The sequence below is a fragment of the Trachemys scripta genome, chromosome 3 (assembly GCF_013100865.1).
Source record: "Trachemys scripta elegans isolate TJP31775 chromosome 3, CAS_Tse_1.0, whole genome shotgun sequence".
Lineage (NCBI taxonomy): Eukaryota > Metazoa > Chordata > Testudines > Emydidae > Trachemys > Trachemys scripta.
In genome coordinates, this window is record NC_048300.1 from 133,709,114 (window position 1) to 133,853,292 (window position 144,179).

Here is a 144,179-nt window from a genome sequence, read left to right on the forward strand (position 1 = left end):
CCAGGGACAAGGGTATGAAAGTTGATGATCAGCATAGGTTTCCTGCCAGGCAAGAGATGCCAACATGCTAGAAGAGAATATGTGATTGCAGAATTTTAAGAGAGAAAGATTTAACATAAATCTGAGACAGAGCAAATTTTCACTATGTATTCAGATACAAACTGTGCAAATAACATCTCTCTGAAGTCACAGGTGTGGAAATTGTGTGTTAGTTCCACACTATAGGAAATAATTGGATTATTATAGTACAGCACTGTGCACCTCAACTATTTGTTTTATTCTATCAGTGGAAATTCAGATCAGGGTTGTTGAAGATCTGAAGTTCCAAGAGAATTAAAAATAATTTTAATTATCATATGTCTTGAACCACTCTTGTGCTTTATCAAGGAATGCACATGATTCATCCTTTAAAAGTTTTTTCCTATAAGATAATTTTAACATTCTTTTGATAACTATGTTCTTTTAATGTTTAATAATTATTTTCATTAGCAATATGGGATTATATTGCAAATTTTATTAACAGATTATGTGTATTGGTTGATAATTATTTCTCTTTGTGCTTGGGAAAATACATATAATGAGATAGTTATAATCAGTAAGGGAGGACGGAGAGTAGAATATCTTTCAAACTGCCCAATAACATTTGTTCTGGAGTCAAAACCATTGATCAATTATTAGAAACCTTTCATTAGTTGAATCTGTTTGAATGTTATTTTTAAATTTTTATATCAAAATGAGATACACTTTGGTGCTGTTTAATTGCTAATAAGATCCCTGGATGTATAAATGGAAATATTGAGTAGGTTAGAGAGGTTATATTACAGAGAAAGGCAACAAAATGATTAGTGGAGAGAGATTAAAAAGATTGGGACTGTTCAGTTTAGAAAAGAGATGACTAAAGGGGAATATGACAAAATCTGTAAAGCCATGAATAGTATGAAATGGGTGAATAGGGATGTGTAATTTACTCATTCACATAACACAAGAACAAGGGGTCATCCAATGAAATTAATAGGCAGCAGATTTAAAACAAACATAAGGAAGTATTTCTTCAGACAATGCACAGTTAACCTGTGGAACTTGTGCCTGGGGATGTTGTGAAAGGCCAAAAGTATAACTAGGTTCAAAAAAGAATTATATAAGTTCATGGAGGATAGGTCCATCAATGGCTATTAGTCAAGATGGTCAGCAATGCAACCCCATACTTTGGGGTCCCTAAACTTCTAACTGTCAGAAGCTGCAACTGGATGAGAGGATGAATCACTCAATTATTGCCCTTTTCTGTTCATTCCATAAGTGGTGAGTTGACCACAATTTATAAGAGTGTGTTTCACAAGGCGGACTTATGCACTGCAATGCTAAACATTGCAACATCTAACTTTTAGGCACACTGGGGCCTAGTGGAATTCACAACCCTGAGTTAGGCTTCCAGGCTCCCTATACAATGCATGGGAAGAATTAGGCACATAAGAATACGATTCACAAAAGCTAGCATATTGCATGAGGAGTCACCCAAATACGTCAATAGGTTATGCTGAAGAGAGGTGGTGTTGCTTAAGCCCTGCTCTTCAAAGGGAGACACCTATTTCCACTTGGGATTCACAGCCATGAACCCTCTCCTATATTTAGGCACCTAAGCCAGGTCAGCAAATTTTCAGAGAACTAAGGCAGCACTCTCTCAATCTCTCCTGCTGAAGCAGTTCTTGGGCTCTCTTATAGAAGCAGTGCCATTGTGTATTCATAAATTAAACATGCTTTGGTCCACGACAGACTGAGAGTAAAAGTGATTCTATAGCCCAGGGTTATGGCACGCTCGCTAGGAGACCCTGGTTCCAGTCCCTCTAATTCCAATCTACTCTATTACCATGCCGACATACTAGAAGAAATTGCAGAATTTTAAAAGAGAAACATTTAACATAAATCTGAACCAGAGCAAATTTTGTTAGTGAAGGATTAACTTCCTAGAGGAGACAGGTTTTTTTATACTTCATGCAGAAAATTTGTGACAGTCAACTCTGAAACTGTAACTACAGTTTGTCGTATATGTGTTTGCCTGATTATTCTATTCCAATAAACACGTTGTGTGTTACATATTAAAAGAGAGAGGTTGTAGTGGTTGTACGGTTACACTAACTGAAAGTTAAACTGTTATTGGGTACTCTAACCATGGAAGGTCAGGTAGGCAATTCCTGCTGATGGGACAAGAAGGCTGATAGAATAAATCTCTACTAAACCACATCTGACTGGTGTCTGGACTTAGTGTATAATAATCTTATGCCAATTTTGAAAAGCAAATTTTCAGCACATGGTCATAATGGCAAATGATTATGTTTATGAATATAAGAGAGATGAATCTGGTCCACTGGGGTAAAATATGTCCACATCTTAAATAACAAGAAAGAACACATTGACGGGATAAATCAAGATTCCTTTCTAACCAATGAGCTTTCAGTTTATTACTTAACTAAATGGGACAACGAAGCAACCACATTTTACACTTGAAGCTATTCCACTTCCAATTTTCTGTAGTGCTACTGGCATTAATCAGCTGTACTGATAAAATCACCTGGGAAAACAAATTAAATGGAGGTTAATGTACAATTTATACATCACACAACTTGTGCCATGGCCAGGACTGCCACATTCTCATTAGGCTGTATTTAAGAGAAGAATTACCCTATTATTTTAACATTTTGTATCTAATATGTTACTAAACTACTGCCTGTTTCTGAACATGTAGTTGTAGCAGTGAGTAAAGATCTCTGTATAATACATTTTTCTAGCTATAAAATATTTTTGATGACCTAGAGAGCTTCTTTAAGTATGGCAATATTTTTTTCTGCATTTGCGTTATTTGTTTAGTGCCTTGGCATGACTAATCAGGATTTTCCAATGCCAGGAGCACATGTACCAGACTGACCTGTTGTTAAAAGTCAAGAAATGAGGGTGTCTACTCTGGCACCTAGTAAGGGATTTAATTAAATTATTTTAAAAACAGAGAAGCCTGAAATTAAAATACCATAATGTAGATGATAATCAAGTGTTGATTATCCTGAGTTCAACACTGATATGTCAATGGTAATGATGTAACATCTTCACTCAGTTATTCATCATGATAAGGTAAACCTAGGAATTCGAACAGACTCTCACAGCCGTTGAATGAGTAATGCCATGGATTGACACCGCCCCCCCAAACGGACAATCCAGAAACTTCAAGAAACGTATTCTGGGAAGCAGTTTGGGTTCAGAAGCTTCCATATTGAGAAAAGTGTAGGGCTGTGATACAACTGACCATGGCCTGTGTGCTTCACCCGCTAAGTAACAGTGATATCTTGTCAAGTATCAGAAGGGTAGCCGTGTTAGTCTGGATCTGTAAAAAGCGACAAAGAGTCCTATGGCACCTTATAGACTAACAGAAGTATTGGAGCATACTTCGTCAGACGCATGGGTGATATCTTGAATTGCGGTCCAGCAGCACCAATCATATATAGAAGTAGCAAGTGGTTACTTGCTACCAGTGGTTGTTAACAATCATGTGCTATCAAAAAGGTTTTTGATATGCTGTGTCTTTCTATCATTATCTGATATCGCCAATATTGTATAATGTGTATTAAGCCCCTGGGTGAGATAATTTCTACACAGGGTACAGAACGTTATCAGTATGATAATATGCAAATATTGATTTCTTGATCCATGATTACTTGTAGTATCAGCTCTGGAGGAATTTTTGAATGGTACTGCCAGCTAAATGCACGGGAGCTGCATCCTTTTCAACATCCACAGACAGTAGTCTTGCTGGTAGACAGGGGTTATTGTTACAAGGATGATTCTTATTCAGAAACTACACTCTCCCTCCACCTGACTGGACATGAAATGACAGGACTCATAAGTGTAGGATCACCGTGACCCTATACACTCTTGGACACCAGAAGCTGAGCGCAGGTTCCTAGAGCACTTCAAGTGCGAGAGAAGCAGCAGGAATATTTACAGTGGCTGTTCATTGGATTTTGAGAACCTTTTTCTATTTTAAAATTGAATTCCCTCCCCTGGATTATGGTAGGAAGACTGGGCTTTCAGGGAAGTAGAAATATATGGGGAAGGAGGTGAAATGGATGATGTTACTGGGCTACGAAACTATTTGTGGATTTGATAAATAGTTTTTTGGGGGGAAAAGAAAAAAATTGAAAAAGTCAAAAAGTTTCATTTCAACTTTTTCATTTTGAAACATTTCATTGTGAAAATTTTAAAATGTTTTGTTTCAACTTTTTCAAAATGATGTTCCATTTTGAAATTCAGACAGTTGAAAAACACACATAGCTGTAAAGTTTAAAAAAACAACAACAACCCCAAAATAACTGAATCAAAACTAAAAGAAATATAAAAATGATTCAGCTGAAATGTTTCGGTCGATTCAAAACAATTTTTCCAGTGTTTTGATTTCACCAAAATCAATTAACGAGTTGATTTTGGTTTCAAATTAACCTTTTTTTTCCCTTCAGATTGTTTGGTTCAGCCCCTGAACCAAAAAACGAATTATTCATTCAGCTCTAGTAATGAATGAGTTGGGAGGAATGACAGTGATAATTTTAAAACATTTCTAACTAACCATAAGTGTATCTAACACTAATTAATGCCAATTGCAATAGACATTTTTGTGTGATGTTTCTAATTAGTCAGCTAGAATCTGAACTGAGGCCATCAACTTATTCCACATAAGCTATTAAGCACCCTTCAGATGGTCACAACTTTCACTCATTGTTGGTGTGATGTAGATTTGAGCAAGCGACAGAGAAAAAGTAAGAAAAGCTGTGGACCTCATGGCCAATTTCTTTGATGAAACGTGTTTTCATGTCAGAAATCACATGTTTTTTACTTTAACAATTCAAGTTTCCAAACAGAGAAGCTGACATCATCATTTATCAATGATTTTCTATATCTATGGCAAACCATAGCAGCCTATACTGCCTCATAATTGTTAGCTAATCATGGCTTCCTTATATTGCCAGTACATCCCTCTGTATTGCTGATTATTATTTACATGCTGTAACAGGGCCTCCTGGCTCCTGCTTCTGGCCCAGTCTACAAACTACACAGAGACCTTTGTGCTGGTCCAACACCTTGTGCATTTTATTTACAAATGGATTCCCATCATAATATATACAGCTCTTGTAACCAAGATGGGAGAGCAATCTCTCTCTCCTCCTGCTGCCTGCTTCCCTCTTTCCACTTCCTTCCTGTGCCTATTTGTGGGCCCTGCCGAATGGCTTAATTAGCCACAGATTAGGCGCAGCTCTGCTTACTCAGCTCCATTCTGCCTTGCTTGATTTGAGCTGATGTGAACAGAGTGCTGACTCAGCCTTTCTTGCCTAGCACTCTGTCACACATGCATCTGTATAAGAAACTTTGTAGAGCACCAGCAGTGTGGTAGATGCTATTTTGTTCCTATGTTTAGTGTAAATCAGAGAACATAAGCACCATTCCTAAAACATTTATCATACAACTTCAGCAACTTGTGAAACACCTGTTTGGTGTTCGGATCATACAACAGTATTTGTGTAGATAACTCACCATGACTTTCCACAAACATGACATCTGACTGAATACTGTTGCAATTTGCAACCTTCTTAATGCTGATATTTAAGGTTATGATTTAGTCACGGGTATTTTTAGTAAAAAGTCATGGACAGGTCACGGGCAATAAACAAAAATTTACAACCTGTCCATGACTTATACCCCTGACTAAATCTTGGGGCGGCTGCTGCTGCGGTGCAGGGGGGAGGGGGCTGCAGCTACTGGGGGTGCCCCAGGGGCTGCAGCTGTGTGGGGCATACCATGGGGGGCCCCTCCTGGGGTGGACCATTGCTTGGGTGGGACTAGGGCCAGCAGCACCAGCTGCCAGTGTCTGCCAGAGCAGCGGCTGCTCCGACGGCCCCATGGACTGCTGCTTGAGTGGTCCCCGGGGCCAGCTGCACTGGCCACTGCTTGGGCAGTCCCCAGGGGCAGCTGCCTGGGCTCGCTTAAGCAGCAGCCATTGTGGCTGGCTGGAGGGCTATCCAAGCGGCTGGCTGCAGAGCCGCTCCAGCAGAGGCCGGTGTGGCTGTCCCCGGAGCCACCTGAGCAGTGGCCCCCGAGCCAGCTGCTTGGGCAGCCCTGGGGTTAGCCACACTAGCTTCTGTAGAAGTCACAGAGGTCGGGGAAAATCACGGAATCTGAAACTTCCACGACCTCTGTGACAGATACAGACTCCTACTGATAGTCACTTCTTACTCCCTTCCCCCCCCCCTTACTCAGGATCATACCATACTCTATATTGTCTATGTGAAAGAAAAGAGGGCACAGGGAACATTTTCTTCTTCCCAGTAACTCTCACAGCAGCAAGATAGGCTAGACTCCTAACTTCAATACTAATTTGGTGTCTGACTGAAGTACATGTCTAGAAGGTTATGTGGCCTGACAGGTTGGGGGTGCGGTCATATCCTTGGGTCCTCCACACATATGCTGTGCTTGTCAATTTATATAAGTGAGGTTCAGACACAGGGGCCTCTATTCTGACACAAAAGGGCTAATCTGAAATTAAGATCTTCAAAATCTAGAAACCTGGGTCCTCTGATCACAGACTAGATGCAAACAAGAAAAAAGTAAAATTATTTGAATAAACAATTTGTTCTCCTCTAATGTAAACTATACTAAATACAGGAACTATATTTTCCATTTCAAGTGAATATCAAGGCCTTGCCTTTGTTAAGTAGCTACTATTTTTGTGGAGCAAATGCGTGCCCTTTAAAAATTTCACCCACAACTTAACACCCACAATGTAATATGAACACAAAAGCTAGAATTTAGATATGTAACTACACTACATGACTGTACATGTCACAGGGTCATTGTTCATGGTATCTCACTCCCAAGGAAAGAGGAATACTTCTGCCCACCCCATCTCAGACCCCAGCAAAACAGCTGCTTCCTTCCTGCTCACCTTGAAGTCAAGTTGGCAGGAGAAGGGACTGCCCCATTAATCCATCTTCCCTACCTTTCACGCTGAGGGAAATTAACTTGAGCTGGGTCCTTGCTTCCTCTAGACATAGAGAGGGCCGATGTAGCTCATATTCTTTATTACTTTTTATACTTCAAGACTGAGCAGAATTTTATTCTGTTCCACAAGTCAACAACAGAATTTGTTAATGACTGCGTTGCATTTGCAGAATCTTGCAGATGCATGATCCAGAGAGAATACAAGCTGACTTTCAGACTCCAGGCTGAGATAGCAGCAGTAGTGGTTAGAAAAAAATCTATTAGCATGTAAGCTGTGCAAATTTGATCTGAAAGTCATTGAGTGACAATGAACAAGTAAACACACTATGTCATGTTTTCAGATTCACTTTTCAGAGGATAACAGCACTTTCAGAAAAATGATGGTGCCTTCTGCTTATCCTGAGTGGATGAGAACTCTCATCCTGACCCCAGTGGATGAACAGCTGAGGTCTTGAAGCATGAGGATTGATTGTTTTCTAATTAATGTTCAATTATGAGTCCTATAAAAGATTTTTTTAATTTTAATTGTACATCAGAATCATCTATCATATTCTGCAGAAATGAAGTCCATGGGTTAATCACCTCTTGCAATAATAATATCCATTTCATATGTGTTCCTTTTAAGTGTCAGAGTACCTTCTTGTTCTTGTATTATGGGAAAGAGTATATTGGAGCCTCTGACTAGTCTTTATATTAAACACATTTATTCATCTTCCTCTGCTTCCCAAACTAAACAGTCCAAGGCTTCTTTCTCTCTAGTTATATAGAATCCCACATACACGATCATTTCTGTTCACCTTCTCTGGACCTTTTCTATTTCTGCAGTTTCATTTTTGAGATGAGGTGACCAAAACTGAAAACAGTATTCAATACGAGGATTTACCATTGATTGATATTATGGCAGTATATTATTTTCCATATTGCTCTCTATCCCACACTTATTACTTTTTGACTGCCACTGTATACCAAACAGATATCTTCATTCTCTGATCCATAATGATGCCTAGATCTTTTTTTCTGAGAGGTCCTAGATGTGACCTGTCCTTCACTTTCAGCATCTAAGTGCATTACATCTGCAATATATTGTGCTGGGGCTAAATCATCATTTTATGGTATGGGACCTCAGTTCTGAACCTGAATCTTCTTGCAATTAGAGATGTGTGAAACTACCAATTTTCACTTTGTGAGTATTCATATGTGAAAAATGACAGTCTTATGCCTGCAGTTTTTTTCTGTTCTGTATTATTTCTGCTTAGGTTTGATGGGAATACAGCATGTTAGGCTACAGATATTTCATGCATCCTGTTTCTGTTGACTTTGGCACATAAATATATCCTGCCAATCTGGACAACAGACCTGGCCCCCAAAATAGCCAGCTGTCTGAGTCTCCTAAGGGATTATGACCCACTGGAGCAACTGTTTCCTTTCTGAATTTTATGATAAATGGGGAAAAGACACTGTAATAACTGAATTCTATACAAAGAGAAATTAGATTAGAGGCTGAAGTTAAATTCCCCACTCCCTGCAAAAAGCCTGGGTAGCTAAGTTTTGAGTCCGGGAACTCCATGGGCTAGAAATGATAAAAATGAATTGCCCCAAACGTAGGCAGCTCATGAGGCCGCAGTGTCTCCAGGCTGACATTGCTATCATGGCACTCAGCAGAGATTTGGGCCCCACTGTGCTGGGCATTATACATGCAAATAACTGACAGGGTTCTCTCCCCACTTTAGGGTACAGATGTGGAGACCTGCATGAAAGACCCTCTAAGCTTATTTCTACCAGCTTAGGTTAAAACTTCCCCAAGACACAAATTCTCTCTTGTACCTTGGATTAGGGAAATGCTGCCACCACCAAGTGATTCAAACAAAGAATCAGGGAAAGGACCACTTGGAGTCCTATTTCCCCAAAATATCCCCCCAATCCCTACAGTCCCTTTTCCTGGGGAAGCTTAAGAATAAACGAGATGAGCACAGACCAGCCTTGGGTTTTTAGGATACTAAAAAACCCAATCAGATTCTTAAAAAAAAGAAAACTTTATTAGAAAGAAAAAAGATGAAAGGAGTACCTCTGTAAAATTAGAATGGAAGATAATCTCACAGGCAATCAGATTCAAAACACAGAGGGTTTCCCTCTAGGCAAAAAGAAAAAAACAGGGATACACATTCCCCCCAGCACAGAGAAATTCACAAGCCAAAACAAAAGACGATCTAACACATTTCCTTGTTAAATACTTACTAACTCTATAGGAGTTGGATTGCTTGCTTCTTTGATCTGTCTCCGGCAAAAGCCACACGAAACAGACAGAACAAAGCCTTCCCCCACCCCCCGATTTGAAAGTATCTTGTCCCCTTACTGGTCCTTCTGGTCAGGTGCCAGCTAGGTTACCTGAGCTTCTTAACCCTTTATAGGTAAAAGATTTTGTGCCTCTGGCCAGGAGGGATTTTATAGTACTGTATAGAGGAAGGTTGTTAACCTTCCCTTTATATTTATGACACTAACTATCAGATGAAAGATAACAGTTCCAATAACCTGGCCCATTCCCAATGGCACATCACAAACCATTACCTGGGAATAGCACTGGCCTATTTGGGACTGACATGGTATAGATAGGAGATTCTGCAGAGGGCTGCAGTTAGCCTTCAGTGATACGGAGCATAGCTGAAACATCCATCAGTGCTTCCAGATCTCTCTGCTGTACAACACAGAATTTCCATACACCAAGATCACTGGAGCTGATAAATTATGTAGATATTGTATTTGTTTATATTTTTATACATATATAAAATGATTCTCTCTTCTGCAAATCCTGATAGCAGGATCTTCTCTTGATTTATTACCAGCCAAAGGTTTTTCACAGAGCACTAGTTGCAGTGATGTAGTACTTATGGGCCTCTAGCATCATAATATACAGCTTTGGAGGTTTAAAGTTATGTAATTGGAGTAGGTTATAGTCTTTTTAGAACAGCAATAGGTGGGAAATAAGCCTATTTTCTGAAGGTAGTCTATCTGTTTTTCCTTGCTAAACACATTGTTGGCATGCACATGTGTTTGTTAGGGTTGCCAGGTGTCCCAGTTTTCGACCTGAATGCCCGGTCGAAAAGGGACCCTGCCAGCTCCAATCGGCATCGCCGACCGGGCCATGAAAAGTCCAGTTGGCAGTGCAGCCAGGGCCCGGGCTAAGGCAGGCTCCCTACCTGCCCTAGCTCTGTGCGGCTCCTGTAAGCAGCCGCCAGGTCTCTGTGGTCCCTAGGCGCTGGGGTGGCCAGGGACTAGGAGGCTTCAGGCACTGTGACCAATGGGAGCTGCAGGGGGCTGGCGGCCGCACAAGGCAGTGCACACCGCACAAAGCCACCGCACAAATGCCCATGTGCCTAGAGGCTGCAGGGAACTGGCGGCCGCTTCCTTGGAGCTGCGGTAAGCACCGCTGGTACCCTCCTCGCCCAACCTGCACTCCAACCCTCTGGCCCAGCCCGGAGTCCCCTCTTGCACCCCAAACCCCTCATCCCCAGCCCCACCCCAGAGCCTGCACCTCCAGCCCAGAGTCCATGCCCCTTCCCACACCCCAACCCTCTGCCCCAGCCTGGTGAAAGTGAAGGAGGGCAATAGCGAGTGATGGAGGGAGAGGGGATGGAGCAAGTGAGGGCGGGGCCTCAGAAAAGGGGCATGGCATGGGCATGGTCTCGGAGAATGGGAGGGGTGGGGCGGGGCAGGGCAGGTGTGTTCGGTTTTGTGTGACTAGAAAGGTGGCAACCCTAGTGTTTTTTGGAACAAAAAGTCAGGCTAAATAAGAGTTTACTCAGCTTAGAAGCCTCACATTCCTATCAATATTCAGAATCAGCACAAGATATACCAGGGAGGCTGCCAACACTATATGCATTCTTATTATGATAGATCAAGAAAGATCCATTTAGACCAAGACTGCTTGATAGCTTTCATTACAATCTGCCTAGAAATGGAAAAGTATCCCTAAGTCTACTGCAAAGTGGCAGACCATTCAATCATTCTGAGGCTTGCATTTTTGTGTTGTGATTTAATTGTTTAGATTTATGTCTGCTTATTTATATTCCAATCCTTTTCCTTAGATATTTTTAAGCATGCGAAGATAACTAGCCCTCTTCCCTCTACAAGTTTACAGATATAACTTTAAGGGACGATAGCTAAAGATTATAGTACTGCTGTAAGGAGATTCAAAAATATTTCCAAACTTTCTTTAATGCCAAGTTGATTCTATATATATTTTTCCCATGGAAACACTATCTTTAATTTGTGCACAACTTTGTCAGGCAAACAAGAAATAACCAATTGAAATTAAAATGGTTATATTAAATATTTACAATAATAGCTATTACATCATGATATTAAAAATGACTTGGTGACTGTTCATAGATAGTTTTATCTATTCATAATTGGAAAACTTGCAAAATAAGATACAGTATCACTTACTGAAATTCACCACTGTGCAGAGTGCCAGCACACGTCTTTCAAAATATAGTTGAAGTGAGATTAAAGTGGTGTATGGCCCATATTGGTCCATTTCATAGGAATGTATTTCACTCTACTAGAAATATTTTTCCCTACTGGAGGCTAATATTGGTCATCTTGGGGGAAAAAATAGTTACAAACACTCCTGCATATTAAACAATAAAGGAATAGCACTGACTTTATTAAAAACAAAAGCAGAAAACTACACTGTGTGTCCAAAGGCTAAAGCATTAATACAGTGTTTTGTACTGCTACTGTTGAATGATGTAGTACCTTTCAGGTCTGCAAAGAGAAGGACAAGAGTGAACTGAAAGGAGGGGAAAGAGGAGGGAGAAAAGGGGGGGGATAGTCCCAGTTAAAAGCAAAGCAAAAATGGAGGAAATTTGACCCCTAATGGGCATGAAAGAAAGAAAGAAAAGAAAGAAAGAAACCTAATTAAAAGGCTGAGGAAAAATACAGATGAAAATCAGATCTGAAATGAAATTATGACTTAACTGGCATCACAAAAAGTTGGTGGGATAAATCTCATAATTGGAATACCGGTGCAGAAGGGCATAGCTTGTTCAGGATGGAGAGGCAGGGAAAAAAAGGGAGGAGGTGTTTCATTACACATCAAGAATATATACACATGTTCTGAAGTCCAGAAGGAGGTGAGAAACAGACCATATGAAAGTCTCTAGATGAAGATAAAAGGGAAAAAAAACAGGGGCAATGGAAGGCATGGAAGGGGTGTATTATAGCTCACCAACACAGGAGGAAGGAGTGGACGAGGTATTTCTGGAACACATAACAGAATATCCAAAACACAACACCTAGTAGTAACGAGGGACTTTAACTACCCAGATATCTGTTGGAAAAATAATACAGACAAACACAAAATCTCCAGGAACTTTTTGGAATGTGTTGGGACTTCTTTTTTCAGGAGGTAGGGGAAGTAACCAGGGAGACAAACATTTTACTCTTCATTCTGACTAAGAGGGTGGAATTGATTGTGAATCTGAAGGTTGAAGTCAACTTGTGTGAAAGTGATCATGAACTGTTAGATTTCATGATTCTAAGGAAAGGGAGGAGTGAGAGCAACATAAAAAGCAGACTTTAACAAACTTAGATAACTGGTAAGCAGGGTCCCATGGGAAGAGAATCTATGGGAGAAAGTTGTTCAGGAGAGCTGGGAGTTTCTCAAATAGACAATATTAAAGGCACACAGCAAACTATCTGAAGGTGAAGGAAAAATAGGGAGAATAGTAAGAGGCTGTATCAGGAGCTCTTTAATGACCTGAATATGAAAAAGAAATCCTACAAATAGTGGAAACATGAACAAATTGCTGAGGAGGAGTACAAAAGAATAGTGCAGGAATGTAAGGATAAAATCAGACAGGCTAAGGCCCCAAATGACTTACACCTAACAAGGAAGATAAAAGGCAATAATAAATTATATGAATATATTAGGAATAACAAAAAGATGAATGGAAGTGTAGACCCACTTCTTAGTGAGGAAGGAGAGCTAAAATGGATGCAGTCTTCACTGAAAAGGTTAATTAATTGTAACCAGATGCTTAACTCAATTAATATTAACAAGGGGAAGGAACACAAGCCAGAATAGTGAAAGAACATGTTAAAGAATATTTAGAAAATTTAGATATATTCAAGTCACTAGGGCCTGATGAAATTCATCCTAGGGTGCTTATGGAACGAGCTGAAGCAATCTCGGAACCAACAATGATTATCTTTGAGAACTCATGAAAGACAGGTGAGGTCCTAGAGGACTGGATAAGGGAAAACGTAGCACCTATCTTTAGAAAAGGGAACAAAGTCTGAGACTCCAGCCCAGTATGTTGCTACATCTTGCTAATACAATGTACACTGGTTATTATAGGCAAATGTTTCTTGAAAGGAAAAAGATCACCCTTAAATGTTTTCTATAATAATTCTAAATCAGTAATAAAAATAAGAAGAAATAAATAAAATAGCATAGTGGCTAGCATTTTCAGAGTTCCTTACAAGGATTAATTCATCTTCAAAAAAAACTCTTTGGATAGGAGAGAAAATATCATTGTCTCCAATTCAGAGATGAAGAAACAGCCAACAGGACTTGATGAGTCTCAGCTTGCAGAATCAGACTCTAAAGGTACATCTACACCGCAATGAAAGACATATGGCATGGCCACATTAACTTGGGCTTACGGGGCTTGGATTGGGGGAAGGGACTGTGGGGGGGAAGTAAAAATTGCAATGTAAACTTTCAGGTTTGGGCTGCAGTCGGGATTCTGAAATCCCATGAGGGGGGAGGGCCTCATAGCTTGGGGTCCAGCACAAGCCTGAGCATCTACAGTGCAATTTTTAATCCCACAGCCTGAGCCCTGAGAGCCCGAGTCTCTGAGTCTCAGTGCTGTGGGTTTTTTTATCACAGTGTAAATATACTGTCAGTGGCTCATCGAATGTCCATGTAGTAACTGTGGTGTTAGAATTTGGGAATGCATGGATCCCAGTCATGTGTTCTCTAAACACTAGTCAATACTGATTCTTCTAATATATATAAATTGGTTTAACTGTATTCGTTATGGTTTTATTTTTTACTGAAACTGGGATTCTATTATTTTTGTCAGATTCTATCAATTTAGTTGTAATTTAGTTGTAGCTGGTTTTCCTTTTTTAATCAAGAGTAATGAAAGAAAGTTGCATAGTTATGGAGTTCTCCATTGTCCTCCCTGAGCAATACATGGATATTTGCCTGATTCTGCTCACTTTTAAGTCACTGGGAGCAATATCAGTCACATTGCCCTGTTTATCAGTCTCCAAACTGCACCTAATTCGTCAAAAATAAACAGAAAGTGAATAAAACTTATTGTCCAACTGAACACTAATCTTCAGTGGTTTTACTTATTCCTTACTAAGGCAAAACTCCCACTAACCTTTAATGAGAGCTTTACTTGGGAATGGACTGAGTTAAAAACTTCAGGTATTTGTCTCTAATAAATACAGATATTGCTATGTTGACAAATTTGAATTAGCTACAGATAATGGATAGCAGAGAGCTAGAGCCCTGGGCAGATACAAAATTTATCTGTGGATGCGGTTATCCACTGATATAAATCAGACAGCCATGGAGCTGCAGGGCTCTATCGGGAACTATAGCTGCAAAAGCAACAGCATGTCAGGCTGCCACTCGCAGGAGCCAGCGCCCCGCATGGTTAGCTTCTCTGGCGCGGCTGTACTGCCCCCAGCCCCGCCCACTAGGGCAGACACCATGCTCACCGGCAGCTGTCCCTGGTCGTGCCAGTGTGTGCAAACAGTTTGCATACTCCTGTCCGGGAGTATGCAAACTGTTTGCACACACTGGCACGACCAGGGACAGCTCCATGTAGTAGTCTGAGTCTCCTGTCTGGGGACATGTGAGCCACTTGCACACATAAGTGTGACCAGGGACGGCTGCTGGTGAGCCTGGTGCCTGCCCCAGTGGGTGGGGCTGGGGGCGGTACAGCCATGCCAGAGGAGCTGCCTGAATGGGGCAGCTTAACATGCTGCTGCTTTCACTGCTGTGGTTCCCGATAGAGCCCTGCAGCTCCGTGGCTATCCGATTTATATCCGTGGATATCTGCATCCGCAGATATAAATGTTGTATCCACACAGGGCTCTACAGACAGCTTTACTCAGAGGTGATGTGTCCTAAGATACTAGTGGCATGTTTCTCCTCTCACTTACACTGGTGTAAATCAGAAATAACTCCACTGGAATCCAGGAAGTTTCACTTCTGTGGAAGTAGTGTATGGGTTTGTTTTCAATATAGAGTTAACCTGGGTGATTGGCACCCAGGGCTGAGCACCTGGTTCGCCTAGCTCTGGTGTGAGCAGCCATTCACTCATGTGTAGCACTTGGACTTCTTGGGGGGTATGTCCCATGGTTCTTTGTGATGCAGTAAGCTGAGCCACTCTATGATTTTTCCCAATGAATTGTGGAGAACTTGCCTGTGAATTGTTGAGAACTTCTGGGCTCATGGGGATAATTGATTTAGCCTGTGTCCACACTGCAAAGTGGGTGGGTTACCAACTTCAGTGTAAGCAGCACTCACGCTTTAGCCTATGTCACAGACAGGCCAGCTAGCCTGGGTGTAATAAACCACTCTACTCATGCCAGAGAGTTTGTGTGTGGAAGGGAGCTGGATTAGAGACAACCCCCAAGAGATACTAATTAACTCTTCAGTCAAGACAAGCTGACATCGAGAGGAGAATCCAACCCTAGGAATGCAAAAGTATTTCTGTTCTCTTACATTTTACAGGCTACCTAAGTGAAGCTACTGACCCTTGACAGCAAAACACACAAATTATATAACCTTTGCTTGCTCTGAGACTGCGACTTACATTTTAAGAGAAACTACACCAGGCTACAAATTCTGGAATCAAATTATCTAATCTCAAGGCCACATTATTATGTTTTAAATTCTGTCCTTTAAAACATTCTGACAGGCTCACTTACCCAATAACTCTGGAAAATTTAGCAATAGACAAGGGAAAATATAATCCTCAGACACATTTTTTCTTTTTACATGACACAGCTATATTTATTTAGAGAACATGGCCTAGCCACTTGACCTATCACAGGCAGACCTTGAGGTTTATGAGCCAAAGAGAACAATTAACATCCTGATAGCCTATAATAAATTAGTAACAAATTGAATTGTTATAATCTAAATTTATATTATAGTCTATATTTCCAACTGCTGTGTTCCAGCTAAAGGTCTGCAGTATTTCCAGTTCAGTTCTCTATGCCAGAACTATTGTCAGACTATTATATTAAAGGATAACAAAAAATGTGAGCAAAATACTATTTTAAAATTAAAAGAAAAGAAAAAGTGCCAGGGTAATAGCCATAATGATACTGCAGTACCGTGTATACTGAAATGTATTCCAAGGATGCAGGAAATATCTTAGAGAGACATTAATAACCTCATGCATAGCTCTCTCTGATATACAATGTGTCAAATAAATCAAAATGATTTTTCTGTGATAAAGCCAACTATATTACAATTTACCAAGGCTCCTGGTGGATTCTCTATTGCTGACAATTTTTAAATCAAGTCTGGAAGTTTTTCTAAAAGCTATGCTCTAGGAATTATTTTGGGGGAGTTCAGTGACCTGTTTTATGCAGCAGGTCAAACTAAATGATCACATTGGTCCCTTCTGACCTTGGAATCCATGAATCTATGAAATATGAATTATACCCAGTGATAATCAATTAAGGTATAAGACATGACACAGAACATACTGCACTAACACATTTTGGGTTCAGTCCTGAAAGACACAGAGGTATCACCACTCCTGTGGATTTCAATGGCTGTGGAGGGTGCTTAGAATCTCCCAGAATCAAACCCCTCAATTTGAGACATGCAGAGATTTTCAAAGGTAGAAACAGGACATAGGCACCCAGATCCCATTGACTGTCAATTCTTTCCTGTTTTTGATTGCAAAATTATAAGATCCCTTCAACGAGTTTAACCCCACTCGTTTTTCCTGTATCCCCTGTGTAATGATCATTATATTCTCTGTGTTCAAGGAATAACTTAAAAGTAAGAGGTAGGGGGGAGAGGGAAAGAGAGAGATTGCCTAAATAATCCTTCTCCTTACTTGCTGTTTACCTATATCAGTATCAGATATCTGTAGACTGTTGCCATAGCCCCATTTGCTGTGTCTTAACCAAGCTGTACACTACGGGCAGCAGCTAAGCTGTTCTCAGCACAGTTTTGGGGGGTGGGACCCAAAGATGGCTTTAAAACATCTATATATCATTTGTCCACATAATTAATTACAAGCACAAATTACCTCAATAAAATTGAGGCTAGCTTCAGGCATTTTTAATAGTAAGATCCTCAATGTAACGTTTCCCTTCACCCATTTCATAACGAATCATAATGAAGTATGTGTTTAACTGTGAACATAACACTGGTCTACAATTTTTGAGAAGTCGTCTGCTTCAGAGATAAAATGTGCTATTTGTTATGTATTTTGATGTGCTGAATTCAAATATGACAATTAAAACAACTGATTGGCTACTGTTTCTAAGATATTTCAATTTTTACATTTTATGTCTATGTATATTGTGTAGATAGTAGAGTTTTAATCATAAATTGTAAACCTAGGACTTTTCATGTGTTTATGGTTGCTTTACATGATAATATTTCACCTGTCCTGTTTATGTTACACTTTAAAAATCCACAGAAGGGTTATATAAATAAAATGTATTAGAAACAAAAGGCAAAAAACTATTATGTACATAGTTTAGTCCTATTCAATGTCTACTCAGCACTTCTTGGCTTGTCTCTTGTATTCATTAAATGGAGCATCTCTTGTCACTGTCCAGCAATAGTCTGCAAGCATTGATGGGCTCCATTTGCCCTGATAGCGTTTCTCCATTGTTGCAATGTCCTGGTGAAATCGCTCGCCGTGCTCGTTGCTCACTGCTCTGCAGTTCGGTGGAAAAAAATCTAGATGAGAGTGCAAAAAATGTATCTTTAGTGACATGTTGGAACCAAGGCTTTTGTATATCTTGAGGAGGTTATACACCAACAACCAATAGTTGTGTGCCTCGTGGTTTCCAAGAAAATTTATTGCCACTAACTGGAAGGCTTTCCATGACGTCTTTTCCTTGCCACGCAGTGCATGGTCAAATGCATCATCTCGAAGTTCACGAATCTGAGAACCAACAAAGACACCTTCCTTTATCTTAGCTTCACTTAACCTTGGAAATTTTCCATGGAGGTACTTGAAAACTGCTTGTGTTTTGTCAATGGCCTTGACAAAGTTCTTCATCAGACCCAGCTTGATGTGTAAGGGTGGTAACAAAATCTTCCTTGATTCAACAAGTGGTGGATGCTGAACACTTTTCCTCCCAGGCTCCAATGACTGTTGGAGTGGCCAATCTTTCTTGATGTCGTGGGAATCTCTTGCACGACTATCCCATTCGCAGAGAAAACAGCAGTACTTTGTGTATCCAGTCTGCAGACCAAGCAAGAGAGCAACAACCTTCAAATCGCCACAAAGCTGCCACTGATGTTGGTCATAGTCTATGCACCTCAAAAGTTGTTTCATGTTGTCATAGGTTTCCTTCATATGGACTGCATGACCAACTGGAATTGATGGCAAAACATTGCCATTATGCAGTAAAACAGCTTTAAGACTTGTCTTCAATGAATCAGTGAACAGTCTCCACTCATCTGGATCGTGAATGATGTTGAGGGCTGCCATCACACCATCGATGTTGTTGCAGGCTACAAGATCACCTTCCATGAAGAAGAATGGGACAAGATCCTTTTGACGGTCACGGAACATGGAAACCCTAACATCACCTGCCAGGAGATTCCACTGCTGTAGTCTGGAGCCCAACAGCTTTGCCTTACTCTTGGGTAGTTTCAAATCCCTGACAAGGTCATTAAGTTCACCTTGTGTTATGAGAGGTTTCAGAGTAGCAGCCGTGTTAGTCTGTATCCGCAAAAAGAAGAACAGGAGTACTTGTGGCACCTTAGAGACTAACAAATTTATTAGAGCATAAGCTTTCGTGGACTACAGCCCACTTCTTCTCTAAGGTGCCACAAGTACTCCTGTTCTTCTTGTGTTATGAGGTGTGTTTCAGAGGAGGAGGATGGGAGAAAATGTGGATCCTATGACATTGATGGTTCAGGACCAGAAGTTTCATCCTCTTCCTCGTCCTCGTCCGACTCAAGTGAGAATGATTCTGGTGCATCAGAAACCGGCAGTCCTTCTCCGTGGGGTACTGGGCGTATAGCTGATGGAATGTTTGGATAATGCACAGTCCACTTTTTCTTCTTTGACACACCTTTCACAACTGGATGCACCATGCAGAAGTAACAATTGCTGGTATGATCTGTTGGCTTTCTCCAAATCATTGGCACTGCAAAAGGCAGAGACTTCCTTTTCCTGTTCAACCACTGGTGAAGATTTGTTGCACAAGTGTTGCAGCATATGTGTGGGGCCCACCTCTTGTCCTGATCTCCAATTTTGCAGCCAAAATAAAGGTGATAGGCTTTCTTAACCATAGTGGTTATACTGCGCTTTTGTGATGCAAAAGTCACTTCACCACAAACATAGCAGAAGTTATCTGCACTGTTCACATAAGTACGAGGCATCTCGGCTCACTTTGGCTAAACAGAAATGTGTCCCTTTGCAAAATCAAACACTGACAAATAAGAGAGCATGACACTGTATGATTTCTAGAGCTGATATAGGGCAATTTGTTCAGCAGAGTGATGTAAGCTTCGTTATGATTGCATCATCCATGACTTCTAGGAATAACATGATGCAATTCATATCATGTATGATGCAATACCTGCTTCAGATTGCATCATTCATTGTTTTGCCTAAAAAGCAAGTACTGTCCAAACCAGTCATAGATTTATTCATACATCCAAAGATGTATTTTAGTCATTTCTGGTTTAAATTGATATCCCTTCCCTTTATAACTCACTTATCCTCCTCCATTTCCAAGTCAAGGGTCGTATATACTGACCCAATAGCATATCTTGAAAACTAGAGCCAATCAACAATTTTAAGCATCATTTTCGTTCTCAGTGACCCAAAATTAGTAAAGTTTGACTACATTTATTTCAGAAGCATTTTGGCTGTAGAGCAGTGTAATTAGAGGAGCTGTTGGGACATTACAGAGACCAGGTGGGTGAGGTAATATCTTGTATTAGACCAACTTCTGTTGGTCAGAGAGACAAACTTTCAAGCAACACAGAGCTCTTCTTCAAATGTTTTCACTCTTTTTCTTAAAGATTAAAAAAGAATATTCTTTGTATCAGACAGCTGCAAACTAATAACCAGAGCCAATCATTTCAAAGACCCAGATGCAGGAAAGCATCTCTGTTAAGGAAAATGCTTAACCATGTGCTTAAATCCCATTGAATGTCAAAGGGATTTTGATCTGAGGAAGTTCAGGTTTTCCAGAACAGTCCGCCTTGAATTAAAAGACAAAAACATTATCCACTCATTATTTGCTAGCATGTATTCAAATAACTATGTAATCTTGGGAAGACCACCCATAATTTTTATATATCTCACAGACTAAGTAAATATAATAATGCTGCCAAGGATGCCTATCTAAAACTCATCTGTATTCACTATGGACTAGATTCTAATACTTTTACTCACACTGAATAGTTCCTTCTTCCTCAAACAATCCCACTGAAATCAATGTGAGTAAGGTATTGGATTCTGGTTTATATTGACTCCCTGTCTACTTAAGGTCACGTTAAGTGGTTTCAATGGGCTGGAGAATTTGGCCCATAAATTCTAATTTTCACTCTTTTATTTGAGTAATGCACAAATTAAATATATTTTGGGAAGATATATTAGTCTGATTTGTATAAGACCTATGGATGTGACTTCAATAAAAAACTACATTAGCAAAAATATATATAAATAGTTGCATGCTGAAAATTCTGTCTCTTGGTACACATTGCAGGGCACAAATTTAATTTCAATAGTACTATGTTTCACGAGCTCACTGATAAAGTCATGTTCAGTTTCCTTAGCCAAATATATCTAGGATAGATAAGATTGGATTCCTTCAAGAGAACTGGCATTCACAAACTTGTCATACTTATTTTGTACTGAATTCATGAACCAATTCTTAACATAAGAATCTAACCTCAATGTAAAATCATAAAAGACATTCTGCAGAATAATTGTGAAATATTGTATCATTAAAAGATGGTAACATGTACACACAATAAAATATAGTTCTATGTACCCAGGGTCAAATTTTCCACTGTTCTTAGTCAGAAAAATTCAATTGAAGCCAAGTGTTATGGCCATTTACACCAACAGTTAATATGACCCATTTTGTGCTTTACACATTCTCTAAACTGGTTCATCAATTGACTTAGTGTATTATAACTAGAACAATTCAAATACGTGAGGCAGAGTTGAGAGATCATATGGTTTTGCAATTTTTTTCTCAGTTAAGAAATGTCTTGTTTCCTCAGCACTCTACTTTAATCTCTTAAAAATAATGCTATTATGTCACTGTCCTTTTTATACAACAATAAACACAGTACCGAAATTACTAGTGCCACCTATTGGTGGAAAAGGAGAACTGAATGTAATTCTAATTGAAGCAAATATAGAAATTGGTTGCACCACCTATAGGACAGAGAAAAGAAAATGCTACTTAGGGTAGATCTGCACAGCAATTAAAAACCCACAGCTGGCCATTGCCAGCTATTTGGGCTTGCAGGTCTCGGGCTAAGGGGCTATTTAACTGTGGTGTAGACATTCGGGCTTGGGCTGGAGCCTGGGATCTAGGACCCTGCGAGGTGGGAAGGTCCCAAAGTCCTAACATCTACACCACAATTAAACAGCCCCTTAACCTCAGTAAGCTGACCTGGGCCAGCCGCAGGTTTTTAATTTCACTGTAGACATAGCCTTAGTTCTTTGCATAGTAACACAGAAAGGTATGAAGGAAAAGTAACCGATCCATATTGTTTCACAGAATTTGTTAGTTATTGCATGTTAAGATATTTATAAATATGTAATTTATATTGGAATTCTATTTTAGGAGTTTTGGATAAATGTGTTAACTAACCACCATAACAAGCAAATTATTGAAAAAAGATTAATGTTATGTAAGATTAATTACCCTGAGTTATAGAATGTTGATGGGTCAAAATAGGTTTAAAAAATGTTGCACAATAGTATATAGCTGTAATACAGAGAAAAGTTATTTCTCAGCAAATAAAAAACCCTTCTGTTGTTTGTGGTCCTGATTTGGCAAAGTAAGTTCTTTCGCTGAATCAGGGTCCAACCACTACAACAATGTATTGAGTGCAGGAGAAACCAAAAGTGAAATTAAGTAGGAAATGACCAATCTATTTCCATCACACAATCTGAGAGAGATGCAAGAAGTAAACAAACAGCAGAATAGTGAAAAATAATTAGATTTTAAACCTTTTCAATGTTTACCTCTTCATTTCTGATTCCCCTACAGTGGCAGTCTGCTTGCCTCTTCCTTGAACAGAGCTAGCATAGCCAAACTAATAATAAACAGATGCAGAGAACTGGCAAATGGATAGTGATGTAAAAACAATGAGGAATCTTTCTGGCACCTTAGAGACTAACAAATTTATTTGGGCATAAGCTTTCGTGGGCTCTAACCCACTTCATTAGATGCATGGAGTGAAAAATACTGTAGGCAGGTATAAATATACAGCACATAGGGGGAGGGATAGCTTGGTGGTTTGAGCATTGGCCTGCTAAACCCAGGGTTGTGAGTTCAATCCTTGAGGGGGCAATTTAGGGAACTAGGGTAAAAATATGTCTGGGGATTGGTCCTGCTTTGAGCCGGGGGTTGGACTAGATGACCTTCTGAGGTCCCTTTCAACCCTCATATTCTATGATTCACATGAAAAGATAGGAGTTGCCTTACTAAGTGGGGGGTCAGTGATGTGAGGCACAGGAAGCAGATGAAGACCTTGATTAAGCAAAAGCAGCAAAGAGTCCTGTGGCACCTTATAGGCTAACAGGCATATTGGAGCATGAGCTTTTGTGGGTGAATACCCACTTCTTTGAAGAAGTGGGTATTCACCCACAAAAGCTCATGCTCCAATATGCCTGTTAGCCTATAAGGTGCCACAGGACTCTTTGCTGCTTTTGCTTAATCAAGGTCTTCATCTGCTTCCTGTGCCTCACATCACTGACCCCCCACTTAGTAAGGCAACTCCTATCTTTTCATGTGAATCATAGAATATGAGGGTTGAAAGGGACCTCAGAAGGTCATCTAGTCCAACCCCCGGCTCAAAGCAGGACCAATNTTTATTGACTTCAGTGAAGCTCCCATTTTTGAAGGTAGGCATGTACATAAGTAACTTGCTTAATCAAGTATCAAAGGGGTAGCCATGTTAGTCTGGATCTGTAAAAGCAGCAAAGAGTCCTGTGGCACCTTATAGGCTAACAGGCATATTGGAGCATGAGCTTTTGTGGGTGAATACCCACTTCTTCAAAGAAGTGGGTATTCACCCACAAAAGCTCATGCTCCAATATGCCTGTTAGTCTATTAGGTGCCACAGGACTCTTTGCTGCTTTTACAGATCCAGACTAACATGGCTACCCCTTTGATACTTGATTAAGCAAGTTACTTATGTACATGCCTACCTTCAAAAATGGGAGCTTCACTGAAGTCAATAAAATTATTCACTAGAACTGGTCAGAAAATGGAAAAAAAATATTCACAACAAATTTCAAAATTGTTTCCATTACATAATGTTCAAAATAGACCTATTTTTCATTTTCCTAAAAGCATTCAGGTATGCAGTGTTGTTATAGCCATGTTGGTCCTGCATATTAGAGCGACAAGGTGGATGAGGTAATATATTTTATTGAACCAATTTCTGTTGGTGAGAGAGACAAGCTTTCAAGCTTTCCCAGACCTGAAGAAAAGCTCTGTGTGAGCTTGAAAACTTGTCTCTCTCACCAACAGAAGTTGGCCCAATTAAAGATTTTACCTCACCAACCTTGTGGGCGGCATGGATCAACGTTCACATCGCACTCCCTGTCATTCCCTGGCCCAGCCTGGGGAAGCTAATGATCCAACCAGTGGATTACATTCGCTGTTGAATCCTGGTGACAAGCTGCCTGAGGCACATTGCGCATACTCTCTGAAGAAGAGCCACCTTGTCGCTCTACAAACATTCATGCATTTTTAATTAAAATGGATCAAAATGTGTTATTCAAATTCTCATTGAATCCTGGTTTTAGTAAACAAAAATTGTTTACAACCATTTCAATAATGGTTGTGATGTTTTTAAAACTTGTTGATAAAAATGTTGTATAAAATGTCATGATAAACAAAACATCACAAAGAAGTCAGTGGTTTTGGTGAAATATTTTGGTTTTGTACAAAAGGCTATTTTTCAACAAAAAAATTGTTTACTCAAAAAATGTTGATCAATTCTACTAGCACAGGGGTAGGCAACCTATGGCACATGTGCCAAAGGCAGCACGCAAGCTGATTTTCAGTGGCACTCACACTGCCCGAGTCCTGGCCATCGGTCTGGGGGGCTCTGGATTTTAATTTAATTTTAAATGAAGCTTCTTAAACATTTTATTTACTTTATATACAACAATAGTTATTTATATGTTATAGACTTATAGAAAGAGACCTTCTAAAAATGTTAAAATGTATTGCCAGCACGCAAAACCTTAATTTAGAGTGAATAAATGAAGACTCGGCACACCACTTCTGAAAGGTTGCTGACTCCTGTTAGCATATTTGAAGGTCAGCACATGCTTAAGCACCTTGCTTAACTGGGGCCAAAGCCAGGAACCTCAGGCAGCACCCTAGCTGTGGAAGGGACCTAATATTTGAGCTGGCTAGTAAGCATTTCACTAGTTTAAAGTAAGGGGTAAAATTTTCCTAAGTGCCTAAATGACTTAGGAGTCTGTTTTATTGACTTATGCTTTTAAGTGCCTAAGTCCCTCTTGAAAATGGGACTTGGATGCTTTTTAAAAATTTACCCTTGTATTTATTACTTTGTTTTTATTAATCTTGTTATTTTTCCAGGGGTTCTTTTTCTAGATCAGTGGTTCTCAACCATGGGTGCATGTACTCCTGGGAGTACACAGAGCTCTTCCAGGGGTACATCAACTCATCTAGATATTTTCCTGGTTTTACAACAGGCTACATAAAAAGGACTAGCTAAGTCAGTACAAACTAAAATTTCATACAGACAATGACTTGTTTATACTGCTCTCTGTGCTATTATACGGTAGGTATCACAATGAAATGTAAGTACATTTATATTTCAATTGATTTATTTTATAGTGATATGGTAAAAATGGGAAAGTAAGCAATTTTTCAGTAACAGTGTGCTGTGACACTTTTATATTTTTATGTCTGATTTTGTAAGCAAGTAGTTTTTAAGTGAGGTGAAACTTGGGGGTACACAAGACAAATCTGACTCCCGAAACAGGTATAGTAATCAGGAAAAGTTGAGAGCCACTGCCCTATAGTGCAAAGGAGATTTTTTTTTCTGTTTTTCATCGTTTAATGTTCTGAAGCACCCTTATTTTTATAAGCCAACCCAGCTGCTCAATCTCTGTGACACCTACCTATTCTCCCACTCCTTTAATTCAATTGCATATTGGTCTGCGTGTAATGAAATCAGCATCAGATGGGGCGTGGGTGATGGGGGTTTTGCTGAAAGAGAGGGGTGAGCAGATTAATAAGGAAGAGTAACACTATGAAATGATGGGGAGCTAAAATGGTAGGAGAGAGGAGGAAGATTATTTCAGCATATGGATCATCAAGTCAGAGATGAGAAGGGTGGAGCAAGGGAAGCAGAACAAAGCAGGCAGAGAAAGATAAAACTCATAAGAGCCTGTTCTGGATTCCATCAAAGCCAATGGCAAAAGTCACATTGATTTAATTCAGCAGGATCAGTCCCGAATCACACTGCATGTGTATTCCATTGACCGTCTGGTATTCTTCCTTCTATTTTTAAAGTGCCCAACCAGTAATATCTACCTATTGTGCTCTCTCTCAGGTTTAGCTGGTATTCCCCTCTCCTCTGCATTTCTCTCCCTGAGTTTTCCCATGGCTGCTAAGCTGAATTCAGTTGAACCAGTGATTGTGTAGTTGATTAAAGAACAGTTGTCTGAGTTATTTGAAGTTGTGCTATGAGAGAGATTTCATCATTTAAGGGTTATTATTACTCTGTCTTGCACTCTATTTTTCTCTTGCTCTCTCAAGGTACTTCAGTGGCTATAATGAAGTGAATCCAAATGACTACTTTGAGACTGGCAAGGAACCTGACATGCACACAAAATATACTTTTATCATTGGCCTCAACTAATCATCCTAAGGGATTTTCTATTTAATTGATGGGATTTCATTCTCCCATGTGTTTTTCACCTAATGTGACTGCAGTGAAGGAAAGGCAGAAGCACCAGCTTGAAACTGGCAAGAAGTTTGGTACACTTAACATCTTTTAGACTCAGCAACATTTCTTGGGAGGCTGAATCATGCTGTGGGGAAATCGAGGCACAAACACTGAGTGGCAATGGACGGTAAGGCATAGAGCCTATGGGTCCGGTTCCATCTTCTGACGGTACACTAAATGTGGGTGCCTTCTCCCTGCACTGTGAACTGAAGAAGAGGCATAGGAGATTGCTCTATTCCTGCTGGGGACTTAAAGCAGGTTTCTGCTCCCTTTCCACAACCATAGCTGTGCTAAAGTACACATTGGGGCGGAAAATCAGACCCTGAACTGGAGCAGAAGTGAATGGTATTAATGGAGCCAACCAGAGAATGAAGCCAACAGAACAACTGCAGAAGCAACTTAATTAGGGACCCAAGATACTGGTACTATTTCCTACAATTTTCACTGCTTTAGCAAGGGCATGGCTCAGTGACTGAGGAGATCCCTTCCAGTCCTATGTTCTCGCATTCTTATGACTGGACTTTCTCTACCCTGGGCTGATTGCCTGTTTGCTCCAATATCTTCCTGCCCCATCTCACAGTCTCTTCACCTCACTCTCACTCCATACCTGCCCTTCTTATCTTCTTCCCCTCCCTCTGCTCACTTGCTCTGTTCCCCTCTCCTCTCTGTCTTCCATTCTCTTGCTGGTTAGCTAATAAAAATGCACCACTACCCCCTCAAAAAAATATCAATGCACTTAACATTGTGTTTTCCCCCACACATTGGCTTGTATGTTTTATCCTTTTCCCCCTCCCCTTTGTCTGACTGATCTATTTAGATAACAAGCTCTTCAGGACAGGAACTTCCTGTTGCTGTATTTGTACAGTCCCTAGCACAATTGGGCCCCAATGTTGGCTGGTTACCTAGGTATTACCATAACAAACATGATTAATTAAAATACAGTGGGTGATTTTCTGGATGCCTTTTGGAGCCCTCTCATGATGATTTTCTCTTAGTTTAAGCCATTCATTTTTCATGGGAAATGTAACATAAAAATTAAATGGAAGCCTGCTCTATGTCAATAATAAAGATTCCTGTTGGAAAGTAATACCTGGCCTGATTCCAGGACTACACAGGAAATAAAATAAAACTTGCAGTGGTTCAGTAGCTGCAATGTGTCAGAGCCATATAGATCTTAAATCTGAGATCCATTCAAAATCTAGCATCTCTGACTGGCAAAGCAATCTCTTCCCTCCATTACAGTATCATAGTACAGTACACCATATGAAACTGAAAGTCAGAGTGCATTAATCTGTAGCCTTGTACCATTGACAGCATGCATCTATATGCCTTGAATACACATAAGATCTGAATGGGTGGGGTTGGTAAAGGAAATATTGGGCTTCCACCCTTACTGTCACTAAGGGATGAAAAATGCTCCTGAGTGCCAGCAGAGAGACATTGTGTTTGGGGTGGGAGGATGCATTCACTTCACAGAGAAAGGCAAGCAGTGTTTGTATTGCTGCAGCAATTAAAGTACAATGTACCAGGAGGGTAGACTCTCAGTACCCCAACTAAGAAGCAAGAGAAACCATGAGGAAGCTCTATAGCCTACTCAAGGCAGTTAGAAGAAGAGGCCTTTCCTCTGTTTTTAGCAGAAGAGAGGAAGTTGTGCTCCTCCCATCCTGCTCTCTTTTACTGTAACATCACTTCTCTCCCCAGGGTTTGTGCCAGGGGGAAAAAAGCTATTTAAACCAGGGTGTGGTCGCCATAGGAGCCTCAACAGTGGAGGTTGCTTGGGGCAGGTACTGAATTAGCAGGACCTGTAGTAGGTGACCTGGCCATGCCTCCTCCATGGACAGTTCTACCTACTTTGGAGGTTGAGTTGGCTGACCTGGTCTCCCATGCTTGCAGATACCTTCCAGATTCACTTTCCTCCACTAATGCCCCTGCAATATGCTAGCAACAGACAGTATATCCCAGGACTGAATCAAGGTTTAAGATATATACAGTGCAAAGATGCTAAGTGTAGAGGAGAAGTTACCATAGACATTTGCTTTGAAATGGTACTTGAAATCCTTCAAACAGTTTTCTATAGCTTTCCCTCAACAAGTCCCAGTGAGTAGAGAATTCACTTGATTTTGCATGCATCAGCATATTCACTTCACTTTACTTTTCCCCTTTATAAACAAACACGCTCCACTATACAAACTTTCAGCCCACTATTTATTTATTTTATTTTAGTTATTTGTGCATCAAACACATCAAAGAACAAAAGTCCTGTGGGAAAATTATGCACTGTTCCATAACTCCTTTTGTTGCTAAATAGAACCCTAAACCTCTTTAATGCTTTTTATAAGGAGCTTTGCTCCTCAGATGCATTATCCCACCCACTTCCTTTCCATCTCCCATTGTCATACACTTTGAGATTTATTTCCTTGTTTGTCCTTTTCAAATGCTGACATTTGTAAGAAGGATCTTTCAAAGTCCTTGTATTAAGGCCACGATGACAGAGGGTCTGCTCTTTAATACTGCCCACATTTTTCTCACCCCTGTCTAAAAGGGAATCTAGAAAAATCTAAGTACTCAGCTGTCAGAATAGTGGTTTTATAATTAGCAATTCAAATTCATCAGTACAAGCACACTTTACAAATTAAGGGCCTGATCTTTCTCCCATTCAAGTCAATGAGACTTTTGCCTTTAGATTTAAATGGAAGCAGGAGCGGGGCCACATCTGTTTATCTGAGATTAGATTAAAAAAATCACAAGTAATTTCATTTAAGACAATAAAGTTACTCCATCAGTGTAAAACCTGACATAAACCTATGAAGAATTAGCCACAAAACTAGATTTGTTTAACAGCAGATAAAATATCACAACTGTATGCTGTTTTAAGTGACATTGTCAAATAATTCAGGCACAAAGTGGGAGTTTTGCAAAGAAAAATTGTTTGCAAAATATAATATCAATAGACCTGTTTTAGTGAAATCAATGAAAACTTTCTTTTTAACTTAAATGTTTCCCTGAAACTACAGAAACCCAAACCCTACAACACTGGGCTAGTGCCTAAGAAAGAGATGGCCAGAGCCTCAGTTGGCAATAACCAAGCTAAGCAAATTCACACCAGCTGAGAATCTGTCCCACCAAATAAAAGTGACTGGAAACTGAAAGTGAAACTGATCAGTCTAGTTTCAGTCTCCAAAATGAGTGAAGTGCATAAAATAAACAAGCAGCATAAATTATTGAAAGTAAATATTATTAACATTGAGTTAAAGGCTTTCAAATTGCATTATTATAAAAATCGATATGGCTTTGCTTCTTGAAATATGGCATCTGACTTTCCTCTCACTTTTGAAAAAAAAAAAACTGGTATAATTCTTATTCTAACTGAAGTTACTCCTAATTTGCACCAGTGCAAGTGAGAGGGATAATCAGGCCATTGATTTTTAATTGACACATTTTAATTATGAGGTTAAGGCAATTTGTTCTTCAACTCAAAAGATATTTTACTGTCTTTGACCTTTTAGTATTTTGTTTTCACTGGAAATTCCACTTATTCCCAACAGGTTCATGAAAATGTTAACAAGGACAAGAGTAGAATAGAAAATTAATGACATCTACTTAGCAAGAAACTTTCAGAAATATAGTGTCCAGCTCTACAACATTAGTTTACATGAGTAGACCCATTGATATCAACCCTATATTCCTAACTCCCATGCTAAAATTTACTCACAATGCAAGTTTAGGCCATCCTGTAATCCTGAGATTGGAAACAATCAGGCTTGTCTACATAGTGAGGTAATGCGCACCAAGGTCACGAATTCTAAAGCATACCAATGTGTCACACACTAACTGGGTCATGTAGACCTTGCTGGCACATACGAAAATATCCCTACTGCACATTAATATAGTACATTTCAATCAGAAAATAGTTTGAAGACTTGATATCTGAGAGTTTGGATTGTATTCCCTCTTCTCAAGTACTCTCTTCTTAAAGATCTCTAGTAATTACTCACTAATATGATTTTATATTATTCATTTTGATTTTGTCACATTCCCCACTACAGACTAAACATTTTCTTTCTGGTTCTTGTGATGGTGTCTCCATATCTAAACTTTATGATTGTATGCCAGCTGGTATTAGCTGGCATTTTTGTTAGCACTGAGGCCAAGGATTGAGGGAACAAATCCTCTGGTCTTCATCATGGATATGCATGTCTGAGACAGTAGAAATACTGCATTTCCCCTGCACAGGGGACTGGCTGGTTGAAAGTTTTTGTATGGTCACATACACCATGGAAGGAGGCATTGTATTTGGGCAGGGAAAATGACACAGTGTGCTAAGTGAGTCACCACAATGCATGGATTCCCTGGCCTTGATCCTTGTGTCTACCACAAGCAGGATGGAGAAAAGGTGACCATCTGTCACCCTTGTATTCCCCTAACCCCTAGATCAACTTAGTGGTATCTTCTGGAACCTTCAAATTGTGCAGTACCTACAACCACAATTCTGTTATCTTATTTTCATTTTCCTTAGCCTCCCTCCTACCTTTTCCTCTTGTTAAATAAGAGAGGCAAGATAAATAGATATAAGCCCAGTTTAAACTGATGTAAGAGTGTCTACACATGACACATTTCAAACTCAGATTCTATTCTTTGAAGGTACGGGATTCTATATTACTTGAGATAGCACAACACACTTGTAATGCAGAACAGAGAGAGACTTTGGGATCTGTATGAAACAGAGGTCAAACTAAAATGTCTCATACACAGTTTTATATGGCTGTACTAGTTGAGTCTATAGGCTAGTAACAGTGAGACACATAGTTTAAGCTTTTCTGCTCATTTACAGTGTTCAAGGCCTGGCCTAACCCAGAGTACAATAAACTGCAACTGATTTGCTGTACGTACATATTTCTAGCACTTTGAATCATTTTATATTTAGTCAATAGATGTTTGAACTCTTCAAAGCATAAACTTATAGCAGACACCTGCAATGCAGAGAAAAGAGGGACTTGGGGGTCTGTATAAAGCAGGGCTCAAACTAAGCTGTCTGTCCCTATACTACAGGGGTCGGCAACCTTTCAGAAGTGGTGTGCCGAGTCTTCATTTATTCACTCTAATTTAAGGTTTTGCATGCCGGTAATACATTTTAATGTTTTTAGAAGGTCTCTTTCTATAAGTCTATAATATATAACTAAACTATTGTTGTATGTAAAGTAAATAAGGTTTTTAAAATGTTTAAGAAGCTTCATTTAAAATTAAATTAAAATGCAGAGCCCCCTGGACTGGTGGCTAGGACCCGGCCAGTGTGAGTGCCACTGAAAATGAGCTTGCGTGCCACCTTCGGCACGAGTGCCATAGGTTGCCTACCCCTGCTACAACAGCCCCACCCTGCAGAGATAGGGACTGTCTACAAAGTGTAACCTCTGGGGAACAAAGTGCAGGGTTGCCCAAAAAGTTCAACCACTATGAAAACTTCAGTTGAATAAATGGCAACCATCCTTGGTTAGATGTTGATAGATGTTTGGCTGCGTGTAAGATGATGGTGTAAGTGCCAAAGCAGTTCAGTTACTTTGTGTCAAGCTGCAGTGTGAGTGACTAAAAAGTCCAATTCTCAAGTGACAATCCATGACAGATAATGCAGGAGTAAAGCTATGGGCCAGAAGATGAAGCTGACGCACTACAAGTCCTTGAGGCCTGAGGCACTTTCCTCTTTGCTCTCTTCACTGTCCTCTCTCTCATCCACCTCTCTCCAATCTCTTTTACTCCTTGGTGTAGCCTATCACTTGCACATCCCAGCTTGCAGTGCTAATGCTGAACATTTTTAAGTCCCTCTTCCAAACCCCCTTAAACCTGAGCCTAGTTCAGCCCAGTGGCCTTGGAGCAGCTGCACATTCTCCATAGAGGAGATCCTTTGGAATGGATCCATTGTCCATCTGCTAGAGACCAAGCCAATAGAGACATCTGTGTTTGAGAATAGTGATTAGATTTGAGAAATTCAGATGTCAATGTAAGAATCAGAGATTTTTGTGTGTGTGCCTTGTGAACAGATCCGCTGTCCACTGCCTGGTGGTTACAGTCGCTGGCGGTCACTCCGCCCAATGGTTGCAGTAGGAGGGGTAAGGGAACCTGGGCCCTCCCACTCCACCAGGTTCCAACCCAGGGCCCTGTGAGGCCTGCCCAGCATCTTTTACCATGGGGTGCCTCCTGTTAGCCTCCCTGGGACACTTCCTACCTCTCCCTTTTCCCCGGCGTGGTGCAGTTTGTCCCTTCCAGCACTCCCTCGTGGGTTGCCTAAACATCTCTGGCCTGTAAGACCTGCCACTCACCGGCACTCCTTCTCCCAGTCTGGATCTGGTTACATTCTTTTCCAGAGTTCTCAAAGTGGCTCCTTCTCCCTGCCCTGTCCTCCCCTAACGGAGCTGGCTGGCACCCTATTAAACTCTGCCTGCAAGTGGAGCATGCTCAGAAAGGGTTGAGGGGTGGGGCTTCCTGACCCCAGAGCTTTTTTTTATGCTTTGCTGGCCAGTGCGTGATTTATGCACCTCATCACACTTCTAGTCACACAAGTTCAGCTAAATTGGTCTAACTTAGTATTTGGAGACATACATCTATGTATTCAAACTTTATTATATTATTAATTATTAATAAATAATAATAAAATATTAATTATTATTATTATTATTATTATTATTATTATTAATAGTAAGGATTTCAACTGAGTCTCTGTAGTTGCTTTTTTAATTCTGGATTCAAGAGAGGATATCCAGTATATGAAAGCTGTAGAACTGAATATCATGTAAATACAGTAAGAACTATGTAAACTAAAGGAAAATAATCATGCTAACACCATGAGGGACTCTTGTACCAGTAAAGATGGGAAAAACCTCTCTCCTATCTGAGGAAAGGGAATGTGAAAGGTACCACTGACAGTTGAAGGTGAGAGAAAAATATTCTCTCTGTTTACTTACCCTTGGTGGAGTGTAAATTGTTTCAAGATGAAAGAGTTTTTGTTGGAATTGAGCTGATTTAAATCTGTTTGCTCTTCTGCTGCTCTTTTCATAGAATCTGAAACATTATCTTCTGCTCATGTAACTGTTTGCTAATGGGTAATAGACCACCAGCTAAATCCAGAAGGAACGGAGTTAGATATTGTATAATCAATATTCAAGTAGAGATGTGCTGGTTCTCAATTTTCTGTTCTTACCCATGACTAGTGCAGTTATACAATATCTGTAGCTAGACCATCTCGGTTATGAGAGCTGACAAGATCATAGGCTGAGCAGAGTAGTGCCTGGTCAATGCTTAAAGAGAGAGAACTCTGCAAGGAGATATCAGGGTGCTGTGGAAAATACTGTGGTTAATTTGATATCTGGCATTTTTCCTTCTGAGTCCATATAGGAAAAATGACACATTAAGGAGCACTAACCTAAAATTAGGGTTATTTTTTGTCTATTAAAAATCCCATTAAACTTTCTGTTTGAGTTGCCCATTGTTTCCAGATTCCAGTCTGGATACTTACGTTGTGCCTATATAAATTCCCTCTGCAGTTTCCTTTGGATATAATGTTCTTTTTCTGTTTCTCCTCTAAACTATTGTGCTCTGTCCACCATAAGTACATCCTGACTTGTCAATAAAAGCTTGTGACACAGACAGATGTAAAAGTATCAGTATGGACTCTGGATATCTGTCATTCATCAGGAGGAGGTCATCAGCCAACAAAACCAATGCATTCACCATACCACTGCTGGTCGAATGATATGTATCAAATCATTTATCTGGTGAATTTAGAGAGGTTCACTGGCTTTAATACATTTGCTGAATAGTGTTTTTCATTATCTACCTAACTCTTCTCCATACTGTAACTTGACCGAAATGGGACAAGGAATTCTGAGGTCTCCTCCATCTGTAACTGCTGCAATATTTTCAATCACCTTTCCAACAAAGGTAGGATTATATGACAGAACAGTAATTGGCAAGATTGCAGGTGGGAAAAGTCTGTCACAATGTTAATGTGTTATCTTAAGACCTTCCAGGAATGCAAATAAGAACTGTGTCCCCCCCACCCCCCCTCGTGAAGCTGGGAACCATCTGTTTCCTCTGGTATAAATCTTCTGGGTCTAGCTGTGCAGGATTGAAAGATATTGGACCTATTGTCTGTCCTATGCCTAGAGCCTGAGTAATTTTGAAAGGGAGCGGAGAAAGAAGAAAACATTTCTCTGGCAGTTTTTTGTTTGAAGCTGCTCAGAGGTTTGGAATGATAAAAGGAATCCAGACAGAGATGGATCACTGGTCATGATGCAGGTGAGACTATCTAAAGTACATGATGAATGTTATTTGTCACATGACTCCACAGTTTGGCACATACCTGGTCACTTTGTCACATGGCTGTGACCTACAAATGTGGTATGAATATATTTTCATTAAAATATGCCCACTTTTAGAATTCAGCAAATTTATAATGATGACAGGGACAGTGTTGAGGACAAAAAAAAAAAAAAAGATTTCAATTGATTTTTAAATATATTTTTCAAATATGAAATTTACATGCATTTATAACATGAGATGGACAGAGTATAAACTGTACTAAGTAAAATATTATAAGCAAAAAGTTAAATATACCCCAATATTTGTCTTTTGGGGGATTTTGCTATATTTAATATTATGCATGGATATAGATATCACATAAGGCTCTTCGGCATAATAGCTATGTTCCTAGACTAAGATTTTCAAAAGGACCAACCGTATAGAAACACAAGTAGTTTGAATTTCAAATAATAGCAGATTGTTCATTGAAGTTAATAGGGTGAATGCCCTTGCCATATTAGCTAAACAGGCATATCTTCGGCGTTGTTATTTTTAGAAAAGGCTAGACCCATTTAACTTCATTTCCCCATTTTGGTATCATAAAGCAAGTGTATGCATGTGCATAGGTATATACTTTTCTGATCCAAATATAAAAGAGCTAAAATGGCTCTTTACTATATGGTTCAGATTAACCCTTTGTAATAACTTCTGTTTTTAAATACAAGGCAACCAGAGTCTGGGGACAAGTTAGTGAGGCAAAAGCTTATGAAGAGAAAAATTAATAACATATATGCAGATAACACAAGTCATCTGGGGAATATTCTTCATTAGAAGCTTGCATTATTATGGAGTCTTGACACTACAACTGAATACATTTCTTGATTATCTTGTAATTATATTTTTCAGAGCCCCGGAAACACTGTTTACCAACAAAGTATTGATGGACAGATCTTACAAGGCTCATCCTACCCAAATACTGCTGGGTCTCTCTAAATATCTAAAGGTCCTCCCAAAAAGGTCACAGCAGCAATTGATAAGGTCACAAGAAGTTCAACACCATGATCAGAAATATGGGATTCCTGCACAAGGAAGCTATTCAGGCTGACTATGCAAAGTCTTCCACATACTTAAGGTAGGCATGTAAGTAGTCCCACTGATAAGTCTTTGCAGGATTGGGATATAAACTAGGGTCTTATGTCTCTGTTATTTTTTGTTGCCCTTTTTGAACTCAGTAGGACTGCTCACATTCTTAAGGTAAAGAACATGCATAAGTCTAGCCAGCATCATGGCCTCAGTTTGGAAAGGAGAAAAGTAAAAACAGATATGATAGAGATATATAAATAAATGTCTGGTTTGAAAAAAAGCAAGTCAGGCATTTCTATTTATACATTTTTATACTACCAGAAAAAGAGGGGATTCCAAGAAATTAAAAGACATTAGATTTAGGAAGGATAAAAGGAAATATGACTTTATGCAACATATAATTAACCTGTGGCTATCCTATATAATCAGGTTATTATTAAGACAAATGATACTTAATATTCAAAATAAAGATTAGACATATATGAAGATGAGTACAATCTGTGGTTTCAATCTCTAGTATAGAAGAGCTATATTCGTGTTTCAGAGTATAAACTGCTCACCAGCTGGAGTCATTATTTCTATGGTAATACACTATAGTCCTGGTGCATCATGGGATAGTTTCCCCTTCCTGTGAACCATGTAAAGTCTAGATGGACAATAGGCCCATTCCAGCATGTTTCTTTTCTCAGTCTTTTTTTGACTCGCACATCTCCATGATGATCTGTGTCTCTTCTCTTTTACTTTTGCAAAAGCACTACCAAACAATATGCTATTATATAAACCAATACATGTCCTTTTCAGGGTCTCTTTTCTCCCAGCAAAACTGATAAATCATTTTTAGAAACATTTTAAAACCCCTCTGAGAAACCTGAAACAGTCAGGTTACCTGACCTTTGCCCATTATCCTACTTATCCATCTAGCTATTTATTTAAATTCTTAGTATGGGATTTTCAGAAACACCTATGTAATTGCGGAGCACAGCTGTATTGAAAGTAAATGGACCTGGGCACTTTGGAAAATCCTATCTTAGTGTCTTGCAACATGCAATGCTTGTCAAAATTAACAGTTCCCAGATAGACTAGTGGATGAACACATTCTAGATGCCAGATAAAAATCCTGAATGCCAATCTGCAATCCTTCCTCAGGTAAACTTCCATTGAAGTCAATGTGTGATATACTGATCACTCTGCTGAAATCAGTGCTGGGTCTTGCTTGACTAAAGATAATAGGATTGCACCCTACATATTTGCATTTACTCTTATATTACTAATATTTACAATCTCAAAGATGAAGAACTCCACATGGACTCCTCCTGAGGGTCGAAATGACAGTCTGGACCTATACATAGAATGCTTCCGCCGACGTGCGCAGGCAGAAATTGTGGAAAAACAACATCACTTGCCTCATAACCTAAGTCGTACAGAACGCAATGCCATCCACAGCCTCAGAAACCACCCTGACATTATCATCAAAGAGGCTGATAAAGGAGATGCTGTTGTCATCATGGACAGGTCTGACTACCAGAAGGAGGCTGCCAGACAACTCTCCAATACCAAATTCTACAGGCCACTTTCCTCAGATCCCACTGAGGAATACATTAAGAAACTGCACCATCTACTCAGGACACTCCCTACACTAACACAGGAACAAATCAACATACCCTTAGAGCCCCGACCGGGGTTATTCTATCTACTACCCAAGATCCACAAACCTGGAAATCCTGGACGCCCCATCATCTCGGGCATTGGCACTCTCATTGAAGGACTGTCTGGATATGTGGACTCCCTACTCAGACCTTACGCCACCAGCACTCCCAGCTATCTCTGGGACACCACTGATTTCCTGAGAAAACCACAATGCATTGGTGACCTCCCAGAAAACACCATCCTCGCCACCATGGATGTAGAGGCTCTCTACACAAACATCCCACACACAGATGGAATACAAGCTGTTAGGAACAGTATCCCTGATGATGACACAGCACAACTTGTTGCTGAGCTCTGTGACTTTATCCTCACGCACAATTATTTCAAATTTGGTGACAATATATACCTCCAGACCAGTGGCACCGCTATTGGCACCCTCATGGCCCCACAATATGCCAACATTTTTATGGCTGACCTGGAACAACGCTTCCTCAGCTCTCGTCCACTCACGCTCCTTCTCTACCTACACTACATTGATGACATCTTCATCATCTGGACCCATGGGAAGGAGACCCTGGAAGATTTCCACCATGATTTCAAATGCTTCCACCCACCATCAACCTCAGCCTGGACCAATCTACACGGGAGGTCCACTTCCTAGACACCACAGTACAAATAAGCGATGGCCACGTTAACACCACCCTATACCGAAAACCCACCGACCGCTACGCCTACCTTCATGCCTCCAGCTTCCACCCCAGACACACCACACGATCCATCGTCTATAGCCAAGCGCTGAGGTACAACCGCATCTGCTCCAACCCCTCAGACAGAGACCAACACCTACAAGATCTTCACCAAGCATTCTCAAAACTACGATACCCACACAAGGAAATAAAGAAACAAATCACCAGAGCCAGACGTGTACTCAGAAACCTCCTGCTACAAGATAGGCCCAAAAAAGAAACCAACAGAACACCACTGGCCATTACCTACAGTCCTCAGCTTAAACCTCTCCAATGCATCATCAGTGATCTACAACCCATCCTGGGCAATGATCCCTCACTTTCACAGACCTTGGGAAGCACGCCAGTCCTCGCCCACAGACAACCCGCCAACCTTAAGCATATTCTCACCAGCAACCACACATCGCACCATAACAACTCTAACTCAGGAACCAACCCAGGCAACAAACCTCGATGCCAACTCTGCCCACATATCTACACCAGCAACACCATCACAGGACCTAACCAGATCAGCTACAACATCACCGGCTCATTCACCTGCATGTCCACCAATGTTATATATGCCATCATGTGCCAGCAATGCCCCTCTGCTATGTACATTGGCCAAACTGGACAGTCACTACGCAAGAGGATAAATGGACATAAGTCAGATATCAGGAATGGCAATATACAAAAACCTGTAGGAGAACACTTCAACCTCCCTGGCCACACAATAGCAGATGTAAAGGTAGCCATCTTACAGCCAAAAAACTTCAGGACCAGACTCCAAGGAGAAACTGCTGAGCTCCAGTTCATTTGCAAATTTGACACCATCAGATCAGGATTAAACAAAGACTGTGAATGGCTATCCAATTACAGAAGCAGTTTCTCCTCCCTTGGTGTTCACACCTCAACTGCTAGCAGAGCACCTCACCCTCCCTGATTGAACTAACCTCGTTATCTCCATACTGATTTATACCTGCCTCTGGAAATTTCCATTACTTGCATCTGAAGAAGTGAGGTTCTTACCCACGAAAGCTTATGCTCCCAATACTTCTGTTAGTCTTAAAAGTGCCACAGGACCCTCTGTTACTAATCTCAAAGATGAAGTCTTTAAAACCCAAATATACATTTCACCATTTAGTCAGTATAAATTCTGTATTTCCTACAGGTTGAGCAAAAACAACAAGGAGTCTGGTGGCACCTTAAAGACTAACATATTTATTTGGGCATAAGCTTTCGTGAGTAAAAACCTCACTTCTTCGGATGCATCAGGTTGAGCAGTGGCACAGCCAGTGACTATTAATACACACAAGGTAGGTGAGGTAATATCTGTTATTGGGCTACCGTTGGTAAGAGAGACGAGCTTTCATGCTACACAGAGCTCTTCCTCACTCTGAGCACCTTTCCCTGACCTGAGGAATAGATTTATGAGGCTTGAAAGCTTGTGTCTCTCACCAACAGAAGTTGGTCCAATGAAAGATATTACCTCACCCACCTTGTTTTTCTAATATCCTGGGACAAATAAAGCTACAGCAACACTGCATAGTGATTATTTATAGTTAGTCTAATTATTGTACTTGATTTTCAACTTATGTGAGGCAGCAATGTTTGGGTTCAAATGTTGCAGGAGAACATTTACATTAAAAATCTTTCTTTGTTTTTTATTTCATATTTTTACTGGAGTTGATCAAAATTACCAAATATTTTTCATAAAATGATTTTTTTTATATATTCAAAATTTCCCTTTAACATTTTTTAGTTGTTTGACAACAACAACAAAACTGATTCTTTTAACCAAATTTTTTTTAATGAAACCCAAAAATGTTTACCAAAAACTTTTTGGTTTCCATTTTTTTATTGAAAGATTCAACAGTTTTTTATTTAAAAAAATGTTTCAATGAAATAAATTCAGTTAATTCTAATTTCTCTTAATAGGTGATACAATAAAACTTTTTTAAAAAAATACAAACTACATCATGGATCTAAATGATTTGAAACTATCTCTAATGTTTGCTACAATATGGTGGACATGGTAGTCAAAGCTACAATGTGTATAGGATAAAAGTATACATGGATATTTAACAATTACTTTATATTATTTCTGTGTATATTTTTCCTCCATGCTCACCCGAATCCCATTTCTCCCATTTCTTTCATGAATGCAGCTGTGGGTACAATTCAGACTGAGAAAGCATGAACATTATCTTTTCAAATTCAGCTCCTACAATCAATTTCTGATGTCAGTTTCACTAGTATAAATCAGGAGTAACTGAAATGAAATGAAGACAATGAGATAATTCTGGATTTACACTTATGTAAATGAGAGCAGAATTCATCCCTCATGATTTACACTGAACATGCAGAATAATGATCTGACAAGAATAATTTTTATTTCTTGTCATGAAACCAGGGAAAAATCCAGTCTGACTGTTTTGTGTTATGTATGAGATTTCTCAGGCAGACGTAATTGTTATTATCAGTGCTATTGACAATCCTCTGTCTTTGCTGTGAATCCCATCTTATATAAAACTGCATGCTCACTGACTATCACATACAAACTGAAACACCTGTGTCCTAGTCATACACAGCTGTATGTGTGTCACTGCTGAGCCATCTGCAGAATATTCCATATGACAATTGCTCAGGACTGGCAGGAAGATCCATTAGAGAGAGAATATCTTTAGTATAATTAAGAAAAACTGCTTTAGACTTGGCTAAAATAAGAACTGATCCAAACCTTTGCCCTAAACTCAAATCAAACCTTTCTCCAGGTTCAAGAACGTTCAGTTTAATTGTTCATTATTAAGACAGAAAAATCCTATGCACCGCTACAGGCTGGGGACCAACTGGCTAAGCAGCAGTTCTGCAGAAAAGGACCTGGGGATTATAGTGGATGAGGAAGTGGATATGAGTCAGCAGTGTGCCCTTGTTGCTAAGAAGGCTAACGGCATATTAGGCTACATTAGTAGGAGCATTACCAGCAGATCGAGGGAAGAGATTATTCCCCTCTATTCAGCATTGGTGAGGCCAAATCTGGAGTATTGTGTCCAGTTTGGGACCCCCCCCCTACAGAAAGGATGTTGACAAACTGGAGAGTCCAGTGGAGGGCAACGAAAATGATCAGGGGTAATGTGGGTAATATGACTTATGAGGAGAGTCTGAGGGAACTGGGCTTGTTTAGTCTGCACAAGAGAAGAGTGAGGGGGGATTTGATAGCTGCTTTCAACTACCTCAAGGGGGGTTCCAAAGAGGCTGGAGCTCGGCTGTTCGCAGTGGTGGCAGATGACAGAACATGGAGCAATGTCTCAAGTTGCAGTGTGGGAGGTCTTGGCTGGATATTAGGAAACACTATTTCACTAGGAGGGTGGTGAAGCACTGAAATAGGTTATCTAGGGAGGTGGTGGAATCTCCATCCTTAGAGGTTTTTAAGGCCTGGCTTGACAAAGCCCTGGCTGGGATGATTTAGTTGGTGTTGGTCCTGCTTTGAGCAGGGGGTTGGACTAGATGACCTCCTGAGGTCTCTTCCAACACTAATCTTCTATGATTCTATGATTATTTGCATTCACCTAAACTTCTGCTGGGACCAAAAGTGCCAAAAATAATTTTGTAATATTTCTGTGGGAGCTGAAAGTGGAATATATTGGAAATTTCTTCTGGGAGCCCATTCTTTGAAGATTAAATTTCATTCCAATACTGCAGATTCAAGGGGTGAAATTCTGGCCCACCCACACTGACTTCAGGGCCAGGAGTTCACACAGACAGTTCAGATAGTTTGGCTAAATAGTCATGTTTGGGGGTATATGTCCAAACTGAACCTCTGGCCCTCGTGAGGCTTTTCCACTACTATCTTACATGACACCACCAGTTACAGATGCACTCTGTGGAGATAGAGCTTCAGCTGGCATAAACTTTCAGAGCTCCAATTACTTCAGCTAAGGATCTGGCCCATAGATATTTTTGATGCACTTTATAAATGCCGGTCACTGAGATACATACCCTTTCTCTCCCTCACCAATCCTTTTTGGATTTTCACTACTGATTTGCTGCATTATTCTAACTGTAATGCTGAAACTACATCAGGCGCAGCACTGCATTTTTAACCTACACAGACAGAAGTCACAGGAAGGTTTCTCATCAAGAGAGATCTGCAAGCAATGTCTTCCCCCTCCTCTTCTTTCTTTCCACCTCAATTAAGAAACAACATGTTTTTCCTCTCAGTGCTTGCCTTTTATCTACTCCTCTTCTCATGTTTCTCTGTTATTTTTTCTCCTTCATACCATGGCAGTGGTGCTGAATGCTGATGAGCTAATGCTAAATTTAACCCCAGACAGCCCTTTGCATTTCTAGTACTTGAAGAAATTCAGAAATCTGCACTTTTGCAGGGACCATGCATGCCGGGTAATCTGATCAGTAGTCTGTGGTATCTGCATTTACCTCTGGACACAAGACTTATTTCAACTCTGACTCATATCTGTTGATGAATCGAGAATTGGGAAACAACCTACCTCTGCATCAAAAGCAATTGGTGGAGACTGCTGGATTTTTTGATTACTTCTAAATTAGCTTCTCTGCAAAACAGTGACACCTATTCTCAAGACAATCATGCTCTGCAGAAGAGGTTTATTTTAAGTATAACATGTTTGAAAATGGGAAGACCACTACCAAGAACACCCTTCCTATACCACCAATACTCACCCATTAACACTTTAAATAGTGAATTGTTGTTTCTAAATTCAAATTCAAATTTAAATTGTAAATGTAATGGGAATCTATTATTTTGCAGAGACACATATAAATGCAAGAAAAGATTATAGCCTTTTCACTCTGTTGCAAAGGCAATAAAAAAATTATAATCCATGACTACACAGGTTTGATGAGCCCGCAGATATCTATAACTTGTCCTTCAATTAAGATGTATCTGTATTGATTAGAAAGCTAAAAAGGAAACAAACTGATATTTGCATAGTGCAACTAGATAAAATAAGCTGTTTTGGTTACTGGAAAATGTACTCTTTTTACAATATCTGATAGAAGTATGGTACTCGCAAGTGCACCTACCCCAATAATTATTTGAAAAGATTGTTTCTTGTGGTGTGTGTAGCTATGAAATCATCATGACTTTGTTTTCTGTGTATTGCATCTTTAAAATTATAAGCCCTCTCCCAGAGTGTAAAATTCATCAGACATTTTTTTCTCAGAGCTGAATGCAGACTGTTAGGGCTTGCCTATACTAGAGTTTTTGATTGTGTCGTAATGTGCATTAAGTGATTGCCAATTAATACATATTAACTGATACAGCTGTAAGTAGTAACAGACACAAACGTTTTCTCCAGGAAACAAACATTTGGTCTTGGTTGTGGTTCACCCTTGGACTCATGAGACTTCCTTTGCACTTGTGATCCTGGATTGTCTGTTGACATGCCAGTTGTCCTGTATCAAAGCAACCTGAGGGATACTCTAACTTGAAGTAGTTGCCAATGGCCCAAATGAGTTGATATGGCAGTCAGGAATCACCAGAACATAGGGAAATCCCAAGTACACCTCTTTTTCCCTAAGTATGCCCATTACACCAGGAAGGGGGTTGCATAGTAGATGCAACACTGGTTGTAAGATACCAGTATATTCTCCTACACTGAGGCAATCCTTCCAGGGCTAGTGATTTAGGCTTTGCAATAGTTGTGTAAATAGCAACAGCTCAGAATTTGGTCTAGAATTTCCAAGAGTCTTATAAAAACACTTTTTCCTGGTGCTCAAAATTTCTGTTTGGGACTAGCTAATGAAGAGCTGAGTACTGTAGGAAGAGTCTTTCATTAACCTGCCACCAAGTTCTAGTGTATCACAACAAAGAAAGAAAGAAAAGTTTAAAATTGCCAAGGACATAAAGAGCAGAGTTGTCAGAGTTTGGTAAAAACTTCCTGGTGAATAAATTTTCCATTTATTTTTTAAGGTTCTCTAAACACATGATTCTAAGGTGTAATTAAAGTTAATGGAGAAATCTCCAAGGGGGGGGGGAGCAGCACTTCAATGTGCTTTTGGTATGTCTTAGGTATGTCTGCACTGCAACTAGACACCCACAGGTGGCCGTGCCAACTGATTTGGTCCTGTTGGGCTTGGGCTGTGGGGCTGTTTAACATTTGGGCTCAGGCAGTAGCCCACGCTCTGGGACCCTCCCACCTCACAAGGTGGTACAGCCTGGGCTCTAGCATGAGCCTGAACATCCAGATCGCAATTAAACACTCATTAGCCTGAGCCCAGCAAATTCAAGTCAGCTGGCAGGAGTCAACCAAGGGTTTTTAATTGCAATGTAGACATACACTTAGAGTCTCTTTATTTCACTCTGTCTCACTATCTCATTCACTCTTTCCAAATATAAATATTTGTCACTTCGGGGCTTGTTTTTCAGGCTGTACATAGCAAGTGAACTACAGTCATGAGTTCACAAGCATATCAAAACAAACCTCAGTGGGCTTGTAAACTAGAATGTGAATATGTGATAAACAGTCCACTGCAGCTTTAAAGAAGGATTGCATTGCATGGATGGGATGGTCAGCTGAGTTTCAGGTAACAGAATTATCTTCCCATGTAATCATCATCTCCTGGTGGAAAAGCAGTACCATCAGATACATTCCTAAACTGTTCCAAGTTTTCTCTGTAATTAACAAAACAAATGCTGGCTCTCTAAACATATCATAATATGCATTATAAAAACTTCTGATCATAAAAAATGTGGACAGTATAATTTGTTGATGAGGGACACAATCTGTTTTCTGTGTCCCTTCTGTGGGCACTGGGAATACTGTACTTGCTGAAGAGTTTCACTCAAATAGGGCATGGTGCCAGGTTGAAACTATCATCCCAATTAGCTTAATAATACAGGATATTGCTTTCAGATGCACTGATGACAGGTTGGAATCTAATGGCCTACAGGTAATAATGGGAAAAAATAGCAACCTGGATATGTAACAAAACTTTGTACGTGTTGTGACAGCTACCATGTCTGCAGGGGAGGATAAAGAGAAAGGGAAAGCAAATCCATCAACAGCAAGGTGTATTTAAAAAAACAACAACACCCTACTGGTAAAATTGATAGTGTGATTAGAATGGGTATTCTGAAGCTACAGTCTAATTAATTTATGTTGTGCAGATGTTAGAGAAAATCAACCAGCCATTCAGGAACAATGGATCTTTATAGAATGTAAAAATTAGCTAGTATTCTATTTTTCGGGTGAGATTCTGCAAAAATAGTTATTTTGAAGAATTAATTTCAACTCTTATTTTTTTAAAGGGGGCCTGGCACCTTATAATTAGCAAAACAGAATCTATGCACTGAATTACTGTAATGAACATATTCATTCCATTAGGTTCACACCACCATGTGGTGTAAGGCAGGAATAATTAAACACCAGATGGTGATGTAAACTCGAATAGAGAGAATGCATGCATTATGCATGAGAAGGGGTTTTATTGTTGCTTTTATCCATTTGGTACCATTATGCTACTCTTGGACCCCAATCCACGTCTCAGAGAAAAAGATCTTCCTGGACTGAGAATTCCTCTATGCTGAACAATTTGTTCATTTGCTCTGTCGTATTCTCATCAGTTATCTTCCTGCTTAACTTCCAGAGTTTCTGAGAGCACATTATTTTTTGGCAGTGCTCATAGAATTCCTGAGCTTTTTCATCATATAGAAGCATCCAAAGCATTATTGGATATCATTTTTTGTTTCTGCCAGCAATATAAAGTTTAAGATTAGGACCTTTGGAAATTGAATGTGATTTTTAATGATTGTAGTGTCACATTTGCAGCCTGAAATACTTTTAAAATGTCATTAACAAAGATGCCATTAATCATTTAGATTTTTTTGACCATTAAAATATCTTTTTTTCATTATAGAAGTAATGAATATAAAAGTGAAGTGAAGATGGGATATATAGGATATTAATGGCTGGAATGAAGAGCTTAATTCTCCTTCACTTGTGATATCTCACTTGGGTGTTTATATACCCCTGTGTAAAAAAAAAAAAAAAAAAAAAAAAAGCAGCTCAAAAACAAGTGGGCAACTCCTGCCCTAGCCATTGCTTTAAAGGGAAGTAAGGATACCAACAGGTGCATCCTCTGCTACTTGAAATCTACCTGCCAGGGGAAGGGAGGGAAGGACACAAAACAGGGCACGTTTTTGCACACGTAGAAAGGAATGTATTCTAGGTAACGTATAGCGTGCACCATAGCAGACTAGCCCTCTAGTTTTTAGCCAGCAGTCTGGTTGGCCTGTGGAGGCACAGCATATGAGTGGGGGCAGGAAATAGTAATTCTGGCTTATACTAGATGTATTACTGTGGAGGAATCCTTGTTCTTGTCAAGACTCCCTGTGCCATCTCTCACCTAGCCCGTTTGCACAGAACAGGACAACAGGACAAGAAGCAGAAATACTTTGAAGACACAGCAAGTACATGTACATAAATTCAGAAGCTACTAGAATACTGGCTCCCAACAGGCTTTTGTGAGGAAAGTGTGGATTCTAGAAGATTTCTGAGATTTGAGTTCCATTTGGTTCAAATAAAATAGTGCCAAATTCTCTGTTTTGGGGATATGCTGCTCATCATAGGACCAGAGGGAGGTGAGGTTGTTTCATGACATTTTACTGCTCCTTATCCTGGAGCCATGAGGCAGCTGGCCTGGCCTTGTCCCTGGTCAAACAGAGCAACGTGCTCTGCCTCTGCTTCCATTGAATTTAATAGTAAAAGTCTCGTCGGCTTCAATGGGAGTCGAGTCAGGCCAATACTGAGCTTTATTGAAAATCCCAACCATGGTGTTTTTCCCCCTTTGAACTCCTTTGCCCCGCTCCTGGCTTACAGCAGTCAGCAGCCAAACCACTTGGTGATGTGAGGAGCTGACATCACCAGTCAGGAGGGAAAAAAGGAGCAGTCCTGCAAGTTTCCCCATCACTCCACTGGGAAACCTGCCACTGAGCTCCATTGGCTGTCCTGTGTGTTTGAGCAGAGTGGAGCACATGTTTAGGGCTTCTCTTCCTCATAGTCAGATTAAGATCTAGGCACTATAGGCCGGTACCTGGAGCCAAAGCTCCTGGAGTCAGGTGATTACATTAAAATCTGAGCTTTCCATTTTTAAAAGAGTAGGTTTCTAGCCCTTATGGTTGTGAAAAAGACCTTGGAAATGGGAGCTGAATGTAACTCATTCAATGACATCTGCCTGAGTCTGCAGAAAGCCTAATACAAAAGTTCTGAGAGGTTTAAACCACATTGTGCATTTCAATTAGGTTTTACCTTCTAGGCCCACTGCTCTGGGGAACCCTGTCAACTCTTCTGCAGCAGAGGACTTTGTGCAGTAGGAGGAAAAGAGTGCAGTGTACCTGTCCAACTTACCCAAACGGATATACCCCAGTTGCTAAAGTAAGTACTGGGGGGCGGAGGGAGGGGAAGGTAAGAGCTGTCTGCAATTTCTGCCTATCAGAGAGGGGTCCCCTGCTGTTGTTGCTCCAAAAGGGGGTTCCCTGTGGAAGTTCCTGGGTAGGAAAAGGGGACCCCATATCACTGCTCATGCCTTTCTGGGAGGGAAGGGAGTGGGCCTGGCATCACCATTATACATATAGGGAGAAATGGTGGAGCCCCGTGTTATGATTCATCACTTAGATCAACTTATTCCAGCTCTGCTTTTCTTCCAGAGTCTCTTCCTATTTCCCCCACCACTTGGGCATCAAAGAGTAGAGAGAAGATCGCTAGCATCTTCCCTCGACCCCCAGACAGTACTTTTGTCCCTCACTAGCATGACAGGATAAGTCCCACCCTCCCTAGTGATCATCACCAAAACTCTGTGAGCTCCCCTCCTCATCTGACTATAGTCACTGAATAAGAATGCACATAACTGAATGGGAGAGGGAGGAAACTGGCTGGAATAACTGAGGTCTTTGTATGGTAAACTGGTACAGTCCTTAAATATACTGAAAGTTACTTTGTGAACTTCTGCCCACCATTTCTCAGAATACAAGGAAGTGGCAAATTCAAAACAGATGAAAGGAAATATAGTTTTCATAAAATGTACAACTATCCCATGGAGCAATTTGCCACACAGGAACATGGAAGCCAAGAGTTTAGAGGGATTCAAAAAAAGGGATTAGACATATATATGAATAACAAGAATACCCAGAGTTATATTGATAAGGATTAAAAAAAAAGAGAGAGAGAGCTTTGGAAATGATTGAAAACCATCACACTTCAGGACATAAGCTGATGTTTAATGGAGATTCTCTGTGGTCAGGTTATTCCATAAGTTATTCAGGCACCTTCCTCTGAAGCAATTGGTACTCTCCACTCTCAGAGATAGGACACTGGGCTAGAGGGATCGCTGGTCTGATCCAGAATGGCTGTTTTTATGGCCCAGATCTCCAAAGGCACTTAGATGCCTAATAAGGAACTTAGATGTCTAATTCCCATTGATTTCAATGGGAGAAGGAGCCTAAATACTTTTGAGGATCTTGGACCTATGCTCCTACTGATAAAATATAAACAAAATGGCATTAATAGGAAGATATTTCTCTACTTTTCATAGCATGTTAAAGCCAAGGGACAATAATTCTGAAACATTGAAACGTAAGCAAACCTGAAATCAGTATGAAAAATTTCTAATTCTGTATGTTCCCAAAATGTAGAATAAATCCCTCCAATACCCACAGCCAACAAGCTCTGAATGTAAATGTTCATTTCCTCAGATAGGTTTTATATCCTGTACACAGGAGATAAAGGATCGTATACAATACTGAGAGTCGAAACAGCTAGAAATATTTCAGGTAGTCTTGTGATAATTCTGGTCAACACAGGGTTCCAGCCTGTCTATAGGTAAGATGGTCACTTGCCTAACCACTAGTTATCTCCCAGAACATATAATAGTAGTGTATAATTACACTCTGATCTCCCTTTACAGATATTTTTAATACATAATATATAGAACATACATCTAGCCAGGTCTGAGCAAGTAATTGATAGGTTGGGTTACCTATGGGGAGAACGTCCTTTTTTGGTAGGAGTATGTATTTTACTCCACAATAATTTTAACAATGTGTAGAGTTTGAAATGACTTTGTAACAAATTCTACCACTTATTTTCAAAGTCACCCTTGTGTTTGCTACTTACAGGCAAACCTAAGTTTAGTTTTCAAGTTGGAATAGGCATCTGAAGGTGACAGAAAGCAAAAATAAAATTCTAGACCCGATCTTATTTATTTCGGTAATGAACTGATCAATTGTTAAGAAATTGTACTGTGACAAAGTTCTTCCTCTATCTTGGTGGGTCCTGTACTTATTGGCAGATTTTCTTGCCTCAGAGATTCACCATGTGGGTTGGGGAACAGCCCAGAGACCTTCCCCTCTGGAAGAACCCACAGTCCAGGTCAATTGGGAGGTTTGGGGGGAACCCAGGCCCACCCTCTACTCCGGGGTCCAGCCCAGGGCCCTATGGACTGCAGCTGTCCATAGTGCCTCCTATAACAGCTGCATGACAGCTACAACTCCCTGGGCTACTTCCCCATGGCCTCCTCCAAACACCTTCCTTATTCTCACTACAGGACTTCCTCCTAGTGTCTGATAACACTTGTGCTCCTCAGTCCTCCAGCAACACACCCTCTCAGCTCCTTGCACCTCTTGCTCCCAGCTCCTCACACTGCCACCACAAACTGAAGTGAGCTCCTTTTTAAAACCCAGGTGCCCTGATTAGCCTGCCTTAATTGATTCTAGCAGCTTCTTCTTAATTGGCTCCAGGTGTCCTAATTAGCCTGCTTGCCTTAACTGGTTTGAGCAGGTTCCTGATTACTCTAGTGCAGCCTCTGCTCTGGTCACTCAAGGAACAGAAAACTCCTCATCCAGTGACCAGTATATTTGCCCTCTACCAGACTCCTGTACCTCACTGGTCTGGGTCTGTCACAGTATACACAGCCTATATTGAATTATTTGATGCAGAACCATATAAATATCCATGGTATAGCTCCATGGTATAGCTCCATGAGCTTTACTCTGGTCTGCAACTTAATTACAACAGGACACCACATTCATCCACCAGTATTATTTGATCATGACTACATAATTAACATACTTTCAGGAATATAACAGTCAATTTCATTGACTATAATAGCAGAGCCATAGGAGTTTCATTGAATTTCAGTTCAGCTCAGGAGAGAATGTTGTATTGTGCTCACAATATATAAGCTACTCAGGTTCTGATTCAAAAAAGCATCCTTGTGACAGAGGTGAGACATTGGAAGTGTAACAAGTTCAAATAACTATATTGAAAAGTGCCAAACAGGCAAGGACTTTTGGGACAGTAAGTATTAAGTGGGTTTCCTGGGGAATCCCTGGGGACTGGTTAATGCAGATTCCACAACCCCTGTTACACAAAAAGCCTTTTGAAGCTACGCCCTTAGGAGAGGGCCAATGACTGGTGATTACGTGTTCCCACAGACAGCAGAGCAAAGGCCCGAGCTAGATAGAGATATGGCTGAGCTGTCCAGTAAGAGTCCAGTTACTGAGCTTAAAACTGTCATGAAATCGTAACCAAAGGGGCAAACCCAGCTGTGTGGTTTGAAAGACTGACACCTACTGGAGCCCTATGAAGTTGGAATTGGGGTGACCTCTGGTAACCTTTTAGCATGCGTGTAGGTTCTTTTATAATGCTTTTGCCCTAAGAATAAATGCAGTTTGCTTTGTGAAGGCTGATTGGTAACTGGTATACTGTTATAGCCACTGGAGAAAGAGTTAACCACAGGTGCTGGACCCCAGTCAGACCTACTAGGAATTCACAGTGACTGCAAGTTTAAACCTCTGGTCTAAAGGGGAAGAGATGCGGATCTCCATCGCAAAAGAGGTGACACCTAAGAAGTCTAAAACCGTAAGTAGGTGCCTTCAAGGAAGACCCAGAGAGGGGTAAAGGCACAACTAATCCTGAAACTGTGACCATTCTCATTCAGGAAAACTAGTTAATCAAAGGGTTAAGTGCTTTCCTGAATAAGGATGGATTTAAGTAGGTACTTAAGAGCTTTCCTGAATCAGGGTCTTTGAAAATATCTTCTGAAGAAGTTAAATGATCTGCCTGCCATAAAAGTGATTTCCAGAAGCAAAAGAAAAAAGTTCAGAGATTATATGGGGAAAATAGTGGTGATAGTATATGGTCATATGCAGAGGTCAGCAACCTCTGGCACGTAGCTTGCCAGGGTAAGCACCCTGGCTGCCCAGGCCAGTTTGTTTACCTGCAGCGTCAGCAGGTTTGGCCAGTCGCGGTTCCCACCGGCCAAACCTGCCGATGCGGCAGGTAAACAAACTGGCCCGGCCCGCCAGCGTGCTTACCCTGGCGAGCTGGGTGCCAGAGGTTGCTGACCCCTGGTCATATGGGTGGAATTCAGGGGTGGAACTAAGACAAATATGAAAAAGCGGTATTTGGTCAGTCTAGCATAGCACTTTGAACTACCAAGCTGGAAACCAGGATTTTATTTTGCCTGTGGGAACTGGCTTTTGTTCCCAAGGCCATCTAGAGTTGGAAGAGTCAGGAAATTGAAGCTGTTAGATCTCAGGTAGTTTATACCACTACTTTCTGAAATTATCTGTGGAGAGTGCTAATTTGAGGTCTGAAGAATTCATATGCATCCATCTACCTATGTTATTTTTAAATTGCTATACCCCTGTGCATGGTATTTAAGCATCTATATAACTCTCAGCCAATATAATAGTGCTACTTAAATATATTTAGGTAGCTCTTTCAATCCTCAGTGTGCTTTCTAAGCATTAATGAAGTAATCTTCACAACAATCCAGTCAGGTAGGACAAATATTATCCTTGTGGAAATAGGGAAAATGAGGCAGGGAGGTTACATTATTTGCTCAAAGGCACAGAGGAAATCAGTGTCAAGGATGGGATTACATCTGCACAGTTCCTGGCTCCCACACTTGTACTCAGACTACAAAAACATGTTCCTCTCTGAAGGATTCAGCAGGGCAGTCCAAGGTTATAGTTGCAATACAATGAGATACGGTATTTGAAGATGAGTCTATCAGGTGAGGGATGAAACTGGGTAGATGGGGTAAGCCTCAGCATATTTCCAGCTTTCTGTAGTTTTAGGGTTGCTAGCCACAAATAAGTACACTGATATAAGTCCACAGAGATACTTTTATTCCTGTGTGAGTGCATGTATAAACCATCACAATTGCAATTGAGAGTCAGTGGTGGATTTCATTCTCAGCATGTTTGTAGAGGGTTCCTGATAAAACAGATGTCCCACAGGAGGCTATTACATTTTATTACAGAGAGGCCTAAAGTGGGATCAAACAATTTAGCGGCAAGGGGTGTTTTTAAGGGTGCTACTGTGTAGAAGCAGATAAGGAAGAGAAGAAGGAGAGAGTCTTGTAAGTTTGTAGATTGTCAGCATAATGTATACGAAGCTAGAGCCATATTTAGAAATTATCTAGACTGCAGCAGTATCATTATGAAATAACTGGCATTCTATGGGCATCACCTGGACAATATCTGAAAAATTATGCTACGGTGTTTGGATTCTTATCTTTATTAGCTCTGTATTAATGTCCATTGACCTATGAATTTGTGCCAGGTTATAATGGATTTTTTTCTCTATCTACCTAAATTAATTTCCTATGTTGCATACTCCACAAGTTTTATAATAAATAACCTAAATGCAACTAAAGACATCACAAATTTTGTATTATCTTCCAGGACTGGGAGTTACTTAAACCTGATTTATTGACCGCCTGTGTTGGAAAAATGAAGGGAAATTATGCTATTAGCATCATTAGTACATAATCTTCTAGCCTCAGGGGCACTGAATATTCAAGCAAGCAAGCAAAAAAAGACTGTTTATTGCTGAGCAGGTACAATAATGTAATGTAGGCAGAATATGTACAATTTTCAAAAGCATCTAAGTGACACTGGTCCCTCAGTCCCATTTTCAGCCAATGGGATTTAAGCTTCTGAGTGATTTAGGCACTTTTGAAAATGAGACTTAGGCAGCTTTGAAAATTGTAACTGGTATGTGTACTTACTCACCAGATTCAACTATTTTCTCTGTTTGACTGGAGTATGATACAATTTGCAAAAAGAATTACAGAACATGTAGACATTCAGGGTCAGATCTTCAACTGGTAAAAATTGGCATGTCTCTTTTGAAGTCAATACATTGATTTACACCAGTTGAGGATCTGCCCCACAGAAACCAGTGAATTTTCTCTTTTTTTTTTTTTTTTTTTTTTCAAGAACTGTGAATAGTTTTTTTAAAAAATTGGCATGGGCACTTTTGCTTGTTTTCTCCAATGCAGATTTGCCTCAGAAATCTCTGCTTTTGTCTTTGACAAAACAAAACATGTATGTCATAGTAGGGATGGAAGCTACAGTCAAAAGGCAAATTCTTCCTTCTGAAACATGTTTTGCCAGATGATTCTTATCGTTTGGAATCTTTTTTTATTCTCTCTTTGGCCATATTAAAAAAATGTAGAGTGATATTTTCAAAAATGCCAGAGGTCCAGAGTTTTAAAGGTATTTATAGCATTGTTCCACTCAGCATTGGTAGGCCTCAGTGATTTAGATGCAAGTCTCATTTTTAAAAAGTGACTTAAGCACTTAGGAGCCTAAGTCTAATTGAACATCAATGAGACTCAGCCTTCTTAGGGCTAGATCCATAAAGGGATTAAAAATTTAGATCCTCAAAGCTCCCACTCAGCTGCCACCTAACCCTGCAGGTGCCTAAATTCCCTAGGCACCTAAGTTTAAGTCCCCATGGTGCCTACATTTCTGTGTGATGGACATGTGCAAGATCATCTCAGTCCTGATGTCTAGCTCACCTAAGCCACAGCGAGGTCCTCAGACTAGGCATTCTCCTGCAGGGCCCAATCTGATAGACTTTTCAGAACACACCTACGAGACTGGGCCATGCACAAAACACCAGAGGAAGAGGTGCCCACACTCCCATCCATACCAAATAACCCAGGGGTTAGAGCACTCACCAGGGATGTGGGAGAGTCTGGTTGAAATCCCCACTTTGTATAACATGGAGCAGAGACAAGAACTCAGGTCTCCTACCTCTCAGCTGAGTGCCCCAATCACTAGATTATAGGATATGTTGCTGTCAATTTTTGCCAAATATTACCTTCACATTTCTATTAGGTAATGCCAGATTGTGATCCAGATTCGGCTCTCATTTACACTGAAATAAACAAAGATTATCTTCCTTGTTTTTAGTGGGGTTGATCTAGATTTATACCAATGTTACTGAGATCAGAATGTGACCTCTCTGTGTAATAATATGACCAACAGCCATGCTGTGTCATTGCTGGAAATCTCACCTCCCCAAAGAGATATTCCAGGAATCATATCATGGTAGCAGCCAATCAGTGTTCTCCTTTGCTGCAACGTCTCATTTTCAAAATTACCTCTCTTAGGCCTGTTACTGGACATGTCACAAACAAAATTTAGCTAGGGTGACCAGATAGCAAGTATAAAAAACCAGGGACAGAGTGGGGGGCTAATAGGGACCTATATAAGACAAAGTCCCAAATAGTGGGACTGTCCCTGTACAATCGGGACATCTGGTCACCCTACATTTATCTGTTGTGGAAAGAAGCCACATTTCTCCTGACCCATTTCGGTGTGTACATTACTTCTTCTGCTTAAAATAATACTCTGAAAGCCCAAGTCTCAGGTCTAATAAGTCTGCTTTGTGCTGGTGTCCCTGGAGCAAAGCAGACTTAATACCACCGGTGGAATCCTTCAGTGGTATACATCTGCTATAGCAATTCCTATAGTATCAAGATATGGAGAGCTGGAAAGGACCTTGAGAGGTCATCTAGTCCAGTCTTGTCCTCAGATGCAGGACAAGTAGATCTGTTCTGAAAAACCTGCAGTGATGGGGATTCCACAACCTCCCTTGGAAGCCTATTTTAGTGCTTAACTACCATTATAGTTAGAAATTTTTTCCTAATATTTAACTTAAATCTCCCTTGGTTTAGATTAAGTTGATTACTTTTTGTCTTACCTTCAGTGGACATGGAGAACAACTGATCACAGTCCTCTTTATAACTGTCCTTAATATATTTGAAGACTGCTATCAGGTCTCCCCCGCCTCAGTCTTCTTTTCTCAAGACTAAACATGTCTGTTTTTTTAAACTTTCCTTCCAGGAAATGTTTTCTAAACTTTTTGTTTGTTTGTTTCTCATTTTTATTGTTATCCTTTGGACTGTCTCCAGTTTGTCCACCTCTTTCTTAAAATGTGGCTACCATAATTGGGCACAGTATTCCATCTGAGGCCTCACCAATGCCAAGTAGCACAGGACAATTACATCCCGTGTCTTGTATAGAGCACTTCTGTAAATAAACCCCAGAATATTAGTTGTTTCCAAAACTGCATCATATTGTTGACTCATATTTAAGGCTATGAATCCATCATGGAAGTCATAGGGTCCATGATTTTTCATGACCTCTGTGACACTACGCCCCATCTTCTTCATAGAGATATTATTATGATATGAATATGGCACAACTATGATGTATTTTATGCAAGATAGGTCATGTGATATATCATTGAAAAGGTTATGATTTACTGAATATGAGTATCCTATTTGTATGCATGTATAATTTTGATATCTGAAGTGAGGACTATTGTCTATGCATTGTCTATTACAAATGTGTTTACACCTGGGTAACACCCACTAAGCAGAATGCAATCAGTCTAGATGGCTGGCTGGGAAGGGCCACTAGAGAAAACAATAGGCCTTAGAAGAAGATTATCTCCAATTGAGGAGCCTTCCTGAGGACACTACAAACAGCCTCTGAGTCATGGCTGCTGTGACCCTACAGGGACATGTGACCAAGTCACCTAGTACTGGATTCCATCCTGGAATACCTGTGTTTTTCTAGCCTGGGAGAGGAATACCTGGGGTTTTAAGCTGCAAGCAAGTGCAGCTTGCCATTTAAGGTTCTTTGCAACTGGCTCAAATCATCATTTAGGGTGAGAATTTGCTAGTCATATCCAATCTCTTTAGTATATTAAGCTTAGGTTGCATTTTTGTTTATTTGCTAGATAATATGCTTTGATCTGTTTGCTATCCCTTATAATCACTTAAAATCTATCCTTTGTAGTTAATAAATTTGTTTTTGCTTTATCACAAGCCTTTTTACCCCACGTTATAACTTCCACAACTTCTGTGTGGAAATTATAACGTGGGGTAAAAAGCTGTTGTATATTTTGTCTCCACATTGAGGGAGGGGGCAAATTTCATGAGCTTACGCTGTACAGATCTCTGTGCAACACAAGACGGTATAATTTTGGGTTTACACTTCGGAGGGTGTGTGTGTGCCTAAGTGGCTGGGAAGTTCCTTAGCTAAAGCCTTCCCATGCAGAGCTGATCACAGTGTCTGTATGTTTCTGCAGCTGGGTGTGTCCTGACCTGTATGTGTGCTTGAGGGACTGTCACAGGAGTTCAGTGTAAAAGGAGCCCAGACTGGTGGGTCAGGCAGGTTCAGTGGTACCCCTAGTTCAAGGTGGCACCCCGGGGGGAATCCCTCACAACCTCCATGACTTCAGGGCTTGGGCTGTCAGCTCTGGACAGTGGGGCTGGGGCTGTCAGCCCTCAGCCCATCCCTGGGCAGCGAGTTGAGCCCTGGATCAGAGGTGTGGGAACTAGGGGTGTGGGGGGGTGCTGCAGTACCCCCAAGTTTTATACGGGGCTTTGCTCCCAGCCCCACATGCTGGATCCCAGCCCCACACATGGGCTCCCGGCCCCATGCCCGGGTGTGCCAGCCACTGGTCCACGCCCCGGTTCTGGTCTTGCACCTGGCCACAGGCCCCACGACCGAGGGTCTGTACCGCCATCTCAATGCTTGCCATCATCTGTGGCCCCAGCTTCGGCCCCCTTACCCCTGCCTGGATCCCCCCCTCCTGAAACATGACCCTGCTCCTGGCTGCAGCTGGCAGGAGGTGGGCACAGACAAGGGTGTCTTTCAGCACCCCCACTATTAAAAATATTCCTGCGCCGCTGCCCCAGATGGTAGTGTTCCAGATGTCAGGCTTTGGCTGTCAGCCCACGCCCCTGGTGGCAGGGCTTGGGCTGTTGGTCCCCCACCCCAGGTGGTGAGGTGATCCCCAGGTGGCAGGACTCTGGCTGTCGGCTCCCTACCCTAGGTAGTGGGGCTACAGTAGTCAGCTCCCCCATCCTGGACTGCGGGGCTTGGGCTGTCAGTCTGCCCCAGGCCAGGGGGCTCCAGCTGTCAGCCTGCACACCCTTCCCCCCAGTGGTGGTGCTTGAGCTTCTGTGGAATTAGTGGTTATTGCCCATGATCTGTCCATGATTATTACTAAAAATAACCTTGACAAGATCTTAACCTTACTCATATTAAATTTGTGATCCACTATAATTCCTAGATCCTTTTCATCAGTACTTCCACTTAGCCAGTTATTACTCATTTTGAAGTTGTGCTTTTGATTTTTAATTCCTAAGTGTAGTACTTTGCACTTGTCTTTATTGAATTTCATTTTCTTTATTTCAGATCAATTCTCCAATTTGTCTAGGTCATTTTGAATTTTAATTGTGTCCTCAGAAGTGCTAGCAGCCCCTCCCAGCTTGGTGTAATCTGCAAATTTTATCAGCATACGCTCCACTCCACTATCCAAATCATTAATGAACATATTGAATAATACTGGACCGAGACAGATCCCTCAGGGACCCCACTAGATACGTCGCCTGCCCCCACCCCAATTTTGACAGCAAACTACTCTCTGAATGAAGTATTTCAACCAGTTTTGAAGTATTTCAACCACTCACCTTATCGTAATTTCATCTAGGCCACATTTCCCTAATTTTCTTATGAGAATGTCATGTGGGATTATATCAAAAGCCTTACTAAAATCAAGAGATATCATGTATATAGCTTCCTCCCTAATCATTAGGCCAGTAACCCTGTAAAAGAATCACCTTGCTCCTAGCCTCCTGTGCAGGTGGTACTCTCAGAGGGAAGGGAGTGTAATAGGGTTTGGGATGTCCTTGATCTCTGCCAATCCCTGGTTTCCAAAATGGCCTGAAGCTGCTACAAATCGTAGAATCATAGAATCGTAGAATATCAGGGTTGGAAGGGACCTTAGAAGGTCATCTAGTCCAACCCCCTGCTCAAAGCAGGACCAATCCCCAACTAACTCATCCCAGCCAGGGCTTTGTCTTGCCTGACCTTAAAAACCTTTAAGGAAGGAGATTCCACCACCTCCCTAGGTAACCCATTCCAGTGCAGAAGATCAGGCTGTTACAGAAGCTAAGATCCTGGGTCAGGATCATTTGCACCCCTCTTCATGCTCTTTTCAGCTATGCCCAATGCCCCTTGGGTGCAAGCTGAGAATCCAGTCCTTCATATTCTTCTAGAATTTTCACTAGTGAAACTGCACAACAGCTGTTTCTGAATGTGGTTTCTGGGTAATTATTGAACAGCTCAATAGCTTTTCATTACAAGCTGGCTGAATTGCTTTTTCATTATTTTCATTCACAAACTTCAGAGATGCTTTATCAGAGCCATAAAAAAAGAAAGAAAGAAATGGATCAAAGACTGCAGCAAACTTACAGTATCAGATGGACAGGCAAACAATCTAGATGGATGTCACTCTGCACTAAGTGACAGTAAGTTGCCTTATGCTGTTCACTGAATGATGGATGACAAATCTTATTGTTATACAGATGCTTAACTCACTGGCGTGCATTATAATTTTGAAGATGCCATCTGATTTGCACAGATTAGTATGCTATACAGCTAGAGATATGTTGCAGGGAATTGGAAGTTGGAATTGGTTTATTTTTCCTGTTTGTTGCCTGACAGCTTTGACTCCGAGACCCATTCATTATGGCAAACTGAATTTATAGAGGTCTGGGCTTTGGCTTTGCTGGTGGAGAAAAAAAAGCAGGTTCTTATACGTTTGATTTGATTTGCAACTTAGATATGTGTCCAGCACCTACAGTGAGATATCTTTGGTAGAAAAACTTCAGGAGAAGACCATTATGTGGTTGTATTAACAGTGAGGCTGGAAGGGGAATTGGACAATGAGAATGTTTGATACTGGGTGTACCTAAACATGCCTTCCAGTGTGCCTATTCGGCTTGGCATGGTGCTGTATAAGGGGGATAAATTCCCAAACAATGTGGGAACGAACATCTGCTGAGGGGTTTATGTAATTTTCCAGTCAATTTGTTCTGTCAAGAAGATAAAGTATTTCACTCCTTTGAAGAAACCAATAATCTGGTACTGAAAAAACAAGAAGAAAAGAATCTTAAAATGGCAGGAAAACAAGACAAAGTTGTCTTGTTTGATCTGTTTTTCTGTACTGAAAGACTTTAATTATGTTTTAGTCCGTTCCTTTAGTTTCCATTTCTGTCGGCAAGAGTAGGATATGTATGATGTTGGGAGAAGGGGACTGTGACATCACCTACCATGCCATACCCAAATTTCATTAACACAGATCATGCCTGCTAAAACATTAATATAATGGCTGAAAGGGGTGGTCGTTATTTTTCTAGCTTTGATTGAGCATATTGTCCTGTATGTCAAATATACCAATGAAATTGTACTTTTAGCAACTGAATTTCAGTCTACAAATGCTCTGCCCAAAAAATGTGAGTTTGTGCTTTCTATTTCCCTACATCACAACCGATCAAATAGAACCATTAAATGCATAAAACTGAAAGACATCTAATGCATTATAGGCTTTCAATGTACTACATTTAGAACTCAATATGATTTATAAACTGTACAGAAAGCTTTTTCTTGTAATGCACTGGCTCTTATCACTAGTCTCCTTATTCGTATTTCCTGTGGAGGAAATAGCTTGTATCAAATAGTATAAATATTAAATAATATTAAATGATTGCATCCTTTAATGTCTTTAATGTGAATACATAGTTTGGTATCAGATTCTTTATTTTATTGTATTTACTTTGCTCATGCGATATAAAAACTAATACAAAAGGATTTTGTCTTTTAATAACGGAAAGGTAGAGTATTAAAATTGAATATAAAAAGAGTTTAAAGTGATGTTCTTAACAGATAGCCAGCTGAGCAAACACCTCTAGCATTCCATGTTTATCTATTTTAGCTATATATTGCCATGTTTAGTACTGTATTGTAGCAAACCTCTGTCTGCTTACCAGTGTTGAGAATGATGAAAAAACCTGATTCGATAAAAAAAATTGCCTGTATTTTCACCTCTTCTTGGAACTGTACTAACTCCCCCAACCTCCACAGCCCCTTTCCACTGGAAGCAAAGCTAAACTGTGTAGTATTTTAATCAGTTGCAGGAGAGCATGAGGGAGCATGTTTGGAAGAGGAAAAGAAATACATTGAGAGTAGATTGAGGGGGGATATGATAGAAGTATATAAAATCATGTCTGGTGCAAAGAAAGTAAATAAGGAAGTGTTATTTACTCCTTCTCATAGCACAAGAACTAGGGGTCACCAAATGAAATTAATAGGCAGCAGGTTTAAAACAAACAAAGGGAAATATTTCTTCACACAACACACAGTCAACCTGTGGAACTTCTTGCCAGAGGATGTTGTGAAGGCCAAGACTATAACAGGGTTAAAAAAAAGAACTAGATAAGTTCATGGAGGATAGTTCCATCAATGGCTATTAGCCAGGATGGGCAGGGATGCAAAATCACGTTCTGAAGTATACCTAGCCTCTGTTTGCCACAAGCTGGGAAAGGGCGATGGGATGGATCACTTGATGATTACCTATTCTTTTCATTCTCTCTGAAGCACTTGGCAATGGAGACACTGAAGTACGGCTGGAAGTAGGATATTGGGCTAGATGGACCATTCGTCTGACCCAGTATGGCCTTCTTATGTTCTTAGATATTCTTGCAGAATTTTTCACCCAACTGAAACTGGGAAATATTGGCAATCTTATGATTCCCAAGCTGATTCTCAAGCCTAACAAAGCTTTCAAGTAGCCAAACATTTGACTGGTAGGCTGGTGTCTGTCAGGAATAAGGGCCTGCAGCACAGCCAATCTCCCGGCAACCTAACAAGCACAGCTGGCCTGTAGAAGGCTGCCCGGTCGGCTATTCCGCCTGATTGTTTGGAAGTGTCAGCAGACTGGGTCTTAAGCCCAGCAGCAAAATCTGCTCAAATCATTTACGCATGGCTGTGTTAGCTTCTGCTACTGCCTTGGCCCCATCCTTGCCTCACTCTAGGTAACCTGGCTCTGGCCCTTGGCTCCAATCCCTGACCTCTGACTCCCGGCTCCAACACTTGGCTGTAGCATCTGACTACTAGGCCAGACTCCTGCTCCAAACACTAGCAATGACAGAGTCACTGATAGCCCCTTTAGTGGGTTGCAAGGCCATTAACTGTTTGCTACCTATTGCACAACAATGTCTCAGTCAACCTCATGCTGAATGGTTAATACATGCTCAGCTCCTTCATCAAGCAACAGTGAGCTGAAAACCTACCAGAGTTCTTCCTTTGCCTGAAGACCCAGCACTTCTTGAACTATTGCAAGGCTGAATCTCTGCACACTATTCTCCCCCCCTCTCCCCCACTCCTCTATGGGGAGAGGGAGGAAGAAGAAAACTGCCTCCTCAGGAAGTCCCTTCTCTGGCCTCTAGAGCTCCCATCTGGCTTTTCTCCCAGTGGACAGTTCCTCATGCAAGCAACTATATCTCTTTCTTCCTCATCATGCAAGGTCTATGAAGCAGCAAGAGTGAATGACCCAAAGGCAGGACACAAGTGAGTTAGTGTGCATGAGAGGTAGGTACTTCAAAAAGAACAAGTGGGGAATGGGGCTTAAGTGGGTAAGCTGTGGGTTCCCCAAGCATAAGCAATGGATGGGTGGGTAGATACATGAAAGGAGATGGAGGCTATAGTTATGCAATGGAAAAAAGAAACTAAGGGGAAAAATACTCAAACCAAACATAAGCCTATAAACGCCAAACTAATCCAATTATATGTGAAATTTCCCTGTGTTCAGTTTAGATTTATGTATTTCAGCAATACATTTATATATATATATATATATATATATATATATATATATATATATATATATATATGTGTGTGTGTGATATTTAAGCTTTATATGTTTTATGTGTCACAAGGTGGATGAGATCACATAGCTCTGAAACTTCTATGTTTAACGAGCATCATGAGGTGATTAACTTCTTCTGTTTCATAACTGAAACTCGTGAAACACATGATGGCATACTTAGTCCTATGTTTTGTTGATACCTAAAAGGTTAGGGACAGAGCAATGCAGAGCTCTATGGATTAGGGTTCACGGCCTCTGAGTTTCACCTTCAGTCACCTGAAACTGAGTTTCCCATGGTTTTGACATAACCTGTAGGTTTCCTATTGCAGAGAAAAAGGAAGGGGAAGTGAAGTCATGGAACCACAGAAAGATGGAATTGTGGCTCTCACAATGGAGAAGCAAAGCATCTAGTGTGTGGAAAAAGAGAGGACAATGCAGCCCAGTAAATATTTTGGAGCATTTTGAGCTTGTATGGAGTTTGAGGTGATTTGAGGATACTATGTAGTCATTTTTCACAGCTCTGGTTCACTGTATATTTATGTAGTGCTCTCATGGAGGCCTTTACGATCTGATTATCAGCTTGCCTTTATCTCAGCCTCCATGTTCTTCACCCCCAACATTACAGGTACAGTTCTGCATATTATTTTGATTTCTTCCTCCCCAAGCAGCTCCACTTCTCTATACTATGCTTACAACTGTACTTTCCAATTTGCATAGCATTTTGCAGTCTTCAAGGCAGAAATTGATAAGAGCTGGTGCAAGCTTCTTTCCCCCTTCCTCTACGCTTTCTTCCCTTTTGGATTCAATTCTTAACTATATGCTTCTGACTCACAAATCTTCCTATCCACTACAGACCTATCTGCTACTATCCACTCTAACATATCTAACTGTCTCTCTGATGTATCTTCGGTGGACTGCTGCCAGTCAAGCCTAACAACATGGCCTAAACTGAATCCCTTGATTTTTATTCCCAAGACCTTTCCTCTTTTGTCTTTCTCCGTGAATGTTCAGAACCCACCATCCTTCCAATCGAGACTCACAACTTTGACCCTTCCTTCTCTATGCACATCCAGACAGCTTTGGGCCTTCCTTCAGAAAATATTGAAAATCTATTCCTTCCATTCTGTTCTGAGAGCCAGAACATTTGTCTAAGCCTTAGTTATTTGACTTACTTCCTGCCTCATTTACTTGAAATCTTCTCTCCAGTCTCCCTGATCATCATATCACTTCCCCGCCAGTCCATCCGGGATGCAAAACTGTCTTCCTTGCCTGCTGGTCAAGCCACATCACACCTTTTGTTGAATCCACACACACACACACACACACACACATTGCACTTATCCAGTATCAAATTTGAACCCCTTGGGCCTGATTCATTACTGAGTTACTCCAATTGCACAGCAGTGTAACTCGAGTAATATAGTACTGATTCAGGCCCCTTGTCCTCAACTTTAAGACCTGCCACAAATTCACCACAGCCTATATACTGGATCTTATTTCTTACCATGAGATGCCTCTCCCCCTTATTGGGCCAGTGATAGCAGCCTTGATACCCTTTCCTTCTCCTACAAATGTCTTCATGCCTTCTTCCATTCTGTCCGCTAGTCATGGGACAGCATTTCAAGCTCTCATCTTCCCCATATTCAAATCATTGCTAAAGACTCAGTTCTTCCATATAGTTCAAAAACTTTAAACCATGGCAATTGCCATCTCCACCCTGCAGTAGACAAACAAAATATTTAATACCTTTCTCTGGGTCTCCTGGTGGGCCTTGTATTATTAGATTTCTAGATTTTAAGCTTTTCCCGCTGAGTGCTGTATTTATTTGTCACACTTTGCTTCAAGCACATCCCTGGTGAAAATAACAATGAATAAGTACCTGATCTGCCAGTGTGGTCAGGTAGTTAGATTTCAGAATGGCATCCACAAATAACTGCAAGGACAAAATTGTGGTTTGCATTATTTGCTCCCATAACTTGTGGGTGCAAAAATAAGAGCCAGATTTTTAAAAATTGGGGCCCTTATGGAATGTATATATAAGAAAATTATCACATCTTATTATTTAAATGAAATAGTGTGCTTGGATTTAAAGAAAAACTTTAATAAGCTCCCTCATCAAAGGCTCTAAAGGAAACTAAATAGTCATGGGATAACAGGAAAGGTCCTTTCATGGATCAGTAACTGGTTAAAAGTTAAGAAACAAAAGATAAGAATAAATCATCACTTTTCACAATGGAGAGAGGTAAACAGCGGGATCCCCCAATGATCAGTACAGGGACCTAAACTGTTCAATAAGTTCACTGTTCGCTCCCTTTAATGAAGTGGCAAAGCTTGCAGATGATACAAAATTATTCAAGATAGTTAAGCCTCAAGATGACTTTGAAGTTACAGATGGATTTCACAAAACTGGGTGAGTAGGTAATAATAAGCATTGATATGAGCAGAGTAATGCACATTGGAAAAAATAATTCTATCTAAACATATTTAACTATGGATTCTAAATTAGCTATTACTACTCAAGAAAGAGAGCTTGGAGTCACAGTGGATAATTCTCTGAAAATTTCAGCTCAGTGAGGAGCAATAGTTAAAAAGGCTAACAGAACATTAGGCACTATTAGGAAAGAGATAAAAAATAAAACCAAAATATTATAATGACACTATATAAATCCATGGTGTGCCTTGAATACTGTGTCCAGTTATGGTTGGTCCATCTCAAAATGGAGATAATGGAAATGGAAAAGTTTCACAGAGGGGCAACAGAGATGATCAAGGATATGGAATGGCTCCCATATGAGGAGAAACTAAAATAATTAGGACTGCTCAGTTTAGAAAAGAGACGACTAAGGGAGGATATGATAATAGTCTATAAAATTATGAATAGTATGGAAAAGTGTTATTTACCTTTTCCCACAATATAAACACCAGGATCACATGATTGAAATTAATAGGCAGCAGCTTAATACAAACAAGAGGATGTACTTTTTCACACCAGGCACAATTAACCTGTGGCACTCATTGCCATGGGATGTTGTGAAGGCCAAAATATTATTGGGTTAAAAAAATAATTAGATAAATTCAGGTTCATCAATGGCTATTAGCTAAGATGGTCAGGGATGCAACCCCCTGCTTGAGGTGACCCTAAATCTCTGACTTCCAGAATGGGAATACAGAGGTGGGTCACTCCAACTGCTCTGTTTGTGCATTTCTCCTGAAGCTCTGGGACTGGTCACTGTCAGAGACAGGATGCTAGGCTAGATGGACTATTGGTCTGATCAGTATGGCCGTTCTAATGTTAAGTTCTAAATGAATATGTGGGATACAATTGTCTAAATTCCAAACTTCTCTCTTTATGATTAGGATTGCCAACCCTCCAGCATTGCCCTGGAGTCTCCAGGAATTAAAAAATAATCTCTCATTAAAGATTATGTCATGTGATGAAATCTCCAGGAATATGTCCAATCAAAATTGGCAACCCGATTTATGATGCAAGCAATCAAAAGGAAGAACATTGGCTTCTGAACACTCAGACAAATGTGCCAGAACTTAGAATCATAGAATCATAGAATATCAGGGTTAGAAGGGACCTCAGGAGGTCATCTAGTCCAACCCCCTGCTCAAAGCAGGACCAATCCCCATATTTTTACCCCAGACCCCTAAGTGGCCCCCCTCAAGGATTGAACTCACAAACCCTGGGGTTAGCAGGCCAATGCTCAAACCCATGGAGATGACAGTGGAACAATGGAGGGCATGACTATTGAGCTATAAATCAGGGAAGGGGATTCTTTCTTGAATGAAAAGGGATATTTATAGTAAAGAAGATACTGATGATGCCCTAAACCAAAAGTAAAGTTCAAACACTGCAGCCTGTAGGAATATTAGAGTCCTAGATAAACAGTGAACTTTTAATTAAATTCAAAGTGATGTTAAAACTGAGGCTTTTGATGTGTTGCCAAGCTCTAGTATTAATGGAGCCCAGTGTAAAGTAAGATGTGCTGACCCCATCCAACTCCCTCCCCACTTGTGACTTACTCCCCTTCCCCCACCCAACTGCAGCAGATCCATGACACCCCCTGGCTGACAAGTGAACAATAAGAATGCTGCCGTGTATACAATTTGCCTGGAATTCCAGCAGTATATCCCTCTTTGCTTGGAAGTCAGCCAGTTTGAAAAGTTCTCTGCCACAATAAGTTGATAGCCTGGGGTGCTTTCTTTTAAACTGTAAAAGGTCTGGGAAGGAACCAAGATCCTGAAAAGGGAAATGGAGCTGCAAGGTGCACACAGAGTGACTTACCCCATTGGTGAAGCACCTGGTAGTGAATAGGTAGAATAGCCCTAAGTCTGCCATTAGTTCAAGTCAAGCTCAGTGTCATAATCAATATCTCTTCCAGGCAGTCAACAGACTGGACCCAGACTAGCTAAAAGATTGAGAACTCTGCCTTTCAGGCACAATGGAGCATTCTACCACAAGGGTAAAGCCCATCTGTGCAAGAGACCAAACTTTCTTGGGGGCTGGTCTCAGACCATGGAACAAGTTCCCACATAAACTAAGGACCATCACAAACCTCACCTCCTTCCACTGCAAGTATGAGGGACACCTCTTCAACCTGCCTTCTCTAACAAACACATAATAGGGTGTAAATATTTTTTAGAATGATCATTAAAACAAAACAAAACAAACAACCCTATCAAAATAAAAGATATATTGCACACACAATGCCTGATCTGGAGAGAGACTGAAGGAAAAAATCAAACCACACAAGACTAATGTTAGTCATGTCACTTAATGCCCTACTGGAAGGTGCTTAAATATCACAGTGATGAAGGCAGTATAGTATAGAAGGCAGAATTCTATAGAATAGAACCAATTGCTACAGTGGTTGCTTCTGGAGTAGAAAGCTTGAAGTGTCTTTATAGCATGAAAACCAAACATTTAAAAATAGCACCATCTTATTCAGCAGATCTGTTCCCTACGTGTATTCAAAACCATATCTGTTGCAAAGAAAAAAAAATCCACTGCTTTTTACTTATGTCAGCTCTACAGAAACAGAGACCTGAGAGTGATTTTTTTTTTCTGGCTCATTCAGAATAAACAGAATCAGTAAATAAGTTGCAATTGGGGAGTCACCTGTGTAGCCCCAGGCTGCAAACTATGCCCTCAATCACATACATCTGTGCAGCCTCACTGAAGGCAGTAAGGTTGCACCACTGTAACCAGGGTGTAATTTATAAACAAGAGGACTGTGCTAGTGTAACTTAGGTCATCTTATGGCTTACAGACTCTTCATTACTGGTGATAATGCATGAGTCAGAAAACAAACAAACAACACAGCTTGACTTTCAGACTTCAGGCTTAGTTGGCAAGGTTGGGAAATAAAAAAAAAAGAGCTTTTTGTTTGTTTGTTTGTTTGTCTTGGTAAACTGAGCAGGTTTGATATAGAAAATCAAAACCCAATAAATGTGGAGTACTAGAATGGCAATTTTCAGAGTAGAATCAGCTTAATATGAATATGTAATGTTTATTTCAAGTTTCTTTTTATTCCTGGGTTAAATGAAAATAGCTAAATATATTGCAAAAAAATTCTTATACTGTCATGATCACACCATGTTATTAAAAAACCCTTGTGATTATATACAAACATCCTCAGCATTGCAAAATTGTTGTTGCACTTATGGAAATCATGTGTGCAACTGTGGAAATATTTTTGTGTTTGTTTTCCTAAGTTGACCAATTTTCACTCCTGTATCCCCACTCAAAGAGTATTCAAAGAGCAATTTTGTGGAGACAAGCTTATCACAGCTAATGACTTGATCTTGGGAATCTCCCTTTATGTTCACCTATTAGCACTATTGTCTAGAGACCATGAGGAGTGGGCTCTAGTCTCAGATACAGCAATGTTGGGATTGTGCTAACACCAAATTCCACTGTGGGGTAGTGTAGTCTCTTAATCAGCTAAAGCTAATCTTGTGTTTGGTCACCAACTGGCAGACAAGGAAAATAATTAGCAAGACAGTGTTAACATATGAGCTGTATAATTATTTTAATATTTAAGCATAAAAGAAAACAGAAAAAGGGAACAAAGGGGAGTGTAGAAGAGAGATGTTTCTTTCAGCAAATTATGACTCACGTGGACAACGCTGTGAATAAACAGTAATGATCTCGCTTATAATGGTAATGGATAGTACCCTATACCAGCTCCCAATGTGTATGAATCATTAATGCTCAATCATTCCTCTATTCTGGAACCACAGGATCTTTCCATATTCTCAAAGAAACAAGCCAATGAATTGAGCATTACTACCCAATGTCAGTCATTCTTTATCTTTTGATGTAAGGTAATGGATTTCCTTTTCAAAGTAAGTCCTTTAACTATGGCCAAAATCCATTTCATTAAACACTCTGAAAACCTTAGTGCTAATTTCATTTAAGCTAACTGCCTGATGTGGTGAAATACACATGACTCAGAGAGAGAGCAGGGACAAGTATTGCTCATAATAAAGACAAGAACTGAGACAATACCTAATTTAGATGGATATTAATTTGCACTCTCTCTGAGACAAGAGATGTCTTTCACAGATGAAAACAGAAAAAAAAAACATAGTTGAACGTTCAGCTACAAAGAGAAATTCAGCATTATACATAAAGCAAAACTAATTTTAACTTTCTGGAACTGGTATAGAAGAAGTCCAATATTTGACATATCCTGACAGAATTCTAAGTACATCAGGTAGAATACATGAGGATATTAAATCCAGAATAGTGAAAGCCATACATGCCTTTGTAACTCTAAAGATGATCTGGAGAATCAGAAATCTTGCCCTCCAAACTTTAAATATTTAACACCATTGTACAATTATTTTTATTATATGGCACCAAAACGTAGAGACTTAAGACCTTACTATCTCAACACCAAGTTTTCATAAATGGCTGCTGTAGACAAATCCTCAATATCAGATGTCCAGGAAAATAAATGTGAACAAAGAACTCTAAGGATGAAACAGAAACTGATAGGACAGGAAATCACAGAACAAAAATAGAGATGGCTAGGATGTACATGGAAGAAAGACCCTAATAATATAAGAAGACAGGCATTAGACTGGAACCCACAGGGAAAGAAGTGACAAGGTAGACCAAACATAACATGGAAATGCACAATAGAAGCAGAAATGAAAGTTATCAAATTGACATGGGATGAAACTATAATTGAAGCAGGAGACTAACAAAGATGGAAGGTAATGGTGAAGGTCCTATATTTCACATGGAATAGAGAGAATTTTCCTGTGAATAGGTGAGATTTACTCCAGTGCAGAGGGCCAACACAAGTAGTATGCTCCACACAAGTTCCACTTACGTCTTCAAACTAAGGATGATGCTAGGGTCTAATGATTTTAAGACCTGTTGCTGAAACAGTGTGTACTGGCCACATGGTGGTTATCCACAGCATCAAAAAAACAAGATGTTGACAGCGTCAAAGTAGAGAGAGCAGAAAACATAGCTCAAGTAATTTTACCCCCTGTCTTGAACATGAATTTTCATATACTTAGGTAGCAATTCATATTAGTTATTTATTATTATTTGTATTACCGAAGTGTGGAAGCACCTAACAAAATAGTGAGAACTCAGTTTTTCTCCAACAGAAGTGATTAGTAGTTCTAATCATGAACTACACCGAGAACAAAAAGACAATCCCTGCCACAAGGAACTTGCAATCTAAGCATAGGGCAAGAGACAACAGATGGATAAAGACAGACTGAGGTGAGAGTTCAAGGAAACAATGAGATATTATTGGTCAGCATTCATAGGCTGTAGTCTCAGCACAGCAGCAGCCTAACCCTTGTCAAGAATTTTTGTAGGCATAACAGCAAAGGAGGGAGTTAAGGAAGGATAATGAGGTAACTTTGGGTATGCCCCAAGCATGAGGAGCATCAGAAAGCATAAAGCTGCTTGTTTGAAAATTTAACAAGTGGGTGAAGTAAGCTAGCATCATGGACCACTCCGATGCTGACATCTTGGTAGCGAATGAGAGATGATAGGTAGGGTGGGAATAGGCTGTGAAGCAACTTGAAAGAAAAGACTTGCAGCTTATGTTTGACTCAATAGAGAAGTAGGGAGGGGACAGTGAAGAGAGAAAAAAAGAGAGATGGCATGATTAGAATGAAACTCTAGAAGAACTCTTTGCAGCAGCATTCTGGATGAATATTAGAGGTCCGAGATTGTCAGCAGTAGGTGTAAGTCTAGGTACTGTTTATAGAGTGGATCATGCAAGTAGGGGTTTTCCCAATTTCTCTTAAATATGTGTGTATGAGTGAGGGGAATTAGTTTTCAAACATAGAAGAAATGAGTGTAGCAAAGTCATTTTATATCTCTTATGTTGTAATCATGTTGGTCCCAGATAGTAGAGACAAGGTGAGTGAGGCAATATCTTTTACTAGACCAACTTCTATTGGTGAAAGAGACAAACTTTTGAGTTTACAGAATTCTTTTTTTCAAGACTTGAATAATAGTTGCTTCTGTGCAAGCTGAAAAGCTCATCTCTTTCAGCAATAGAATCTGTAGGAGAACACTTCAACCTCCCTGGCCACACAATAGCAGATGTAAAGGTAGCCATCTTACAGCCAAAAAACTTCAGGACCAGACTCCAAAGAGAAACTGCTGAGCTTCAGTTCATTTGCAAATTTGATACCATCAGATCAGGATTAAACAAAGACCATGAATGGCTAGCCAACTACCGAAGCAGTTTCTCCTTCCTTGGTGTTCACACCTCAACTGCTAGCAGAGCACCTCACTCTCCCTGACTGAACTAACCTCGTTATCTCCATACTGATTTATACCTGCCTCTGGAAATTTCCATTACTTGCGTCTAATGAAGTGGGCATTCACCCACAAAAGCTTATGCTCCAATATTTCTGTTAGTCTTAAAGGTGCCACAGGACCCTCTGTTGCTTTTTACAGATTCAGACTAACACGGCTACCCCTCTGATACTTGACAGCAATAGAAGTTGTTTCCCTCACCCACTTTTTCTACCTTAGAAATTTTATGTCCCCTGTTATCAAGGCATGAGAGCACCTCACAATCTTCAGTACATTTATTCTCACATAACTCCTGGGTGGTATTGTCCCTATTTTATAGATGGGTAACTGAGGCACAGAAAGACTAAGTGAGCTGCCCAAGTTCACACAGAAAATCTGCAGAAAGTGTAGTATCTGTGCATGGAATGTACATGACATTGACCAGTAGTTCTCAACCAGCGGTACATCTACCCCTGGGGGTACTCAGAGATCTTCCAGGGGGTACATCAACTCATCTAGATATTTGCTTAGTTTTACAACAGGCTACAAAACACTAGTGAAGTCAGTACAAACTAAAATTTCATACAGACAATGAATTGTTTATACTGCTCTATATACTATACACTGCAATGTAAGTACAATATTTATATTGCAATTGATTTATTTTATAGTGATATGGTAAAAATGAGAAAGTAAGCAATTTTTTCAGTAATAGTGTGCAGTAACACTTTTGTATTTTTATGTCTGGTTTTGTAAGCAACTAGTTTATAAGTGAGGTGAAACTTGGGAATACATTCTTGAAAGACTCAGACTCTTGAAAGGGTTACCGTAGTATGGAAAGGCTGAGAGCCACTGACATAGACCATCCTCTTAAATCTGCTTCTGCTTTGCAAGCAACAAAACATTAAGGCTGGGATTGTCAAAGGTGCCCAAATGAGTTAGGCACCCCAATCCAATTGGATTTCAATGGGAATTGAATGTCTAACTCCCTTAGGCTCCTTTCCAAATCCCATCTCATTGGCTATTTTTTTACTTAACCATTACAATGATTAAGCTACAAAATATCTTCATTCTCTGGAAATACAAGGGGTTTAAATATTATTTTTCCTTATTGGCAAGGGAGGAGGATTTGTTTTTTCTGTCTGATCATACAAAAGTTTGGCTTTGTTTATATGTGCAAACAAAATCACCAAACACAATAGAGTAGTGTCTGCTGGCATACATGTGTTATGGGCCTGATAATGAGTCTTTTTTTTATACAGTTTACTCTCCCTTCAGTTGACTTATTGGCCATATCAAGTTAAATGTTAATTGTAGGCTACAGAGAGGTTACTTATCCCTTTGTAATCAAATATCTTATTCATTAACTTCCTATGTAACAGAATATTGGCTGATGAACATCTGACTGAGCCTTTTGTTTTCATAGCGTCAATAAAAGAAAGTGAGGGAGATACCACCACTCAGGGTTAAAGAAAAAAGATAAAATTGTTTTTAACATTAAAAGAAAATAGTATCTTTAACTGGCATGTTTAGGCCATAGAGTAAGAAAACAAAAATGCAAGAAGCCTTATAGTCCTTTGGAAAGAGTTTTTGGATTGAATAAATCCATAGAGATTAAATATTCCCCCTTTTTTCACACTCTCATTATTATTTTTTCATTATATCCTGACTCACTGTGTGACCTCGGGCAATTAATTTACACTCTGGCAAAAAGTTTCCAACATAAAGATGTAATATTAAACACCTATGTCTATACTTAGGTGCCAAAATAAATGGCCTGATTTTCAGACATCATTTGCACCCACATCATTCATTAAGTCAAAGGAAGGGATCTTTGCATCTGAAAATCAGGTCACTTTTTTGGATGCCTAAATATGGATTTAGGTGCCAAATTTTGGCACCATCTTGACAAATATTATTCTCTGTTATTTAGTTTCCTTTTCATAGGTTCATAGAGAGAAAGGACCATTACATCATCTACTCTGATCTCCTATGTATCACAGGCCATTAAATTTCACCCGGATATGCCTATATTAGCCCCAAGATTTAGATGAAAGCATTTCATTTCTCAGGAAACTTAACTGTGTGCCATAATCAGAGAACAGGAAAGACCAAGGTACCACTAATGCCTAAGGCCCCTGCAACAGCAGGGAATTGATTAGATAAAATATGCCCAGATGATCATTGCAGTTGATCCAGTCTCTATACTGCAGTTGAAGGTGAAAATCCTTCAATGTTCTTGCCAGTCTGATCTCTCAACCTCAGATCTGGTGATGAGAGCATGTAAGCAAGACACACTAGACAAACATCTAGAAAGCAGTTCTCTGTATCACCTTGGAGCACTTGTCCTTGCCACCTAATGTCCCATCTCCAACTTTCATGGCCAATCTTCAGAGGAGGGTGGGGAAAAATCCAAAATACATCTAGCCACATGGGCAGCAGGTGAATTCCTCCTTCAGGGAGGCTAGCACTTGGACCTGCACCTTTTGATCGAGGCCCCACACCTACCCCTGCCCCTTCCACACACCCCTTGCCCGCTGGAGCCCTGAATCCCTTTCCCACACCCTGTGGCCAGAGGAGCCCCAGCCAACCTGCCCCAGCTGCTCTGAGCCTGAGCTCAGCCCGAGCTTCCTGCCCACCACTGCCTGCTCTGAACCACAGGCTGGCCTGAGTCCCAAGTTCCAGGCTGCCGGCCCAATTTGAGGCCTCATGGGCTTTAGGGGGAGTGAGGGTGGGGCCTCGGAGTAGAACATGTGTGGGACCATAGCCTGAGTTTGGGGAGACTTAGCGTCTGCTGGGCTATTATGCCCACCACCCATGTTTAGCCAGTTGCTTGCACTGGGGGGAAAAAATCCTTCGCAACCGCTTCAGGGGACTGGCTGAAGCCCCAAGGCATGGATTGTAGAATTGCAAGTGTTATGAGCATGTTGCGGGCAATGCAAGCAGTCCCATTCTCCCCAGGGCCCATGAATGAAGGGGATTAACAGGGAGATTCAGATTCACATATTCAGATTCCAAGGCCAGAAGGGAGCATGATGACTATCCAGCCTGCCACCCCACATACGCAAGCCACAGAATTTCCCTATAAACTAGATTAAAGCATATCTTTTAGAGCAATAGCTAATCTTATTTTAAAGACTCCAGACAATGGTGAGTGCACCACCAATCCTGGTAAACTGTTCCAATGTTTAATTAAGTTCAGAGCTCGGAAACTGTAACTTATTTCAAGGTTTAATTTACATAACTTCAACTTCCAGCCATTGAATCTTGTTATGCCTTTGTCAGCAAGATCAGATATCTTTTCCACATGTAAGTCACCTCTCAACCTTCTATTCAATAAGCAGAATGGGTCGAGTTACTTAAACCTCACATCATAAAGCCTGTTTTCCAGATCCTGGATCATTTATGTGACCCTTCTTTGAAATCTCTCCACTATTTCCAACAACCTCCTTGAAGGGTGAACATCAGAACTGAACACAATGTTACATAAATTAAGAATGGTCACAACGGGATAGGTCAATTGTCCATCTAGCCCAGTATTCTGTTCTCTGATAGTGGCTGGTGCCAGATGTTTCACAGTCAGTGAACTGAATAGGGTGATTTATTGAGAGAGCCATCCTATGTCATCCAGTCCCTGCTTCCAGTAGTCAGAGATTTAGGGACACCCAGAGCATCACTGACCATCTTGGCTAATAGCCATCAATGGACGTATCTTCCATGAACTTGTCTGATTCTTTTTTTGGACCCAGTTATACTTTTGGCCTTCACAACATCCCTTGGCAACAAAGTCCACAGGATGGCAGTGAGTTATGTGAAAAGTACTCCCTTGTGTGTTTTTTTTTTTAATCTACTATTAATTTCATAGAGTGACCCATGGTTCTTGTGTTATGAGAAGGAGTAAATAACACTTCCCTATTCACTTTCTCCACACCATTCATAATTCTATAGCTCTCTGTCATATCCCCCCTTAGTCATCACTTTTCCAAGTTGAACAGTCCCAGTCTTTTTAATCTCTCCTCATATGGAAGCATTTCCATACCCTTAATCATTTTTGTTGCTCTTCTTTGTACTTTTTTCAATTTATAATATATCTTTTTGAGATGGCGTGACATAGTATTCAAGAGGTGGGCATATCATGGATTTATATAGTGGCATTGTGATATGTTCTGTCTTATCTATCCTTTTCCTAATGGTTCCTAACCTTCTGTTGACTTTTTTGACTGCTGCTCCACATTGAGATGATTCTTCAGTGAACTATCCACAATGACTCCAAGCTCTCTTTCTTGAGTGGTAACAGCTAATTTAGACCCCATCATTTTGTATGTGTAGTTGGGATTATGTTTTCCAATGTGTATTACATTGCACTTATCAACATTGAATTTCATCTGCCATTTTATTGCCAAGTAACACAGTTTTGTGAGGTACCTTACCAGTCCTGTGTACAGAGGCAAGATCACTTCCTTACTTCTACTTAATATTCCCTTTTTTAATAGCATTAACTCTTTTTTCAACCGTATCGCCCTAAGATCTCATTCTGAGGTAATTATCTATGATGACCCTTAAGTCCTTCTGAGTCACTGTTTTCCAATACAGACTCTCACATCCTGTGGGTATAACCTGCATTCTTTGCTTCCCAATGTATCACCTTGTATTTGGCTGTATTAAATACATTTTGTAGGATTGTGACCATTTAGCCAGGTAATTCAGATCACTCTGTAACAGTAACCTGTCTATTATTTAAAGCCCACCAATCTTTGTGTCATCTGAAAACTTTACCAGCAAAGATATTATATTATCATTGTTGATAAAAATATTAAATAGTGTTGGACCAGGAACCAGTCCACGGAGGACGTCACTAAGAACAGCTTCACTCATTGATATCCCTGAACTATCATTTTGAGATCTGACAGTGAGGCACTTTTTAATCCATCTAATGTGTGCCCTGTTAATTCCATACAATGTACGCTTGTTAATTCAAATATCATGTGGCACTAAGTCAAATGCCTTGGAGAAATCCAAATATACTGTTTGAACATGCCTTTATCAACCAGATCTGGAATCCTGTCCAAAAAAGACAACAGCTACTGACAAGACCTAGCTACTAATATTTCCAATAGTTCTTTGTTGATAGAGTCCTGAATTAACCTTCCCATTATTTTACCCAGGATCATCATCGGGCTAACTCATCTATAATTCTTGGGGCATCCTTTTTACCTTTTAAAAACGATTGGAACTACTTTGGCAGTCTTCCAATCCTTTGACATTTCCCCATTTTTCCAGGATTTGTTAAAAATTAACATTAGTGCTTCAGAGAGCTTCTCTGCTAGTTCCTTTAAGACTCTTGGGTTTGGGTTATTCTGACCTGCTGATTTGAAAATATTTAATTTTAGTAGATATTGCCTCACATTTTCCTTTATTACAGAAGGTAAATTTTCTTTTTCATCCACATCATCATATGGGATGGATACATCCACCTGCTTTGTTACAAATACACAACAAAAATATCTGTTGATCATTATATGCCTTTTCTACATCACTATTTACAATTTTACCATCTGCATCTAGCAATGGACCTGGGAACCTGGCCTTTTAATAGTGTCTACTTGATTCTAGTCGCTTAAGCTATTTTCTATCAATTTATATGACTAATCAAATAATATGCTGTGTAAATTCAGATTTAATTCCATTGGTTTCAGTAGTTATTCTAGTTTTACACCAGCATAACTAAGTGCAGAATTTGGCACCTATTATGGAATAGATTATACATATAATGTTTATATATAGGGACACAACCACTTAAGATTAATCCTAGAAAACTGAGTAAGAAGTTAGCAGCTTCTAGATCTTCACTGAAAATGTTTCAATCCATAGTGTTTTATGCTTTGTTCACATTTCACATACTTTAAGCTTGATATTAGAAAAACAAATGTTCAGTTTTTCGATGAAATCTGTTACTTATTACTTGACCCATACTGAAAACTACACATTGTAAAATTATATTACTTTTCTGGATTCTCTGTCTTCTCAGTCCCTTATCATTATGCAGTATGTGCTATAACCTTGTAACAGCCTTAAAATAGGCCTCTGTTTTTGTGCCCACAATTCTGCAGGTGCAGTTTGAATCTGTAATTATTTTCTGAAGCAATTATAGCCATTTGACTCTCTATGTACCTGATATATGAGCACAATAAGGCACTTAATGTACCTGCAATTTTCAGGTATGAAGAACAGGACACTTTTTTATAAATTTAGTACTCACTAGCTATGCAGTAATTGCTAATAGCTCACTAAATACTAAGAGGGGATGTGCTTAAAATATATAGATAATTGAAGGGTCTAAACTCCATGGAGGGATGGGAACAACTTAATTTCATTCCACTACTCATAGTTTTAGCCCATTTACCACATTAAGAAAGAGAAAATTTAGAACGAATGTCAGAAAAAATCTCCAAATTAGCATTAGATTGTGGAATATTCCCCTTAGAGCAATGATGAAAATCCAATTGCTTAGGACTTTTAAAACTAGTAAGACAAAGCACTACAATACTATGGGGAGAATAGATGGGTATAACAGGTTTTTCCATCACTAACTTCTATGATTCTATGAAATGTGTTAGTGGCATACGTTCCAAGGTTCCAGGCAGAGAAGTGGAACTGTGCTTGGCTTCCCTTCTTCATGGATTCAGTTCAAAATTAGACATTGAGTAGGAAGGAGAGACGCATTCTAACTGAAACAAACAATTTTGTGTATATTCCTTTTACAGGAGAAATCCATACTTAAAAAACTGTTGGAGCTACAATAGTATTCAGTATGTATTTTTTTCTTATTTTCTGCTAAGCACTGTATATTCTTTCATATCAACTATCACTTTTTCTAGAAATGTATTATTTATACATAGATATGGGTAACACCCTTTGAATGTCCTGGGTGGGACTGGATTCAAATTTGACTTTAGTATTATCGGATCTCAGTGCATAAACTGCTTGCCATGTGACATTCATAGTGTTAAAAGATGGGAGGTCTCATGGGGGAATATCAGTAAACATCCAGTGAGGAAGTGTGAATTAAAACAGAAGTCATAGGAGGAGGTTAGCAGGTGGATCTACTTGATTTAGTAAATCCCAGGAGAAAGACCATTTAAACCCAGCTCTGACATTTGAATAAGGGAGAGGAGATAATGGCAAAGCTTCTATCAATGATTTACTAGACAAAAGCAAAGGTAAATGATTATGGTTAAGTAAGTGCTAACAGAATATCCAACCTAAGTAAAGATACCATGCAAATCTTTTAAAGGCTCAGTAAAAAACAGTGAAATAAGACAGTTTTCTGGTATGCCAGAGGAGATGTCACAAAGAATAATTAATGATGGATTCTGCAGACTACCAAAAGAAGTGGGAGCCAAATCTAAGCAAAGTCAGCATTAAGAAATCCAGAATCAGTTACTAACAAGGCATTCACCAAGTAGCCTAAAAGAATTTGTCAACTCACACCCTCTGTAAAAACACTGTAATTTTATTAGATTCCTGTTATTCATTCCCTTCCTGTCAAAATTAGTGAGATATGAATCGAGGTGAAACAGAATATCTCCCTAATCAAAAATTAGAGTATGGGGGAAAGAAATAGGCATAATGAATTGCCCATAATTCACACAGCAAGTGATCCATTTAGGGCCAAAGTTTAATTACATTGTCATTAGCTTCTATGTGCAATTGCCTTATTTGCTAGAATTGGTCAACATTTTTAATCAAAATGTTCTTCAATGAAAAATGGCTTTTCACCCAAAACAAAAACATATCTCAATAATTTTTCTTTTAAAAAAAGGAAAAAAATCCAGAAACTAACTTTTTTAAATCCAAAAATGAAAAATGTATTTAAAAATAGTTTTCACATACCAAAACATTTTTTGTTTTAATTTTTCTTAAAAAAAAAATATATATATATATATAGGCTATTTTCTAAGAAAACATTTTTTTTTTATTTCCTGCAAAAATAATGTAATTTTTAAATGAACTCTAATATTTGCATATACATATGTAAATGTTGCCCCCTTACTAACATTCAGTGGGGGTGTTTTGGTTGGCTAGCTCCCAGTACAATGGGGAGAGGTCAATGCTCCAGATCAACCTAATTGACAGGGCAGGCAGGCTAATCAGGGATTCAAGAGGCGAGGGAGGCCCCGTCCTCGTGTGAGCTGGAATTGCCTGGGTCAGACAGAGTGGGGCCGAGCTAAGGAGAGAGCAGGGGCCCGAGCTAAGCTGCTGGAAGCAGAGCTGCAGCCCAAAAGCCAGAGCACAGCCCAGAGAGAGCAGAGCTGCCCTGGGGGGAGAGCTGCAGCAACCAGAGTCAGAGGGGCCAGACAAGCAGCCAAGAAGCAGGTCAGAGCTGGGAGCAGAGTCACAGAAGCAGCCTGCAGAGCAGACCTGTCCTGGGGGCAGAGCTATAGCAACCAGAGCCAGAGAGGCCAGACAAGCAGCCCAGGGAGCTGAAGGCAGAGCAGCAGCAGCAGCCGTGCTGAGGCCGAGTGGAGCTGGAGCTGGAGCTGGAGCTGGAGTTGGAGCAGTCTGGAGCTGGGTGCGATGAGCAGCTGGGGAGAGGAGGGGGACCCTGAGCAGTGGGCCCAGCATAGGGAGACGCCTCAACCAAGAGGCTCTGCAGGCCAGACTTGGAGGGGGATCATAACCCTGACAGGGCAGGGGCGATGCTGGGAAGAAGGGTCCTGCCACCTAGAGCCTGAGAGCGTGTGGCCACCGCCAGAGCAAGTGTCCGACCCGCAGCATCTCTGCAGCACAGCCAGGGCCTGAGAAGGAGGCCTGGGACCTACAAGGAACAGACTGTGAGCTGCCCTGACGTTCCAGAGACACTATTTGTGATGTTCTCTGCCACAGAGCAGGGTGATGTATTTTCCTTTAACCTTTCCCATTTTTCCTTATTCTTTTTTAAAATCAATTGTTAATTAAACAACTTGTATTTGCTTTACATCGTATGAAATGATCAGTGGGTCAGGGAGGTGCCCAGTGCAGAGAGAGTACCCCGGAGTGGGGACACTCTAGCCCCTGTCCTGGGTGACCCAAAGCAGGGTTAGGGGTCGAGCCTCCCAGGAATCCTGGGCCCAGCCTTGTCGGGGTTTACGAGGACTCTGCCAGACAGGAGAGTGGAAGGGGAGTCCTCAAGGGCAGGGAGGCCTCTGGGTAAAGGAAGTGGGAGCGAGGACTTGGATCCTTTCACTAGCCCACTTCACCGGGGTAGTGCAGAAGCCAGGAAAGTTCCCCACAATAGTGGGACCATTCCCCCGCTTACACATATAAGGATGTATATGCTCGAGTACTGTAAAGACAAACTGTAATTCATGTATAATCAAAGGCCAGAAGAAAGTTAGCTGAGTATTTATTTGATCTTTACCATTATTCTCTGATATTTCTGAAAAAGTTGGGAAAAAAAATGGCACAACATGATTCCAGTTTAGTAAAAACTATTGTAGCAAAACTGGAAAGGTGTTCATAATTTGACACATTCTTGCAATAATATTAAGGACTGTGGATTGCTTCAGGTGCTGTGCCATTACTGTCTTTTTCAGCAGCCTGCTCCTTGAGAATTCTTCATAGTATTTTGGGGAGCTGAGTCTCCCTGAGGCTAGGTCTATACTACCCGCCTGAATCGGCGGGTAGAAATCGACCTCTCGGGGATCGATTTATCGCGTCCCATGGGGACGCGACAATCGATCCCCGAATCGGCGTTCTAACTCCACCAGCGGAGGTGGTAGTAAGCGCCGCCGACAAAAAGCCGCAGAAGTCGATTTTGCTGCCGTCCTCACAACGGGGTAAGTCGGCTGCAATACGTTGAATTCAGCTACGCTATTCACGTAGCTGAATTTGCGTATCTTAAATTGACTCCCCCCGGTAGTGTAGATGTACCCTGAGATGTCCACTAACAGGTGGCAAAACAAGAGCTGATGATTGATAATACTACCTAGGAGAAAAATACATCCTACTTTTTTTGTACCTGAAAACTTTGAAAACTCCCTGAAAAATGGTGTTACACACTGAATGAAGGCAAGCACTAAACAATAAGTGCAATGATTAATTATAGAGCAATGGTATATTAAAATAAATTCAAGCAAATCTCTTTTGGAGGAAATAGGGAATATTCCATTCATGCTGGGAATTCTTTCGTAAAAGAGAACTAAAGAATGCTATCCCAACAGTGGCAATAATAGGTTATTGATAATAAATATAATGATAAAGAAATTCTTACACAGCATTTTCATCCATAGCTCTCAAAGCGCTTTACAAATATATGTGTGTAGCATTCTTTGTTTTACAGAGGAGAAAACTTAGGCATGGAGAGGTGAGGTGTCTCATCTATGGTCATTTAGCAGGTTAGTGGCAAACTAGGAAATGTAGATTCCACTTCCAGACATCCAGCCCAAGGGTGGGAACCACCAAATCTCTGGACTACTCTGCCTTCTTTCATAATTGAATAATATTTAATGTAATGCTATATATAACTATACTATTTGATACCATGGTAATAGGCACCTTTATAAATACCATAGATGGATAGGCTGACTAGACAGACAGGAAGATGATTCAGAAAAGCAGATTAGTTAGCTATTTTCATTGTATCTAATATTCACAAAACATCCTTAGAAATAAAGAAAACAGGAGGATTTTCTCACTCATACATCTCCATTGATGAGTAATGTTATAAGTCATTGGAAAATGTATATCTTTTCTTCTGGAAAGCATTCACTGTACTGCAAAGTATTCACAAAGTTAGAGCAGAGAATTTTGCACAGTTCCAAATAAGAACCCCAACATATCAAGGTCCAGTTTGTGTCTGGCCCTAGCACAGGTGCATAATGATGGTAGATGAGTAGTACAAGAAGACTTATCCCCTTACCTTCACTAGCCACAAGGACTAGAGAAACTATCAGTCCCTGTATTTTAAGGAGCCACAGGAATGTCTCTTTCTTTGCATTCCTGTGTGCTGTACAATGAAGGGACTGAACAAGTCATTTTCATGGGAGTCTCTTTGGATATTATGTTGCTTATACTAATGAAATCTTCCATATCACTATATTTCCTGCATTATTTTCACATTTCCCTTATTCTGTGTCTTGGTCTTCCCTTTTGTTCCACAGGTCTGATCTTATCCACTTGAGTCTTTGGTGAATGTTTCATATAATGTTCATATGAGAAAACAGAGCAGATTGATCCACAGAATTTCCTGCTACCTGTGTTCAATATCTAAGGGAAAGGAAATGTTTTGCTACTTAAAACCTTTGAACAGAAATCTCATCCCCATTTCTATTTTGTTTCTATCACATTTCTTTGAATACACTTTTGGTTTTAGCATTAATCTTTACATTGCTCGTTGCCAATTTCTCATCTGAGCATGGTTCTGGTTTGGTTGGAAGATTTGCTCAACCACATTTAAGAAATCAGGCTGCTTCTTTTGCTCAGACAAAAATGCTACAGTCCACAAGGCCTGATTTCTTTATCTGGGATATGCGTGTCATCTTATGTTGTTTATTTGCTTAAGGCACATCTGCACCACAGGCAGTTACAATGATGTTCACCAAGTTCATTGAAGTAGTCTCTTTACTAGGTGCTAAAATGAGTCATAGTTCCTCCATACTTAGACACAGCTCTGAGACAATACCTTGATTTGAAATCATGCCATTATTGCTAAACTGTATTGTACGGTGACAAAACAGATTCTTAATTCTCTTATCTCCTGAACTATAAATGAATTAACAGAAGCCACTTTGATACAGCGGAAGGGCAACAGAGTATGTAAAAAGGTGTCTATTTCTCTTGGATTCTCTTAGTAGAGGTAAAGCAGTAGGGGGTCAAAAATATTAACTGACTGAACAGTATGGAAAAATGAAATTCTTCCCCCTGTCTGCTACAGATCTGGCCACTGTGTTCAGGAAATTAATATGTAACTTAACCCCACTATTTCAGCTGTCTCATTTAGTTACTGAAACAGAAATTCAAAATATTTTCTTTTTTTTTAAAGTCCAAATATAAGGTGGTAGTAATAACAATACTCAGACAAAAATCCCCAGTTTTGCCTAGAGATGTATGCTTTGTCTTTTAAGAGTGATATTATCAATTAATGATATTATGGTAAATCATTACAGTTCAAACCAATGGGGGATCAATATCTTATTATATTCTCACCCACATAATATTGCCCTTCGCTGCACAACCCGAGGATGGATTAAGCATGAATCATAGTGCTGGGCCCCATAATCCAAAGTGCCTCAAGGCAGCAGCTCCAGAGTTAGTGGACTGCACTCATAAATCGTCCATTAACTCCTCTGAGTTTTAGACAGGAGATCCTATCTGCCTAAGAAGTAGGAGAACTATTGGAACATTAATAAATGTTATCCTAGCTGTGAGATACCTGTGGGCCATTCCTTCTTTAGAGGTAGAAATGGGAAGATAAACAAACACATTCCCCTTCCACAGAGCAAGCAAGAGAAGAATGGTTCTCTTTTTTCCCTTCATAGGCATAGAATGGTTGCCTGCTGATCTATGATCCCTTTCTGATGAGATAGGGAAGAAGAAAGATCTACTGCCAGGCTCCCCATCACCTCCATGCCTTGGAAGGAGAATGAAGAGAGGAGAAATTATGAGGTGGGGGAAAGAAAAGGAAATAAATAAGAATTTAAATAGTTATCCTGGGAGAATTCCCTCTCCTCTCCTTTTTAATATTCATGGTGTTGCTTCTCACATTTTCCAGCATTCACAGATTGTACGAATCCAAGCATTCCAGATTTCTCCAGGCAAGACTTCAAGCAGCAATGGAATAGAATGATTTTTTCTGCATTCATAAGAGAAATAGAAGTAGATAGCAACATGCAATAGCATGGACTTGATATTGATCCCAAACTTTAAATGGTAGTTTACTCTTCCTCAGTTTTACCCAAATGACTTTATGTTGCCTTAGCCTCATGAGTAAAGCTATCAACTTTCCAAGAGGAAAAGTGTGACACATTGTCCTATAAATATATGCCAAGATACAATAAGATAGTAGAACATTTGAAGTCATGAGGGATTTTTTTCATAAACATAAACATGTACAGTTTTGCTGTGAATAATTAATAAGAACAAAAATGAGGTAACATTAGTTCAGTCTGATGCAAAACTATTAAGGCCTGCTGACTATATTTGAAATAACGAGGTATTGCTTGGGTCACATGATCACCAGCTCCCTTAAGGATATCGCCAATTAAAACCTTGAAGATGTAACAAACTTTAATCTCTGGAAGGATATCCCCCACACTAAACATTCATCACACAAGCAAATTTTCTAGGAAAGGAAAGAAATTGTTACTTGGATTATTACAATATAGTAGGAGTTAACAGCTCACATTTTATTTCAATATAAGGTGATGGTAGGTGAGTTGAGTGCTTGTAATAGACAGGAAAGTTCCTGTAAGTTTCCTGTGGGGCAGTTCCATTCACCATCATGACGGAAAGGAAAAAAAATACCTCTCAGATTAGGATCATCTTTTAGAATCAAAGATGGTTGGCAACTCCACAGCATGTACATGTTAATACAACTCTCATATCAACTCATTACCAACTCAATTTGAATAAAATCACATTTTTTTGAAAATTCTCTACATCCTTTTGTTGGAGACCTGGGACATTCCTCAGTGTTTCTATCTTTTACACTCTTCACCTTCAAGAGCACATATTTAAGATACATTCAAAGATGACTGCTTCCCAAGCAAGAGGGGAAAATATTGCAGGGAAGGGTTGCAGACCACAGCGGATGAACATGCATCTCAAACACATTAATAAGGGAAAGCAGAAAGCCTACAAGGAATGGAAGAAGGGATTGATCAGCAAGGAAAACTATCTCTTGAAGGTCAGAAAACATTGGGAAAAAGTGAACTGTCAAAAGCCAAACACAACTGGACCTTTCATAGAAAGTTAACTAATAGTAAAAGGTTCTTTAGCCATATAAATAAAAATAAAACAAGGACAGAAGAAGTGGGACTGCTAAACACTGAGGATGGGATGGAGACTAAAGATAATCTAGGTATGGCCCACCACTTAAATAAATACTTTGCCTCAGTTTTTAGTAAAGATAATGAGGCGCTTGGATGCTATGGCAGGGTGGCTAATGGAAATTGGGATATGGAAGGAGAAATTACCATAGCCGAGGTGGAAATCAAACTAAAATAGCTTAAGAGGACCAAATGTTTGTGTGTGTGGGGGGGAGGAAGGGTGCAGATAATCTCCATCCAAAAGTATGAAAGGAACTGACACATGAAATTGCAAGCCCAATAGCAAGTATTTTTAATGAATCCATAAACTCAGGGGTTAAACACTGTGACTGGAGAATTACAAATATAGACATATTTATGAAAGGCAAAAAAGGTGATTCAGGAAACAAAAGTTTATACAGATAGTTTGACTTTCATTGTATGCAAGATCTTAGAACAAATTATGAAAGAGAGAGTAATTGTAGACATAGAGATAAACAATAATTGTAATACATACAACATGGTTTTAGAAAAGGTAGATTGTGCCAGATTAAACTGATCTCTTTCTTTGAGAAAGTAACTGATTTAATAGACAAAGGAAATACAATAGATTTTAGGATTTCAATACAGTATTTGATACTATTCCGTATGGAAAATTATTAGTTAAATTGGAAAAGACAGGGATAAATATGAGAATTGAAAGATTGGTAAGGAACTAGTTAAAGGGAAGATTACAAAGGTGAATTGTCAGGATGGAGGGAAGTTACTAGTGGAATTTCTCAAAGATTGGTCCTGGGACCGATTTTATTTAATGTTTTCATTAATGGCTTTGGCACAAAAAGTAGGCGTGTGCTAACAAAATTTGTGGAAGACACGAAATTAGGGACCAACAACAAGAATTATCAGCTGGATTTATCAGCTGGAAGTGACAGAAGAAGAGAAAGGCCTCGGTGTATATTGGTTGATCACAGGATGACTATGAGCTGCTAATGTGATGCGGTCATGAAAAAGGCTAAGACAATCCCAGGATGCATCAGACAAGGTATTTCCAGTGGAGATAGGGAAGTATATTATCATTATACAAGGCATTGGTGGGACTTCATCTGGATTATGGTGTATAATTCTGCTCTGTCACATTTAAGAAAGAAGAAATCAAACTGGAACAGGTGCAGAGAAGGACCACTAGGAAAATCAAAGGAATGAGAACCTGCCTTATGGGAGAAGATTTAAGGAATTTAGCTTGTTTAGCCTAACAAAACTAAGGCTGAGGGGAGATGTGATTGGTGTTTATAAATATACCAGAGGGACAAACACCAGAGAGGGAGAGGAGTTATTTAAATTAAGGGCCAGTGTTGGTTCAAGAACAAATGGATATAAAAAGGCTATCAACAAGTTTTGCCTTGAAATGAGATGGAGGTTTCTAACCATCAGAGGAATGAAGTTATGGAACAGCCTTCAAAGCAGAGTAGTGGAGGCAAAAAAAACCTAACTTGTTTCAACACTGAACTTCATAAATTTATGGAGGGGATGGTATGATGAGGTTGCTTACAATGGCCTATGGCCCATCAGCAACTGCTAGTAGCAAATATCCCCAATGGCCAGTGATGGGACACTAGATGGGGAGGGCTCTGAGTTACTACAGAGAATTCTTTCCCAGGTGTCTGGCTGGTGGGTCTCACACAGATGGTCAATCTAACTGATCACCATATTTGAGGTTGGGGAAGAATTTCCCCCCAGATAAGATTGGCAGAGACCCTTGAGTGGGGGGGAGGAGGAGGAAGAGGGGTCACCTTTCTCTGCAACTTAAAGCATGGGTCACTTGCTGGTTTGAACTAGAATTAATGGTGGATTCTCTGTAACTTGAAGTCTTTAAATCAAGATTTGAGGACTTCAGAAACTCAGTCAGAGGTTATGGCTTGAGGTTACAGGAGTAGGTCGGTAAAGTTTTGTGGCCTGCAATGTGCAGGAGGTCAGACTAGATGATTATGATGGTCCCTTCTGGCCTTAAAGTATATGCAGATATATACTTTATATCTATATAAAGTAGATTCCCTTCCATTCCTTGCTGCTGGACGGTATGAGACACTCCTTCCACCTGTAATCTTTTAGGGACTGAACATGTTCCTCAAGGCAGTTCTTCTAGTCCTTGTCATTCAGAGACAAGCTGCTGAATCCAGGCGCCCCAATACATTATGACTAGGCCACCAGATCATCCTGAAAAACATGTGCTAATGCCTTTTATATTGTCATTGGCCCTCATGTGTACTACACTAGCATATCAACATTTACTTTTGAAAATGCCATTCAAAGATGTCACTCATGCACATCAGGGCACCACAGAAAGATTTACAATGGGGAAATTGAAAAGACACATTCTTACAAAGGTAATCAACTTTCCTTTGGTGGCTCTTTTCATGTTATTTTACTCCATAAGAATTTGGAATGTTTATCCATTTTTGTAGACTTGCTCATCCAAATGTTTTTGTAACTTCATGAACATGTCAAAGGTCCTCTGCGGGAATTCTGTGGGAAATATGCAGAATGACCTGCACATAAGGAACAAGGAAAACATCACAGCATGGGATAGTGTGGAAGTTAAAATGAAATATTAAGCTCTGTACGTGAAGCTTTAAAGAATCCTTGCAATAGGTGGTCTGGGCTCTCAGTGCAGCCGCATTTTTATGGGTAGATTTTAGTTTATAGTTAGACTTCATTTCAGCATTGCTAGATTGTCAGCATTTACAATGCATTAAACGATGTGTGACAAAAGGAAGACTAGCATGCAAGACTTTTCTTATTTCTTATTTTCTTAGTTTTATTCTGTGGACTTATCAAAGAAAATTCTCTCTTCAGGTCTCTGTTAGCTGATACCTTCTAACACATGGAAAATTTACTGTCAGAGTGCCATGTGGAATCTCCAAAGTTATTATGTGGTTAGCTAACAAAACTGTCACCAGTTGTTGCCCTTTAACAATAAACAAAATAGAGATGTACAGATTCTGAGATATCCACTACTTGCTTTAGTTCTCCAAGTGCTACAAAATTCATCCGTTTTTGACATTACAGTACCTGAACTGCCAGATACTAAAAGCATGAAACACTTAGCATTAGGTTCCACTTTCCTAGGTTAGTATACACTTATAATTCTACACAAGGCTGTATGATGTCTCAATACTGGCAAGTTATAGTATTAATTGAACGGGAAAATCTTTGCAAAAAAGCAAACACCCAACAACTAAAATAAAAGAGATAGCAAGGTAAGTCTCTGGTAGTATATGAGGCTACTGAAAGAATATTTAACCACTGATGAATTAAAATACAAGGGAATTGAGTTGCAGAACTGCTGAGTATCCATGACTCCAAATGAAATCAATCGTGGCTGAAGGCCCTTAGCCTTAGTCCTGTCATGGCTGGAAGAGGGTCTGTAGGGAGTTTGTCTCCACAGTTCGACATTCCTGTGGGGTTGGGAACCCAGATCCCTGGCTCTCCATTCCATTTTATCAGGTCCCTATCCTCCCAATCTATTTAGACAAATGTGAAGAATGCAGAATTTGTTGACTCCACTGGAGTCAAAGAGATTTTGCATTAATATGTTCCTCTGCACTTGTTTTTGCACAGGAGGGGAGCATATAAGCCATTGCTCATGACAGGCCTTGGTTTATCTAAATCACTAGTTTTATCACTGGAGGAAAACAAAACATCCATAGATGCATTAATGACACCAGTTCCTCTATCGATCTTATTTAAAGTACAATCACATTCATTATTCTGCACACATCATGAATATTTCTTCAGTAGTCATCCACTTCTCAAGAGATATTTTTCTCATTTGTTTCAGTTTTCAGTTTATGCAGTTTGTAATGAAAGTCGAAACAGATACAAGAAGCAAACTCATTTGTTTAAATTCATTCTATCAACAGACCATGAATTACTGACATATTACATATTCAATATTGTAATAATACTTCCAATCACATAAGTGTCTCATCAGCCGTTCTGTATTGTAAACATGAACTAGTAGGAACACGGCTCAGATTGCTTCAGAATTAGTATGTAAATGTAAAAACAAATGTATCAATAAAGAGCCAATTCAGAACAGCTTGTTTTTTTTTTTTTACAAAGGGGTACTATGTCTGTGTATAACTTGTCTAGGAGCCAGATTATGGTACCAAATTATTTTGATGAACAGTGGATCAAAGGCCATATATCTGCAAATGACAAATACATCATGGCCAGTCTTTTCAAAAGTAACTAGTTATTTTAGATGCCTCCATTTTTGGTTGTCCAAGTTGAGACATCGTAAAATGACCTGAATTTCAGAACATTCACATTATGCACTCTCTGAAAATCAGGCTTCTTTAACATGTCTCAAGTTAAGCACCCAAAAATTGAGGCACCAACAGTCATTTGTGATATTGAAATCCTTGCCCCTTTCCTGCTTATCTGATCTAGGTGTTTATGTGCTGGGTTTCTTCCCCTCCCCCCCCCCCCGGAAGAACTAACATCTCCTTAGAGGGGGGTCTTGGCTGTGGAAGAATTCATGTGCATCATATATTTTAATGTATTCATCTAAGAAGTGTCCTTTCCCATTTTATGAGCAGTTCCCACAGGCACTATATGCACAGAGCTCCTATTGACTTCAGTGGAAGTTTCATATGAGGAGCACTTGCAGGACTGATCTATGTGATCAACACAACAATACTGAACAATTAGGAAGATGAAAAAGTAACAGCAATAATAATATTTGTCTTTCAATATGAATATTGAACATTAACTTAGTTTGATGGCATGGTATGGTTTGAGATACTGTACCTGCCTGCAATGTGTAATTCATAAATATTTAATAATAATCAACCAAGCCTTAACCTGTAGCAAATCTTTGACCCTTCCTAAAAAAAAAAGGGGGGGGGGGTTAATTTATTTTACTTCTAATAAAATATAATGTTCCAAACTAAGAAAATACGCAGCTCAGACAGGTCTTATTCTTTACTTACCCATGTAAGCTGAACCTCATTTCATATTCTTCTTAATGCTAAGTTTTAAAATTAAGCATAGATCACTTTTTTCTCTGTGAAAGTTTCACTAGCATAAGTAGAAGCTGTCACAAGAAAAGAATGACTCTGTTTCTTTGCTTATGGGAAACCCTTTAATAACTCAGTTTGGGCTCATGATCCTTATGAGTTATGTGCCCTTCACACTCAGGATAAAAATCATAACACTCACTCCTTACCAGTGAGGTATATTAATAGTAGATTCAACTTGACGTTATGGTCATTAAGGCCCTCAGGAGTTGTACTGTAAAATGTCAGTAGTTGTTGTCAGAGAGTTAAAGGCTTTGTTTCCTACAGGCCATAATACCCACATCTTATTTTCTGTCATATTATCAGGGTTGTAACATATATATATATATATATATATATATATATATATATATATATATATATATACACACATATATTATAAATACACATTCAAGTGAATTGATAAAAAAGATTAATAATGTTAAAAATAATACATACAAGATATAATTTTATTAATGTTGACCCCACAAAACAACATGCTGGACATTTAAGTGCTTATTTCTCAGTTTATTTCAATACCTAGAAAACAATATAAAATAGAAGAACATCAATAAAATACTGTAAAATATATATATATGTCCTTAGAGGGTCATTTGTACTAGTGATAATGTTCCCAGGGGTTTTCAAAGAGATGTGTTTTTGGCTATCATTTTTGCAGTTACAGTGATCTGTTGTTAAGTCACTACTGCTCTCAAACTATAGTACTCAGCTTGCATCCGGTCATCAGACGAACATCCAATCCACACGTTGAAATTTATGTTATTCAAATATGATTGCGTGTTAATGTTAAATTACAGCTATCCTGTATTGCACAATAAATCACAGTATAGTTGTTAGCTGTATACCATTTCCCTTGTTTTCATCTGATATGTTAAATTAACACTCAGCAGAGATATCTAGTGATTTATACATTTGAATGAAATTTAAGTACTAATTTTCAGGGATCTAAAACCAATCTGCAAAATTAGGACCAGGGCTTTGCTTTATTCTAGAGGCTCAAATGAAGTCACATTACCTAAAACACTATGATTACCTGAGTTTAAATTTCTCATCGCAGTTCTTAAAAAATGTCTTGTTAGCAAATCTTGAAATTATATAGTATATCTCAGAATATGTCAGCCTGGAATGCATGTAGAATGCTTTTTTGCTTAAAAGTGCATTAACTTGCAAGTTCAGAGCAATTAAACTCATTAAGATAAATAAGCACGGTGTCCTTTACGTATACCGGGCCTGATTCTCCTTCCAGTTACACTAGTTTAAAGAGACAAGAGTAACTCCATTGAAATCAATGTAACTATAGAGGTGTAATCAGGTTGTGTATTAAAGCTTTGTTCTGCAAATCAGTTGCTTACTGTAAAAAATAAAATAAAAATGGCTCTTACATCCTTTCAAATATCAAACCCAATCTTGTTTTTCTTAATATGTCAGAACTCTCACTGAAGTCAGCCACTATTTTGGGCATGGAAGAGAGACAAAATCATTTACAAAGACTGGCTCGAAAAAGTTAGCAAGAAAATGCTATTTGTTCACAAGCCAATTATAGGTTCTAAGAAGCATGGAATAAAAGTTGTGTGAGCTTAGACTTTCACCTTATTTCTTTGAAGTTTTAGAACTACAGTAAATACTTCACACCTTCTTAGTGTGATTGCTCTTTGCTGTGAGTTATATGGAGAAAATGTATTCTAATGGTTTCATTCCCAGAGGCTCAAGGAAATGTGGCATATGCTCTTGAGAGGTATCTTACCTTTCTACTGGGGCGGCAGGTTGTTTACAGAGCAGACTCTTACATTTGAGGAGACTGCTATTGATGGGTGGCTTTGTTTTCTTACAGAGCTGTGAAATCTATTGACTACACTCTATACTTAGGGGTGCGTGTGAGCAGAGGAAGGATAATCAATAAACACCAATGAAATAAGTAGAAAATAGTAGCCAAATTTAGCTTGTGTGTTTTATCCATGGACGGAGCCAGGACCTCTGAAGAATCGTAAGACTGGTGTTAGCTGTTTTTCTTGTAGCAGGGATCCTAGTAATGGTTCTAGGGTATAAAGCTGGTTGTGAAAATTACACCTGTGAAAGGAGAGAAATCAATCTGTCTAGAGAAATTGCCATGTTTAACTGCCATGAGGCGTTACCTGATTCTGTCATGAAGGCCTCTGGCTGTTCCCAAGTCAAAAATAAATCCATATTTGAAAGGAAAAATGCAATTAATGCCATAACAGAACGTGCACTAGAAATTCTTGGTAACATGCAGAGAATCTGGAAGGTTCTGCATAAGATTAATAACAGAGGTAAAGTTTCCAGTTAGAATACAGGCTGTATTACGTTGAAAGTCACCTATTTGAGAAATTTCAGAGTAGCAGCCGTGTTAGTCTGTATCCACAAAAAGAACAGGAGTACTTGTGGCACCTTAGAGACTAACAAATTTATTAGAGCATAAGCTTTCGTGGACTACAGCCCACTTCTTCGGATGCATATAGAGTGGAACATATATTGAGGAGATATACATATACACACATACAGAGAGCATGAACAGGTGGGAGTTGTCATGCTCTCTGTATGTGTGTATATATATCTCCTCAATATTTATTCCACTCTATATGCATCCGAAGAAGTGGGCTGTAGTCCACGAAAGCTTATGCTCTAATAAATTTGTTAGTCTCTAAGGTGCCACAAGTACTCCTGTTCTATTTGAGAAAGTGTTTATAGTGAAGAAAGAAAGAACAAAATATTATTAAACTTGAGAAATTATCAGTGAATTGGAAGGAAAAAAATAAATAACACTGTAGATTTGAAAATCACACTTTAGAAATCTAATAAATGTTAAGTTAAAATGGCACTTCAGTTTAGTAATAGTAATTTCAGTAAAGTTTGTGGAAACGGCAGCAAAAAAAATGCAGCTACAACAGTAAGGTCACCTGAATAGCTCTACCTGCCAGTTTCTCTTCTTCTCATTCTTATTATTGATTAAATTGTATTTCTGTAGGACTTAGAGGCCCCAACTGAGATTGGAGCCCTACTATAGCAGGTGTTGCACAAACACATAGTAAGAACATTCCTACCTTGAACAGCTCACAATCTATAGAGCAGGGATTGGCAACCTTATGCATGAGGCCCACCAGGGTAAGCACCCTAGCGGACCGGGCCGGTTTGTTTACTTGCCGCGTCCGCAGGTTCGGCCGATCGCGGGTCCCACTGGCCATGGTTTGCCGCTCCAGGCAAATGTGGGCTGCGGGAAGTGGTGGGCAGCACATCCCTCAGCCTGCGCCACTTCCCGCAGCCCCCATGGGCCTGGAGCGGTGAACCGCGGCCAGTGGGAACTGCAATCAGCTCAACCTCCGGACGAGGGAGGTAAACAAACCTGCCCGGCCCACCAGGGTGCTTACCCTAGCGGGTCGCATGCCAAAGATTGCTAATCCCTGTTATAGAGTAAAGACACACAAAGGCTGGCAGGGCAATCAGGAGCAGAATAAGGGGAAGAGATTTGCCCAGGCTCACCCAGCACATCATTGGCAGAGCCAAGAATAGAACCCACTTTATTGGATTGTTAACCCTAAGCTTTAGCCTCTAGACCACTTAGCACACATTTCATAACTACTCTGTAACATAGAGCCTTGTACCTTTCCTAATGTAAGACTAAAAATTCTTTAAGAAGGTCACTTTTATCAGCTGCATACATCCTCACTCAATTTTTATGATGAATGTAGCAAATGTGGATTACAGTATATTGGTTTTACAGATGCTTTTCTCTGGTACCATGTGTGAGCCTTCACCACCACTATTCGATTTGCTCAGTTTTAGATTTGGGAAATTTATATCTGCAGAAGAAGAAGCTGGATTATTATCAGACACATAGATAAACATGATTTGTACATAGACTCATAGACTCATAGACTTTAAGGTCAGAAGGGACCATTATGATTATCTAGTCTGACCCCCTGCATGTCACAGGCCACAAAGCCATCCCTACCCTTTCCCTTGACTCTGCTGTTGAAGTCCCCAAATCCTGTGGCTCAGTGACTTCAATTGGCAGAGAACCCTCCTGCTAGCAATCCCTGCCCCATGCTGCGGAGGAAGGCGAAAAACCTCCAGGGCCTCTGCCAATCTACCCTGGAGGAAAATTCCTTCCCGACCCCAAATATGGCGATCAGTAAAACCCCAAGCATGTAGGCAAGAGTCTCCAGCCTGACCCTCATTGGCCATTATACTATTTACCTACCAAGGCACGGTATTCATTTGGCTAAAATCATGTTTTTCCATTAAACCATTCCCTCCATAAACTTATCTAACTTAATCTTGAAACCAGACAGGTCCTTCGCCCCCACCGTTTCCCTCGGAAGGCTGTTCCAATATTTCACCCCTCTGACCGTCAGAAATCTTCGTCTTATTTCAAGCCTAAACTTCCCCACAGCCAGTTTATATGGAAGAGTTAACACAGATTTTGTAAAGGTAATCAAGCATCATCAATCTATTAGAATTCTTTGAGGGGAACAAAAAACGTGGACTAGGGTGATCCTGTGGATATAGTGTACTTGGACTTTCAGAAAGCCTTTGACAAGATTCCTCACCAAAGTCTCTTGAGCAAAATTAAGTAGTCATGGGATAAGAGGGAAGGTCCTCTCATAGATCAGTAACTGGTAAAAAGAAAGGAAACAAAGGGTAGGAATAAATGGTCAGAATGGACAGAGCTAAATAGTGATGTCCCCAAGGGATCTGTACTGGAACCAGTGCTGTTCAACATATTCATAAATGACCTGGAAAAAGGGGTTAACAATGAGGTGGCAAAAATTGCAGATGATACAAAATTACTCAAAATTGTTAAATTGAAAGCATTAAAACTGCTGACTAGGCAACAAAATGGCAGATGAAATTCAATGTTGATAAGTGCAATGGAAAACACATTGGAAAACATAATCCCAACTACACATACAAAATGATGGGGTCTAAATTAGTTGTTACCACTCAAGAAAGAGAGCTTGGAGTCATTGTGGATAGTTCACTGAAAATCATCTCAATGTGGAGCAGCAATCAAAAAAGTCAACAGAAGGTTAGGAACCATTAGGAAAAGGATAGATAAGACAGAAAATAGCATAATGCCACTATATAAATCCATGATATGCCCACCCCTTGAATACTATGTGCAGTTCTGATCACCCCATCTCAAAAAGGTATATTATAAATTGGAAAAAGTACAAAGAAGAGCAACAAAAATGATTAAGGGCATGGAAATGCTTCCATATGAGGAGAGATTAAAAACACTGGGACTGTTCAGCTTGGAAAAGTGAAGACTAAATGGAATATGATAGAGATCTATAAAATCATGAATGGTGTGGAAAAAGTGAATAAGGAAATGTTATTTATTCCTTTGCATAACACAAAAATCATCAGTCACCCAATGAAATTAATATGCAGCAGGTTTAAAACAAAGTAAAGGAAGTATTTCACACAATACACAGTCAACCTGTGGAACTCATTGCAAGGGGATGTTGTAAAGGCCAAAACTATAATGGCATTCAAAAAAGAATCAGATAAGCTCCTGGAGGATAGGTCCACCGATGGCTATTAATTAAGATGGTCAGGAATGCAACCCAGTGCTCTGGGTGTACCTAGCTTTTGACTGCCAGAAGCTGGAAGTGGACAACAGGGGATGGATGACTCAATGATTGCCTGGTCTGTTCATTCCCCCTGAAGCACCTGGCATTGGCCACTGTTGGAGGACAGGATATTGGGCTAGATGAATGGGTCCCAAACTTAGTTCGCAGCTTGTTCAGGGTAAGCCCCTGGTGGGCCATGAGATGCTTTGGTTACCTGGAGTGTCCACAGGTATGGCCGCTTACAGCTCCCAGTTGCAGCGGTTTGCTGTTCCCACCAATGGGAGCTGCGGGAAGCGGCGCGGGCCAGGCCACCACTTCCCGCAGCTCCCATTGGCCGGGAACGGCGAATCGTGGCCACTGGGAGCTGCAAGCGGCCGTACCTGCGGACACTCCAGGTAAACAAAGTGTCTCGTGGCCCACCAGAGACTTACCCTGGACAAGCCGCGAACCAAGTTTGGGAACCACTGGGCTAGATGTACCGTTGGTCTGACCCAGTATGGCCGTTCTTATGTTCTTATGATGTTTACCAATTCTTGGCTATTTGGAGGCAAGCATGCTTTGGGGAGCAGCATGGAGTGACGGTTCCCAGCATTCAGTGTTGTTTTTATTCATAAAGTTGTCAAATGTGTTTTTTAGAAGACTGTATATGACTCTAAAGAAGCAAAATAAGTTAGTTTTCAGTGTAAACACAGGAGTAGCCTGGTATAAGTGACAGAGCAGTGAGCACTTGCTGAGAAATGATGAGAAAGGTAGCCTAGTGAGTTGTTAGTAATTGTTGGTGAATGTGAGGGGACACTGGGGTGACTGAGGGGTCTCATCTAAGAAGTTGAGGGTTTCTTGTAGAACTTATATAGTCTGGAGGAACTCCTAGGGAGCCTGTGGGTCTCTCTAATAGCTCTCCAGAAGTTCCTATAGTCCACAGTCTGGCCCAATAGCTATAACCCACTCTTTAGGAAGCATGTCTCCTGTGACAACTGGTCTGCCACACAAAACAATATTTAGGAAGCACAACATGTACAAACATCCTTTATTTTGGTAGCATGTGGTGTTGAAAATACTAAAGTGCTTGAGCTGGACATGAAACAGTTTTCCTGTCCCATGAAAATTTGTAGATAGAAAAAGCTTTAATTATAACTACATAAATACACGCACAATGCACACACACTAACACCATCAGAAGTGTACTGATTCCACCAAGGATAACCTACAAAACCAAATGTAAATGACCTCATTCTCCTCTCACATTGGTTTTATACCAAATCAAATAATTGATTCTAACAGAATTACTCCTTATTTCAACCAGTGTAAGAGGCAAATCAGACCAAAATATTTTTTTCTGTTCAAAACAGCAAATGAATGTTACAAACACAACCAAAAACTTTAATTTTTGGATCTACATATCTTCCAAAAACTGTCTGATTTGCCTAATTCCCTGCCTTCCCCCACTTCCCTCCCCTCTCTCATCCCTCCCCCTCAATGTCTTCTATGCAGTAAGATCATGGCTGTGAAATCTCAGGATTTTGTTTCTGGTTTATTCAGGCTAGGACAGACTATGTAATGGCTGGCTTGTTTCAGCCCTAAATGTAGCAGAAACAAGTCTCTCTCCATAATCATAGGCAGCTGCAGACTAGGAGGTTGTGGAGGTTACAGGTGGTCTGCAGGAAGTTAAAATGAGCGGGTCTCTCTGAGAGACTGGAGCTGCCAGGTCATTATCTAAGATGGAAAATTGCATGTAATAATCTCACAAATGGGAAACATGTTCATGTAAAGGGAAGAATTGGTGGGATGTGTTGTCTGTCAAGCTGCTCTGTCACAAGGTAGCCATGGTTACAATAGTGCTGCTCACACGCTGTAGGTCAATGCTGCCTGATTCACTGTATACTTTGTATATCTCCTGATGATAAGGGAATTATGCATAATGTGGGCCTGGTAACTAAAATCAGCATCCTCTCAGCACAGTTTGGTCAGATTACATAGTTCAGAACCTCGCTGACAGTTAATCTTTCTTACCCTTCCAGTGGTTTAAGGGCCAGCAGCAGTCATATGCTAATCGCTTAGCCTTTCAGTCACAACAGAAAGGTTTATTTTTCCCTGTCACTTAGTCCCTGCTGTACACAAATATTTCCCTTGCCCCCTTTCTCTTTTGTTGGATGACAGACTATAGCAATGACCTGCTGCCTCCACACATAGCTTAGCAGGGGATAGGAGATGCTCAGTGGTGTCTGGAGTTAGTAGCTGACACAAAGAATAGATGCCTTAGACTAACAAACACACATCACACTCTAGAGCTCCACCAGCAGTTAAATGAGGCCTTTTTTTCCCCATGACAATGGGGGGCTTGGAGCCTGCAGCTGCTATATAAAATATGGCAAAAATCACTGGAATCTGGATGCAGAAGCTGTGAAGCTGCCCAAGCATTTCACAAACTGATCTCTGCTGTGCTCTCTACTTCAGTGAACATCTTTATATTTGAAATGAAACCAGCAAAAACAGCTCAAAAATGTTCCCCGTCTAAATAGCATGAGACAAAGTATGAGCCATAAATATTTTTTAAAGTAACAAAAAGATTAACTTCTGCTAAACCCACCTGTGATGACAGTATTGCACATAATAGTACTTCAGTGGGCTTTGATTCTATAGCTTTTTCTGTTGGCTCCTTATGAATACATTGGATGCTAAAGGTTCAAATAAGTATCCTTAGTAACTTGGTGCACTTATCAGCACATATTTTCAACAAAAGTCATCCCTGTTAAAAGAAGAAGAAAGAAGAAAATCTTCTAATACCCTTGGCCTTTTTTTTCCAGCCCACAATTGTTCTAAGTAGTGATATCTGAAAAGTCTGAAGATTTTCTGGTATTTGTATTCTAATATGTTCGTCACCCGCAAAGAGCTAGTGGTAACTTCACAGACACATCCTGCCTGGGAGCACCACTGGGTAGTTAGGCTTGAGTGCTTAAAAAAGACAAAATAGTTTCCAAGAATTGCAAACCCAAATAAAGGCCAACCGTGTCTTCACTATAGGCGCACATTTACGTCACATTTGTGCTATTAGGAGACCAGTCTGCACAAGGGTGGAGTGGGGTCTCAGTGGAGTCTGCTGGCACACAGGGGAGCATGCCTGCTGCTACACTTCTTAAGGGGGTGCAGACAGGTTGGGTGGCTAATACAAGTAGGGAACAGTTCTTTTCCCACTAATTAACTTGGTCTGTGGCTTCAGACACCCCAAAGTGCCTTATAGTTTGGAACAAGGCGTTACTATTGATAACCCTCTACTATAGGGCAATTTGGTGCATCTCAGATCACAGAATCTCATTAGTTACACAAGTGTTTCCTGCCCCAGTGTTACAGAACAGAGAAATAGATAGGCAGGGAGCTCACTCTCCTAACGAGCTTCCTACTATACTAAAAGGGGAGAGCAGCCCCACTTCCCAACTCCCATGGAGGGTTGAGAGCGCGTAGACTAACCAGTTGTTCCAGCTAGTCTGAAGATGGGAGGATCAGGCCAGCCAACCATTCCCAGGAGGGGGAAGAATTCTCTTTGTCAGCAACACTTAAACATGAGAGGGCCAGTGGGAGGGCAGAGGATGAGTCACCAGGATATTAGTGGGAAGAAATGTACATATCCAGGGCTTACTGGGAAAAGGGAGTGACATAAGGCAAAGGAGATGGTGCATTGATTTCACCAGGGTCTGCACTCAGTTTGCTGGGAGTTCAGAAACCTGAAAGTCCCAGGGACATGGAGGGGACACAAATTTCTGTTATTCAAACTTGAGTCTGGCTTTGTCAGAAAACTGTGTTTAACTAAATAGGTAAGGTTCACAGAACTGTAGTTAATCTATGGAAATTTAGAAACATTGTGGCCACTGGAGGGCTCCCATATTCTCCATTAATGCAATAAGAACTTATTCAGAATCTCTGAAAATGAAATACCAGTTTTAAACAGAGTGTGCTTCCTTTTTATATTAATATTTACATGCATACACATGCTTATAACAAGCATTTTCCTGTATTTTTAGCTACACGTTTCTTTTTTAAAATAAAGTAATATTTTTGTGAAGAAGCGCAAGCTGAAGTGGTACGGCCATGTAACAAGATCATCTGGTCTATCCAAAATCATCCTCCAAGGGACAGTACAGGGGAAGAGAAGAAGAGGTAGACAGAAGAAAAGATGGATTGACCACATAAAATAGTGGACAGGAATGGACTTCGTGGAGACTCAAACACTGACACACAATCGTCAGGGGTAGAGACAATTGGTTGATTGCTCATCAATGATGGTGCCCCAATGACCAATGCAGTTATGGGCATGGTGATGATGATGATGAATATTTTTGTAATAGTATCTAGGCTCTGACATAGCAATTTTAATCTATAGAACTCAAAGCGCATTGCAAAGGAGGTCAGAATCTGAATCCGCATTTTACAAATGGGGAAACAGAGGCACAGGGAGGAAAAGTGACTTACCGAAAAACACAAAGCAGGACAGTGGCAGAGACAGGAATTGAATCCAGGTCTCCTAAGTCCCAGGCCAGTGCACTAGCCACTATAAGTATTGTTAGAATCATTAGGATGTATGCAAAAGCAAAAAGATTAAGTTTTGGTGTTTTGCATTACCAGGATAATATTCTAGATTTCCTATACAATTAAGTTGTCTGTATACTGAAATGAAGAGACATGTGTATCTATGATACCTGTCTGGCTTCCATTACCATAGGATCTGAATGTCTCATGATCTCTATCCTCTTTTATCCTCACAACACATCTACTAGGTAGGACATACTGTCATCATCATCCTCCCATTTTACAATTAGGGATCTGAGATTCAGAGGCTGGGTCTACACTATCCGCCTGAATCAGCAGGTAGAAATCGACCTCTTGGGGATCGATTTATCGCGTCCCATGGGGATGCGACAATCGATCCCCGAATTGACGCTCTTACTCCACCAGCGGAGGTGGGAGTAAGCGCTGTCGACGGGAAGCCGCAGAGGTCGATTTTGCCGCCGTCCACACAGCGGGGTAAGTCGGCTGCGATACGTCGAATTCACCTACGCTATTCACGTAGCTGAATTTGCGTATCTTAAATCGACTCCCCCCTGTAGTGTAGATGTAGCCAGAGAGAATAAGTGACTTACCTAAGTTCACACATGAAGTATCAGTTGAAGCAGGGACTCAAGCCCACCTTCCCTAAGTGCTAGAGTAGTGTCCTAACCACCATACTGTCCTTTCTTTCTCTTGAGTGCTATTCTAAATACATGGCACCTGGCACATGATTAGCACTTATAAATAATTAATATTAATACAATACGAAAGCCAGGTAGACATATCTCGTAATAAAATGAATTTTAATCTAAATAATGTTGACATTTTAAGAGCTGCTTGTAAATGATTGCTGAGAAAAGCTTCAACCATGGTGACTCAATTGGACAATATCTGTTTGAATCCACCTGGGGTTTAACATTGTCATCAAATCTATCCACAGATTTTAAGTTTTATTACTCATTTATAAAGGTTGCATTTAAATATACCTTTCAGATTCATTGTCAGATATGTTTCTGGTCATTCTGTAAAGGTCAGAATCAGCAAATTATGTAATTTGTCCAAAATATAACTTTAAGTTCTGAGTGCAAATCCTTGGTGCAACTATATTTTCGATCTCTGGAATAGGCCTTTTATGGAACTTCCTTTCTTAGTATGTTAATCTGTCTGGACATTTAAAGCAAAACTAAAGAAATATCCATTTACTTCTGAGTTTGACTGCCCATAAAAAGTTATTTTAAGTGCCTGAATACCCAGAGACAATTTTAACACATAGCAGACAGGAGATGTTGTAACATTAGGTCTGCCAGTACTGCTGTTTCAGGAATCTGCCCCAAAAAAGCATACTAAAAATATGATCGACTGCAACTTTTGTAGACTACTCAGCCTTTCTGAAACAAGCAAGAAGACTTAAGGGGTTCAGTCCTAAACATATTTTGGAAATGAAATTAAATGTCTTTCTCTGACAATCCTTTGGTATATGTACTTCACATATAATTAATGGTTAGCGATCCAGTTAAGGTCGGAGGAGGCTGTTTATGAGAGGGGTAGTGATGCAACAAAATAGTGCACTTATGGATTCAAGAGTTCAAATCCCTGTTTAAGTAAAAAAATAGAATTGAATTTGCTGGTGTTCTCTTCATTTTGAGAAGACGCAAGAAAACCCATCTCATAGTATGATTCGATTGCAGGGATCGGCAACCTTTGGCACGTGGCCTGCACCATGGTGGGCCGGGCCAGTTTGTTACCTGCCATGTCCGCAGGTTCAGCCGATCGCGGCTCTCACTGGCCGCGGTTCACCGCTCCAGGCCAATGGGGGCTGCAGGAAGCGGTGGCCAGCACATCCCTCGGCCCGCGCCACTTCCCGCAGCCCCCATTGGCCTGGAATGGTGAACCGCGGCCAGTGGGAGCCGCGATCGCCCTAACCTGTGGACATGGCAGGTAAACAAACTGACCCGGCCCACCAGAGCGCTTACTCTGGTGGGCCGCACGCCAGAGGTTGCCGATCCCTGTTCTATTGCTTTGTTCAGGAAATGAATGGGACAGAAACATCAGGGTTATTTCAAATGAAACTGGCTGCGCACTGGCAAACTCAGCATAGTACCAAACTAGATTTTACCAGCGCTATTAGACCCAACTTTGTATGTGGAATGAAGAGAGTATAAAGACTTAAAACAAAGTACTTGCCCTTTGTACCTGACCAAACAATTCACTGTTGTGAATCTCAATTGTGACAAACATGCCTCTTCACAACAACTTCCAACTTGGTGGTAAACTGGTTGAATCATCACAATAGAGGTCTTGAGGGACACTAATATTAGTGATTAGTTCTGTATTTATGTAGAGATTGTGTAGAGATTATGAGACTACACAGGCAACAGTATCACCAATATGTTGATTGGCACTGATGTCTACATTAGCTTTTCATATAATCCAGATGAAGCCTTGTACCTTCTATCCCAACATCTTGTGGAAATAGCGAACTGGATGAAAAACATTTGGCTTAAACTCAGTTCACACAGGAGGTGGGTGATGCTGATTGGGAAGGAAGAAATATCTTGAAGAACTGGCACAGTCTACGTTCATTCTAGCACCAAAGTGCTCTGTTTATGGGTGTAATTAGTATTTCTGCTCTCCCAGATAACAGTAATCAGAAACAGCTTTAACCACTTTTGGCTGGCTAAGAGACTGCACTGTTTAATTTGAGATGAAGTCATCACCTTAATCAGCCACACCTTTTTTACCCACAGCATAGGCCATTGCAGTACACTTTCCCTGGATCTAACTGCCATGACCACCCAGCAGCTCCAGCTAGTGCTGAACATGGCTGTCTTCTTCATGAGTAGTGCTGGCTGATGAGAGCACTTATATTCTGCTCTCTTTAATGGCTGCCAGAAACTACCAGGCAATGTTCAAGGTACTGATTACTATTCCTCCAGCCTTAAATGACCTAGGACACAGCTACTTCGATAACTGCCTCTCCATCTCCTCCCTGTCATGGAGCTTCCTTCATTTGGAGCGCGCAAGCTAAGTATTTCAAGAAGGTGGCTTAAGGGAGCTAGTGTTATCAGCATCAGACCCTTGATGCTGGAATTCACTTCTACTAGAAATTTGCCTAAGTTTCCCTCTAGCCACCTTTAGAAAATACTTTAAGGCTCATTTATGTGGCCAAGTTTTTCCATGAAGGCCAATCATCTGCTGCCAACTACAATCTCCTAGTCACTAGCCTCTAATCCTTGTACCATAGAGGTTGTGGGGTATTAACTCCTTCAACTTGGGAATTTATTGACTTAATATGTAATATACACAGTGCTCTCAGCTACTTCATAAAATGCTTGTAGTATATTAATAATAACATTAAATTAATCACCTATGATTGAAAAAAATGTAATGAGCTGTACTTTGACATTCTCAGGACATACTCAGGATGAAAACATTTTGTTATAGAAAAACATTGTGATTCAATAGGTTTTAGTTTAAATTACATAGATCAAACTAATATAATTTTATCCTAGGGATAGTTTTGTTTTTGTGCTACAGTTTAGTTCTGGTGACTCATTTCCTTTGTGAGTACTTCATAGTTCCATTTTGAAGCTTTGCTTCCTATCTATTTTCCATTCTTATTTCTTAAGTACTTGACATTTCTTGTGAGCTTGCTGGTATCACATTTTTGTCCATCTCATTGCATCTCCATCAGTGATCTAAGAGGACTGTCATTCTGCTCATCAGTTTCTCTCATCTAGCAAAAACTCAGCTCATCAAAACTGAGATTTAGCAACCGGTTACTTTTGATGTGTTCATTCTCTATGGCAGACATGGAGCATGCTTTGGTTTTTTACTTGTAGAACATGTCCTGGAAAAAAATGTTTTGGTTCTAGACACTGCTTACAGCCAGCATGTACAGTAATAGAAGTTGAATGACAGATAATTTTATATGTTGTATTTGACATGGACCCCTAAAGCACAGAGAGTTTTATATTTTTACTGAACTAATTTTCACATTGCTAGAACAAGACACAGGGAAACCAGGTCAGAAAAAATAAAAACTAGCTCAGAATTTCACCTTAAATTCAAGCCAATCATTTTTTAAGGTCAAAAAAAGTTCGGTTCACTTTCTTTTTTTTCTTCTCCAATTATTTTTCTTGTTCTCTGGGCTAATTTGGGAAAGCTCAGAGATGTGGAAAATTTGGTTTAGCAGATCTAACCCTTTTTCAGTGAAAAGTCAGATGTCCAAGGAGCCAGACAGAGGGTTCCCAAGTAGGCTAGTCAAGTGGTGGACAGGTCAGGAGAGTAGGTGTTCAGTTTTAACTTTCTTGGGGATTTAGAGAAGAAAGGAATGTGTGCTCCAGAGTCCCATATAATCAGTGCCTAGCTCACAGATATGATAATTTTAATTGGATGCTTGTATGTAATTATTAACATGTGTGTTGAGGGTGGGAGGGGGTCCGTGGGTAATAAGTTTGAGGAAAGCACGATGTTAGGTGTGATATGTCTTTCCCTCTACCTCAGCTTTCCTCTTTGCTGGGGTATATACCAGAGTTTCTCTATCTCAAAAAGTCCAGGAAAGACTAACAAGAGAGTGTGTGTGAAAGTGATACAAAATCTATATCTATATAAAGGCATATCAATGTACATAACACTCATGAAACAATTGTGAATATTGTCAAGAACAATTTTTTAATGCTAACACTTCAAGGCTTCCTCCCCCACAAGTTTTAGTACTTACTAAAAGAAGTTCAAGTGCAACATATAAGTATGCGTACAGATATAGTTACACTATCCTCGGGCTCTTCTCTGAGAGGAGTTACCCTTCTCAGTCTCTGAGGAATGGTGCCACTGTAGGGCATGCCAGCTCTTTAATGCTGGGATTTAACAAGGGATCATTCCCCACGTTCTTTCAGACCCCCCTTGATTTTTTGCAATGAGGGCCTACAATTTTCACAGCCTGCAGCAAATTCGAGTCCTCTTTTCCAGTGGAGTGAGCCCTGCAGTATAAATCGAACAAAACTGGCAAAGTTTTGGAACACACTCCTCACAGCAGACCCTTTTGGTCCCTGTGCTGCTGCAGTGCTGAGTTCTTAAGTTAAGCTCTCACACCTCCTATTTATAATGCCCCCCTCTTGAATTCCCATTGGTTCCACTCTCAGAGAGTGACTCTGGGTGTCTATACTGCCAGGCAGCTTATCCACAATGGAAGTCATCCAAGTAGCTTCCCACAAGTATTAAGCATGCCACCCCTCCCAATTTTTGGATGTTTCTGGTCCATCCAGCAGTGTTATGCCACCTGTTTCCATCAATCCCCTCAAAACAAAAGCAAGAAACCGTGTATCTTCCCCACTGTTTCTTCCCTTATTTATACCATTAAATGCTGCAATGCAAGCATGTGGGTTACATGTGGATGGGTAGACATTCCTCAGTGTACATGCCTTAACATTTGCATCAAATTTTCAGTGATAGAAAATAACTTATTCTGTCTTCCTTGTTTCACATTTACATTCCAACACTTCTATTTTTCCCTCTTTACATTGATTTAGCTTTTCCTCAAGTTTTTTCAAACTCTGCGTTCAAAACGTTATTCAGGACAAACATAGAGAGATCATTATATTCCAGCTAAGGTGCTTTTTGGGGTAGTGAAGATATCCAGGCTAAGATGAAGTTAAATGCCCAGCTTTCTCCAAAAAATAAAGAACCTCTGTTTCTATTTCTTGCCCCTGCCATCAAAGTCTAAGAGGTTGGAATACACTGCCAATTTATCTGAAGTAGCTTACATAAGAAAACACTGGAATAACCCCTAACCTTGTTTACAAGTGCTCTGAGAAATGATTGACAACTTACAGCCACCCAAACCCATTAATGATTCCAGGAAATACTGCTAAATCCCTTATATTATCTACAGAAACATTCAACTCTACACTCTCCTGAAGTGAGCAAATACCAAGTGAGGGAATCAGTGTTCACATAGACTGCACTATTATGAAAAGGAAAGCATTACAGTATAATGAAATATACATTACATATGATTAGGTTAATATCAAATCCATTAGCTTCAGATAAGAGGGCTGGTAGGTGATGAAGGAAAATGAGATTTACAATGCAAAGTGTATATATAAACAATTTCCTATATTACAGTCTTATTAGCAGGGGGATTGTAGAGGGGTGGCCACCATGCTCCGGCCCTGAAGGGGTTAAAGCAGCCCTGGAGAGGGCTGCAGCTGGGAAAAGGTAGGCTGACGGGGAAAGCAGCCACAACTTGGCCAGCTTAATCAGGGCCCAGCTGGCCCTTATAAGAGGGCTGTGAGCCAAAAGCTAACACACACACTCTCTCTCTCTCTCGCTTCTTGAGAGAGAAGGAACTGGCTGCAGGAGCGCCGCCAGTTTTTCTGCCGCCCTAGGTGGCGGAAGGTCCCGCCCCGAAATGCTGCCCCCCACAGAGGCAGCAGAAGATCCTGCCACCGAAATACCGCTGCGGTTGCCGCCCCCCAAATTGTAGCGCCCTAGGCGACCACCTACATTGCCTAATGGGTTGTGCCGGCTCTGCCTGGCTGCCTGGGAGTTGAGAAGGGTACCTGAGGTGGAGCAATGCTGCGGAAGGGCAGAGGGAGCTGGGGAGCTCCAACCAGGAAAAAACCCAGGCTGCAGGCCTTGCTAAATGGGTCAAATAGGTACTGGGACTGCAGAGGGGCAGCTCAGAGATAGGCAAAGGCAGCAGGTCCTAACCCCCGTTGCTGATGTTGAGTGGTTTACAGACTGCAGTCAGCCCCAGGGAGTGGGGGCTAGATGATGACAGGCAGTAGCCACTGAGACAAGGTGGGTTTAGAGGGTTGGGGGTTCCCCTAGGAGGGGAGACCTAGACAGAGGGGGTATTGTGGTGGGCAGAACCCCTGGGCAAAGGGCACCATGGTCTGGGAGGGACACAGGGCCAGCAGCAGATGATACACTGGCCTGCTGAGGGCGCTCCAGGCTGGAAAGAGCTAATTCCCAGGATGACCAGCAGGAGGTGCCATGCCAGTGAGTCGTTGCCCCACCACAGGGATGATAAAAATATTATGTGAGCACTCAGGCCCAGATATTTCAAAGGTATTTAGGCATTGCTCCACTCACTGTTGCAATGCCTACCCTTAGAGGGTCTTACACCTTGTGGAATCTTCAGCCCTGAGTTAGGCAGTACTGGGTTACCTTGGCTCCCTGTAGGGTGCATGGGGAGAGTTTCAGAGTCTGGCCAGATGAGCAGGGAGCAGCTAGGAGAGGGGTGAGGAGAGGAGAGGGGCTTAGGCTGACAGGCCAGAGATAGGTGCCTCCATCAGGTTGGGATCCTTAGCTGTGAATGCTCCCCTGGGGTTAGGCAACTAAGCCAGGCCAGCTACTTATGTAGCCCATTCCCTAGTAGCTGAAACGACCTCTCTCTCTTTCTGTCTTCTGCTTATGCTCAATACCTCTGTCATGCCTATATTTCCCTCGCCCCTCAGCTGCCTTTTGTGCAGGTGTTGTACTGCCTTCATACCTATTGGTGGCCTGCATCTGGCCCTCCTACTGTGGGGTCTGACACGTATCAGGTCATAGGTGTGGTCAGTGTTTGCCTATTCCTTGTGAGTGAGTCAGTGTGTGCCTATGCTCCATCTAGTTTGAAAATCCTGCTTCAGGGCCTCCAGGCTATGACTTGAGCTAGGGTTCTAAGGAGCTCATTAGAAGCTAAAAAGTTCATTAGCTGTGAGGTAGAAATGCCACTTAGGCTGCTTTGAAAATGCTGACTAGCAGAAATTTAGGCACCAGTGTGGTTAGGCAGCACCTGCAGTACAGCTTTGAAAACATGACTGGTGCCTACATGATGGATTTTGGCTTCTATCTGGCTCTAAGGAGATTCTAAGATTTTAAAAGATATTTAGGCACCAAAAGAGGCAAATAAGTGCCTAATGGGAATTAGGGGCTTAAACTTTTGAAAATCCTATTGAGTGCAATGCTGAGTGGAGCAAAGCTTAAATACTTTTAAAAATCTGGCCCTCAGGGCCTGATCCAAAGTTCATTGAAGTCAACTATGAGATTCCCGCTGGTATCAATTGATGCTGCATTTGTGAAGCTCCACATTCATTTTGACAATACTCTCAGAAAGCAATCTTTTAAATGTTATAAGATTTTTTTTTAAATGCCCCTTTCAGGGAGCATTCATGCTCAGAATCTGATTATTAGAATCCAGTCAATAAACCAACACAGTAACCCAGTGGTGGGCAACCTGCGGGCCACATGTGTCCCGTCAGGGTAATCTGCTGGCAGGTCATGAGACAGGGTTTACATTGACTGTCCACAGGCATGGCCGCCTGCAGCTCCCAGTGGCCATGGTTCACCATTCCCAGCCAATGGGAGCTGCGGGAAAGAGTGGCCAGCACGTCTCTTCAGCCTACGCCGTTTCCTGCAGCTCCCATTGACCGAGAACGATGAACCCCGGCCACTGGCAGCTGCGGGTGGCCGTGCCTGCAGACAGTCAATGTAAACACTGTCTCGCAGCCTGCCGGCAAATAACCCTGATGGGCCGCAGGTTGCCCACCATTACACTAAGCTATGTGACAAATTATTACTAAGCAGTTCAAATTTCAAGTAGCAAGCCACAGAGTTAAAAAACAATACTGTTTTTTAGAAAAGTAAATTCATTGGTTAATTTGGAATAACAAATACATTTGATAAAATCATCTCTTCATGGACATTCTACAAGGGGGAAAAAAAAGAGGTGAAAGTCAGTTATATCATTTATTAGGCATTATTCACTCATGTCTCATTATAATGATTTATTTTCCACAAATAAATATATAAATAAAAAGTAATAAATGACAATAAATTTTGATGAGTACTCCTCCCCGCCCCCTTTTTTTTTAAGGGCTTGATTGTGACTTTACACCCACCCATAAGAAGGGGTGATGCATAAGCAGGAGTAGCCCTATGTCTGCAGTTCTCAACCTTTTTGGGATTATGATCCATTTGTAAATTTTGATGGCCTGTCACAACCCAGTAAACAGTCTGGGGGTGGAGGCTCTGGGGTGATTTCAGTTGGGGCCTGCCCCTCACCCCACAGCGGCAGCTCCAGCAGCTTCTGTGCTGTGGGACTGACTGGACTTGGTTTTGAGCATTGCAACCTCCAAGGTTGCAGAGCCACTCAGGTTTGGCCCCACTCCCCTGACTGGATCAAACTTGTGAGAGTGGAGTTGTGACCTGGCTCATGGGGTTGCAGTGCCACTCACTCAAATTTGGCCTACCTAGATTTCCATCATCATGATGGCTGGGCCAAACCCAAATGGTGCTGGGACTGCAGAGGCTGCAATGCCTGGAGCAGGGAGGCAAGCCCAGCCAGCCCTATGGGACAGGAGCTGCCATGTGACCCTTTGAAACATTCTGGTGACTCAATTTTGGTCCTGACCCACGGGTTGAGAAACCCTGCTCTAGGGGGCATTGTGACTGAGTCACAATCCCTCCCTTGAGTTCCTTTTCCTCTGGGAAAGCAGTAATTTACTGCTAACCTGTAACAGAAGCAAATTATAGCCTGACTGTAGTAGCTTAGCACGTGGGAAAGAGGAGAACCCAAGGCTTCATCCAGTCCCTACATCCTTTTGCCCAGTCTTCACCCACCTGCTAAGAACTGGTGAGAAATAAATGGATATGTAGTGGGTGTGAGGTCTCTGTAGCCCATGCAGGGCTGTAAGAGGAGTTATTTCTTCCTATTACTCCCTTGTGCAGTCATGTAGTCTAAGTCTAATTGTTTATGGAGATTTTTTTTGACAGTTGTTGGGAATCAGTGAACTCTGTGGTCTCCTCAAATGATAAAGATCATTTTTAAATACCCAATTTGGTAGACAATTTTAAAAATACAGAAATCTAATTGGAATGTCTTAGATTCAATCTGATGTATTAAGTCCCTGGATTGTGTGTTGTAGATAGCTGTATAAAGGAGGGTTTTTTTAAAGAATTTCTAGCATTTCCTGTAATATATGAATGAAGTAAACCCTGAGTGCACACTTAAAAAAATTAGTGACAATAGCTATTAAGCTTATATTAAGGTGATGAAAGAATTTAATCCAATGGGACTTCAATATTTGGTTAAATATAGTGGCACTGTCACATCTTCCTCAAATCTATCATTGAAATCATTGGACCAACTTCCTTGGCATTCTATCAAGGTACACAACCATCCCCTTCTGTGTGATTCTCCTGTTTCCTAAGACCAGATCCCAAGCCCAGGAGTCAGCAAGTGGCATGTGTCACAGTGCAGGGAAACTGCACCTGTATTTTCCCATTGTGGTCCAGCCAGGGCACCCATTGTAGGCTCCCAGCTCCACATCAGTCATCCCTCTTGGGTGGAGACCTGCGTCTCTCTCCCTCTTGACCGTTTTTTTCCCCTAGCCTGCACAGTTCCCTACCTCCACTGTGAGTTTCCCAGCAAGTCAGGCTACCTAAGCAGGCTCCTGTCTATACTTTGCTTTCTTCCCAGAAGAAATACACAGTGTAATTGCCCACAAATAAGTTACCATGTACCACTTTCTAAGCAAGCACATTTATTCTTAAGGTGAAACATTACAGAGAAAACATATTAATACAATAGAACCTTCATGCATGTTAATAAGCTTATGAGAGATCATATCAAACTTGAACAAGGTCTCTGGCAGGTGGTCAGTCCTTCAAACCCCATCATGGAGTTTTTCCATGGTCATAAGTTTATAACAGCTCAGGACAAGCACCCCCATGAATCTGAGAGTCACTCCTTTGTACAGTTTGGGTCTTTGACCATGGGAACAGGTAACCAGCAAACAATCACCCTCTCCTCAGGGCGTAGCTTCAAAGGGCTGGGTTTTTGAGGTGGGGGGGAGGTGGAATTTGCATTCACCTCCTCCTAGATATTTCCCAGGAAACCCTCTTCACACATATTGTCCCAAAAATTAATTCTTGTCTGCCACATTGTTCCGTATAGTCCTTTGATCATTCAGGCCCGCAATAACACACAACCTTCTCATTTAATACAATGGATTACAAAGATATTGAAAAACTTACTTCAATAATGTCTCCTAAAGATATTGCATGGAATTGCCATATCTATCACAGATATCACTTTGCTTATAGTTCTATAGTGCTTAACCCCACAACCTAAGCACTTCACATACATTAACCAATTGGAGTTGACGTTCGTGAGAGTTTTGTGTGACCAAGCTTTGTACCATCAGTTCCATTTTGCCTTTTTTCTAGACGTGAAAAAGTGGTTGGTAAAGAAAACAGCATGTTTAGAAAAATGTTTCTATGATTCAAAGTGATCTGAGATAATCTGTAACAGGGGTTCTCAACCTTTTCTTTTTGAGGCTCCCCCTCCCCCCAACATGCTATAAAAATTCCACAGCCCATCTCTGCCACAATAATTGGTTTTCTGCATATAAAAGCCAGGGCCGGCATTAGAGGGTAGCAAACAGTGCAATTGCCTGGGGCCCCACGCCACAGGGAGTGAAGCTATATTGCTCAACTTCGGCTTCAGCTCCAGATGGTGGGATTCAAGGCCTTGGGCTTCAGCCCCATGTGGTGGGGCTTTGGCTTTCTACCCTGAGCCCAGTGAGTCTAATGCTGGCCCTGCTTGGCAGCCCCCCTGAAACATGCTCGGGGGCCCCCAAGGGGCCTGGGACATCTGGTTGAGAACCACTGATCTGTAAGACAGTCACTTAGGTATGTTGATGCTGTATTATGGCTCAATGTGGTCTAGCTAAATATTTGCTTTTGTTGTTAGAGCCCAAGCTGATCAGGATCAATAAGTATGTTCTGTTTGTTAGTAATAGATTAACACTCTGTCCTAATTTCCTACCTGATTTTTCTAGACTGGCACTAGGATGATTTGCTATTTTAATTCTTTCTTTAAAAAAAAATCAATAAATGTTGTAAACACAAAACCCTAGTTCTGTGATTGTAATGGAAATTTTAAATTTCCATGTTGAAGAAGGAATAGGTGATGATCCTGAACAAACTCACTTTAGGTCTTATTTTATATATTTCAGTAGGTTTCTTTTGCAGTTTGCCAGAGATCATAGAAATTTCAAGGTGGCCAGGAGTCTTCAATGTGTGAAGAATTCTTACTTTTTTAAAGAAGGAACTTGAAAATTCTCTTGGCTTAAGTATCAACATACTACTCACAGATACATCCTTAAACTAATGATAGAGAGATGAAATAGAGCTGAGTCGTGAAATTCAGATTTGGAATTATATATGGAACAATACTGATGTCTAAATGAAGGGGTTTACTGAAAGGCATCTGTGATTTGTACATTGTTATTTTTCCAAGGTCTTCTAAATAAAGCTAATTTCCATTAGATTTATCCAGATAAAGCACTGTGTACCAAGATAAGATTAGGAGTACTTGTGGCACCTTAGAGACTAACAAATTTATTAGAGCATAAGCTTTCGTGGGCTACTGCCCACTTCTTCGGATGCAAGATAAGATTATAATCTTATAGCTACTGTTTGTGACAGAGTGACACAGACAGATCTAAAAGACAGTAGGCCCACAGCAACAAATAAGCTTTAATGAACTAAGATGAGCAAATCTCTTGTGATTTTTTAGTGTTTAACTTAGTGCACCCACTGGACTCATAAGAAACAATGAGCCCAAAGAAAGCATTAAAAATTGCACCCCCCAAGCTTTTCATGACTGTAAGAGCTAAAGGTCCTACTAAACTACAAGCTTATGTTTAGAATAAAATCACTATTGGCACCGCACAAATGCAAAAGCTTAACTTTGATTAATTCGTATGGTTGTTTATGTAGAGCTGTTGGAAAATTTCCAATCAAAACTTTTTTCTGCTGGAAAATTCCGATTCATCAAAACCAAAACTGTTCACGGGAAAGGGTCAGTTTTGATAAATCCTACTTTAAAAAACTTTTTAAAAAAATGTTTCAAAATTGTTGGAATGCCCCAGTTCAGTATTTTCTAAATTAAGACTTTCACTTTTCCATTCTAAATGACTTTTTGTTTTAAAAAATTAATTAATTTATCTAAAAAGGGTTTGAGAGGTCAAAAAAAAAAGTTTCGAAATAACCAAAACTATTGTGATTGACCAGATGCACAAAAAACAAACAAACAAACAAACAAAACCCCCACCTTTTCAGCTCATTGGTTAATTTTTTCAGATTTAATATTTTGTCCTGATTTGAGATTGGGGAGGGGCGGGGGGATTCAAAGTCTTGTAAAGTCTTGCAAGATATGAAAAACATTTCACATCCAGCTCTAGTTGTATGTGCTGTGTCTCACTCTTCAGTCATAGGGTGGGGAAATCTCTCTCTGACATTAAAGGATCCTTTTTCTGTAATTCCCCACAGATTATAGCAGTGGGATGTGAGTCTGTGAAAGTTAGGAAAGTCAAGTCACCTGTGGACTAGCTAATTTCCAGAATTTGGACGTCATTAGATATTGTGCCTAGGAGAGAAGGGAGTGTATGTGGATATTGCATGGAAGGGCTAGATAAGGCATCCTGTGTACAATGTGTCCTGCTGACATTTCCTCCCCCACCTCTATGTACTCTCCAGTCTTTTGCCCAGGCCCCATCTGGCCCAGGAATTGGCAAGGGTTGTGTTTGTGTGTAGGCTTTCTATAGTACCCTTCACTGTAGAATTTGATCATATATTTATGAGTTTACTCTCATAGCAGTAGAGAAGTATTTTTACCCCCATTTTACAGATAGGGTGCTGAGGCACTGAGATGCTGAGTTGCCTAAGGTCATACAGGAAATCTGTAGCAGAGCCCCAAAACAGAAGTCCTGAGCCCCAGTTCATTTCTTTGACCACAAGATTTTCTTCTTTTTCCCTTCTTAGCAGAAGAGGTTGGGCAAAGGAAGGGGCTGGCATAAAGTTCTCAGACACAGCAGGAGCCTTTAAAAGTTTCCTTTCACTTTCTTACTGTTAAATAAGTTATTGCTAGTATAAGTGGGTATTCCCTACACATAGAGGGTCAAATTGTACCTTTAAGGCACTGGGAGACCTGCATTGTGGGCAATGTGACTTTGTATCACCCATGAGAAGCTTGATGAGAGATTATTGCCTGCTGCCCCCTCGTCAATGTGCAGCGGGGAGGAGAGCCAAACCGCTTCCCTATCACCACTGGAGTGATGAGCACACCTAGGGGCACACAGAGAGAGATGTCGCAGAACTTCCCTTTGTCTAGCCCAGAATGGGCAATACTGCTCCTCTTATACTGGTAATACCTAAGCGTGGCAGAATTTAATTTTATCAAATATACAATTGATGGATAATGTTAATGTTTATTTTTAAACAATGTTTCTACTTCTGTCAATTTAAATTTTCACAATTGCAGGAAATTATTGCGGAGTCAGACAATGATATAATCAAAGTAGATGTTGAGATTTTAAAAGTTTAAGCTTTATAACCATTAAAACACAGATTGTCAACATCACATGTACAAATATACAAAGTAAATATCCCTAAATCAAAAGTTTTCAAGCAGAATTTTTCTTACTTTGCCAGTCTGTAAACTTTGATTATCATCATTGGAAATATTTTTCATAGGTTTGTATGTATAGGGTGAAATCAAAGTTTACTGACATTTATCAATAAAAATTGAATCCTTCCAAACCTAGTTATGCTTTACCTAATAGTAAAGATGTAACAGGAAACTAGTAAAGGTGTCCACTGTACCATGGTGATGGGTGTGTAGGATACACACAGAGAGAAGCTGAGGATGGCTAGTGAGTGCAGATGGGAGAGTCAAGTCAGCCTCTGCCCATGTGGTGACATTTCTACATTCAAACAATAACCACAGTGTTTATGGCATGGCTCACAAGGTGAGAGAGGTGGAAAAGAGAAGGAAGACAAAAGGAATTAGACCAGAAAAGGATGGCAATTTCTTGTAAGGATGTGATAGACACAATGCATAATGCTGCATTTGAGTGTACTCATCTTCAGAGACCTAAGGCCTAGTTACAAAGAAAAGAAAATTAATTTACTTATGCATAACTATTATCTTAAACAATTATGAAGCCCCATCATTGTCTGAAGAAATGTTCAACTTGCTAGACAGTATATCTAAATCAGAAAGTGTGTTAGGAATACAAAAGCAAATCATGGGCAAACAGTTTTGTACATGATTACTGTTTAACTGAATCAAACAGTGATTGATTTATAATGGAAGATGTACTTATTATGACATCATTGTTTGATGTGTTTGAGTTATTTTTTCTGTTTCTAGGACTTGTCTTTGTATAAATTATTTATGTGATGGGCATGAATTTGATATTTGTATATGTAACAGCATATTTATTGTGGCAAACCCATCAGACAAGTGTATTCTATTTATTCTATCAATACCAATGTATAGAGAAAAACAAAGGAATAAAATCACTGTATAATTATACCATGATTTTTTTGCTTTTGACAAAGTAATGAATTGGTGCTTACGATAATGAAAGTGAGGGACTAATAGGACCCAGAGGATCCATGTAGCTAAACACTGACTAAACTCTGTTAAGAACCATATAGCTAAATTCTTCTTAGTTTTGAGTAGCAAGCTGCAACACCCCTTCTTTTCTACTCTTTGGCTTTCTAGAAGCAGAACCTGCCCAGTCACACTGACTTGTGTAGTAGGACGGCCACGAGGACTTTAAGCAGAGAAGTAATTGGAACCATGAAGAATGTAGGAGGAGAAGTAAATGGAGCCATGAGAATGGGGTTCTATCTATCTGTCCCTCTATCTGTAGAATTCTCCCACTAAGTATTTGTTCTAAATGTACCCAAGGCACCCATTGTCTAATGGCTTAGGAATCTATTATTTTCTTGCTATTCAGAGCTGCCATTGATCATGTAGCAAATAGACGCCTCTGTGCTAGATGTGGGTGAGCCACTTTGAATAGATGACAGAATCAACCCAAACTTTTGTTCAAAATGGGAACCAAATTCAAATTAAAATCATTTGAGAAATTTGAAAGGCTTCTGTTAACCTTTTTTTTCACATTCTTTTTATTTTCTCCATATTCTGTATTTGATTTTTTCAAGGCGCAAAAGAGAGCAGTGCCAAAACCCTGAAGAAAAAAATAAAAAAAAATAAAAAGACTGTTTTCGTACTACTTCTGCCCAACCAGAAGCAATAAGTAGCCAAAATCAAGTGAGAAAGCCTTTTATTTTGATTTATAGCTCAGTTTTGTGTACCCAATAGGTTTGGGTGGTTTGCTGAGATTAAGCTTTTTTTTTTTTTTTTTTTTAGCCATATTCTTAGCAAACCTGTGAACCTTTTCAGTTTCACCTATCATTACTTCCAGCGTTTAGGCTAAGTGATAAAGCTATAATCATTAGGCATGTAAAATTCACCCCACCTCATTTGTGGGAAGTTTCATGAGCACACTCAGTGCTCCCAGGGCCATAGGAATTGTATTTATATAATTATTTAAACATATATACACCATGGGCCTCATTCTGGTGTTACTATACCTCTTCAGGGCCTCAAACCTACATCAAAAATATTTTCACTCAAAAGTGAACAGTAACTGAATATTCAGTCTGTATTTGTTTAGTCTTAAGCGGGAAGGGAAGGAAAACTTATTGAAAGATAATCAAAATCCACTAGCACGTGCCTGTGCAGAGTCCTACTGAAGTCAGGGGATCATACTAACACCTCTGAAAACAGGATCCCACCATAAATCAAGCACGATTCCACTGACGTCACATGTTTGTAAAAGCAGTGCAAGTGAGATCAAAATCAGACCCTGCTTTGTCCATAAACATTTCAAAATGAAAGGTGCTATAGAAATGTAAGATAACATGATTATCAATAGTACTAACTAATGCTATTAAGAGCACAAAATAATGTACTGATGTGATGTGAAAAACTGTATTAAAGTATTGTGTTTGTGCTACTTGGCACAAGAAAACTAAGTAATAGTCCATCAATATTTTGCTTATTGTAATAAATCAAAAGTCATTGAGGATTACCCATGCTACATGTTAGTTCCTGACTAATTTTAGCTCATTGTCAACTTACAGTGGCCAGGAGAAATAGGTTATCATTAGCCACATGGGTTTAGAAAGTCTATTATTTTACTGGTTATTTTCAAAGACCCATAAAAACTTGTATTTCCATTTTTCCTCCATTTTTTCTATACAATGTGAATCCTAGTATTTCTGGATGGTCTAGCAAGTTACTAAGTGCACATATACTCCTGGTCATTAGAAGAGATACCAAAAAGGCCAGAACACTGCTTCTCTGATCTGTGTACTCTATAATTAGAACTCCTCGCTATTAAAGCAATAACTCAAAAATCAAATAAACAAGTCAGCATTTTGACATTTGAGGGAAATAATACTGAAAAAATCATTCCAAGAAAACAAATATTAAATGTGCATAAATGAAATATGATCAACTTAGTCACCTAGCACAGAAAATGAATAATAGCCTTTGTAGTAACACATTACAAAGAGAAGCCAGACAGTTAAATTTTAAATAAATCACCTTTTATCCACTTGTTGTGACACATAGCCCTGGAAATTGATAACTATAGGACTTGACAGCTCTATGAAGAATACATTTTCCAGAGATGGCCCAGGTCTTAAATCAGTGTATGTTTGAAAACTACTTTAAAAGTTTTGCTACATAACTGTAATAGATAGATAAAGAAATAAATTAACAGATTCCCTCTAAAATGCCAGTTTCAGCTACTCAGGTGAACATGGAAATGGTGAAATAGCACATGGAAAAACAGAGGATCAAAACTTGTATATAGAAAAAACTTGACATGTTTCATGGTCTGGCATTTAAACTGGATGCCTCTTTAGTAAAATGGATGGATTATCACTAGGTTATTCGTTTACCAGTAATCAACAGATAGTTGAAATCGCTGGAATCCAGAGATTCTGTCAGCTGCCTCATGCACATGTTCTGCTTCATGTTGCTGATCTGCAAAACAATGAGGCTTTTAATGATGTGAAAGGTTTAATAGACTCTTTCCTGGTTCCTCCTCTATCTGGGTGATTGTTATTTGTGTAGTGTAATTCCCTTAAGACTGTGGTTCCCACCGGATGATGAGCAGCCAACTACTGGACTGTGGATGATAACTTATGTCAGGGATCAAGGATCATCCAGTTAATAGCTATACACTTAGAACGTTTTAATATTTTCCCTATTAAAGACCAAATTGCTAACATTTATTTTCACTTTCTTATTTCTGTTATTTTATATAATGGCAAAGTCCTTTAAAGAAACACTATATTTAAATTATTTAAACAATGTTCAGAAAGCATTATCAGTCAGGGAATTGTTACCTAGATTTAAAGGATCAAGGTGAAGCTGAAGGCACTTAGCACTTTAGCCAGTCATTACCTGATCTCCCCCCCCACCCCGCATTCCTCCCCCCTCCCAAAAAAAACTGAATAAGAAGGTGGTTATTTTTGAAAACAGTATTTTGAAGAGATGGTGTTTTGATGTTAGGTAATAGTGATTCAGATACCTGCATTCCTTAAAAACTAAGCCTGAGATTTTCAAAAGCTGCCTATTCCCTTTAAAATTAATGGGAAATGGGCATTCAAATTGGCATTTGAAAATCTCAGCATATTTATCTTTAGCCATCTGAGACATCAGAAGATTCAACCTATTTTATATTAATCTTCCCATTATTCTTAGGACCAAATTTTGAAAACCAGATTTCATTTTGTACCCACAATTAATTGTGGGCACAAATGGTAGCTTTTAGGTTTCTAATTGATTATATAGGTTGTTAGACATCTAGGATGGGGTTTTCAAAAGTGCCTAAGTACACCAGGAGCACAAATCCCACTGATCATCAATAGTATGTTCCTGACTCACTTAAGCTCTGTCAAATTCCCATACCCTAATTCAGGGATCAGCAACCTTTGGCACGCAGCCCACCAGGGTAAGCACCCTGGCGGGTCGGGCCAGTTTGTTTACCTGCTGCATCCATAGGTTCGGCCGATCGCGGCTCCCACTGGCCACGGTTCGCCGCTCCAGGCCAATGGGGGTGGCGGGAAGCGGTGGCCAGCACATCCTTCAGCCCGCGTTGCTTCCTGCTGTCCCCAATGGCCTGGAGCGGTGAACCATGGCCAGTTGGAGCTGCGATCGGCCGAACCTGCAGACGCGGCAGGTAAACAAATCAGCCTGGCCCACCAGGGTACTTACTCTGGTGGGCCGCGTGCCAAAGGTTGGCGATCCCTGCCCTAATTCTTGATTCATCTCTTGTTTACCCTAGTTGTACACTGGTGTAAATTCACTTTCTACTGTGAAGTTACTTCTGATTTCCACCTGGGTAAATGAGAACAGAATGGGGCTTCCAAAATTCAAAATGTTCTCCTGTCATTAATTGTGTCTACACTTAATTATGGGTACAAAATTAGAGACCAAGTTGAGGCATCTTTGAAATATTAAACCTTTAATGCTTAATCCATCTGGAAACTGTATCTTCTCTAATATTTAATGCCATAAAATGAAATAGTAAGTGTGGGATATTTCCTCAGGAAAACTGTCATTTCATAAAGATTTTTTTTAGATCAGGATGGAGGGAATAAAACAGTTGTCAGGAAGGAACTACTTATTTAAAAATAGACTCCTTCAATAATCAGACTGAACAAGATTAATAATAGTAATAGATTCATAGAGTTTATGACCATTAGATCATTTAGTCTGACCTCTTATATATCACACACAAGTAATTAGATTTCACCCGGTTATCCCTGTATTGAGCCCAATGATTTGTGTTTGGCTAACATGTTACTCACAGAAAGACATCCAGTCTTGAGCTGAAGACATCAACAGATGGAAAATCCACCACTTCCCTTGGTTGTTTGTTCCAATGTTTAATCACCCTCAGTGTTTAAAAAAAAAAAAAAAAATGTGCCTAATTTGTCTGGCTTCAGCTTCCAGCTATTGTTTCTTGTTAGGCTTTTCTCTACTAAATTAAAGAAACCTTTAGTACCCAGTATTTTCTCCCCTTGGAGATACTTATACTCAGTAATCAAGTCACAGCTCAGTATTGTGTTTGATAAACTACACAGATTGTGCTCTATAAGTCTGTCACGGTAAGGCACTCCTTCCCCCCCCTCCCGTTGAGGTCATTTTTGTGGCTCTTTCTGTACCCTCTCCAATTTTTTCCACATCCTTTTTAAAATGTAGGTACCAGAACTGTCCACAATATCAGTATATTTCACTATACAGAAATAAAATGAGCTCCTATTCAGCACTCCCCTGTTTATACATCCAAGGATCACATTAATCCTTTGTGCTACAGCATCACACTGGGAGTTCATGTTGAAAAGATGTCCAGTGTTGCGGCTTCCCAGTATACAGTCCCCCAATCTGAGGCCTGGTCTACACTGAAAAAAATTAAATGTTCATTTTTTTTTTTCAGTTTTGGGAGATGGGTTTCAAACATTGGTTTGGAAAATAATCAGCATGTTTTGGTTTGAGATTACCACCTGCCCTTTTTCTTTCTATTTTTCAGTGGCAAATATAAAAGGAAAAAGAGGGAGAAAGTAGGAAAGGGGAGGGAGAAAGCAGAGAAAGGGAGGAGGAAAACTCTGAAAAACAAAGGGCTATTTTCCCCCCCATTTTTCTTGTTGGAAAATTGTAAAATTGACAGACAATTTCCACCAACAATCTTTTTATTTTTAAAAGGGCCCTGGTTTTGTAGGAAAAAAAGCTTCAAATGAAACATTTTGACCAACTTCTTTATTTTATAAAACATACAAATAGTTCTGAACCATCAGGATGTGCAATAGTTAACTAATATACCTGCATGATCTTCTTGCCATTGCTCTCATCCTTCCTCCATCCCTGCTTCACTACATGCTGCAATTAGTTATGTATTTCTATCAGTCATCACTCTCTACCCCTTTTTGTCCATGCCTGTAATTAGCATCTATTTTTCACTAATGATAATAACAGACATTCACAGAGTACCTTTGATCCAGATGCTGTCAAAATCCCCAAACGCTTCAGAAGCTGATTTCATGTGTTATAGTAGGAGTAGCTTTCCCTGGGCACAGCACCTTGATGGGGTTGGAAGATGGGAGCTTTGAAACACACCAAAGAGCTATGGCAGTGAGTTTTAACAACTGGTGGGGCCACCCAAACCAGAAGGGTCAAAGGGTGAGGGCCAACCTACCCCCGTAAAAAAAGTGAAGTTATAGGAACACCACAAGGTAGCCATTCTAGCAAACAACATGAGCGAGAGAGATGCCACAGCCTTGTTCATACCCTAAGTGATGTCTGATAGAGTGGAAAGGATTCAGCAGCAATCTTATGTTACGGTTGCATAATAGTTCCCATTCCAAATTATTTTATAATAATTGGGCCTACAAATTTACCCTAATTATAACTTCAACTTGAAAAGTGAATGTAATAAGTTCATAAGATGTCAGAATAACAACAAATGCTGAGGGGTAAAGGTAAAAAAGGAGACAGACAGACAGAAATAGTCACACACACAAAAAAGGGGGCCTACTGATATAGATAAAGGACTGTGTTAAGATCATGCCTGGTAAACAAGAGAAGTATGAACCAAAATGTGTCAGAAACTAGGCCTACCCAGTGGACAAAATAATGAGGGGGTAGGCTATTCCACTCATCACTCCCTTTGTGGGTTCTTAAAGAAAGAGACTTTGGGGAGAAAAATTGGCTACAGAAGTGAGCTGCACCATCATGGCTGCCACCCTAACCATCTCCTGGGACCCGAGCCTTCCTCGTCCTGCCCTGACCAAGCCAGCCGGAGCCAGTAGAAGTCGTGATATCATCTGGCTCCAGCTGAATCCAGAATGTCACCTGGGATGAAATGGGACCAGACTTTAAGAACAAGAGCAATAACAACAGCTCCAGCCCCTGTCAACAAACATCTCTTTTCCCCAAAAGGACAGTTGTTACCATCTTTGGGTACGTCTTCACTACCCGCCGGATCGGCGGTAGTAATTGATCTATTGGGGATCGATTTATCATGTCTTGTCTGAACTCCACCAGAGCGAGAGGCGGTAGCGGAGTCAACGGGGGAGCCGCGGCCGTCGATCCCGCACCGTGAGGACCTGAGATAAATTGATCTAAGATACTTCGACTTCAGCTACCCTATTCACGTGTCTTAGATCAATCCCCCCTAGTGTAGACTATCCCTCTTCTGATACCATCTAAGAGACTGTGAAACAAGGGTTTTTTTCTCCCATCCTTTCCAGCTGAAGGGAAAGTGAACAAGAGATATGTCAAAATGACAGCCTTATTTCATACTTTACTTTTCAAATGCTTTAACTGTTTTTCCTTTTTTGCTTTGTCTTTAATAAAAGGTTAAAAGAATTAAAGGATTTTTAATGTTGTTTGCCACAGTACTAAGCAACCTGAGGTCTCTATACCAAACCCTGGAACTTATTTAACGCTGTTTAATGTCAAACAGTGATTGGGTCATGGAACCAACTTTGGCCCATATATTCCATCTAAATAAACACGACACCCCGCTCACATTTCTTTGTCTCCAGCATCCTTTATCAGTCACTCATAATCTTCTGAAACATTTGAGGTTTGTGCTATCATTTCCTCAGGCTTGGTCTCTTCCTAAATGTGATTTTTTTTCTTTTAGAAGTCTGAAAGTTAAGGAAAAAAACGTTCCCACCTGAAAAAAAGGGGGGGGGGGAATTATTAAACTCAACTCCAGTGTTATCTTCCTGTACCAGTTAACACGAGTGAAAATCTTGAAGAAGGCCTTTGGTTGCAACCACTCAGAACTCTCCATTAAGCAGAACTCTCCTCAGAACAGAGCAGATTCTGTAAATACATGACACTGGGGGCTCTTAGAACCATCAGCCACAGAGGATAATTTTGGTCTGGCTAGTTCATTACCAGAGATTTGTGGAGTGCTTTAAAATATATATAAATATATTTTATAAAATACTTCTAATGGACAGCAGTCTAAATACATATTTACTGGAGGACCAGAATCTGTGCAAGACATTTTGTGAAATACTTCAGCATTTCTCAAACACAACATTCTAAAAGGGCCTAGGGTCAATACAAATGCAATATATGGAGTCCAGGAAGAAATCTGACAGAAAATTTGCTCAAAGAGCACAATAAGGTGACATGTAAAAACAGTAATGGGCCATTAGGCTGTCTTATTAGAGAAATTAAAGCATTGCACAAATGTATGACTCATAATGTCTGGTTTTTCTGCTCTGCACTGAGAAAACTGAAGCCTGTGTTTTTGATTCAAGTAGTGATTTTGTATATTTTCCTACTTTAACTATAAATATTTAATGCTCTGGTATATGGTGCAACTCACTTGAGAATTTCAAAAAGTAGAGACCCACAAGCACTCCACAAATAATGTGTGCTTATGTAGGCACTAACATTTGCATGCAAAGTGGGTAATTGCCCATGCAAATGGACATTTGCAGATTTGCAGCTGCAAATGAAACTGTTTGCTGTCTTTTGGGGGCTGGGGAGGAGAGCATGTACAAATAACCTCCACTCGTGGAAAGTGTCACTTGTAAATAAAATAAGTGAAGTTGTGTATTATTTTTCTGTTATCTATATATAATGCAGCCACTTAGATTAGAAATAGACCGGAGGCACTGAATTTGGGACTGAAGCCAGTTTTACTCTAGAAAGTGTTTGCCAGGATAGTGTTACTGATAGAGCTATGCCAGTGAAGCCTCCTAATGTAGACACAATTTATGCCAGAGCCAAAAAAAAAAAAAAGCCACTTTTTGCTTGTAGAGCTGATATCAGTTCCCCAAGTGAAATAAGCAATATCAGCAATAGCACTGTTGTGCCATTATAACTGCATCTACATTAGGGCTTTTGCTGGTATAAAAAAATCACCTCCCCATTACTGTACTGGCAAAAATTTCTAGCGTAGGCCTGCCCCAAATCGGAACCTTGAGTTCTTCTGCACTTCCCAGCCTAAACTTTCATGGCATTAAGATCCAGAGTTTTTGTTTGTCAGAGAAATGAATCTGATGCAAATCTGTATCTCAGTCCAGCTTCTGAATCCCTTTAAATATGCTTAGCCTGGGGGGGGGGTTACATTAGGCACCTTTCTCATACTAATACATTCAAATGGATTTATATATTTTATTCATGTTTAACTGTTAATAGCTATAATTTACCAGTATATGGGAAAGGAAACATTAATTAATACTTTGGACCAGACCTCCAATTGGTGGTAAATTGATTTAGCTCCATATATGTCCCATTGGCTAATCATTTATATGTCTTGCAAAACATGTCTTATATTATGTTGGTATCTATCTAGCTAGATACTTAGGCTATGTCTATATTACAGACCTTACAGTGGCACAGCTGCGCTGCTATAAGGTCTCCCAGGTAGCCGCTCTATGCTGGCAGGAGAGAGCTCTCCCATTGGCATAATTAAGCCCTAATACGCGGCAGTAGCCATGTCGGCAGGAGAGCATCGCTCACTGACATAGCATTGTCCACAACGGCACTTGTGTCGATGAAACTTATGTCAGTCAGGGGGGTGTTGTTTCCAGACACTGACCGAAAAAGTTTTGCCAACTAAAGTGATGGTGTAGACAAAGCTTTAGACGACCTTCATTATCCTCAGAGCACGCCTGTGAAGTATTATCTCCATTTTATAGATAGAGAACTGAAGTCCAGAGTAGATTAATTAGCCCTAAATCATACAGTATGTCTGTGGCTGAGCTGGGAATTGAACCCAGGTTTCCTGAGTCCCAGTTCAGTGACCTACATCATCCTTCCTTCCTTCCTTCCTCCCTTATAAATTAGATGTTAATTACAGAAAAAAGACTGCCTCTGAAGACTTAGGCTGGAAATGAGGGAGGAAAATTTGATAAGACATGTTGCCCCTGCAGGAGCTCCCAAAAGCAGCATGCTTGACACGGGCACAATGCTCCTGAAAGAGCTAGGGAAATGTGGAACAAATAGTCCCAAATGAATGCTTAAAAGGGTGTAGTGTGTCCCTATTTACTATATACCAGTTGTTGGTGGGAAAGCAGCATTACATACGGCCTAATTAGAAAGCTGGGGAGGGGTATCTCCCAGCTGAATATGGGAATCACTGGGGTGGCATAAAGCAAATGTAGTTGGCTCTACAGCAGTCCTTTGTTCAGGTCACAGCATAGGATTATGATGGGGAGGAGTGTCCAAAATCCAGTGCAGTCCTGTATTCCCCATCTATCTGAATAGCCCCTTGGGAATGTTGCTGGTGGCTGTAAACTAGACCAGCTCTGAGGTTGTTTTAAATTTACTCCAGAGACGGAACCTGACCTTGGACCCTGAGCTGAGCACAGCTTGGCATTGAATGTTTGTGCATATATGTAGAAATGCCAGACCAGAGGTCAAGCTAGTCCAGTAGCCTGTCTCTGCTGGTAGCCAGTATCAGATGCTTCTCAGGAAGGTACAAAACAAACCCCCAAGTCCTACACTAAGCTGTAATAGGATAGCCTGCTGATACCAGACACCTCTGTGTTCTTGGGGAACCAGGGTGCAGTATCCAGCCTGACTCATGAAAGACACCCTCCTCCCCCCACCGAGCCTCTGCTTCAACCAAAACCCATCAGAGGAAAAAACTTGCAGAGAGCAGTGAAGGACGTTGGGAGACACACCTAGACCCCTCCTGACAAGGGTGACAAGATTAAGATATCTCCATTAGTATACAGAATGGAGAGCAAAGACAACTCCCCGAGCCTCATCTGCATGAAAGATGGGACAGGAAGACCTCTCAATTTGCATACAGAATGGAGAACAGAGAACCACAATGAGCTCTGGGACCAGGAAAAGCAGGGAAGCACTGCATCATGGGAATCTCTGCTCCAGATGCTAATAAACCTATGTCTGCACACACCCAGCTCAGCAATTATCAGACCAATTCTAGTAATGAATTCTTAATTGATATCCAAATACTGAAGCAGCCTAGTTACATTGTGAGCTCCCTGGAAGAAAACACCACCCATAGCCAAGAGTGATCAGCTCCTATTGTCTAGCCTAAAGAAAACCCTTGAGTCATCAGCTTACCTATAAACAAATCTAGTGTTCTCCCTTCAACCACTGTAATTTCTCTACAAAAATCCCTACTCACCCTCCAGTCAGTGTTCTGATGCTTAGATCCAAACTATGCATCAGTTCCACTGGAACTCCATCTTCTCCTGACTGATCATGCTGGGGGCATGTTAACTTTTATGGTTAACTTGGTTGCTTCTCTCTCTCTTGCTGAACTTTACTCTTTTGTGTTTTTAGCTTCCTCCATTCACTCTACAGCAATGCTTCTTTTACCTAAGCTAAAGATCCCTGCAGCGCCCAAAATAGTGTGGGTTTGCTCATCAAGTAGGTTACTGCCAGGACAATTGTGATGTGAGAGTGGGGATAGGGGCGTGCTGAATCTGGGACGCATTAGGGTAACAGCTTGAAAGTGCTGCTTGACCCAGTCCATGGAGCCCAGGGGCATATAAGGAGAGGCAGCTTGAAAATGCTGCTTCATCCAGCCCAGTGAGTCCAGAGACATATAAGGGGTCAGCTTGACAGTGCTGATTGACCCAGTCCACTCAGACTTGCTCTGTTAATGTATGTGTGGGTGTAGGGGTGTTCATCCTAGATCCTGAAGGATAGCTCCATTGGAAGGGGAAGGGAGAAGTAGAGCTCCATATGAAAACACAAGTGACACAAGCAGTACATTGATAGGATTACAGAATCCCCTTCCCTAGAAGAGTAACCTGAATAAATGAGCATACCCCAAAGTAATGGGCAAATCTGGTAACACTGCCCACAGAGAAACTTTCTTCCTAGTCCCCACTAGATAGGGTTTGTCTTATACCTGAAGCATGAGTTTATAGCTTTATTTAAAAAATAGTATTATAACTCTGGGTATTCATGTTACCCCTATATATGTTTAATGCTGTTTTAATCCTGCTAAGGTGTTGGCTTTCATGTTGCCTTGTGCAAATGAGTTCCCAGGTTAAATGTGAAAAGTATTTTCTTTTATCAGTTTTGATTTTGTCATTTTTCATATTCATTACATGTCCTTAAAAGTTTGCATACCATTTATTATACCATTCAATAGTACATAGTTTTACCATGTTCCCTTTTATTCATCTCCTCTATAATATAAAGTAACATTACACACACACACACACACATATGCACACACATGCACAGAGTGTTTTGGCTTTTCTTCTTTCTTGCATTAATTCCATTAAATGGGGTCCACTCTACAAGTCCTCTACATGAAAGTGCTCTGTTCAGTTCCATAGCCTCTAAAGACCATACACTAACATGTCTTCTTTTATGACATCCTACTATTTCTTTTGGAGTTGGCCTCGACCTATCCTTCAACTTTGATCTGTTGGACTCTTACCCACATAGTTGTCAAGACAGTGCTTTATGTGACCAACCAATATGAGCCTGTACTCCCTCATTTTTTCTTTTATGGTTGCTATTTTGAGCATGTCTCTAACATACACATTTCTCATATGGTCTTCCTTGCTTACACCATGCATCCATCACAACATTCACATTTCCACGGAACAGATAATTTGCTCATGTTTCTTCTTTGTTGCCCAACACTCAGCACCATGCATTAAAACAGGACAGATTTTATAGATTTTCCCTTTTAATCTTACTAGTATCTTCCTGTCACATACTACACCACCTGTCTCTCTCCATTTGAGGCAGGCATTTATTATCCTACCTCTAATTTCATCCTCCATTTCCCCAGATTCTGGAACCCAGGTACTTGAAACTTTGCATTTTCAGTATTGTCTGCCCACCTAGTTTCTGTGTTCATATTACTGAAATTGTATACCACATAATCAGTTTTTCCTCTGCTTATTTTGCACCCATGTTTCACACATCTCTCTATTTATATTATCTTACAGAATACCTTTCTCCTCACTACATAGAGTAATATCATCTGCAAGCAGCATGCACAAAGATGCCTCCTTCTATATGTTACTTGTGAGGATATCCAGGATTAGGATAAACAAGGGCTCAGTGCTGATCCCTGATGCACTCCCATCTTTACCGATGGTTCATCTGTTTCACCACTAGAAGTTCCGACTACTGACGTTTCAACTACATATATGGCTTGAACAAGCCACACACAAAGTTTTGGCACCATTTTCTTGCTTGTATTTCACCAGATGATTTCTCTTGGAACTCAGTCATAGGCCTTTTCCAGATCAATTAACAAAGATTAAATAAATGAATATTTTCCTTTTTTCTCTAATTTTTTTCACCAGCTGCCTCAGTGCAAAAACAACATCTATTGTCAACCTTCCTAGCATGAGGTCATATTGATTTGTGTTAATATCTACTTCACTTCTTATCAATGACTCTCTCCCAAAGTTTCCTTGTATGACTCATCAGCATTATATCTCTATAATTTGTGCAATTGCCAGTGTCACTTTTACTTTGTATATTGACACCACGATACTTTTCCTCCATGCATTTGGTATCTTTTCCCATCTCACAACTGAACTGACCAGGGATGTCAGCAGATAAATGCCTTGTATTGTAAGCTTTTTCCATGCCTCAATAAGGATCCATCTGGACCTAAGAATTATTATTTTTCATTTCTTTTACTGCATTTACCACTTCATCTAGTGTTGATAGGCTCCACTAACCAAAGTTCATCATTTTGAAGTTACATTGCTCTTTTGGGTTTTCTCCACATAAAAGCTATTCAAAATACCTTTTCCATCAATTCAAATGGTCTACTCCTTCCTCATGTGGTGCTGACCTCATCTTCTCCATAACCTGCTCTCTGAAGTCCTTCTCAGCCTTACCCTCTAGTTTTTGCCACCTTATTTTTAGTATTACCTTCTCTGATTTTCTCTGTACCTTTATAATAAGAAACATATCTAAGATAATTGGTCTATGCCAGGGGTAGGCAACCTATGGCACGCATGCCAAAGGCGGCACGCAAGCTGATTTTCAGTGGTACTCACACTGCTCAGGTCCTGGCCACCAGTCCGGGGGGCTCTGCATTTTAATTTAATTTTAAATGAAGCTTCTTAAACATTTTAAAAACCTTATTTACTTTACATACAACAATAGTTTAGTTATATATTATAGACTTAGAGAAAGAGACCTTCTAAAAACATTAAAATGTATTACTGGCACGCAAAACCTTAAATTAGAGTGAATAAATGAAAACTCGGCACACCACTTCTGAAAGGTTGCTGACCCAGGTCTATGCTGATTAGTAAGATTCTTTCCCACACTCAGCTTGCAGTCTTTTATATCTTATTTTCTGCCAGAAGAAAAGTAAGTAGTCAATCTGGTTTCTAGTCCTTCCACTCGTGTATGTAATAAGATGTTCATTTCTTTTTGTAAAGAATGTGTTGGACACTACTAGGTAATGAGCTTGTGCCAGCTCCAATATGCTTTCTCCTTCCTCATTTAAAGTTCCATAGCCTTGGTCACCATGTGCTCTACTATAAGTTCATGGACTTAAGCACCGATAAGTATTTCCTCATTTCCCTGGAATTTGCTGAAGAGCAGTGTCTAACATTTTCCAGAAACATTTCTTCTCATCTTCACCACAGCCAGACTAGGGTGCATATGTGCTAACTGTTTAGAAAGCCACATTCATAAGCCAACTTGACCATTATTTACCTGATGCAGATTCTAATTACTGTCACCACTCTTTCCTTTATTATCAAGAAATATGTCTACTCTTTTTCTTGAAACTCAACAATAAAGTATTCGGTATTCTTCCCCAATCTCTTTGGACATCTTTCCTTTCCATTTTGTTTCCTGGATACATGCTATCTGTACCTTCCCCCCTTCAGTGTCTATGCCAGTTCCGTGCTATAGCCCGTTAATGTGCCAACACTCAACTTACCAGTCTGACCTTAGTTTTTTGAGTTAGCTTCTTTACCTGCACAAGCTCAAAGTCATAAAAAAACCCTCACATACTTTCCACAACAGTAGGGCAGGGACATTGTGCACCGTTTCTAGAATACCCACTCATTTTCTTGATTAATTTAATGACTCAAGGTCAGTTTACGGCAAAGTTTTTATGTTTTGGCTTATCGAGCAAATCTTGTGGTTTTGCCATGTGACATATACTTTACTACTGGTGGTTTGTACTGTTCCCATCTCTACTGAATAGCTGAGCTCTCCTGTGAGAAGACTTTAAAATTCTACTGCAGTAAGAGGAAGCACTGAAGTAGTAGAACATCCTGACAATGTGAGAATGAAGAAGGGAATACACTTATACTGTATTCCAACAGACAGATCCAAGGACTTGGAACCTTAATTGCGACATGTAGATTATATGTACTTCATGATACAGACAGAGGGGAAATTGAGGAGTGAATATCCAGATGCAGGATCAGGATAAGCCAACCCTACTACACAGTTCCTCTTGGGACATTGATAGTAGAGCAGATCTGAGGCAGCTTTGCTTTACACCAGTGACTGGCCCAGTGCAGAGCCATTTACATGATCAGAAGGGCAGAAATCTGACTTAAAGATACCTTTGGCCTCTCTATCCAAAGCTATACACAGCCCAGGTCAGCTGTAGTCCAGGGACTGGCCAAAAACCTGCACACACCATACTGAACATTTCTGCTCTTTCCTACAGCAAAAGTATACATGGCACAAAACATTGGTACCACCTCTGCATTCAGGCACTGTTTAGCTGTACTTGACATCATTTGTCTTTTGAGGAAAATGTAGCTAAGAAAAGCCACTGAACCCTCTGATTTCATGTTCATTGCTTATTTCAAGAGTTAGCACCCATGGAAAGCTTAGGTATCATCTCTTCTTTGGTCTGGGTCTCAAGCCATCTACACAAAGGATCCACGAATTCTTGTTTTCATCTAGCTGACTCTTTGGGGCTGTAATGCAAATTCAGAAATCAATCACAGCTTGCTACAGGCACCAGAAGGAATCATATCATAGTAAGGGTTCTTCACTGAATTTATCTGCATTTACATCTGTCAGTGTAGAAAGAGGCAACAAATAATAAAGTGGATGCAACCCTCTCTGTAAGTCAGCAGCCACCTGCTACCTCTGGGTTATTAGAAGCGTCCTCAGCATGACAGCACAAATCCATGCTGGCAGTCCAATCACAGCTTTTAAAAAAGCCTACCTCATCCCAGCTCTTTGACTCAATAAGGATAGTGACAACTACATGAAAATTTCATTTTTTCTGACATTAGTTGTGAATTATTGTATCACATTATTTTTACTCTGGCCCTTTTGTTGTCTCTTAAATGACAGTACTGTTGATGGCTATAAACTGCAGTATATCCAGCTGTTCTTTTGAGAAATGGATATGCATTTTTTAAAATTGAATGAAGAGCTTGATACGTGATTCAGAGGTATAGAAAGGGGGAAATGTAAGTTACAGGGAACTGTAAAAGTCAAAGCACTCATTATAGGCATCATAATTACTGACAATGTTCTCACCATTCCCACATGCTGTTCATTGATTTCACTCCCGTTTGTATAATCTGAGTCAAATTCTGTGCCAACTTGTATCTCGCGCAACTCCATTGAAATCAACCCTAAGAGTTTAGAACCTGCAAAGGAGAATGCTTTTGTACTAATGTTGATATGATTATGTGAAGGGTCGGAGCAGAGGCTAATGCTAGATGTCTATAGGGGTTCAGGAGGAGAGCAGAGAGAGATGAGGTACATGAAATAGTCTGGAGAAATACACTGGCGCATGTTTAAAACCAGAAGTGAAATCTTAGTCTCACTGAAGTCAATGGGAGATTTGCTACTGATTTCCATGGAGCCAGAATTTCATCCTAGGAGGGGAAATTTGCATGGGTGGATGAGGTTAATGTACTTCTGCAATATTGTACTTCTACGACTACGACAATGTGCTGCTTCCTGTGTGTGAGAAGACAGACATCATCCTGCACATACAGGGGCCTATAGAGTTGGTAGAGACAACAAAGAATAAGGAAAGGAAATTAAGGGATAAATGAGAATTTTTATAAACTGAGCCAAATTATCCACTGATTTTCCACCCATGTAACCTCATCCATGCCTTCAATAAGGCTGCATGGAACAGTAAGGTCTAGTCTAAACTGGGGCTGTCAAGCTATTAAAAAAATTAACCACAATTAATCATGCAATTATAAAAATTAATCACAATTAATCATGCATTTAATTGCACTGTTAAACAACAATAGAATACTATTTATTTAAATATTTTTGAATGTTTTCTACATTTTCAAATATATTGATTTCAATTACAACACAGAATACAAAGTGTACAGTTCTCATTTTATAATTTTTTTTATTACAAATATTTGCACTGTAAAAAACATATGAAATAGTATTTTTCAGTTCACCTAGTACAAGTACTGTAGTGCAATCTCTTTATCACAAAAGTTCAAGTTACAAATGTAGAAAATAACTGCATTCAAAAATAAAACAATGGAAAATGGTGGCCGAAGCATGAAGGGGCATACGAATGTTTAGGGACATACACATGTAAATACCTTGTAATGCCGGCTACAAAAGTACCATGTGATGCCTGTTCTCACTTTCAGGTGACATTGTAAATAAGAAGCGGGCAGCATTATCTCGTGTAAATGTAAACAAGCTTGTTTGTTTTAGCGATTGGCTGAATAAGAAGTAGGACTAGGTGGCCTTGTAGGCCCTAAAGTTTTACATTGTTTTGTTTTGGAGTGCAGTTCTGTAACAAAAATCTATATTTGTCAGTTGCACTTTCATGATAAAGAGATCGCATGACAAATACTTGTGTGAGGTGAATTGAAAAATACTATTTCTTTTGTTTATCATTTTACGGTGCAAATATTTGTAATAAAAAATAACAAAGTGACCACTGTACACTTTGTATTCTGTGTTGTAATTCAAATCAATATTTGAAAATGAAGAAAAACATCCAAAATATTTAATAAATGTTAATGGGTATTCTATTGTTTAACAGTGTGATTAAAACTGTGATTAATCACGATTAATTTTTTTAATCGCAATTAATTTTTTTGAGTTAATCATGTGAGTTAACTGTGATTAATTGACAGCCCTAGTCTAAATATAAGCTTTGACGGTTAGAACAGTTCATAACAATTTTAGTTAAACTTCTATAGCTTTGTATATGAGAACACTTATACGGGTTTAAACCTGTGTTAACCTGGTGTAGGTTTCACCATCTGTTCACATGGGAGTTTGTACTAGTTTAATTTAATTGGACTTTAAATCAATTTAAGGTAAACTGATAGGGCTTGTCTACACAGAGAAGCTTCAAGTAATCCCACAGCCTTGTTTCTTCTGTCTGTCCCTTTTTACAATCTCCCCTGATTGTGACAAGAGCCTTTTCCTTTGCAACGTCTTCTCTTTAAAACAGCCTTATGTATTTTTCAGACTTTCCATCCATTTTTCAAATCTTAACTCTTCACATCTCTCTCCCTATGATATTTTTCTGTGTTAAATCTGTAGTTGTATTATCTAACTCTGAGAAGTGTTTTGGGATACACAAATCATGTGACAAATGCTATACCATACATAGTTGTATTTGATTGTATAAGCCCTCAACCCTATTGCAATTTACACCTTGGTTTTATAACAACACATGAACAAAGTCCACTAGTTTAGAAGACTTGTGAACACAACTTTTGTGCTTAGGGACCCAATCCTGTGTTCCTTGTGCACCCAAAAACTCCCACTGACCTCATAAGTATAGCACAGTCCAGTAACTGCACAGTGTAACAGCTGCTGTACTAAAACACAAGTAATAGTAGTAATAGTAGTCAGCTAAAAATCTTTGCAATTTTCCTTTGAGATAAATTTCCCTTTTCTTTCTGCCTATGTTATTCACAACTTGAAACTGCAGAGAGGTCAAAGGGAGTCAAAACAAAATTCAATTACCTCTGAAAACCGCAATACTTCCCTACCTCTGGATATTGTGGGTATTGTGTTAGCTGATCCAATAATTTATACATAAAGGTTAAATGCTATCAAACAATTAGAGTTTTGTTTTGGTTAGCAGGGTATCAGCAAATGGTGTGTTACCTTTAAACAACATTTTCTTTAGGAAATCAAGAAATTTTTGAAAATAGACATGTAACAAGTGTTTACCAGCTCTCCTTTTAATGCTGCCTGTATGACTTTTAAATCTAGGGTTTCCCTAGTTTTAGTGTCCAATCCTTCATGATATACTGACATCTGTACCCTGTGTCACACTCCTCATCAACATGTCATACTGCATCATGTCACTTTTCGTAGCACAATATGACAGATGCAGCTCTTAAGTGATGCATCATCATGTCCCTTGGCATGAGGAAATGTGAAAATAAAAACATTTCTGTTTTGTTTATTGTAATCTACTGTCAAGAAAAGAAACATTTATTTTCTTTTGGAATATTTTATGGGATAGGAGAAGGGAAAGAGAGGTTTCTAACCCATCATTTAAAATATATTATGGTCCAGAATGATGCTCATTTCATTTATTTACTCATTGATTTAAAACAACAGGGAAAAAAGAGTGTATGCAATCTCTAGGCACCCTGACAATCATTAAATTTATTACATGAATTAATAACTGGGGGAACTACGGAACCAATGAAAACTGGTTGGTAGTCAGGTAAATCTCTGCTTTGTATCTACAAAATAAATTAATTTAAATATTCAAGACATTGGTATTAATCAATATTATAGATTCATTTATTTCTTCTTCTCCAGATTAAATTTATATAGAAGGCACTTTAACACTCTAGGATACTGACCTTTAGCTGTAAATGCAATATGTTTGGGCCTGGCAGAATTCAATTTTTTAAAAAAATATATTTTCCACAGATATCGGTTTAAGCATAAGATTTTTATCTATTTAAAATTTATTTTAATATCTATTTTTTTATTTTTATTGATTTAAATTTTCACACTTGCAGGAATGATGTGGGGAATCAGACAATGGAGAGTGTCAGACAATAATTATTTAATGGTAGTAGACTTTGAGTTTTAAAAAGTTAAAGCCTTATACCATTAAAACACAAATTGTGTTCACCACATGTCAAAATATCCGAAGTAAGTATCCTTAAATTTAACTCTCATAAGTTCTCAAGCAGAATTTCATCCAAGAATGGCAAATTTGCATGGGAGGATGAGGATAATGTACTTCTGCAATAATGATAAATTTGGGATTTTCAAAATTGAAGTCTTCTCTATCCATAGAACCGGTAAAGAAAAGTACAAATGTCCCCATATTGCTCTGCAAACATACTAGAACCTGTACGTGAAGAGGCCAGTCTCCATGCACTAGTCTCCACTGAGATTCCCAGTAATGGTGCCTATCTGTGATGAAAGGTTGGGATAGGGGAAATGTTATCTGGCCACTAGGACTTGGACAGAGCCATCAAATAACCTGATTAGAGCTGGACAAATGTTTTGGATGACACTTATTGTTTACAATGATGCTGATTCAGTTTGACCAAAACTTTTCAAGATTTTGTGTGGAATTTGCCAAAATGTTTTGGTTAAAAAAAATAAAACCGGGTGCTTTGATTTTTCAATTCAAAAGGACTTTTTATTCAGAATTTAACTTCAATTTGATTGTTAAATGGTCAAAAAACCTGAAAACTGAAACAAAACATTTAGTTTTGAGTCAAACTAGCTTTGTTCAAGCAGAAATGAAATTTTTGTACTTTTTGGTTAGTTGAAAAAGTCAAAAGAAAATTTGTTTCTGGTTGACCTGAAACAATTTTTTCCTATTTGTTGTTGTTGTTGTTTTGCCAGTGAACCAAAACAATGAGTTATTCTCAGAACTCTAAACTTGATCTGGATTCAAGCTGGAAGCCTAAAGGTAAAAGGCTTGATACTCAATCCCCTAACTGAGACTGGAAAAATAGCACACACAAAAATACAGTTTAAGAAAGTTAAGTCTTACTGAAGGAGCAGAAAAAAAATACCAATGTGCAAATTTCCCATCTCCTTTAGTAATCTTGGGGAAGACAAATTTGGTCTTTCTTTAACAAGTGAGGGAAAGCGTCAACATTCTTTTTATATGTACGCACATCAGGAAGGTGCCAGAGTATCCTGCTGTTAGTAAGTGATCATGCTGTCAAATTTAAGTCATAGCTTTCAGTTCAATGGGAGATAAGGACTGGGTTATTGCTGAAATGCAGAAAAAAATAGACAATTCTTTTTCAGGACAGAAGAGTACATTCTTTTTGCCTGATATTGCCCAGGCTATTCAAGTTATTTTCTAAATTGGGAGTTGATATGCGGTAGCTATTCTATTCTCTGCTAAGCTTCATATTGTTCCAAATAGACAGGAAAAAGAAGATTTGAATGATGTCAGACATTTTTATTTTTAATGGCCCATACTTGAGAAATGAGAAGAAGAAGAAGAAAAAGAAGAGATTGGGAAGCTTAGTTGATGTGGATGAGGACTTAATTAGGAACTCAATTCTATAAGACTAATATTGCTTTCTGTTCTTGTTCATTCTTTTTGTAATAGAAAAGAATGACATGCCGATTGTATATGATTATGGATAGTTATTTATGGAACTGGATTTTGCTTCTATACTTAATTGTGTTTTGCATATGAGCTTAGCATTCTATTGCAACTGTGGTGTTTAATTGAATCTATTTTTATTTTTTCCTTTTGCGTTAGGCCTCAGATTGATAGCTGTTTTGTTCCCTTTTCTGTGTCACCTCCTTATGCTATTTATAAGTCTAGTATCTGATGCCTAAATATGACTTATTTAAGGTCTTTGTGGGGTGGGGGAAAATGTCCTGATGGTCATTGTTGCATGCTACATTTCTTCTTTTCTTTGTTGGGGGAAGAGTTATTCTTTTTTGCTTTTCTCTTGCTAATAAATCACTATGAATAGTTCATTCTCTAAGTAAAAGTATAACTAGTAACATAAATGAAGCATGAGATGTCACTCAAGTTTTTTACATTGCACTGAGATTCCAAGACAATTTGATTATGTGCTTTAATACTGTATTTATTTACTTTGATTTATACAATCTACAAGAAAAGAGCATCCATCCTAAGCCCTGAACATTCTTAATAGTCTCTAAGATCTACATTTAAACAGACTCCAATCAAAATAAAAATTAAACATTAACCCCTCTAAAAAGATGTATGCTCTTGTATGTGCCTTCAGAAGCCTTTGGAGATTTGAAATATGTATGTGTTTTTAAAAGAGAGACAAGGTAGGTAAGTCTATATCTTTTATTGAACCAACTTCTATTTGTGGAAGGGACAAACTTTCAAGCTTCCTCAGGTTAGAGGAAGCCTTAAGAAGTTTTCTTTACATCAGAATCACTGTGCTGCCAATGAAGTTATTCTAAAAGTTTGGATATCTTAGGGTATGTGTATACTACCAGCTGGATCGGCGGGCAGCGATCAATCCAGTAGGAGTCGATTTATCCCATCTAGACTAGATGCGATAAATGGACCCTCCGAGTGCTCTCCCGTCGACTCCTCTACTCCACCGCTGCGAGAGACGCAGGGGGAGTCGACGGGGGAGTAGCAGCAGTCAACCGAGTAGGTCTAAATACGTCGACTTCAGCTACGTTATTCACGTAGCTGAAGTTGCTAACTTAGATCGATTCCCCCCACCCCCTGTGTAGACCAGGCCTTAGCTGGAATCCTCCCTTCCTCTAAAGTGTAAGTAAGTGTAAACTGAGAGAAGTACATCAATACTTGGTGGATTGTGGGTTGTGGAGCACAAGCTGAGGCAGGCAACCCACAGAAAGAGGTCAGACAAAAACTGCCAAAGGAATCTGAGAAGCATGAAAGTTTCACAGAGCCAGGGGCTTTTTCATAGAAGGAAAGAGGAAACATGTCTTGCTTCTGGAAGTCTCCTGAGCTTTTGAGAGAAGGTTTCATAGAACACTGAATGAAAATCAGTATCCCTAACTTTCTGGTCAAAAACACTTCACTGTGCCAGTATATTTACATTTGTCTATGATTTGTATTATTTGCTTTAAATTCAAAATGCTTGATGCTATAGAGTGCTGCTCCAAGTTAGGAATATCCACTTTAATAGTTTGTATGTGAGGAAATGTATATTAAAATTTAGATATAATTACTGAAGCAGCACTCTCTTCTTTAGACATTTTTTAATGGTGTGAGATCTTCCATGTCCCTTTGTTTTCTGTTGGTTCTTCCTGTTTTCCTCTATAGCAATTACCCATGAAGTTAGTGAGTATGTGGTCCTCCCCACTAGGAATGTTACCCAGTTTTCCACATGGTGGAAGTAGTTCTTTGAATGTGTATGAACTACCTTCTTAAAGTGCTCCCTTTGTATTATCTGCCCACAATCCCTCAACCGGAAAAAAAAACCTGAAACATTTTTGACATTCACCAGATTTTCAAAATATATCTCAGTGGTCACATGCAGAAGGAAAGATAGATGTCTTCTCGGAAGATTACAAAGAGTATATGAGCTTTTTGCTGTGTATTTGTACAAACAGATTTATGTCTAAGAGTACTACAGGGAATTAGAAAGCCAGTATGCTATCAAACTGAAGGCCCATTTCACCAGAGCTCTGATTGCTCCTTGGGCAGAAAGGACGAGGCTTTGGTGGATGAATTGTGCATGGCAGCTACTTGGTGATCTTTTCTGAATCTTGCTGCAAGCAGTGATACCATGTTTGGGTAGACTGTGATTAGGTTATTACCCCATGTGGAGAGAGTGGATGAGATGCAGTTTTCAAGCTCCAATCGTCTTCGCACTAAACTTGCTCACCAATCTCCTCTTTTGTAATCATATATCTGTGAACTGTTCCAACCATTATTTCCCTTTGGAAGCTATGGTACAGGCCCCCACAATCTGTGGTGGTGCTAGCCAAGTCACACAAAGGAATATTTTTCTTATCTGCATATTTGTTTTCTCTGATTTGGTCAAACCAGTACAGACACTTACCCACCAAGTGGTTTTTTCAATGGATAAGTTACAGGGATATTGTGACAGTATAAAGAAATGATGTGAAGCATAGCCAATTCTTTCAGCTCTGGAAGGACTCAACCTGAGAGAAGATAAAGGCTGGATAAGAGAAAGTTCTTATGATGTGACCAGCTTCATTGACTGTACTGGGGGAGGAGGGAAAACCACACCGTGTATGCTGGTTTGACCAAGTCATCAAAGACAAATTAACAGGTAAAATAAAAAGGTTGTCTTTTGTTGTACAATATCTGTGACACTCATGACAAAATTCTCTAAAATTGTGTACATTCATTAAGAATCTCTGTTTCCCTAATTATGGCTAATAAAACATGTGTTCTAATGTTATTGGTGGTAATGATGACCAAGTACCATATATATTTAAAAAACCAATACAAAATAATATGCCTTATGATGAGGGACATTTTGATCATTATCCTATAATCACCAGGAAATAAGTCAATAAACTATTTCATGGAATAGCCCTTTATAATGTGTTGTGATGTGCCAACCAACAAATAGATTCTGATTTTTATTCATGGGATTCTGTCACCAATAAATGGTTGGTAAAGAATGTGTCTGAATCAATCGTGTTTTAGACACAGACACACAGAGAACAGAGAGGAAGAGTCACTAGTTATCCTTGTAAAATTGAACTTTCCATCAAACAGTAGAAGTGATTTTCTCTTTAGGGCTCAAACTATCCCAGCATTTGGTGCAAATCTCCTCATGATCCAGGCGTGTAAAGGAAAATGTTTTTAGGGATTAGAAAACAGTCGACTTCTGTCAATCATCTCACTTTGAAAACAAACAGCACACAGGAAAAATTGGGTTAGGGTACCCTTTTCATTAACAATTCTGTTAATTATTATTGGTAATTGAAACCTAATCAGAACATGTGTAAAACAGAGCTTCTCTTGAGGCTATTAAGCAAGAAAGTGAAGTGTTCTAATAACATCAGTTTTCTCAAAAAGAAATCAATCTAGATTCTCATTGTTTGGTTTAGGGTTTTTTTTAATTATGTGCTTTTTGAAAATGAAATATTTTCAAAATGGGATTGCTCACAAATTCACTTATCTTAGAGTATGCTAGTCCTAATGATCTTTGTGATATTTGATTGGTCACCTCTGTCATGTAGAATTTTTTCTGGCACATGACTGGGTAACTCCCAAAGAATAGCTACATGAACACCTGTGATGCAAATACACGTGATTGTGACACACATTTAGATTTGTGGGAACACTTTACAAGGAAATCCGCAACTTCAGTAGTTTGGGTTTGAACATGGAAATTAAACCTTTTACCTTTCATCAAAACTCAGAGCAACATTTTTTGCTGGTTCTGCTTTGGTATGAAGTTTTGAATTTTTGTGTGTGGTTTCATAATGATAATTTTCATAAGTGGTTATGTGACAGGTCTTCTGCATTAAATGAAACCTTGCAAGCATTAACCCTACCTCTTCAGACCGCTTTAGAAAACCTGCTGGTTTCATCTGGGGGTTTAACTTTTGCCACATTCAGTTTGAACATATTAAAAAAAAAAAACTTAGAAGAGTCAGAAGCTAAAGAGTTCACATGAATTTAAATGTTTGCTGAAATTAGAACTGGATGTATTTTAAAAAAATTGTTGACCTTTAGGTGATATTTTTTCATGAAACTTTTGATTATTTTCCTGCTAGCTCCAGTTAAGATCCACATGAACCAAATCAGCATGTGTCACACAGCTCTACCATTCATAATTCATACTACTGTATCTCCTTCTGAATCTCAGATTTTTTTTCTCCCTAATCCACTTGGGGTTCTTTCTTTAAGGAACAAAACATAATTTTTCTATAGGGTTTCTCAGGTGCTCCCTAGACATTGTGAAACATCCACATGAGAGGGTGTTCCGGGGCAGCAGACAGTGGACAAAGTCCAGACAGCATGACTCTATTGGAACCATTCTTCTGTAATGTTGGAAGAGGGAAGTAGTGTCCTTCAGCAGATCTTGGGTCACTAATGGATTCAGAGGGCCAAACCACTTCTTGTGGGTGCCTAGTATTGAAGTATCTGGGGAAAAAACCTTCTTCCTCACTCCCATTGGTTTCTACAGGAAGAAGTAATCTGGTCCAATGAGAACTGAAGCAGCTACATTCTGTGTTAGTTTAGGATAATGGAGTGACAATGGAATACAGTCTCTAGGAAATTCATAGATAATGAATTGTAATAATGGATGGGCAACCCAATTAATGTCAGCCAAAATAACAAGATAAAAAAAAGTCAAACTGAATTTGGTCCTTTTATACAGTTCAAAAATAAATTGTGTGTTTTACATTTTATTCACCTTTTTATCTACTGGTTTTGGACACGCCAAGAACAGGAAATACTGAGGATTTCATGAGGCAATTTGAACATGAGATATTTTCAGAATAACTTCTATGCCACATAATTTTGGATCATCCAAAAGTTTTGATGATCTGATCTGAGCCCATGAACCTTTGAAAGTTCTTACTAAACTAGCATTTCTAAGACAAGATAAGGAACAATCAAAACTTCCCAGTCTTTCTTGTCAAGAATTAGTCTTAACCTAGTACTGTTCCATAATGAGAAGATGGTGTAATGAGTTCCTCTGTTGTTTCCCAGGAGTGCTTGGCACAGCTAAGGAAGGAAGGTAAAAATGGCCCTTTGCACTCTCCTGGTCCTGGGGATGCTCTATGAAGAGCTATACCCTCTTCAGGGTTCCCTGATATCTGCCAGATCCTGAGAGCCACAAAGGGTCATTGTGTCAAGTATCAGAGGGGTAGCCGTGTTAGTCTGAATCTGTAAAAAGCAACAGAGGGTCCTGTGGCACCTTTGAGACTAACAGAAGTACTGGGAGCAAGGCATCTGAAGAAGTGAGGTTCTGACCCACGAAAGCTTATGCTCCCAGTACTTCTGTTAGTCTCAAAGGTGCCACAGGACCCTCTGTTGCTTTTTAAAGGGTCATTGTGGCACTCAGGGATCACCAGGTCAAAGGGGTGTCCCGGCCATGCCACCATACATACACTGGTAGCCACGAAGGGGTAGAAGAGTTAGGAACCACAAAGGTGTATATCTAGATGGATGGATGGATGGATGATAGATGGATGATAGATAGATCCCTCAAAGATCTCCCTATGCAGACAAGATCTTCTGTGTGCCAGATGCATGGATTAAGCAGCATTTTAGGCATTTGGAGCAGTGCAAAGTGGCCAAATCACAGCGCAGAACCAGAGCTGATGTCTTTGGTATTACATTGAGAATGACTGTCAAAATGTAAGTCTGATTTCAGAGCACCAGCAAGTAATTTAATGGTTAAACATTATAAGCTACCAAAACTGCTTACCTTTTTGACTAATGTAAGGCAGACAGTCAATTTGTTCTAGCAGTCTAAGAAAAGCTAAGATAATTATTTTGGGGGAATTGAAAACATCCCTTTTTATTATCATACAAATATAATAAGAGGAAAATCCACATACAGGGAATATCGGTGTTGTTTTTCAATTAGCTCAATCAATCAGAATAAACATAGTTAATCAAACTAGTTTTACAGCTCTGATCATCATCTATCAAACCACATTGAGGAATATTTCTGCCTTTATGACATGGCTAAGTAAACTCTGCATAAAATAGTGCATTTTTTCATGTCTCTGTCCTAGTTAAAAATCAAAAGCATTCTATGGGGTAATCTAAAACTGAAGTTATGTCAATCTCATAAGTGTAGTTCATTATCAGGCTGTAAAAGGCTTTTGTGTCTTCTGCTTTATTTTTAAAAAATGAAAAACGATTAACAATAAACAGCAAAAGGGAGGAAAATAAGAGTTATTAATATATTTTCTGGATAACAAATATCTCAAATATTATTCAGAATACACTCCACTTGGTTGCCCTTCAGGAAATACAACAATAATTGGTCTTGATTGCATCACTAAAAATGTGACTTCACCCAAAGCATTATCGATATAGAACATCTTTAGATATTTTATTCATTATTCATGTTATTTAAAGACTCACTAGTTTGTTTTTAAACCTTTAGATAATTAAATATTCCATTAATAGTTTCCTATTTAATAAAACACTGAAACAAAGTCCCTTTCCAGTTGGTTTCCATGATTGTTTTCAATTTGTGTTAACCTGTGTATTCAGAAGTTTGTGATGCTTAGGACAAACTAAAGCAGAGAAAAAACTTTGCAGGCCCACCTCTGCCCTCATTTACACAGCTGAAACTCCCATTGATTTCAGGGGGAATTGCATCATCAGATTTCCCACCACCTTTCACCTGTGAATGTGTATTTTTAAAGTGCACAAATTATACAACTGAACTGTATGTTCAGGTAAGAATGATTATCTCTCTGTTATAAATGGTAGTATTAAAGTTTCTCCTGCTAGTATCTGGAAGCTGAAAAGCTTATCTGTTGCTATTTTTAATGGGGCCCAGGTTGAGATTGTTTTTTGTTAGATAAAATTCAGTAACATACACTTTCCCACCTTCTCCTTTTAAAAGAAAGGGATAATATTGTTACTTAACAGTCCCAATACTTTTCTTACCGGCCTAAGATAGGACTCATACTGACAACTAGAAGAGTTTCTTCTTTAGGTCAAGAAATTAAGCAACTTTATTTTATAACTAAGGATCTTCAGTTCAAGTCCCAGCAAGGACATGTTCCTCAAATTAGTGGAACAACCCTGCTTGTGCTGCATATGATGCAGCTAAATGCACATTAACTGGAATGGTATGCATGCCATGTATGTATTGCTCTGGAACATCTTTGTATGAGTGGATTTGGGGGCAAGCACTTTATTGGAAGTAAGGAAGTAGGGAGGCCTAGAAATGGTTCATGAGAATTGTTGCTACTACAGCTAACAGCTAATGGAGATTCTATTTTAGTTCAATTGGTAGAATCACTGCTTTTGGATCAAAAGCTCTTAAGTTCAACTTCCAATGGAGACAGATTCCTCTCACAGCATGGCACTCATGATAACATATTCATGAGCATTTAAAAAAGACAAAGCACCTTTGACAACTAAAGAGATTGTTTCTAAGTGTTTGTTGCCAGA